Below are 121896 nucleotides of genomic sequence, written 5' to 3'. Positions count from 1 at the left end.
TCTCACTTTCTCTGTTTCATTCTCACTGTCTCCCTTTGTCACCACCTCTCTTTCTCACTCTTATTCTTAGTGTCTGTCTATCTCATTCTCAGTCCCTTCATTCCTGTCTGTCACTTTCTCTATCTCATCCTCACTCCCTCTTTCTTTCCCTGTCTCATGGCCAACCTCTCTGACTCTCCTTTTCTCCCACTCTGAAGTCTCGCGATGCAGCCGCCGCAAGATCTCGCGAGATGTGCTCCTCCCACCTCCCCCCGCCCCGCCCCGCCCCGCCCCGCGTGGGTTGGTGGGGGTTCGGGAAGGGAGGGAGGTGTAAGGGATGGGGCGGATTCTCGCGAGAGTTGGAGTTGGCTGAGAGTTTGTGGAAGATGGCGCCTGTTGTGACAGGGTGAGTGTCCGATTGGAGGGCTCTCGCTGCCCGCCGCCGAGCGCCGGCCTGGGCCACCACGGCTCCCGGAGCCGCTGCTGTGGAGGACGGGAGCCGGCCTGGGCCGACAAGTGGCGGCGGCGGGCCGTCAGCAGCTGCTCACACGGCCCGGGCTCCCTATTGTTTGCTCCTTGTGTGTGTGTGTTTTTTTGTGTGTGACTCCAGCTCCCCGAGTGTCGGCCGTCAGCCGGGGCCGGGCTCTCCGCTCCGGGAGCTGCCGCTTGGCTCAGTGCGCAGGGAAGCTGGGTGGGAGGAGGTGTTGAAGGGGAAGGAAAGGACAGGGAGTGCGGCTCGGCTCCGCAGGCCCGCTCCTGAGCCCAGCTCGGGGCTGCTCCTCAGCTCACCTCCTGCCCTGCCCGGCCTGACCCCAGCCGACCCGACCCTTTGGGTGTTTGTTTATGTCTTTTTGGAGTGAGCCCTGTCCCCGAGGACCCCGGCCTGAAGATGCACCGCTCCCCCCCGCACGGTGGAGAATGAGGAGGCAGAAAGGCCAACTTTGTTTGCGACTTGATTATGCTGAGTGTCCGCTGTCGGACACCACCACCAACCCCCTTCCCCCTCTCTCTTCGTCTCCTGAGACCTTGTTTCTCGCTGCTGATGACAGCGATTTATTTTTCTAGTGTTTTGGGGATTTAAAAAAAAACTTTCTCCTGTTCCTAGTATTCCACTGACGGTGGTCAAGGTAGTTTGTGTTGACATTATTGGGCTGTTTTGTCCGTGTTTTTTTTCCCCCCCGGTGAATGGTCGCCTCTGAGCCCTGTCACTATTTCACTGTGCATCGCCAGGACTAACAGTTCCCCTGGTGAAAGGACGCAGCTGGTTGGGGATTACCCCAGCCGAGCGAATCGAAGCTACTCGCCTGTGGCGCAAACAAGCGTGCTTGTACTCATCAGGGTATCTACAGGGAATTGCTCCAGAAACTGTTGCGTCCTCTGGGAGTTTTTCTTTCTAGTTCCATTTAACGTCCGCCCTTCGCGAACGAGGATACTGGTAACGCAATAGTGTTAGCCGTTTCCATAAATTACCGTCAATAAGTTGATGGTTCAGATTTTTCTAAAGACAGTTGACGTAGTACAGCTACTGAAACTCAGCTGTAATGCTCTCAGTACTGTTAAATGCTGTACTGCAAACTAGTTCATCAGTGTGAACTTCTTTTTAGCTAAGCATTATAAATGTCAATAGTCTTCCCCAAAACTCTTTATTTGTGCCTATGTGAGCCACAGTGTAAGGCATCATGATTTATTATTATGCATACATGTTCTGAAATCTTAATTTTTTTAAAAAAATAAGAATTCTCAGTTGGATGGGGATGGATGTGTGGGGTGGGGCAGGATTTATTGTTAATTGCTGAGTGCCCTGAAGATGATTAAAGTCAGCACATTTCCTGTCCTTGGAGCTGTAATCAATCGTTTGGGGTTTTCTGGTCATTTGACAGTTCAAAGGCAACTTCTATTGGAAACACTTTTTTTATTTCTAGATTTGTAAAATGTATTTCTAAAGATCAAATTGCCATTGTAGGATTTGAACTCTTATTTCCTTTGTGATCAGTCGAGTGGCATAACTACTGAAATATGTAGTACCACTATTGAAGTGGAATAAGCCTTCCATACTTGAGAATGATGAACAGTAGTTAGGTGCTGTGAAGAGAATGCTGTAACTTTTGTTGAATATTCTAGAATCTGATATTATTGTGCAGTAATTGCATTTTGTTGCTGAATTTTCTGTACACTTGAGTGCTTTAAACATGTTATATTGTGAGGTCATCCGTTCCTACAGTAAAGCTCACGCTGAAGATGACCTGCCTCTTGTGATTCAAACTTAAATCTCCATTGAAAAATGAATAAATTCTTAAAATTTAAACTCAGCATTGAAAATTTGTGGCAGACTTAGTTTTGCTATGTCCATTGTCTGAAGTGGCGGTCTTATTCTGTGCATCCTGTTTATTTCAGGTAATCTATGTGGATAGTTTATTCATGTCTAGGTCATGAGAAGTAAATATGTGGAAACAAAATGCTCAGTGATACTCTGACATGATGCCAGTTAAATAGGCTGCTTTGCCTGGAATGGAATTGAACTTGAGTTCGGTCATAGATTGCTTCAGTATCTAAGGAGTTGCAAATGATGCTGAGCAGTACACAAGTATTAGTGAACGCCCCTATTTGGGGATGTATATTTTCGGAAAGGCAATAGTGGAAACAGATGAAGGTGAATGGCCTAGAACACTGCTGAAGAATACTTGTGTTGATGTGACTACAATGTTAGACCTCCAACAATCACGGTCATCTTCTTTTGTGTTAGGTATGACTCCAACCAGCAAAAGAGCTTTACTACCTGATTTGCACTGTCTTCAATTTTACAATGGCTCATTGATGCCTCACTGATGCAGAATTATACCCTGATAATATATGAAAACTAAAAAGCTTGTGTTAAGTGAAAGGTTTTGACGTAGAATTGCTCTCAACCACACAGCTATGTAATCTCACTTGTCTCTGTCTCATCCTTTTATCTGCTGAAACCATCACTCATGTATAAAAGGAATGAAAACTTGACTGTTCTGATGCACTGCTAGCTGTCCCTCCAAAAGCATTCTTTTCTTTCAACTTGATGTCACCCTCCACTCTGCCTGTGTCCTATTTGCACCAATCCCAGTTCACACAACATTCATGTGCTCACTGAGTTACATTGACTCCTGGCAAGAAATATTCCTATTTTATGATGTTCAACCTTGTTTGCAAATCCTTCTACACCTCAATCTCAGGACTGTTCTTTAGTTCCACGATGTTGTAAGATATCTGTGCTGTCTATTTCTGGCCTCTTAAGAATGCCAAATTTTAAGTGCTACACTATACCTCCAACTGCAGAGTCTTTTGAGTTTCTGTCTTAAACAACTTTGCCTCTCGAATGACTTGAAATCTTTGACCAAGCTTATGGATGTCTGACTTATGAAGAATCTCATCAGACTCGAAACATGAACTTTTTGTCTCTGCAAGGGCATTGCAATACCTGCTTGGTTTTTCCAGCACTTTGTTTTTAATCTGTAAACACCACTATGTAGCTTGGTGTCAAATTCTGCTTGATGTTGCAGTTGTGAAACATCTTGGAATGTTTTATGTTAAAGGTGCTATATAAGTAGAGGGCTTTGCACTGCTATGCCTTTGTTCACACATATTTGACATGATTTGGAGATGCCGGTGTTGGACTGGGGTGTACAAAGTTTAAAAAATCACACAGCACCAGGTTATAGTCCAACAGGTTTAATTGGAAGCACACTAGCTTTCGGAGCAACGCTCCTTCATCAGGTGATATTGGAGGGCTTGATTTACACAGAATTTATAGCAAAAATTTGCAGTGTGATGTAACTGAATTTATACATTGAAAAATTGATTGTCTGCTAAGCCTTTCATCTGTTAGAATACAGTGATAGTTTCACTTCTTTCATGTGTAAATCACAAAACCTTTTTTTAAAAGTTGCATTCTCGGGTTTGCTGTAAACAATGGTGATAGCTAGACAATATGTTGAAGGTGTTAGCCCCCTGTGTTCTCTGTCTATGACCTGATGTTTAGATTGATTCTAATCTAAAAAGTGAGATAACAGTTTTACAAAAATTCCTGCAGTTTTTGAGCTCAAAGTTCTACATGAATGTATGCAGTTTTTGAGCAAAGTGCAATGTAACTCTGCAGGTACAAATTCATCCCACAAAATGTGTGCATGTGTGTCTTTGTCTGTCTGTGTGTCTGTCTGTCTGGAGTGGGGGTTGAGTGTGAGAAAGTGTGTGTGTGTGTGTAGTGAATGCAGAGTGTCTTAAGTCTGTGAAGGGGTGCATGTGAGTGTGGGAGTGTCTATAACGGTGTGTGTGGGTGTCTCTGTGCACGCCTGTGTGTGTGTGTGTGTGTGTGTGTAGGAATATGTGTGTGTGCACAGTGCAGTGGTGATCCCCTGTAATGTGACATGAACCCAAGGTCCCGGTTGAGACCCACCCTTTGGGTACCGAACTTAGCTATCAGCCTCTGCTCGGTCACTTTCCTCTGCTGCCTGTTCCGAAGTCCACCTTGGAGAATGGTCACCCGAAGGTCCGAGGCTGAAAGTCCTGGACCACTGAAGTGTTCCCCAACTGGGAGGGAACCCTCCTGTCTGTTGATTGTTGTGCGGTGCCCATTCATCCGTTGTCGTAGCCTTTGCTCAGTTTCCCCAATGTACCATGCCTCCGGGCATCTTTGCCTGCAACGTATGATAGCCAACGTTGATTGGGTCACATGAGTACCTGCCATGTACAAGGTGGGAGGTGTTTCCACGCATAATAATGGTATCTATGTCCACAACCTGACACGTCTTGCAGCGTCCACCGTGATAGGGTTGTATGGAGTTGTCCTGAGAGCTGGCAGTTTGCTACGAACAATGATCTGTTTGAGGTTTGGCGTTGTTTAATGGCAAGTAGTGGAGGTGTGTGGAAGGTCTTGATGAGGTGCTCATCCTCATTGATAATGTGTTGCAGGCCACGAAGAACATGGCGTAATTTTTCAGTCCTGGGAAGTACTGAACAACGAAGGGTACCCTGTTAGTTGCAGCACGTGCCTGTCTCCTGAGGAGGTCATTATGGTTCCTTGCTGTGGCACGTTGGAACTGGTGGTCAATGAGTTGAGCATCTTGAGCCCTCACAAGAACGGGGTATGATGCTCAACTCATCGACTGCCAGTTCTGACATGCCACAGCAAGAAACCGTAATGACCTCTGCAGGAGACAGACACGTGCTGCAACTGCCAGGGTACCCTTCGTTGTTCTGTACTTCCCAGGGGCTGAAAAATAACGCCATGTTCTTTGTGACCTGCAACACATTATCAATGAGAATGAGCACCTCACCAAGACCTTCCCCACACCTCCACTACTTGCCATTAAACAACCGCCAAACCTCAAACAGATCATTGTTCATAGCAAACTGCCGGCTCTCAGGGCAACTCCATACAACCCTATCACGGTGGACGCTGCAAGACGTGTCAGATTGTGGACATAGATACCACTTATGTGTGGGAACACCTCCCACCTTGTACATGGCAGGTACTCATGTGACTCAGCCAACGTTGGCTATCTTATACGTTGCAGGCAAGGATGCCCGGAGGCATGGTACATTGGGGAAACCGAGCAAAGGCTACGACAACGGATGAATGAGCACCGGACAACAATCAACAGACAGGAGGGTTCCCTCCCAGTTGGGGAGCACTTCAGTGGTCCAGGACATTCAGCCTCGGACCTTCGGGTGACCATCCTCCAAGGTGGACTTCGGGACAGGCAGCAGAGGAAAGTTGCCGAGGAGAGGCTGATAGCTAAGTTCGGTACCCATAGGGTGGGTCTCAACCGGGACCTTGGGTTCATGTCACATTACAGGTGATCACCATTGCACCGCGCGTGCGCGCGCGCGCACACACACACACACACACACACACACACACACACACACACACACACACTCTCAACCCCCACTCCAGACCGACACACACCCAGACAGACAAAGACCCACATGCGCACACATTTTGTGGGGTGAATTTGTACTTGCAGAGTTACATTGCACTTGGCTCAAAAACTGCATACATTCATGTAGAACTCTGAGCTCAAAAACTGCAGGAATTTATGTAAAATACTGTTGTCACTTATTAGATTAGAATCAATCTAAACATCAGGTCATAGACAGAGAACACAGGGGGCTAACAACTTCAATATATTGCCTAGCTATTACCATTGTTAGCAGCTAACCCGAGAATGCAACTTTAAAAAGAAGGGCTTTGTGATTTACACATGAAAGAAGTGAAACTATCACTATTCTAACAGATGAAAGGCTTCACAGACAATCAATTTTTCAATGTATAATTTCAGTTACATCACTGCAAATTTTTGCTATAAATTCTGTGTAAATCAAGCCCTCCAATATCACCTGATGAAGGAGCATTGCTACGAAAGCTAGTGTGCTTCCAAGTAAACCTGTTGGACTATAACCTGGTGTTGTGATTTTTAACTTTGTCTTTGACATGCACTCGTGAATTAACTCTTGCATCATCACTTTTCAATATACATTTAATTAGTATTAAACTAATTTGACATTGAGTATCTAGATTTGATTTTTTAATATTGGATTCATATAATGCTAAGACGGCTCAGGCTTGTGCTGGTGGTAGTCTCTATTGTGATGTTGATGAAAGGTGATCAGGTCTGTTGAACTTAGACCGTCCAGCTAAGAAGGTGGTTTTCTGTAGTCGATGAATTGGAAAGTTTTGGCTTAACTTAGTACTGCCAGAAACTTGTTAGATAAGCGTGATAAAAATCTGTTTCAAATGTCCACATTGAGTGAGTAGGACTTTTATTGCTGTGAAGTATGAATGAAAATAACTTTAAAAATGGGGAGAATTCTGTTTGCCAAGTAACATTTCTCTTGTGCTTTAAACTTGTAAAGCAAAACAACTTGATATTGGTTGATACTATAATACTGAGGGTATGCTACATTGTGAGAAGATGCTTTTAGATGCAATCCTAAACATAGGACTCGGTAATATGTAATGGTAAATATGAAATGTCCTGTGAAGCACAACAGTTAAATACATGTTAAGGAAAATATTTATCCTTCAGTAAATTCATTTAAAGGAAAATCTGGCTATTTTACTTTCGTTAATCATTCATTGAATGTGAACTTTGTCTGGACCAGCATTTATTGCTCATCCCTGGTTGAATTTTGAGAATTGCTGCTCATAGTTATAGAGAGATACAGCATGCAAACAGACCCTTCGGTAGTCCATTTAGTGTAGGTACATCTGCAGTACTGTTAGGGAATTGCAGGGCTTTGACCTGGTGCAAGTGAACTGACAGCAATATATTTCCAAATCATAATCATGCATGGCTAGGAGGGGAACTTGCAAGTGATGGTGTTCCCATATATCTGGTGCCCTTGTCCTTCTGCATGTTAACAATTGTGGGTTTAAAAGGTGCCGCTCAAGGAGCCTTGGTAAATTGCTGCATCTTGGAGATGGCACACACTTGCCACTGTATCTAGTAGTGAAGGGATTGACTGCTCAAGGATGTGATGTTTTTGAGCAGACTACGTTGCCCTGATGGTATCAAGTTTCTTTGGACCTGCATGGGGGGTATTCCACCACTACATTTTGGAGAAGCTTTGCAGATTAGGTGGAGAGTTACTCACTGCAGGACTCCTAATTTCTGAATTCTTGTAGCTGCAGTATCTATATTACTCATCTAGTGGTAATCCACAGGGAATTGATGGTGGGGTGGTGAATTCAGTAATATGTGAATATCAAGGGGCAATGATTAGATTCTTTTCTTGGAGATGTTGCTTGCCTGGCACGTGCGCAACGAATGTTCCTCGTCAGCTCAAGCCTGGATGGTGTCCATGTCTTGCTATGTGTGCGTGTGGAATGTCTGAGGAATCATGAATGGCTTTGAATATTGTTTGTTGATGTTTACACCCCCCCACTTCTGACCTTTATGGAGAGAAGATCATCAAAGCAATTGAAGATGCTTGGAACTAGGACAGTGGAAGGAATTCTGCAATTATGTTCTAGAGCTGAAGTGAATGACCTTCAACCCCAACCTCAACCTCAGCTAGATTTGAATCCCCCAGTTTTCTTACTGGTTTCTGTTGACCTTCAATTTGCTAAGATTCCTTGGTATGGCACCTGGTCAAATATCAGGCAGTCATGTTGGTCTTCCTTTGGAATTCGCCTTTTTTTATAGCCATTTTTGTACCAATGCTTTAAATAAGTAAGGAGTTAAGTTGCCTTGGCAGAATCCAAACTCATCATCAGTTATTACTATGCAAGCATGCTTGATCAACTGTTGATGACTCCTTCTGTCGCTTTGCTGATCAAGTGTAGAAGGATAAATTGGTCCTTTTTGTGTACAGGTCGTACCTGGACAATTTTCCACGTGTCAGGTAGATGTGAATGCTGTAGATTTACTGGCTAGGGGTGCAGCTTGTTTGAAGCAAATCTTCAGTGTTACGTAAGTGTGTTGCCAAGGTCTGTGGTCTTTGTGGCATTCAGTGACTTCAGTCCTTTCTTGATATCATGTAGGGTGACTTAAGTTGGCTGAACACTGGCTTATGTGATGCTAGAGACCTCTGGAGGAGACTAAGGTAAATTTGATAACTTTGCCCTGCTGGGTGATGAATGTTGCAGCCTTCTCTTTTGTCCTGGAATTTCCCATTATTGATGATGAGGATATTTGAGAGTTGTTTAATTGCCTGCCATCATTCACTCCCACTGGAAGTGACAGGAATGTAGAGTTTAATTCTGAAGTGTTGATTTGTGGAATCTCTCAACCTTATCACTTGCTGTCTATGTTCTTTGGCATGTAAGTAGTCCAGTGTTGCAGCTTTACCAAGTTCATGCCTAATTTTAGATACTTCTCCTGGTGATGCTGCTGGCACACCTTCCTGCATTCTTCTTTGACCCTGGGTTGTTCCCTGGATTGACAGTCATAATAGAGTAAGGGGTATGTTGGCTTAAGTGGTTGCAGATTGTGTTCCAATTCTGCTGATGGTAGCCCACAACACTTTGTGGATACCCAGTCTTGAGTTTCTAGATCTGTCACATTTAGCACTGTTGTAGTGCCATGCAAAGTTATGGAGAGTACCCTAAATGTGAAGGTAGGACTTCATCTCCTGCGGATTTTGTATTGGTTACTCTTGTCAATCATGGACAAATGCCTCTGTGTCAGGCATATTGTTGAGGCTGAGGTCATGGTCATGTATGTTTTTTCTTCTTGGCTCCTTCATCAGACTGCAGACACAGCCTACCAGTGATGTCCTTTATTGTTGCCACATTAGTGTGAAATGTGGAAGAATATTTACGTAAGGCAGATTGGAAATTTGGACCACTTTTCCCTAGAAGATTGGGGATGATGGCTCTATTGAAACCTTAAACTCCAATTCTGGAAATCTAAGTCTTTATCTATTTATTTACGAAATAGTGTGACTTAATAGGTTTGAAAGGCTCCTGTTTTCTCTTCATATGGAGACTCGAACATTCTTGAAACTCAGAATATTATGCAAATACATTGACTTCAAAAACTGATTCTGAATTTAGCTACAATTTATTGAATCTTGTATGAAATATATCCAGCCTTGCAAAATGCCTCCGCTCGAATGTCCAGCATTGTTTCAGTGACTTCGATGTGATAGAACATTGCTTCTGATGTTAAATTTTAATTACCTAGCACAGAACAAAATCCTTTCCTATCTATTTTAACACATGGCAGCTGTTAAAAGTAGGCAAATGAAAAGCACAATTTGCAACATATATAACCACAGTAGTACAGAGTTGCAAAAGGTTTCTGGACATGGATGTGGTATCAGTGTCCATCTGTCTAACCTCTGGTGGGGAAACCATTGGAACCAACTCTGAGAGGCAGAGTTAATCTGCACTTGGAGGAATTAATGAATAATAGCATAGTATTGTTAAAGGGAGGTAATTTCTAACATCATTGAATTTTAATGAAAAACTAATCAATGCATTCAAAGATTCCTTAGACTTCAGCAACACTTTTGATAAGGTCCCGTGTGTGAGGTCCCTGAAGGTAACAGGATAGGTAGAAGTGGTTAAGAAGGCATATTTGTCTTTATTAGTTGAGGCATAGAGTTTGAGGAAGGAGATGATGCTGGAACTGCATAAAACATTGGTTGGGCCACAGCTAGAGTATTGTGTGCAGTTCTGGAATCAAAATTACATAGGTATGTGATTGCACTGCAGAGGACCTTTACTGGGACACTGCCAGGGCTGGAGACTTTTAGTTATGAGGAGAGATTAGATAGATGGGTTATTTTCCTTCATGCAGAGGAGACTGAGGGGGAAATCTTACTGTGATGTATAAAATTATGCAGAGCATAGATGGGAAGAAACTTTTTTTCTCTTGGTAAAGGGATCAGTGTCTAAGGGTCAACCTTTTAAGGTAAGGGATAGGAGGTTTAGAGGGGATATGAGGAAAATCTTTTCACCAAGAGGCTGGTGGGAATCTTGAATTTACTGCCTGTAAGGGTGATAGTGGCGGAAACCCTCAACATTGAAAAAAGTATTTAGATGTACTCTTGTGATGCCAAGCCATACAAGCCTATGGGCCAAGTGCTGGAAAATGGGGTTAGAATAGATAGGTTTTTCATTGGCAAAGAATCACTAGTATGACACATCTTTTACTGTGCTGTTGAGCTCTGTGACTCTAAGCCTCCTACTACTAATGCCTTGCAATCTTTCTAGAACTAGCTCCAACCATCAAACTGCTGGCCAAACCTAAATAAAGCTCTCCTGTTCAGCACAGTACATTGAAAAGTAAAGAATAAACAAGCTCTAGTTCTATAGGGAGTGGTACATTTTCAGTTAATGACACTGCTAAACCACAAGAGAAAATTTTGTCTTGCTGTCTTAATGTGCCTTTTCAGTGCAGAGCTCCAGTTGGCTTAATTCTTTATTTTATTTAATACTTTAAAGTAAATGGCAGTTTTGACAAGTTTTAAAGGTCTACAATTTAATCCAATTTCACTTTAACGTGCTAATTTTGAGCTTTACATCAACTAACCAATAACTGTTGAGCTCGTTAAATTTTTTTTTGAAAGGGGAAGATTTGGCTGCACTTGTCCATACAATGGTTTAAGTCTCACCTGCTCCAGGAGTGTGTAATAACATCTCTGGAAAATGTAAACTTTTTTTTTTAAATGTGGTAGACCTTGTCAGTTAGAAACCCTAACTGGGTGGCTACTCTTTCATTCAAATTTTAATCCAGGTGGTGTGCAAAACCGGATCTGAGCCACATTATTTGCTAGTAGAGTGGGAAGAGTCTCTGAATCGCTAATTAGTACTCCTTATTCAAATTATTATAGTGTCACAATTAATCAGTTATCTGTTTTGGGACTTGACTTTAAAGAGTTCCAGATCCTGACTCTAAGAACTGAATTTAGTGAGTAGATTTTGAATTTTCCATGGAAGCTTCCCTTGTAGCAATAGCTTGAATTATTGAAATGTTATTTGCAGTGCCACTTTTCTGGGAGCAATAAAATCTAGCAGCTTTGAAAAGCAGAATTTAAGTTCGATTTGATCCCTGTTAAGGACTTATTTATCTGCTAACATTTAATGGATGAATACATCAGACCTCGCCCTGTGGAAATACCAAAACTACTTTTGAGAGGTACTGTGGTCAGCATAACTAATTGAAATAATCACTTTCAGACCATGGAAGAAAGAAAACCCAATCAGTGACACTTAACTGTATTCTGGATCAAGGTGTGAGATGACCTCGTAAACACTGTTAAGTCAACATTCTCAGCAGTCGATCTGAATTATGCTTAACTGTTGGAAGAAATTCCTGGAAGCTGTTTTGAAAGTGGTGTCCGGTTCAAGGTTGAATTTCAGATTGGTGAAAATGCTTTGTATTGGTAAATTTTAAATAGTCATTCAATATATTTTAGTGGAGATGTTTCATACTAAAGTTTAGTATATGGAGTAGGTGTTGTCATGACTGACTATTTTACAATATTGTTGTAGTTGAAAAGTTTGGTGCTGGTAAAGCACAGCAGGTCAGGCAGCATCTGAGGAGTAGGAGAGTTGATGTTTTGGACATAAGCTGTTCATCAGGAATGTGAAGGGGAATGGATGCTGAGAGATAAATAGAGGGGTGTGGCTGTGACTGGGGTAAGGTAGCTGAGAGGGCGATATGTGGATGTAAGTAGGGGCTAATTGTGACATGTCAGTGAAGAGAGTGGAGCAGATGTGGGAAGGAAGATGGAGGAGTCAAGGGGATGGTGCTGGGTTGGAGGGTTGGATCTGGGATGAGGTGGGGAGATTTGGAAACTAGTGAATTTGATGCTGATGCTGTGTGGTTGAAGAGTCCCAAGGTGGAAAATGGTGTTCTTCCTCCATTTGGTGGGTGGCTTTGGTTTGACAGTGGAGGAGGCCAGGGCTTGCTTGTCCTTTGGAAAGGGAGGGGAGTTCAAGTGGTTGACCACAGGGCGGCGGGGTTGTTTGGTGTGTGTCCCCCAGAGATGTTCCCTAAAACCTCTTCATTTTGACATCCTGTCTCATCACTGTTGAGAAGACTACATTGAGAGCAGTAGATGAGGTGGGTGACTGCAGGAAAATCTCTGGTGGATGTGGAAAGATCCTTTGGGGCCTTGGACAGAGGTGAGTGGGCAGGTGTGGGTGCAGGTTTTAAACCTTGTGTGGTGGCAAAGGAAGTGCTGCATGTGGAGGGTGGGTTAATAGGAGTCATGGAGGGAATGGTTTCTGTGGGACGCAGATAGGGATGGGGAGGGAAATATATTGTTAGTGCTGGGGTCTGATTGTAGATGTTGGGAATGGTGGAGGATAATGCATTGAATCAGGAGACTAGTGGGGTGGAAAGTCTATCCTTGCCGTTGGAGGGGTGAGATTCAAAGGTGGAGGTGTTCGAAATGGAGGACTACTGGAGGACATTGTTGATCTTGTGGGAGGGGACATTGCAGTCTTTGAAACAGGAGACCATCTGAGATGTCCTGGAGTGGAATTGCTTCTCCTGGGCGCAGATATGGCGCAAGAATTGGGAGTAAAGGATTGCATTTTTACAGGAATGAGGGTCGGAGGAGTGTAGTCAAGATAGCTGTGGGAGTCAGTGAGTTTCAAGTAGATATCAGTATTGAGTCCGTCGTTGGAGACAGACAGAGAGGTCCAGGAAGGGCTGGAAGGTGTTTGTGAAGTTGAGCTGTTCAACCTCGTGGGAGCATAACATGACACCGCTACAGTCATCAGTGTAGCGGAGGAAAAGTTTGGGGTGGTGCCAGTATAACTGCGAAGTATCCTACGAGGAAGTAGGCATAGCTGGGGCCCATGTGGGTGCCTGTGGCTACCTCTTTGGTCTGAAGGAAGTGGGAGGATTCGAAAGAGAAGTTGTTGAGGGTGAAGCTCCTTATACCAATCAAATGTGTTGGACAGGTACTAGTTAGGTCAACGGGAGAGGAAGAAATGGAGGGATTGGAGGCTGTCGTCATGGTGCGTGGATATGTATACGGACTGGATGTCCATGATTAGGCTGAGGTGTTGGGGATTGGGAAAATGAAAGTCATTGAGGAGGTGGCAGGTGTGGGTGCTGTCCTAAATGTATATAGTGAATTCCTTTACCAAGGGGGGCAAGTTGGTGTTGAGGTATGAGGAGATAAGTTAGATTGGGCAGGAGTAGGCAGAGACAGTAGATCAACTGAGATTGTGGATGGTCTCGGAGGTGTGGTTGAGGGGGGCGATGGGAGGAGGTGTCCGTGAGTTGGCGCCTGGTTTTGGCGATTGTAGAGGTCGGTGCACCGAACCACTGATGGCTCCTCCTGACGTTGGAGTTAGAGGGGAGGACTGCATGATGCGAGAGTGAGAGGGGTTGACTGCCTCAGTCTGTCCTGAGGTCAAGGGAAGGTATGAGGCCCAAACGGGATGTTCAAGAGGATGGAGTATGTTGGAGGTGGGAGAAGTGGTCCTCTGAGGATGGGTGGGAGTCACGATTGAAAACATAAGTATGGCAGCGGCAGAAGAAAAGTTCAATGTCACATCACATATGGAATTCGTTGACCCAGGAGCATAGTGTGGGATGAAGGTGAGACCTTTTACTGAGGACTGATAGTTCATCCCTCATTGAGGGGTTGGTCTGGTTTGAATGGTTAAAAATCCAGTAGGCTGGGTTCTGAGGCCTGTGACAGTGAAGGAACACTGATATGTTTCCAAGTCAGGTGGTGAATAGCTTGGAAATGAACCTGCAGGTGGTGTTCCCACGTATCTGCTGCCTTATAGATGAAAGTGGTCATGGGTATAAAAGGTGCTAAGGATCTTTGGTGATTTTCTGCAGTTTATACACACTGCTCTGCTGAGTGAAGGGATTGGATGTGGTAGCAATAAAGCAGACTGCTTTATCGTGAAAGTTGTCAGCTTGTATGTTGATGGAGCTACACTCACCCAGGCAAGTGGGGAATATTCACAACATTCCTGACTTGTGCTTTTAGATGATGAAGGGCTTATGCCCGAAACGTCGAATTTCCTATTCCGTGGATGCTGCCTAACCTGCTGTGCTTTAACCAGCAACACATTTTCAGCTCTTTTAGATGATGAACAGGGTTTGGGGAGTCAGGAGGTGAGTATTCCTAGCCTGTTACTACTTGTAGCCAGTATGTGGTGAGTCCAGTTGATTTTTTGCTCAATGATAATATCCTGGGAGTTATTAGTGGGGGATACATGATGGTGAGGCTATTAAATGTCAAGGAGTGGTGGTTAATATTGTCTTTTATTAGAGATGGTCATTGCCTGGCATTTGTGTGGTGCAATTGTTACTTGCCACTCTTGAGCCCAAGCCTGGACTTTGGACAATCGTTGAGCATCCCCACTTCCAACCTTTTTATAGAGGGAAGGTCATTGAAGCAGCTGAAAAAGGCTAGGTCCAGGACATTACCTGAGGCACTCCAGGACTCTCATGACACAATGGTCTCTCTGAACCACAAGGCCCAGGTTCAAGTTTCGCCTGCTCCAGAAATGGGCAGTCACATCCCTGAATATGGTTGATTTAGAAAATATCTTGTCTGACGAAATTATCAAAAGTGTCCTGGAATTGACATGACTGATTTCCAGCAACCTTAACCATCTTCTTATGTGCCAGGTATGACTGAAACTGGCAGAGCTTTTGCACCCCGATTCCAGTTTTGCTAGGGTTTCTTCTTGCCACACCGCTGCCTATTTTAAATATATCCGTTATAGACGTGTAAGGCTTATAGTAATGTCTAGATTCATCTAATTTATTAGAAGATTAAGTTAGTTTTTTTCAGAGTACTTTGTGTGTCATGATTAGAGCACCATCTACATTGGTAACAGACGCATATGTTTGTGATATTCTTTTGTCATTTACTGAGTCTGCAAAGTGAGATCTGGCTTTGGTCAAGAAACCTTTATTTGATTTTTAATGTTTCACAATTTACTAGAACGCAACCTTTCTCTATTGTATAATTTCAATGTTTCATCAAGGAACTTTAGAAATTAGGGCATACTCTTTGGAAATTATCAACTTCACTAAAAACACAACATTTTAATGAGCATTAGGAACAGTGTGTGATATGAATATTAATATACAAATTTTAACACTGCCAGTAGACCTAATACAACAGAGCATAGAATTTATTTTGATTAAGGTTTCTCTGGATCGCGATCTATAGAAGTCTAATTTCATTGTGTCATCGAAGGAATGTCCACTTTCACATACATACACTTTTTTAATTTTGTTCATCTATTTCTCTTTTAACTTTTATTTTAAAATGGGATATATGTTACAAAATGAAGTGTTGATGTGAAAATCGACTAATTGAGGATAATTGCTGGAATGGTTCTCGTTTGGAAATTTAAATGAGGGAAGTGAGAGGTGAAGGAAAGTTAGCCTCGTAAATTGAGTTATCAAAGTATCAATTTTGAGGTTTAACCATTCACTGATAGTAGACTCTGTGAGAATAGAGGTGGGGAATGGGACTGACTCTATTGTTCCATATAGATTCATAATGGCGACTGGCTGTGTTCTGTGCTGCAAATGACTATGACGTTTTACTGGTGGATTTATTTGACTTCCATTGATTATAATTATTGTCTGATATATGGGTTATGGATTAAGTATTTGTTTTATAGTGAGTAAAACAGAAGCTTGGGTGTTGATCTCAGATTGGTTTTCTTGGTTTTGTGGGTAAGACTTTGAGTTCAGTTCTTGTGGGAATGATCCCCGGCCCTGGTGTTGTATACAAAGGTAGTGACGTCAGGATGGGGGTTGGTGGCTGGCATAGACTGGAGTATGATTTTGCATGCTGGAGACTCTAGTAAGATTTGTGGTCAGATTGGAAACTATGAAGTGACTTTTTTTTAACAAAAACAAAGTACAAGTGTAGTCACCATGTCATATGTAAATGGATATCCTATGTGTGGACAAAGAAGTTAAAGTACAGGCTTTTCAAAGACCTCTGAAAATAAATCATAACAATGTAGTCTGTGCTTCAAATTGAGAGTTCAACTGATCTGAATTTGTGCACTTGATTTCCACTTTGTAACTTTGCTCAATTCAAATTATTTAATTTGATGTTTTTGGACTGAAAAATATCAATTTTTCAGATTATATTCTATTTTAAAAAATGGAAATATGAAATATATTTCTAATTTATGGGAAATTGAATTGTAGGCTTTTGAATTTGAAAGGGGAATGACAACTGGGGCTTCTGAGATGTAAATCAGATTAGATTCCCTACAGTGTTTTAAACTTTTTGTTTAGTAAATTAAGATGCCAGTTCGCAGGGCTGCAAGTCAACATTAAGTTGCATCTGTTACCCATAGATATCACACTAGTTTACGCAAGTCAATCTCTTGGGAGAAAAAGGCACATATCATCCTGGAGGCTACGGCGACCTCAGCACTTTGCAAAAAGCTCTCCTGTATCAGTGTTCTGCTAAGTTAGATCTGTAATATTGAATGCATAGTGCAAACTAGTAGTTTACTAACACAACCGTGCTCCAATTTCAATATTACACAACACTTGATTTGTGCAAAATCATGGGTGTTTTATATAATTATCTTAGAAGTAAATAACAATGAGAATTAATTATTTCTTGCTTAGCATGTGATCCTGAGCTGCTCATACTTATTTTGTGCTCCAACAGGTGTGTAGAATATTAGAATACAAATGCCTAGCAGCTACAGGAATATCAAGGTAGTATTTAACTGCAGGGTAGAAGTTAGGATTGTAATGAAATCACTCGGGTGGGTTTGTGAAAGGGAAGTAACCCTAAACCTGTTCTTGACATGATGTGGATACAGCAGTTGATGCACTAAGGTTTCTAGAAAACATTTGATAAGATGCTTCGTCAAATATTAATTTCAGAAATAAAATGTAATGGCATGCACAGAATATTAAGCATAAATTGACCTTTTCTCTGTTGGCAAGGGGTAAGAACTGGTGTGCCACAAGGATCATTGGTGGACTAACTTTTTACAATTGATAAAAATGATTTTAAAGAAACCAAAGATATTGTTTCTATATTTGGTGATGACTCATAAGTAAACTAAGAGGTCAAAAGGAGACTATAAAGATATAAGCGAATGAGTGGGCAAAGATTTGGCAGTTGGATAAAACACGGGTAAATGTGAAATTCATGTTGTCATGAAAAAGCATAGAAACTAAATGGGGAGGACTTGCAGAGCTCTAAAACTGAGGTATCTGGGTGTCCCAGTGTATGAATTGCAAAAGGTCAGTCAGCTTGATATTTTAAGTAGGGAAGCTAATAGAATGGTAAATTTCGGAAAGATGTTCCAGATAATCAGAGAGTCCAGAATCAGGTGGCACAGTTTAAGGATACTGGGTAGGCCACTTAGAACTGAGATGAGGGGAAATTTCTTCACTGACCGATGAACCTATGTGGTTCTCTGATGTGAAAAGTTGTTGCTTCCAAAACATTGAATGCTTTCAAGAAAAGGTTAGGTATTGAATCATAGAGTTCCTACGCTGTGGAAGCAGGCCACTCAACCTGTTGTGACCACACCGACCCTGCGAAGAGCAGCCCATCCAGACCCATCTCCACACAATCCTTGTAATCCTGCATTTCCCAAGGCTGATATGCCTGGATATTATGGAAAATCCACAAATAGGGGTCACCTATTTAAGACTGAGATGAGGAGAAATTTCCTCTTATAAAGGATCATGAATGTTTCGAACAATCTTCCTCAAAAGGTGGTAAAAGCAGAGTCTTTTGAGTATGCTTTTAAGCAAGGGTGAAAGATTATCAGGGCGAGGCAGGAATGAGGAGAAATAGATCAGTCATGATCTAATTGAATGGTGGAGCTGGCTCGAGGGGTGGCCTCCTCTTAATTTGCATGTTTGTGCAGTTGCAAAAGCAACTCAGCAGAGCTGTCTATTTGATCAACGTTAGAATGATCAACATCCACAAGAACACACAATTATTTTTTAAAAACAATTTTTCCTTTGAACCTTGAATTATAATCCTGAGATTCATACAGTAAAGTACTGTAACTAGGCTTTGTTAAAACTTTACAATATACGAGTCAGACCACAGCTGAAATACTGTGAATGGTTTTGGGCTCCCTTATCTAAGGAAAAATGTATTTGCAATGGCAGCAGTCCAGAGAAGGTTCGCTGGGTTGATATCAGCCTGTCTAATGAGGGGAGGTTGTGTATATTGGGCAATAACAAAGACTTGTGAATGCTTGAAACTGAAACAAATACAAATTGCTAAAGAACCTCAGCAGGTTGTGCAGCATCTGTGAAGAGAAGAGTCGAGTCCCTGGACCTAAAATGGACTCTTTTCTCTCCACAGATGCTACCCCACCTGCTAAGGTTCTCCAGTTTAGGTGACTTGAAAAGGTAGATGCCGAAAGCTTGTTTTCCCCCTTTTATAGTTGAAGATCAGAGGGCATAATTTCAGAATAAAGGATTGCACTTTTTCCAGATGAGGCATGATCTTTTGTTTGAGGGTGTGAATCTGTGAAATTCATTACTACAAAGCATTGTTGAGGCTGGGTTGTTAAGTATATTTATGGCTGAGATGCATTTTAAAGTAGTGAGGAAATCAAAGGTTATGGGATACAGACAGGAAAGTGAAGATAATCAGATCAGCCATGATCTCATTGACTCTGACTCTGAGTTGGGTGACCCACTATATCATCATGTCTTCTGATCCTTCAAGGCTTTGATCTGAAAGATGGACTGACTCTGGTTTGTAGAATTATTATTTCACTTGCATACAAGGTTCCTTGAAAGTGAAGTCGCTGGTAGATAAGATAGTGAAGGGGGTGATTGGTATGCTTTCCTTTATTGGTCAGAGCATTGAGTATAGAAGTTGGGAGGTCATGTGGCTGTACAGACATTGGTTTGGTGACTTTTGGACTATTGTTTGCAGTTCAGGTCTCCTTCCTATCGGAAGAATGTTGTGAAACTTGAAAGGGTTCAGAAAAGATTTACAATGATGTTGCCAGGGTTGGAGGATTTAGCTATAGGGAGAGGTTGAATAGGCTGTGCTGTTTTCTCTGGAGCATTGAAGGCTGAGGGGTAACCTTAGACAGGTTTACAAAATTGAGGGGCATGGATAGGATAAATAGGCAAAGTTCTTTCCTTGTGGGAATCCAGAACTAGAGGGCATAGGTTTAGGGTGAGATGGGAAAGATATAAAAGAGACCACAGGCAACTTTTTCACAGTGGTATATGTATGCAATGAAATGCCAGAGGAAGTAGTGGAGGCTGGTACAATTGCAACCTTTAAAAGGCATCTCGATGGGTATATGAATGTGAAGGGTTTGGTGGGATATGGGCCAAGTGCTGGCAGTTGGGACTAGATTAAGTTGGGATATCTGGTTAACATAGATGAGTTGGACCGAAGGGTCTGTTTTAGTGCTGTACATCTCTGATTCTAAGGGTAGACGTTTAAGTCGGTGGGACTGAAAGTAGAAGCTATTGCGCACATTCACTGTAATGAATAAGGCATAGCAAGTACAAAACTTCTGTGCCTGACTGATCCCACATTCTCCTGTGCTTTGTTTTTCTCTCTGGTTACAAATTTATTTTTGACAATAAATGGGCGCAGTTTGTTTCATTGCAGTTTTAACTGTAAAGTACTAGGGAGTTGCTTTGTAATGAAAAGTGAGATGGGTTTTTTTCTAAAATAATTGTGCTGCATTCAGTGTAGATTTCAGGTACTATTTCAGGTCGAAGAAAATTGTTAAATGGAGAAATATCTGAGTATTCATATAATGCTTTCATGATCACAATGTCCCAAAGTGCTTTTGAATGATGTCACTAATGCAGATAACACAGATTCGTCTATAGCAACTCCTAACTAGCAAGGACATGAGCGACCTTAACTTTTTTGATGTAATTTGAAGGATTATTGTTGGCTGACTCTCAGAACCCTCTGAATAGTACGCAACTTTTTTTTTCCCTGTATGCTTTGTACCCATCTGATAGGACGTATGGGACCATTGTTGAATTTCTCACTCACTAACCAGGGAATAGTCTATCTGCATTTATATTCTAGAAATTGAAGGCCTGTGACCAGTGGTACGCCACTGGGTGCTGGGTCCACTTTTCTTCATTTACAGAAATGATTTGCATGTGTACAGAGGAGGTATAGTTAGTAAGTTTACAGATGTAGTGGACAGTGAAGAAGATTACCTCTGATTACAACGGGATCTTGATCAGATGGGCCAATGGACTGAGGAGTGGCAGATGGAGTTTAAATTATATAACTGTGAGGTGCTGCATTTTGGAAAAGGAAATCTTAGCAGGTCTTATACATTGAATGATAATGTCCTGGGGAGTGTTGCTGAGCAGAGAGACCTTGGAGTGCAGGTTCATAGCTCCTTGAAAGTAGATAAATAGGATAGTGAAGGAGGTGTTTGGTATGCTTTCCTTTATTGGTCAGAGCATTGAGGATAGAAGTTGAGGTCATATTGCGGCCATACAGGACATTGGTTTTGCCACTTTTGAAATATCGCATGCAATTCTGGTCTTGCTCCTATTGGAAGGATGTTGTGAAACTTGGAAAAGTTCAGAAAAGATTAAAAAGATGTTGCCAGGGTTGAAGGATTTGAGCTGTAGGGAGAGACTGAATAAGCTGGATCATCAGAGGCTGAGGGGTGACCTCATAGAGGCTTAAAATCATGAGGGTTGTGGATAAGATAATTAGACAAGGTCTTTTCCAGAACTCGAGGGTATGGGTTTAGGATGAGCGGAGAACGATATGCAAAGGACCTAAGGGACAACTTTTTCACAGTGTATGAAATGAGCTGCCAAATGAAATGATGGAGGTTGGTACAATTACAGCATTTAAAAGGCATCTGGATGGGTATATGAATAGGAAGGATTTAGAAGGATGTGAGCCAAGTGCTGGCAGATGTGACTAGATGAAGTTACGATATCTGGCCGCATGGGCGGGTTGGACTGATGGGTCTGTTTTTGTGCTGTACAACTCTAAGTCTCTGACTCTATCTCAGCTGAGACAGTGCATTAAAGTTGGGGATAGAGTCGGTCTGTAACATTTCATAAATTTCTACTTTAGAAACAACCAGTCTGACTCAAGATTGGGATACAGACAGACTCTAACATTAAACCTTTAATGCATTGGCTGAGCTGAGATGTTGCCTTTTTTATAAAACCTTAAGGTAACTCAGGAATGTGACTCGAAAGAAGTTCTGGAATTTACATATTAATGAACCAAAGCCTGCAACTCTTCTGAAAGATGAAAGACTTAACAGCAATCTAGGTTTGTTCAATCCAGAGGAACCTCGATTATCCGAACAACTTGGGTGGAGAGTATTTTGTTTGGATAATTGAATGCTGGATAACACATTTTAGCCAAGCGTCAGGACCTTGTAATCTTATTCCGATAATTGATGTTTGGATAATCAAGGTTCCTGTACTGTATATCGTATCAGGTGCATTCATGACAATGTAATCTTTTGCTTTAAATATTGTCTTATGATCCTGCTCCATACTTACCTGATGAAGGAGCAGTGCTCCAAAAGCTAGTACTTCCAAATAAACCTAATGGACTATAACCTGGTGTTGAGATTTTAACTCTGACATTCAAATTAAGTATATTGATGAGGTAGTGTGGAATCCAGTTTCATCCTTTGCCATTTTATTTTCTTCAACCTAGTGTGAAAGTGAGGGATTGGTAGAAAACAAAACTAAAGATGATGTCTGCACAAAGAGGAAATCGATGAGCCACCACTGGGTGTAGACATAGTGTGGCTCAAGATATGAAGAGCAGGCTTTAATCAGAAAAATTTCTGTCTAGTTTGGAATTGAAGTTGTTGAGTTAGCACACCACATTTTTGTGAATCTGCAGCAATTTTGAAGCAACATCTCTTGCTTAGTTGGATTAGATTACTTACAGTGTGGAAACAGGCCCTTCGGCCCAACAAGTCCACATTGACCCGCCGAAGCGCAACCCACCCATACCCCTACATTTACCCCTTACCTAACACTACGGGCAATTTAGCATGGCCAATTCACCTGACCCGCACATCTTTGGACTGTGTGGGAGGAAACCGGAGCACCCTGAGGAAACCCACGCAGACACGGGGAGAACGTGCAAACTCCACACAGTCGGGAATTGAACCCGGGTCTCAGGTGCTGAGAGACAGCAGTGCTAACCACTGTGCCACCGTGCCGCCCACTCTTTAACTGAGACTTTAAAATCGTTGGACAGAACTATGTGCATAGGTTTTTCTCAGGGTTGCACATCTTTGTTTACCAACAAGGCACATTAACTTTGTTGTGCAAGAACTGTTCTTAAACTTAAGTAGCTGCATTACACTTGTTACAACAGCATTAGCTGAGGATAGCATGAGAACTAGGTAGCATTCTGGCCAAATATTGGAAGAATTTGAGCTGTGTGTAGGTACATTCTGGATTAAAGACATTGTATGTTTCAACTGAACAGATTAATGTTGTAGACTTGCACAGAAAAACTGAAGTACAGTGGGAAAGTTATCTTGTGCTTGAGGCTTCAAGACTTTGTGGCAATTCTGTTATTGATAACTCCAGTATGTAAACAAGCTAACTTGTTCCCCCCCAGAGGCAGTATGCTAACCAAAATAAATAGTTTCCATTTAGGCGTTTGAAGGCAGTGCTGTCTTGACAAGGAGATAAACAGTCAGCTGAGCATACCTATATTGTTCAGGCAAAAGATTTGAATACTGGCCTGCAGAGACCATTCTATTGGCAAAGTCAAATCAGAATGGCAACTTGAAATCGACCATCCATGAGAAAGCAAGTACCTGTAAGTAAATGTACCCAGAGCAGGAGTTGATGGCCTAGTGATATAATCACTAGACTGTTAATTCAGAGACCCGAATAATGTCCTGGAGATTCTGATTTGAATCCCGTCATGGTAGATGGTGAAATGTGCATTCAGTAAAAATCTAGAATTAAGAGTCCACTGACTTTGATTCCTTTGTCAATTGTTGGAAAAACCCATCTGGTTCACTAATGTCCTTTTGGGAAGGAAACTGCCATTCTCACCTGGTCTGGCCTGCATGTGACTCCAGATCTATAGCAGCGTGGTTGACTCTTAACTGCCCTCTGGGCAATTAGGGATTGGCAATAAATGCCTTGATAGCAGCTCTCATCCTGAATGAATTTAAAAACACAACTTATTGCAAATGGAGAAAACTGGATAAACTCTAAGTTTGGCATTAACTGATTATTTTCCACAAATAATGTTTCAAGTATGAGAAATTGTTGCTCTGGGGTTTTCATTTTTTTATGTATTAAGTAAAGGTAGTAAACAGAAGAGAAGTTATGGTCATGACTTATGAGCAACTGTGCAAGGGCAAATCCAATGGGCAATTTTTGAGGAAATTCCTCCTTTTGTATTGTTTAAAATAGATTCTACATTTGCTGCAATTTTGAGATGGCCCTAATTATCTCATGAGTAATGTCTCTTCTGGATGTAACTGTAGGACCAAAATGTAATCATTGGAAGGTGTAGTTCTAACCAACTTTTGCCAAATTACCTTTTCAAAGCAATTCTAACTTTTTTTATTTTTGATCTGGATAAATGTGTAGGTCTACAAATTACTAAAAGTACTTATTTCCCATAAAATCATTTGGTTATCCATACTTAGCTCTGTGGTTTTTCACGTTCTTACCATTTCTGCATGCTGTGCCTTCAAATCTGTTTCTCTACTGTTTAATTTCCAGAGTTGGAAATTTTGTCTGAGCCTTGAAGCCATTTCCTACGTCTGTAGATATATTCTGAGCATGTTTGTTGAACCAGTTTTGGCTTTGTTTAGGTGTAGTGACCATTTAGAATTTTTTTGCCTTTGGGATGGGTTTTCTAAATCCTGCTGAGTTCCAAATTTCAAGATTGTTATAATTTTCTTTGTGAACAACAAAGTTATTTTTGTTATATTCTCAATCATTAAACAAAAAGTTGAAATGCAGTAATTGGAATGATGGCTTTTTCTGTCTTAAACAGTTGATAACACTGTGCCAGACTGGAATGGACTGTAACCTGTATGTGTTTCATTTTCCAGAGTGTGTGGTTCTGATTACAGCAAACTGTTGGACCCTCGTCCCAGTCCTGTACAATCTAACACTTAAAATCCATTGAAGAGCAAATATTGTTCAATGTAATATAATTAAAAGAATAAAATATTTGATAAAGATTTATTCTTAAGCAGTCTTTGTAAAGTCATTAAGTATTTGCAGTACAGAAAGATCCTTCAGCCCATTGTGTCTGTGCTGATCTTCAGGCATCCATCGATTTTAATCCCATTTTCCTGTTCTTGGCTTGTAGCTCTGTAGGCTATGATGTTTCAATTATAAGGAAATGCTGAGGGACCTATGTCTGCTCTAATTGGGAGAAGAAGGCTAAGGGGATTTAATAGAGACATATACAGGATGATCAGAGGATTACATAGGTTAGACTGTGCGAGTCTTTTCTTAGGATGATGACGTTGGCTTGAATGAGCAGGCAGAGCTGCAAATGGAGGGTTGATAGATTAAAGACAAATGTCAGAGGCAGGATCTTTACTCAGAGTGGCAAGGGCATAGAATGCCCTGCCTGCTAATGTAGTTAACTCAGCCACTTTAGGGGCATTGAAACAACAGTCCTTGGGTAAATGTATGGATGATGATGGGATAGTGTTGGGGGATAGGCTTAGATTAATTCATAGGAAGGTGCAATATCGAGGGCCAAAGGACTGTATTAGTTCTATGTTCTAATTCCCACCTCTCTCATCCATTCAGACGTAAAGTTCCAGGAACCTGTAGCCTTCTGGGTGAAAATGGTTTCAATCAAATCCTGCCTTGACTAATAAAAACAAGCATCTTATGTGCCCCCTTATTCACCTTATTGCTTTCGAGCATCTGTGAACTTGCACACCAATGTTCTTCTCATCTGTGCTTCCTACGGTCCTATTATTCAACATGTATTCCCTTACCTTGTTAGTCCTCCCAAAATGCATCACCAACACTTTTCGAGATTAAATTTAGTTTGCTGCTCAGTTGAATTTTCAGCTCATCTATATTGTCCTGTGGTTGAAGGCTTTCCCTGCTATCTACCACACCATCAATTTTTTTTGACATCTGATCATGCCTCTTGTATTCATGTCGAGATTATTAATATCCGCTACAAATGCAAGGGAGCTAGTACTGATCTCTGGTACAGACTTCCAGTCACACAAATGCCCTTCCGTCATCACCCTCAACTTCCTGCTGGTAAGCCAGTTTTGATTCTAAATTGTTCTGGATCCCCTGGCTTTTAGCTTCTTAACCAGTCTGTGAGACTTTGATACAAGCTTTACTGAAGTTGGTGTAAACTACAGCAACTGCACTACCCTCATCCACACACCGCGTCACCACCTCAAAAAATTCAGTCAAATTTATTAGCAATGATCTTCCCCTTACAAAATCAAGTCATATTGCCCAACTGGAGATAAAATGTGTCCTGGAGAATATTTGCCAATAATTTTGCGACTTCTATAAGGTACATATGCAGCAATAGTGCTGTCTCTTCCTAATGTTCTTAAACTAAACTTGAAACAAGTCAATCTGTATTGTGGTTTTTGAATTAGTAGAAACTATCAGTGACGGAATTTGCTTTTTAGTATCAGTAATTAGATTAGATTGACTGACTACGGTTTGGAAACAGGCCCTTCGCCCAACAAGTTCACACTGACCCTGACCCATCTCCCTACCTTTACCCCTGACTAATGCACTTGACACATTGGGCAATTTAACATGGCCAATTCATCTGACCTGCACATGTTTTGGATTGTGGGAGGAAGCTGGAGCACCCAGAGTAAACCCACGTGGACATGGGGAGAGTGTGCAAACTCCACGCAGTCATCCGAGCCAGGAATCGATCTGGGTTGCTGGCGCTGAGAGGCATCAATGCTAACCGGTGAAGCACTGTGCTGCCCTTCGTGTATAATATCTTGGTCCATTCTGATGTAGTTTCAATAAGTTTCCTGCATTACCACTATCTAGATCCACAGAGGGGCTGCAGTTACCTAATGATGTGTGAACCATCTCAATAGTGATACTCTCATTCTCATTAGTTGAGTGCTTACTTAGATGAATTAAGAGAGGGCAGGCAACCTGGATTTGCTCAGGGGTGATTATTTCTGACTACTTTGATTCTACTTGCTATCCTCTTTTAATTTTGAGGAGCTAATATTTTTGATGGAATCTGTGGATTTTGGCAAGGTTACACATGGCACATTAATATTAAAACTAAGGCTGATGGGATCCAAGAGCGACTGTCAAATTGGATCTGAAATTGCCTCAGTTGTAGAAAGCATTGGGCAGTGCATTTTGTGACTAGGGTGTCAATACTTGTCTGTTGCTTTCAGGACATTTATATGTAAATGTAAAGAATGTAATTGCATTTGCAGATGATACAAAATTGTAGTTTGTGGGAAGATATTAATGGACTGGTCTGGTGGGCAAAAAAGTGTCAAATAGAATTCAGTCCTGAGAAGTGACATTGTTGGTTTGGGAAGAACAAAAATGCACAAATGAAAGGTTACTGGGAAGCAGAGGGACCTTGGAGTACAAATCATCAGAATCTGGAAAGTAAGACGTCAGGTAGACAGAATGTACTGCATATTTTTGTTTATTAACCAAGGACATGGATTATAAGAACAGGAGGAGTTTGCAAAAACTAAATGAAATATTATTAAAATTGAGGGGTGAGAGAGATAAGTAGGTCCTAATCCTAAAAGCAACGTGGTCAGTTGACCAGTCATATGAATTTAAAGTGGCAGGCAGAAGAATTAGAGCATTAAGATGACATTCTTTCAGACTCAAGGTAATGGAAGGTTTCGAATTCACTGTCTGAAAAAGGTAAATGTCTTCACTTTCCATAAGTGCTGTGCAATTGTGCTAAAAGTGAAATTTGACTAGCTGGCTTGTTTGGCTTACACCAACATACTGGATGAAATTAATTCTTTTTTTGCTGTAAATTTATGATTCTGTGGTGAAATAGAAATTTATTCTAGATTTTATGGTTGCATGAAAATTGACTACCATTAACCTAAATATTTTGTGACTCTTGGTATGACATTTCAATAAGAGTTTGGAAGTAAGTCATCCTGTACTTCAAGTTGCTTTGAAATATTTGTATTGATTCCTCAATGATGGGAAGTGTTCATTTTACGATACTGATTTGGTCAATTTTTTGCTGTCCCAAAAGATAAAATAGAAGTTTGACCAATTTAGTTTGCTAAAATACATTCCATTGAAAAATAATTCAGCGAGAAAGACCTATCCATAACTCAGGAAATTAGGTATAGTGTTTTAAGAGAAGACCTGATATGAAACAAAAGTAACAAGTCTGAGGTTTGGAAATGTTTTAGGAACCAGAAGATGGCTATCGAAGAGTTAATTAAAAGGGAGAAAATAAAATATCAAAGTAAACTAGCTATAAACACAGATTCATAAATGAGAACTTGAGTATATAAAAAGGAAGAGAATAGCTAAAGTAAATGTAGACCACTTAAAAGCAGAGACGGGAGAAATTCATTGGATTGAGGAAATTACAATGATGTTGAACAAATATAAGCGCAAGTTTAATTCCAGAAGTAGACTGTAACAAAGGAATATGAGTGATAACAAGCAGGATTTAATATCAACTTCATTTTGATTTAATTTGTTGTTGTCACATGAACTGAGATACAGTGAAAAGTATTGTTTTGCATGCTATCTTTTACAAAGCATCTTTTACAAAAGAACACAATGAAGAATATAGTGTTCCAGCCACACACAAGGTGGGGGAGAAAGATAAGCTCTAATATGAGAGATCCATTCATAAGTGGGGAAGAAGCTGTCTTGAATCCTTTGGTATGTGTTTGCAAACTTTTGTATCTTCTGCCCAATACCCTCCAGTTCCTGACTCCCCAAATCCTGTGAAAAGACCTTGTCCATGACCCTCATGATTTTATAAATGTCTATAAGGTCACCCCTCAGCCTGTGGTGCTCCAGGGCAAACAGCCTAAACCCTCCAACCTTGGTAACATCCTTGTAAATCTTTTCTAAATCCTTTCCAGTTTCGCAACATCTTTCGAATAGGAGGGAGACCAAAATTGCACACAGTATTCCAAAAGTGACCTAACTAATGTCCTGTTCAAGCTGAACATGACCTCCCAACTCCTATACTCAATGCTGAATCCAATAAAGAAAAGCATACCAAATGCGACATTCACCATCCCGATCTACCTGCGACTCCACTTTTAAGGAACTATGAACCCGCACTCTCGGGTCTTTTTTGTTCAGCAGCATTGCCCAGGTCCTTACCATTAAGTGTATAAGTCCTGCTAAGATTTGCTTTTCCAAAATGCTGGACCTTGTATATCTAAATGAAACTCCATATGCTGCTCATTGGCCTATCTGATCAAGATTTTGTTGTATTCTGTAACTTTCATCACTGTCCACTATTTTGGTGTCACCTGCAAACTTAGCTATACCTTCTGTGTTCACATCCATATATATCCATAGAGGTTTATATAAATGGCAAAAGCCATACTGAACTCCAAAATGATTATGCTCACAGCTCTATCCTCGTCAAGTCTCTTCATTGTTACTTCAGGAAACTCAGTCAAGTTCATGAGACATGATTTCCCATGCACAAAGCCATGTTCACTATCTCTAATTAGTCCTTGTCTTTCCAAATACATGCAAGTCCCGTCCCTCAGGATTCCCTCCAACCACTTGCCCACTTACCAATGTCAGGCTCACCAGTCTACAGTTCCTTGGCTTTCCTTACCACCTTTCTTAAATAGTATTTGAGTACAGCTTGATTTATGCATATTTTCATTGTCAGTGCTATATTTTCATATTGGAATTGTTAAGAGGTCTGCAATGGCCATTGGTTTTGTATTTTACTACTTTCATGAATTTACTGGCACTTCATCTGTTTTAAACATTTTCTGCTTTTAATTGATTGTCTTTCAACTGACCATCAGCACTGGATCTTTCGAGCATTAACAAGGGAATCCCAAAACATGATAGTTGCAGAGAGCCTCCAATCTAAACTATGAAAGTGTTAAGTTGCACACCAAAAAAGCAACTAAGTGGAAAATGTACTGATTTACACAGAAATGAGGAATTGGTTACAGAGATGAAAATAGCTCAAATGCTGTTGACAGGATCAATTTGAATTGTAGGAAATGCAGGAGGTAGAAAGCGAGGAAGTTTAGAAGAAGGATAGACCTGGTGCCAGGAAGAAATGTGGTCAGGGATATGTTGAAGTTCACAATTGGAAAGAATAATGGGTGGTGTTCTGTAATAGAGAATCAGATAGCCAGTAAAGACCATGCTTTTCTGTACAATAAAGCTACATGGAAGGAATGTCACTTCTTCCTGAAATATTCTGCATTCTCCTTTCCCTGGTCTTTTTCACATCATGGAATCCCTCCATTGTGGAAGCAGGCCAGTCTCTGAAGCAGCAATACAAACCACTGAGCCACTGTGCTGCCCTGTTCATGTCTTCAGCCAAAATTTTAACTAACCTCTTAATCTATGTTTCCCACCAGTTGACTTCATTGTTAGTGAAGTATTCTATTCTAAACCAGAAATCCTATGTAATGCAATGATTTGGAGGTACCGGTGTTGGTCTGTGGTGTGCAAAGTTAAAAATTGCACAACAGCAGGTTATAGTCCAACAGGTTTACTTGGAAGCACACTAGCTTTCGGAAGGCTGCTCCTTCAGCTATTGCTTCCAAATAAACCTGTTGGTCTATAACCTGGTGTTATGATTTTTAACTATGTAATACAAGTTCTTATTGATATTGTAATTTGAAACACTGCCATTGTAGCTTGTGTTTTAAAATAATCCTTGTGTAAATGAGCAGCTTTTCAATACCAATGGACAAATGTTGATAATAAAGTACAAGTGATGTTTGAATTGCACGTCTTGCTGCCCACACTGTATCTCGTCATTTAATTCTTCCTCATTCGTGATTATCCAATCTTTCCATGTCCCAACTGGAGTGCAGTAACATGGTCTTATGTTTACAGCAGCTGATTACACAGTAAAATTAGAATTTGCCATATTTTAGTTGCAAATTGCTAAAAGAAACTTAGCAGATTTGAAACCTCTGGAACAGTGGAGGCAGTTTCAAAATAAAACCTCAATCAGTTGGTGATGTAGGATTGGTAGTGTACTTTCTTTGTAGGATCCCATTTGGAAAATTTCTTAAATGCTGATTTGCATAAGATCTGCATTCATTTTAATGCAAATATATAAAATTTACTTAGTAAAACAAATCTTCTGAAAATTGAACCTAATTCTTCAAGAAATTTCCATGGGGAAGAAATACGTACCACAACATTATGGTTATCCTCCTTCTCCATTTTTGACCTCTACAGTTGCTTTCTGGCAGCCATATGCATTTCTTTAATACTAATTGCGGATATTGCAATATTGATTTTGGTATGTTTTTCGCAAACTAAAATTCCAAAAAAACCCTGCTTTTGAATACCTTTGGAAGGAATAATAGACTTGTATCTGAGTGTTGTCAGGTCACCCAAAACCACTACTTTGCTAATAGAGGTATTTTGAAACCCAATTCTTTGAAATGTAAAACAGCACAGACAGTGAGTTGCTCACCACATGGTACCCATAATAGCAAAAAAAAAGGCAAAAAATGAGCTTTAGATCATCATAAATTAACTTTGATAAACTTCTCATGATGTTATGGGATCTCTTACAATCCCTTGAGGAGCAGGTGTTGCCAAAGTTTTAAAATCACATCTTGAAGAAGGTATATTTAGCAGTGCAGCGCGTGTTACTCCTGCATTAAAATGAAAAATTAAATATCGAGAGTAAGGTTTAAACCTCTAACCTTGCAGTTCAGGTCCAGAGTATGTAAGTGAGCCAAGGCTGAGATAAAATAAGCTGTTATCATCCCCTTTCATGTCTATCTTGATGCCATGGTATATGCAGCTATATAAGAATTCAAGGATTTTTGTGTTTATTAGCTTTATTGGATCTATTCTATACTTTACTCCATTTATGGAGATGATGTTCCTAATCTCATACAAAAGGGAGCAAGAATAAGAGGCTTTATCCCAATTTATTTAGCTCATGACTGATCTCTATCTGAACTCTCTTTACCCATATTTGGTCTGTAGCTGTAACCCTTGGAGATGTAATGCCCAAAATGTCGAACTCCATTTGAGTCTGTCCACTGCAAGTGTGGCCAAACATCAATTCTTAATTTGACTATTTGAACTTGTCATCTCAGCCTACTTTTTACCTAATCACTTTGCAGAATCAAGTCACAATAAAATTAGGTTGATCAGCAAGTGTTGGCAGATTATTTAGTTATGTTCGTGCCCTGTTTGCATCTTGTTAGTCCAGTATTATGAAGTAGGATTTAAGTATATACTGTTTGAGATTTGAGTGGGTTAGCTGGCTTGAAATTTATGGAGCTTAGACTATTTGAATTGTGCCAGATTTGTGACCAAGGAAGGTTGGGACATGAATTTAAGAGGAAAATCTTGGAAAATTAGATGGATAAAATCTGGCTTTGGGTCCTGATGGCAAGAAAAATATATACTTGTTTATGCGGTGAGGGGTGTTTTTGGGTATAGAGAAATGTTCTTGGTGACAGTTGTAGCAATTTTGAAATTTGGGTTTACAATTTATTAATGCACTTTTTCAATGTTTGCTTTGCAGGAAATTTGGGGAGCGACCTCAACCCAAACGCCTTACCAGGTAAGGTTCTGTCACATTGGTGTGTTGTACAACACTAATTTTAGTTTAAAGACAAAAATTCCACTGACCGCTTCACAGTTACGTTATTGTGTTGCAACAGAACATACAGCTTGGGTTGCAGTTTAAAATACATGAGGAAAAACTGCAAAAATGATTTGCACTTTAGTGTTATAAGTTTAATACTGAGGACCAAAGTTATACCCAACCAATTTCGAAGAGTTTGGAGGGATATGGACCAGGTTCTGATAGGTGGGACTAGATTGGGTTGGGATATCTGGTCGGCACAGACAAGGTGGACTGAAGGGTCAATTTCTATGCTGTACATCTCTGTAAATTTTCTGTGGTGACTGTTGTATGAAGTCTGTCGAAATAGCTCAATAGACTTATAAAACCTTATTTCTACCATTGTATATATTGAGTGCATTTCATTCTTCGAATTTATTTTGTGCTTTGGGCATTTGGGTATAGTTGGATAATATAGATTGAGAAATGTGAAATGATGTCTATCAAATTTGTTTTTGCCTTTTGAGTAAATCACTTAATTTAACATTAGTTTCTTCTTAATTTAACATTGAAAGTGGCAATTTCAATCTGTGTTTATGGCTCTTGAAGAATTTTGAGTCTTATTGAAGAAAAATTTTTCTTCAAAAACTAATGTCATATTTGCAAATTTTATACCAAGTCGTAAATGAATTTTTATGCACTCCTATTTTTGCAGTCTACAGAAATGTATTATGAAGATTTAACTCTTGCTTGAATTTACCATGAGTTTAAATCTGAATTCCTTATTGTATGTTTATTTAGGGAAGCAATGCGAAATTATCTTAAGGAGCGTGGCGATCAAACTGTACTAATTCTACATGCTAAGGTTGCACAAAAATCTTATGGGAATGAAAAAAGGTGAGTTGCTTAGGAACTGAATTTGTGATATGTTTTGTGATTGTGCTTGTTGTTTATCCAGAAAGAAAAGGTACAGTTTGCATTTATATTGTCTTTGTAATGCTCCGGGGTTGTTGTAAAATACTTTGCAGCTACTATTTTGCTTTACAAATGTAGCCACTCTAACGAATACCTGATTATTTTATAACCCCTAGCAAACTGCAATTGGCTTATGGACAAAATGATCCATTTTGTAGTAAGTGTGTTGCTGGATAGCAGTGTTTTATCAAATAGTGCCATGCTTAGATCTGTTGATGAAATACTGCTGCTGTGATTTAGCAACTGTAAAGTCTTGTGTTGTACTTTCATCAAGTTGGTGCCCCACTTTTCGATATGCTTATTGATGATCATTACATGCTTTCCTACACTCACTGAAATGCAGTTGGCACTCTGCCTTGGTTGTAAGGCGGCTGGAAGAATACAGCAAGCCAGGCAGCAGTAGGAGGTGGAGAAGTCTGTTTTGGGTGTCACCGTTCTTCAGGGCTGGGGGTAGGTGTTGGGAAGCTGCAGATAAAGGGGGAGGCAGGGGCAAGGTGGTGAAGTGGGGGATTGGTGAAGACAGGTAGAGGATACGACCTGGTTGGTCAATGCAAGGAATGAATCGGTTGGTGGCAGGGAGCAGTGGAAGGATGGGGAGGGGCTGGAAGGGAGTCCGGGGATAGGGAGGGAGATTACTTAAAATTGGCGAACTCAATGTTGAATCCTCTGAGCTGTAGGCTGCCCAGGCGGAAGATGAGGTAGTGTTCCTTCAATTTGCGCTGTGATTTGTTTTGGCAATGGAGGAGGTCAAGGAAAGGGAGCGGTTGGGGGAATGGAAATGGGCAGTGACTGGGAGGTTTAGTCAGCCCCTGTGGCCCTGGCTGTGATGTTCAGTGAACTGCTCCCTAAGTTTATGGCTCAGTGAGCTCCCCTCCATCCCTTCCACTACTCCCTGCCACCAACCGGATTCATTCCTCCCATTGGCCAACCAGGTCGTACTCTCTACTTGTTTTCACCTATCCCCACTTCACCACCCCACAGTCCGGAAGAAGCGTTTCACCCGAAACATCAACTTCTCGACCACTGATGCTGCCTAGCTTCTGTGTCCTTCCAGCCTCTGACCTATCTATTTTGGATTCCAGCATCTGCAGTCTTTTTTTTAATCTTTAACCTTGGTTGTCAGGTGAGGTATATGTTTGGCCACAAATTTACAGATTGTGGTTAAATACAATGCTGATGTCGATAGCTGGCAGCACTTTGTGGTTTCTCAGTTTTGAGCTGCTATAAGTGGTCTTAATCCTTCCTGTGTAGCACAGTGTTAATGCTACCTTTTACAGTGGATGTTCCCTTCACCGTCAATATAGGACTTTGTCTCTACTGTATATTGGTTACACCTACCAATACTGCCAGAGGTATTTGTGGTACATGAAATTAGTGAGGTTGAGATGAAATTACATTTTTCTGTTTTGCTGCTTCTCTCATTACCTGCCATAGTCCTAGTCTGGCAGAAATATTATTTTTTATTCATGAGTAGGGTAAATAGCTCAGGTCTTTTCCCTGAGATGGGAGAGTCCCAAACTTGAGGGCATGGGAGGGAAGAGCGGGGTGGAGGGGAGATTTAAAAGGCACCAAACAGGCAACTTTTTCACGTAGAGGATGGTGTGTGTATAGAATAAGCTGCCAGAGGAAGTAGTGGGTGCTGGTACAATTACAACATTTTAGAAGGGTATTGGAAAAGGAAGAGTTTAAAGGGATATAAGCCAAGTGCTGGAAAATGGGACCAGATTAGGGTAGAATATCTGGTTGGCATGGATAAGTTGGACCAAAGGGTCTGTTAATCGTGCTGTACATCTCTTTGACTCTCTGGTTCAGTCAGTAGTGATGCTACTGTGCCACTCTTGTGGTCACTAAAGTTTTTAATCCAAAGTGTGTTCTTTGTTCTTGTCCCTTTCAGTTGTGTTTAAATGGAATATTGTTTCATCAGACAAGAAAGAGTGAAAGGTTATAATCTGTCAGATTTTTCCTTGAGCATAGTTCACCTGACTTTGAGACTTCATGAAGTCCTGAGTCAGTGTTGATGACTCCGAGGACACAAGATCCACAATGTGCGTGAACAGGATTTTAAGCTTGATTGGGTTGATTGTACCTTTTTGTAATGTTTGGTGTCTACAACTCTGCAGTTTATACTCAAACCTCCCAAAACAAAACTCAGTGGTGGGTCTTTATCACGGGTGGAACAGGGCATACCTGGTGGGTGATGGAGTGTGGGGCATGCTGAAAGATATGATCTTGTGAGTATGATGATCTCTTGCTCAACTAGTCTTTGGATAGTTCTCAATTTTGGTGCAAGTTGTCAGAATTAAGTGAATAAGATTTTGCAGGATCAATTGGGCTGATTGTGCTTGCTTCGTGTGTACTGTCTATGTCACTACAGCATATACTCAAACTCATACATAGTGCATTAGTCATGGGTCTGTGAGCATATCAATGTATGCAGAGATCAGCGCAGTTAGGAACCCAAGGTCCGCCCTTCAGATACAATGCACATCTGTATTGACCTAGCTTTCCTTGGCATTCTCATTTCCAAGTATATGTTGCTTCTTGCACTCTTCCACTGATTCTTAATGTTCAGTTTTGGAGATCTTACACTTGCGTCAGGATTTTTCCCATTTTCTTAAAGTTATAATATAATCCTGTGTTTTTAAATGATAAGATGAGTTATCGGGCAATAGCCAATTCAACTTAATTTCAGAAGTACAATCGAGTATGCTTTCAGATTCTAAAATTCCTTGCAAGCTATCTGAATTTTAAAATGGTTGGATCCCTGCAGGACATTGATTTACATAGAATTATTATTTGCATTTGGTTTATAAACTTGTAGCTCAACAGGTTTGTATTTCTGTGACAAATTGGCAGCTAATCAATGACCTTCAAGTTTTCTTCTAAATTAAACACTAACATCGAAACCTCCAAATTAGGAGCAGGGTAGGCCTTTCAGCTTCTGAACTCTAGGCCATTCAATTAATCACAGCTGAATTGGTGTTGGAGAGACTGTTAGGTCTGAAGGCTGATAAGTCCCCGGGGCCTGATAGTCTACATCCCAGGGTACTGAAGGAGGTGGCTTGCGAAATTGTGGATGCGTTGGTGATTATTTTCCAGAGTTCGATAGATTCAGTATCAGTTCCTGCAGATTGGAGGGTGGCTAATGTTGTGCCACTTTTTAAGAAAGGTAGGAGAGAGAAAGCAAGAAATTATAGACCAGTTAGTCTGACCTCAGTGGTGGGAAAGATGCTGGAGTCAATTATAAAGGATGAAATTATGACATATCTGGATAGTAGTAACAGAATAGGTCAGAGTCAGCATGGATTTAGGAAGGGGAAATCATGCTTGACTAATCTTCTGGAATGTTTTGAGGATGTAACTCTGAAGATAGACAAGGGAGATCCAGTGGATGTAGTGTACCTGGACTTTGAGAAAGCCTTTGTTAAAGTTCCACATAGGAGGTTAGTGAGCAAAATTAGGGCGCATGGTATTCGGGGAAAAGTACTGACTTGGATTGAAAATTGGTTGGCTGACAGGAAACAAAGAGTAGTGATAAACAGCTCCATTTTGGAATGGCAGGCGGTGACCAGTGTGGTACCGCAGGGATCAGTGCTGGGACCACAGCTTTTTACAATATATAGTAATGATATAGAAGGTGGTATTAATGGTAACATTAGCAAATTTGCTGATGATACGAAGCTGGGTGGCAGGATGAAATGTGAGGAGGATGTTAGATTACAGGGTGACCTGGACAGGTTAGGCAAGTGGACAGATGCATGGCAGATGCAGTTTAATGTGGATAAATATGTGGTTATCCACTTTGGTGGCAAGAACAGGAAGGCAGCTTACTACCTGAATCGAGTCAAGTTAGGTAAAGGGACAGTACAAAGATCTGGGTGTTCTTGTACACCAGTCAATGAAGGTAAGCATGCAGGTAGTGAAGAAAGCTAATAACATGCTGGTCTTCATACCAAGAGGGATTGAGTATAGAAGCGAAGAGGTTCTTCTGCAGCTGTACAGGACTCTGGTGAGACCACACCTGGAGTACTGTGTGCAGTTCTGGTCTCCAAATTTGAGGAAAGACATTCTGGCTATTGAGGGAGTGCAGGGTAGGTTCACGAGATCAATTCCTGGAATGGCGGGACTATCTTATGTTGAAAGATTGGACCGACTGGACTTGTATACCCTTGAGTTTGGAAGACAGAGAGGGGATCTGATTGAGACATATAAGATTATTAAAGGATTGGACACTCTGGTGGCAGGAAACATGTTTCTGCTGATGGGTGAGTGCCGAACCAGAGAATACAGCTTAAATATATGGGGTAGACCATTTAGGACTGAGATGAGGAGAAACTTCATCACCCAGAGTGGTGGGTGTGTGGAATGCTCTGCCCCAGAAGGCAGTGGAGGCCCAGTCTCTGGATACTTTCAAGAAAGAGTTGGATGGAACTCGAGGATAGTGGAATCGACGGTTATGGAAATAAGGCAGGAACAGGATACTGATTAAGGATGATCAGCCATGATCATAATGAATGGTGGTGCTGGCTCGAAGGACAGTATGGCCTACTCCTGCACCTATTGTCTATTGTCTGATCATCCATTTGAATACCATTTTCCTGCTCGATTCCCATATTCCTTGATATCTTTGTCTAGAAATGTATCAATTTCCATTTTGAATGTACTCAGATTCCACAGCCCTATGCAGTTGGGAATTCAAAAGATTTACCATTGTCCGAATGAAGAGATTCCTCATCTCGGTCTTAAATAGCCTATATCTTAATCTGCGGGTGTGTACCTAGTTTTAGACCCAACAGCTAGGGGAAACATTCTTCCTGTTTACTATCCTGTTAAGCCCTGAAAGAATTTTATTCTTAAATGAGATCACCACCTAAATTCCATTTGAATAATCTCACTGTCCCAGGGATCAGTCTGAACATAGAAGGAAGAGCAGTACAGGGTAAAGTGAGTCCTGTAGATGCTAGAGATCAGAGCCACAAGTGTGGTCCTGGAAGAATACAACAGGTCAGGCAGCATCTGAGGAGCAGGAAAATTGACGTTTCAGGCAAAAGCCCTTCATCAGGAATGAGGCTGGGAGCCTCTGAGGTGGAGAGATAAATGGGAGGGGAGTGGGGCTAGGGAGAATGTAGCTGAAAGTGCAATGATTTGATGGAGGTGGGGGTAAAAGTGATAGGTCAGAGGGTGGAATGGGTAGGTGGGAAGGAAGATTGATAGATGGGACAGGTCATGAGGATAGTGCTCAGCTGAAAATTTGGAACTGGGGTAAGGTGGGGGGAGGAGAAATGAGGAAACTGGTGAAATCCACATTGATGCCATGGCTTGGAGGGTACAGAGGTAGAAGATGAGGCGTTCTTCCAGGCGTCGGGTGGTAAGGGAGTGGCGTTGGAGGCGGCCCAGGACCTGCATGTCCTCAACGGAGTGGGAGGGGGAGTTGAAGTGTTCGGCCACGGAACCGGTGGCATTGGTTTGTGCGGGTGTCCCAGAGATGCTCTCTAAAGTGCTCTGCGAGTAGGCATCCTGTCTCCCAAATGTGGATAGACTGCATTGGGAGCAATGGATAGAATAAATGACATATAGAAGTGCAGTGAAACTTTAGATGTGGAAGACTCCTTTGGGGTCTTGGTGAGGGGGGGGGGGGGGAAGATGTGGGTGCTGGTTTCGCAATTTCTGCGGAAGCAGGGGGAGGTGCTGGGAGGGGAGAGTGGGTTGTTAGGATGCGTGGACCTGATGGGGAGTCACGGAGGAAACGGTCTTTACGGAAAGCGGATAGGGATGTGGTCCATTTGTAGGTGGCAGAAATAGAACAGTACAGCACAGGCCCTCATTGTCGTGCTAGCCTTTTATCTTACTCTAAGATTAGACTAACCTACATACCCTTCATTCTACTATCTGCCATGTATCTATCCAAGAGTTGTTTAAATGTATCTACTGTATCTGCCTATACTCCGACTGCCAGCTGTGCGTTCCGTGCACCCACCACTCCCTAAGTAAAGAACCAATCTCTGACATCTCCCCATAACCTTCATCCAGTTAACTTTAATATTATGTCCCCTCATAATAACCATTTCCACCATGGGAAAAGTCTCTGGCTATCCATTCTATCTCTGCCTCTCAAAGTCTTTTACACCTCTATCAAGTCACCTGTCATCCTTCTTCGCTCTCCAGTGAGAGAACCCGTAGTTCCCTCAACCTTTCTTTATAAGACCTCCCTCCAATCCAGGCAGCAGCCTGGTAACTCTCTCCTCTGCACCTTCTCTAAAGCTTCCCCATCTTTCCTATAATGAGGCAAATAGAACTGAACACAATATTCCAAGTGTGGCCAGGGCTCTATAGAGCTGCAGTGTAACCTCGCAGCTCTTAAATTCAATCCCCTACTAATGAAAGCCAACACACCCTATGTTATTTTAACAACTCTATCAACTTGGGTGACAATTTTGAGAGATCTATGGATGTGGATCCCAAGATCCCTCTGTTCCTTCCCACTGCTAAGAATCCTGCCGTTAACCCTATTAGATTAGATTACTTACAGTGTGGAAACAGGCCCTTCGGCCCAACAAGTCCACACCGACCCGCCGAAGCGCAAGCCACCCATACCCCTACATTTACCCCTTACCTAACACTATGGGCAATTTAGCATGGCCAATTCACCTGACCCGCACATCTTTTGGACTGTGGGAGGAAACCGGAGCACCCGGAGGAAACCCACGCAGACACAGGGAGAACGTGCAAACTCCACACAGTCAGTCGCCTGAGGCAGGAATTGAACCCAGGTCCCTGGCGCTGTGAGGCAGCAGTGCTAACCACTGTGCCACCGTGCCGCCCCCACTGTGCCACCGTGCCGCCCTATGTTCTGCATTCAAATTTGACCTTTCAAAATGAATCACTTGACACTTGATGGTTGAACTCCATCTGCCACTTCTCAGCCCAGTTCTGTATTCTGTCAATGTTACAACCTACAACAGCTCTCCACCCCTGTCAATGTTACAACCTACGACAGCTCTCCACCCTATCCACAACGCTGTCAACTTTCATGCCATCGACAAACTTACTAACTCACCCTTCCACTTCCTCGTCCAAGTCATTTTTATAAATCACTAAAAGCAGAGGTCCCAGAACCAATCCCTGCAGAACACAACTGGTCACTGAGCTCCAGGCTGAAAACCTTCCATCTACTACTACCCAGAAGAGATTCTAATGATCCAAAAATGTGAATCCTTCTCGCATACACCAGCTCCTCAGCCATGCATTCATCTTCTCTATACTCTCATTCCTGCCTCACTAGTTCTAGTATCAAGAGTAATTCAGATATTACTAATCTCGAGGACTTCCTTTCTAAATTCCTGCCGAACTGTCTGTAATCTCCCTTCAGGATCTCGACTTTTTCCCTTCCTATGTTGTTGGCTCTAATGTGTACAACGATCTCCTGCTGGACCCTCTCCCCTCTTGAGAGTATTCTGCACCCTCTGAGACATCCTTGATCCTGGCACCAGGGAAGCTACAAACCATTCTGATTTTTCGCTGCTGGCCACTGAAACATCTGTCTGTACCTCGGACTATTCGCTTATCTGTCTCTGTGCTGTGACCTCTCCCAAGCAGGTTCCTCCAAGATCGGTTTTGAATTTGTTTAATTTTACCAGATGTACTCTGTACAGCAATATGTGAATTCAAACAGCAAAGGCAGTAACTGCACAGGTTCACTGCTGTATCAGTTACCAGTGTCCGCCTCTCCCCTGCACTGACCTCACCATGTGCTGCCTTTGTCCGTTCCTCTCCCTTTTAAAAGTGCTGCTGTTTTGACTTTTTTTCTCCAAAGTTCCAGAACAATGCAACAACATATAAAACGGTAGGGGTTCAGTGGAGATTTACTAGGATGTTGCCTGGTATGGAGGAAAGGGTGAGGGACTTGAGGCTGTTTTTATTAGAGAAGAGGAGGTTGATAGGTGACTTAAGTGAGACATATAAGATAATCAGAGGATTACATAGGATAGATAGTGAGAACCTTTTTCCTCACAGGATGGTGAGCACAAGGTTGCACAGTTTTAAATTGAGGGGTTATAGATATAGGACAGATATCTGAGGTAGTTTCTTTACTCAGAGTAATAGGGGCTTGGAACACCCTGCCTGCAGCAGTAGTAGATTCACCAACTTTGGGGGCATTTTAAATGGTAATTGGATAAACATATGGATGAAAATGGAGAGGCATAAGATAAATAGGCTTCAGATTGTTGCACTGACCATTTAAGGGCTGAAGGGCCTGTACTGCACTGTAATGTAATGTTCTGTTCTAAAGTTTTTTCATGCCCCTTATACATCTCCTAAGTCCATTCTTCAGTTCCTTCCTGGCTACCTTGTAGCCCTGTAGAACCCTATCTGATCCTTGCCTCCTCAACCTTAAGTAACCTTCCTTCCTTCCTCTTGACTAGATGTTCCACTTACCTTGTCACCCAAGGTTCTTTCAGCTTCCCATCCCTTCCTTGCCTCAGTGGGACAAACCTGTCCAGCAGTATCAGGAAGTGCTTCCTAAACATCCTCCACATTTCTGCTGTGCATTTCTGAGAACGTGTATTCCCAATTTAGGCCCCTCAGTTCCTGCCTAAAAGCATTGTAATTCCCCCTCCCCAATCAATTACTTTCCCATACCATCTGCTCCGATCCCTCTCCATAAGTGCAGTAAAGGTCAGTGAGTTGTGATCACTGACTGAAATGCAGTCCCACTGAGAGATCAGACACCTGGCATGGCTTGTTGGCAAGTTTAAATCCAATATGGCCTCCCCTCTAGCCTATCTACATAATGTCAGGAACAATTCCTGGACACACCTGACACAAACTGCTCCACCCAAACTATTTTGAACTAAGGAGGTTCCAGTCAATATTAAGGAAGCTGAAGTCACCCATGATAAAAACCCTGTTCCAACTGCATCTTTCCAAAATCTGCCTCCCAATCTGCTCTCCGTATCTCAGTTGGTATTTGGGGGCCTATAGAAAACTCACAATAAAGTGACTGCTCCTTTCCTGTTGCTGACTTTCACCCATATAGACTCTGTAGACAAACCCTTCTCGGCAATCGCCCCTTCTGTAGCTGTGATCGTATCCCTGATCAGCAATGCCACCCCCCCCGGCCGCAAAAAAATCCATTATAACATCTAAACTCTGGAACATCGAACAATCATTCCTGCCCCTGTGATATCCAAGCTTCCATCATGGCCACAACATCAAAGTTCCAAGAACTGATCCATGCTCCGAGTTTTTCGCCCTTAATTCATATGCTAATTGCATTAAAATAGACACACTTCGACCCATCATACTGACTGCACCATTGCCCCAATGAGTGCCTATTCCTCCTCCCAGACTCTCTGCATGTGTTTCTGGCTGCCATAGCTCAGGTTCCCACACTCTGCCAATCTAGTTTCAACCCTTCTGAAGAGCTCTGGCAAACCTCCACCCAAGGGTATTGGTACCCCTCCAGTTCAAGTGCAACCCATCCTTGTACAGGTCCCACCTTCCTCAGAAGGTATCCCAATGATCCACATTTTTTTAAGCCCTCCCTCCTATACAGCCCTGCAGCCATGTGTTCCATCTGCACACACTCTACTCCTAACCTCATGAGCACATGGCACCAGTAGCAATCCTGGGATTACTACTCTGCTCATCCTGCATTCTAGCTTCCAGTCTAAGTTTCTATACTCTTTTTCAGGTCCTCCTCCTTTTCCCGACTTATATCATTGGTACCGATGTGTACCAAGACTTTTAGCTGCTCACCCTTCCCTTTAACTCGATCCAAGATATTCCTGACCCTGGCACCCAGGAGGCAACATACCATGCAGGAGTCTAGCTTGTGACCACAATCTTCCATCTCTTCTTTACGATTGAATCTACTATTCTTTGTCTTCTCCTCTTCCTCCCCCCCCACCTTCCCTTCTGAGCCACAGATCCAAGTTCAGTACCAGAAACCTGGCCACTGTGGCTTTCCCCAGTCATCCCCCCCAAAACAGTAACCACAACGGTATACTTATTTTTGAGCGGAACAGCCACAGGGGGTCCCTGCACTGTCTGCTAATCCTCTTTCCCTCTCCTGACAGTCACCCAGCTGCCTTTATCCTGTAACGTAGATGTGACTATCTCTCTATAACTCCTCTCTATCACCTCCTCAGCCTCCTGAATGATCCGAAGTTCCTCTAGTTTCCTAATGCGGTCCATGAGGAGCTGGAGTTGGGGTTGGGTGCAAATGGAGGCCGCTGATTCCACAAATTGAAAAAAAAGTAATGAATACATGAATGTGAATCCATTTGGATAAATCTTCTGGACCTCATGATTTCAGATGAAAATTGACCTTCCTGGCAGCCCCCTGGTCCTTGCTCTCCCTGTTGCTGCAAATGGAGGTGGTCTGGTGAACCTTTGTTGTACTCCCTGAATAACAAGTATATTCTTCCTTTGATATGGAGAGCAAAACTAGCCACATGTGAGATGAGGCCTTACTGAGGCTCCCTTGAATTAGAATAGGGCTTTCTTACTCCTGCATTTAAATCTGGAGCAACAAATTGATTATCTACCTAATTGCTTACTGCATTATATAAATAAATAAAGACAACCAAGCCCTTCTGAGCATCAACAGTTGGGCAATTTCTTACCATTTAAGAAATACTCAGCATTTCTGTTTGTCCTTACAAAGCAGATAACTTCACAGTATTCCACACAACATTGATTCTGCCATGTGCTTGCCCACTCACTTAGCCTGTCTAAAATCCCTTAACTTCTGGATCCTTCTCAAAACTTGTGTTCCCTAATTTTGTCATTGCCACACTTGGAAATATTTTATTGATCTCACATCCATATCATTAAAATAGATTGTGAATAGCTAGGGTCTAAGCGCTCTTACTAGTGGTACCCCACCAGTCACAGACTTCCAACCTGAGAATGATCCATTTATTCCAATAATGTTCTGTACTCCTTCCTCATTGCAATTCCTAATTCATGCTAACAAATTAATGCCAGTGTATATAAATGATGTAGATGAGCACGTTGAGGGGGAGTTTGATCTGTATGTTTGCAGATGACAATGATTGGGTTTTTGAAAGTGAGGAAGGTGATCTTATATTAAAGGAAGACATAAAGGGATTGGTCATGTGGGTGGATCAGTAGCAAGTGGAATTTAGCCCTGATAAGTGAGAGATGATTTGATAGAAGTAATAAAACAAGGGAGTAATTGTTTGGCAGAATACTATAAAGCTGAGGGATCTTGTGATGTTTGTTCAAAAATATCTGAAGGTGTCAAAGCAGGTTAATAGGGTAGTTAAGGCATCTGGGACACTTGCCTTTATCAGTGGAGGCATAGATTATAAGAACAGAGGGGTTGTGTATCAAGCTTTAGTTAGACCACAGCTAGATACTATGTGTAATTCTGATTTCCACACTATACACTCAATGTGATTACACTCGAGGGGTTGCAGGTGAGATTCACTGGGTTGTTGCCTGGACTGTAAACAAAAAAACAAAGAACTTCAGATGCTGGAAATGAAACAAAATCAGAAATTGGGAAAAGTCAGAGGATTGACAGCATCTATGGAGAGAGAGTGTAAATCCGGTCCAGTGACTGTTCCTCAGAATGGGAATTGAGTCACATTTATGCTTGAAGGGTCATTGGATCTGAAACATTAATTCTGCTTTCTCACTACAGATGCTGCCACACCTTGCTGAGTTTTTCCAGCAAGTGTTGCCTAGATAAGACAATAGGTGCAGGAGTAGGCCATTCTGTCCTTCAAGCCTGCACCACCATTCAATATGATCATGGCTGATCATCCTTAATCAGTATCCTTATCCTGCCGTATCTCCACTATCCTTGAAAGCTCTATCCAACTCTTTCTTAAATGAATCCAGAGACTGGGCCTCCGCTGCCCTCTGGGCAGAGCATTCCACACAGCCACCACACTCTGGGTGAAGAAGTTTCTCCTCATCTCTGTCCTAAATGGTCTACCCCATATTTTTAAGTTGTGTCCCCTGGTTCGGCACTCACCCATCAGCGGAAACATGTTTCTTGCTGCCAGAGTGTCCAATCCTTTAATAATCCTATGTCTCAATCAGATCCCACCCCCCCCCTCAGTCTTCTAAACTCAAGGGTATTCAAGCCCGGTTGCTCCAGTCTTTCACCGTAAGGTAGTCTTGCCATTCCAGGAATTGACCTCGTGAACCTATGCTGCACTCCCTCAATAGCCAGAATGTCTTTCCTCAAATTTGGAGACCAGAACTGCACACAGTACTCCAGGTGTGGTCTCACCAGGGCCCTGTACAGCTGCAGAAGAACCTCTTCGCTTCTATACTCAATCCCCCTTGTTATGAAGGCCAGCATGCTATTAGCCGCCTTCACTACCTGCTGTACCTGCATATTTACCTTCATTGACTGGTGCACAAGAACACCCACATCTCTTTGTACTGCCCCTTTACCTAAATTGATTTCATTTAGGTAGTAATCTGCCTTCCTGTTCTTGCCACCAAAGTGGATAACCATATATTTATCCACAATAAACTGCATCTGCCATGCATCTGTCCACTCCATGCGCCCTAATTTTGCTCACTAACCTCCTATGTGGGACTTTATCAAAAGCTTTTTGAAAGTTCAGGTACACTACATCCACTTGATCTCCCTTGTCCATCTTCAGAGTTACATCCTCAAGACATTCCAGAAGATTAGTCAAGCATGATTTCCCCTTCCTAAATCCATGCTGACTCTGACCTATTCTGTTACTACTATCCAGATATGTCGTAATTTCATCCTTTATAATTGACTCCAGCATCTTTCCCACCACTGAGGTCAGACTAACTGGTCTACAATTTCCTGCTTTCTCTCTCCTACCTTTCTTAAAAAGTGGTACAACATTATCCACCCTCCAATCTGCAGGAACGGATACTGAATCTATCGAACTCTGGAAAATAATCACCAACGCATCCACGATTTCTCAAGCCACCTCCTTTAGAACCCTGGGATGTAGACCATCAGGCCCTGGGGACTTATCAGCCTTCAGACCTAACAGTCCCTCCAACACCAATTCATGGCAAATATAAATTCCTTTAAGTGCAGGTCCTTCAGCCACTGTTACCTCAGGGAGATTGCTTGTGTCTTCTCCACTGAACACAGATCTGAAGTACCAATTCAATTCTTCTGCCATTTCTTTGTTCCCCGTAATTTATTCCCCGTTTCAGTCTTCAAGGGCCCAATTTAAGTCTTAACCATATTTTTGCCTTTCGCATACCTAAAAAACTTTTACTATCCTCCTTTTATATTTTTACCTTTTACCTTCGTACCTCATTTTTTCTCTGCGTATTTTCTTCTTAGTAATCCTCTGTTCTTTAAAAGCTTCCCAGTCCTGTGTTTTCCCACTCATCTTTGCTATGTTATACTTTTTCTCTTTTAACTTTATATTTTTCTTAACTTCCCTCATCAGCCACAGAACCCATGCCTCCTCCTAGGATCGATCTTTCTTTTTGGAATGAACTGGTTCTGCATCTTCTGCACTATACACAAATATCTACCATTGTTCCTCCACTGTCATCCCTGCTAAGATATTGCACCATTGAACTTGGAGCACTTTAGCTGTGAAGAGACGCTGGATGAGCTTGGCTTGTTTTCTTTGGATCAGCGAAGGTTGCGATGATAGAGGTGTATAATTGAGGCTTGGACAAGGTGAATATAAAGCAGCAGTTCCCCTTACTTGAAGGGCCACTAAAAAAGGGGCATAATTTTAAGGTGGAAGGCAGGATACTTAGAGGGGATTTGAGGGAAATGTTTTTCATGCAGAATGTGGTGGGGCTGTGAAATGCACTAAAGTGTGTAATAGAAGCAGGTAACTTCTCAACCTTTAAAACGTTGAAATGTCATAAAATTCAAGGCTGTGGTCCTAAAAGGTGGAAATAGTATAGGTTTTGTGTAGCTTTGGCAGTACAGACATGATAGACTGAAGGGCCTCTTCAAACTATGGTTCTATTCTGCCACATCCTATGTGGTGTAATTTTGTTCAATATCAAAATTAACATCTTGCTGAAGGCTTACTGAAAATCCAAATACACTGTCTCCACAGGTTCTCCTTTCTGTTCTGCTAGTTACATCATCCAAAAACTTTTGACAGGTTTGTCCAACATGATTTTCCCTTCCGTAAATTCACGTTGACTCTGCGCAATCCTACCATTACTTTCAAAATGTCCTGCTATCATATCACAGGCATAGGTAGGTGAGATTCACTGCCTTTCAGTCTGCTGGAACAGTTTTTTATTCATAGGATTTTAGATGTCCATTGACCTGTTCACCATCTTTACAGCCACCTCATCCATTGTTCTGAGATCATGAGGTTCAGAAGATTTATCCACATACATTCCATTTATGGCCCTATTATTTTTTTAAACTAATGCTAATTTCTTTCAGTCCTTGTTCTCATTAGTCCATTGGGTCTGGGAGATTTTTTTTCTATCTTGTTCTATGAAGACCATTTTTTGGTTAGATTCTGTGCAATTTTCTTGTTTCCATTGTAGATTCTCTTGTCTCTGCCTGGCACATACTCATGTTTGTCTTTGCTAATCTTTTCCAATTTGCATGCTTGTAAAAACATTTACAGGGGCTGTCAATTTATGAGCATCCAACTGAAGAATGCTTGTGCTTACCAACACGATTCCCCATGGGTGAAATTATTGACCTGGCATAAAAAAATTTGTTCTTTACATTGTCCTACACTGTTCCAGCTTGCATAAATCAACTTTCAAATAGAATCCAGAATGGAACCCGTTCGGAACTTGGCGACTATCAGTACTGGCTTTGCTAGCTTTCATATGACATTTTCTCCAAGCGTTTTTGGTTCTCCTTTTGTTGAATTTTAAAGTGCTCCCCGTCCGCAATTATATTGATTTTCTGCCAACTTCATTAGTGTCTTCCTTTAATCTAGAACAATTTTTTTTGTCATGATTGGATTTTTGTTTTTCAAAGGAATCTGAATTTAGTGTAAACCATGAATTAACTGTTCAAATGCTACCAATTGCCTGTTTGCAGTCATAGCTCTTTAGTATCTCTCGTGGAGCACAATTCATTGGCTCTTCATACACTCAAATCCAAATCTACCCATAGATTTTTGTTTCAAGGTAGGCTTTAATTTCAGAATGATCATTGTACTTTCAGGCTTAGAATTTTATATTATCATTTAATGAATACTCTTCCATAAAGGTACCTTTACAACAAGATTATTAATTATCATTTTCTCATTGTGCAATCCCAGATTTAAAATTATCCATTCTGTAGTTCCTCAACACGTGCTATTAATTTGTCCTTCACAGCGTTAGCAAATTTAGTTTGCCCAATTTATCTGTAGATTGAAGGCCCCTATGATTGCTGTATTGCTCTTGCTACCAACACCGCTAATTTCCAGATTTATATTGTGCTGTACTTTGCTACTGTTCAATGGCTTGCAAACAATTGCTACCACTATTTGATGCTCTTGCTGTTTTATAGCTCTGCACAAACTGATCCTTGTGACAATGGATTGGCTTTCTCTTTCCCACCAAACACACACACTCCAGAATTTCTCATTTCAGCAGTTTGCGGTCTAAACTTTCCCTCCATGCTACCACAGCATTAGTTGCAGCAATTCAACATGTTGCGAATCTATCCTCTAAATTATTTTCTAGAAACTCAAAGCTTAGCAAACAACTGACCATCCCCTTTCCTGATTTGCTATCCATGTCCTGTACAGTTAATTTGTACTACGCACTTAGCTGTGGTGCACCTTATTATGTGCAAGGTTATGCACATGAAAGTTATGAAGAGAATTTCAGCAAGTGGGACTTTAGAACAATGGTTTATAATGTGGTTTGTTTCTGCACTTTGTATGCATGTTCTCCAGTTTCTATGCAGCTAGTCATGTGATGAGTGATTTCAGTCTCCGGTGCTTTTTGAAAATAATTGAGCCAAAACTCAACTTTGAAAGTTGCTCATTAGAATAAACAGTTTGGGAATTTCTTGCTCCAACTGTTTTCCAGGAAGGGGTTAAGCCTAAGGAATAGTATGATAAAAACTTTTGGTCCTCAACAAAATTCAGATTGGCAAGGTACCCTCAGTATTAGAAAGTCAGCAAAGCATTGGTATAGTGTTGTAAAGTGAAAGGGTGCGTATATTTACCCTGACACATCTCGACAGGATCGCAGTAACCCTTTTTAACATGGGGGTGTGATGCATGAGACAAAAATGCCAAGAGTCAGGGAAGGCCCCAACACAACTTTAATGAATACTTTATTGAACACTTTGTCAAGGAAAAACAATATTTATCCGACTAATATTCTACTTCAAATAAATTCTATCGAACTGTATCAACCTCTTCACAGGATCTTCAGTAAACTGTCTCAAACCTACACCTAGCTATCTATGTTTTGACTGAGGATTTGCTACATCCTATCTTCAGGTCCCTACTGCTGTATCTGAAATGACTGGTAAAACCATTCAATAAGGCTGGAGCATTCTGTTCCCCAGTCTTTGAGGGTTGGCTGTTATTTCAGGATCTGCAGTCAGCGATTTGAGCTTCTCTTGTCTCAGTCTGGCTCTGGTTTTTGAGTCATCTCACTGAGGTGGTCTCTGGAGATGCTGTTGAGGCAAATGCACAAAGCAGAGAGAGCTGAGTCTCCAGTTGTCCTTTTATCCCCTCTTATTCTGAGGCTAGTGTTCAATGCTAGTACTGAGTGAGGCCAGATCTGTAGCATGCTTGTAACAAAGCAGGTTCACTGGAGGTGTAAAATAATTGTTTCACAACAAACCATGTGACTGTTAGCGTCTGGCTAAGCAGTTCCAGGCTTGTCTGGTTTCAACAGGAAGTTGATTGTTCAAGGCCTGGCTGAATGAGTATTGTCTATTTTGATTCTGCGGTTCACAAATTGCAGAGTTTGGCTGGGTTTAAACTTTGCTTCTACATTTCAAGTTTTTATCCAATCTCATGAAAAAGATGTCCATACTTCTGTAACGATCCTGGAGGTAGAGGATCACCTGATCGTAAGAGGGTTATGGAGATTCCAAGCCTGAAATAGGTCTTGAGTTAGAGTGGATGGGCGAATGGAGTTGAGAGAGATGAGCTGTAATCATATTGAATGGCAGTGTAGACCAATGAGCTAAGATGATGAGTAAGCAGATTCTCCGTGGTAGCAATCTTTGGATTGGTCCCAGTACAATCCACAAATGATTATAGAAATGAAAGCAGATAAATACAGGTACTCCACTTTACAATTTAAGGAATTGGAGCTGCGCATCACATTCACTTTTGTTTAGTATATTATGCTGTTATTTATAGGGGTGTGTACAATACCTGACCTATTTGTTGCATGTGCTCCCCTTCCAAATTGTGACCTCTGCCAGTGCCAACTATTGCCCAAAGTCTGCATCAGCAAACCTACCCACCCTCTCTCCTGACCCAAGCGTGTGCGTCACCACCGCATCCCCTGACGTGTTGTATACAAGGTAGCATCACAGCAACTTGCCAAGGTTTCTGCAACAGCATCTTCTACATCTGCAACCGATATTACCTAAAAAGATACAGATGCATGGGAACATTATCTGCAAACTCCTTTTCAAGTCATTTATCATCCTAACTTGGAACAAATTTGCCATTCCTTCACTGTCACTATTAAAATCCTGCAACTCCCTTCACAACAGCACTGTTTTGTACTAGCAAAGGATGGGCGGCAGATGTTTTAGAAGGATCACTACCAGATTCTTCAGGGAAACTTGAGAATAGCAGCAAAGGCTGACCTAGCCAGTGCCACTTCCATCCTGTGAAGGAATATTAAAGAGGAGTTATCAGTTGTGTTGAGCATTGTGCATTTTCAGATTTTGATGATGGGAAATAATTGCCTCAGAGGTTTGATGCTTGGTTTATTTCAGAAATACATTAGCTTCCACATACAAGGTGTCTGTTCATTGTCTGTTCTCAGTGTTATAACAATTGGGATGAGGCAAGCATCCATCTTGCTTCTCATACTTGATAATCAAAAATCGTGCATGGCTGTGAAATTAATTATTGTTGAGGGGGAAATAATGGTGGAGTAGGCTTGACAGACTGGCTTACTCCTAATTTATAGGTTTTTATGTTCATATTTCAAATGCACTATTCTTAACACAAAGCTTTACTGATATTGTTCAAACTCGAGCTTCCAGTTCCAGTTTTCAAACACTTCAAAATAAAATTATTTCATTTGACAGTGGTACCAATGAATGTTTGCGCTTTGCTACAACAGTATACATATCAAAGTACAAAATTCCAATAATTCTCAAAATTACTCACCTGTGGTTATTAAACAAAAGGAGTTCAATGTAAACTGTTGCTAATTTCCTGCTCATGTTAAACCATGCTACAGTAAATTCTTAGAACCTGAATTCTTAAAACTAACTTGTGGTTAACCAGCGGAGTCAATTTCCTCCGGTGTATAACACGTTATTTACCTAACATTCTTCTTGTGTGCTTTGACTATTTTAGGCACCTACACTGGAAGTAATTGAATTTATTTCAAATGGCTTTGTTGCCATATTTCTGAAACACTAAAATTAAATGCTATTACATTTAAAAAGTTTTATTATTTCCCCTCAATAATAATTAATTTCACAGCCATGCATGATTTTTGATCATCAAGTATGAGAAACGAGATGGATGGTTGCCTCACCCCAATTGTTATAACACTGAGAACTGACAATGAACTATTCATCTTGTGTATGGAAGCTAATGTCTTTCTGAAATAAACCAAGCATCAAACCTCTGCGGCAATTCAGTCTGTCAAGCCCCCTCCATCTTTGAATGACCGATTTGATGGTAACTGCAAAATCATATTCTCATCTACCCTTTTGCACCCCCTTATTTAACAAGAATCTGTCTACCTCTGCCTTTAAAATATACAACAAGTCGTTTTCTTTCTGAAAAGATGGTGGAAACATTCAAAGACTTTAGGTGCTCAAAATAAAGTCTCACCTCACCTTTGTCTGAAGTTGGTGACACATGATTTTTAAAACAAGACCTTAATTTCCAGATTCTCCTACATGATGAAACATTCTGTCCTCATCTACAATGCCAAGAACTCCTCAGGATCTTTGTTTCAATTAAATCCTGTTAGTCTTCTAAACTGTAGCAGATATGAACCTAACCTGTCCAACCTTTATGCATAGGCCGTGTAAAGCCTTGTACTGTCTCCTATGCATTTACGTTATTCTCTCAAGTCACTGATACTGTGTATCTGATACTGTATCCACGTGATACAGGGCAATTTCATCCGCTAAAGGGCCTGGAGTTTCCCACATTTTGTCTCCCTGCTTTTGCTTTCATTCAATCTATTTAAACCCTCCCCAAATCCAAGGACTTTGGTTTTAATTTTCACAAATGTATCAGCAATTTCTATAACCCCTTGTAAGATGAAGTCCACAAGGACAAGGCACTTGTCTTTACGTTTTATTGTTACCATTTCTACCTACTACAGAAAGGTAGAAATCCCTGGATTTTTTTTCTTGTGCAGATTAAGCTATTCTGTGTGTTCTGAAATATCCCTTTAAGTATCTGTCACTGTAGCTCTGTCCTATCCTTTCACCTAATTTTTCTGTGTAGCAAATTTCATAAACTCTTAATTATTTGGTTATAGAGTCATAGGGGTATACAGCACGGCAGTAGACCTTTTGGTCCATCCTGTCCATACCGACTAGATAATCGACATAAATCTCGCCCCATTTGCCAGCATGTGTCCCACATCTCTCTCAACCCTTCCTATTCATATTACTGATCCAGATCCCTTTTTAAATGTTGCAATTATACCCGCCTCCATCAGTTCCTGTGGCAGCTCATTGCATACATGCACCACCCTCTGCATGGAAAATGTTGCCCCTTAAGCCCCTCTTATATCTTCTCCTTTCACCCTAACCCTAAACCCTTTAGTTCTCTCCTCTTTCCTCCACCCCCACCGAACCCAAGGAAAAGACCTTGTCTGTTTATCCTGTCCATGCCCCTTGTACTAATCTGTGACACAATTTTTAATGATTGTATTTGTACTTTGAGTTTGCCTTGTTTCTCAATGCCACCCAGATTTGCAGCATTCAATTGCTTCCTTATTCTTCCAATGAAAATGTAGCTACCCCCTCACATTCATGTGTTCAGAAAGACCTGATAGGTAAACCACAAGAAAAGTGCAGAAGTAAGCACTGTTATAAGGTCCAGAGTAGTTCTACTTCTCTATAGAACTACTTCTGTTCAGAATAACTAGAACAACTTACTAATTTTATATCGTCAGTCCCATTCTTTCTTAGGATAAATTCATTTTCATGGAAATCCAAGGTGCTGTATTTTGTTCAACACCTTGGGGGATAAAAACTACAAATGACTAGTTTTCAACAAATCCCTTAACTTTCCCTGTGCTGACTCTGCTTCTCTGAAGTGAATTTTTTTTAAAAATTGCTGTTGAGGTCAACTAATCTGTGGTTTTAAGTTATGTTTGCATAGTCACTATTAGAGCTCCTTGCAGTGATAGTGTCCCAACCTCTGGACCAAGAGGCCTGCATTCACATCCCACCTGTTCTAACGATATGTAGTAACATCACTGAATGGATTGGTAAGACAACATCTACTTAGCCATCATGAAGTCATTTTCCCTTTACATTACAAACATTTGCGACTGAAAGTTGAAACTTGTGATGCAAGAAATAGTAATGCAAAATGGTTGTTTAAAGAATACAGTATTGAAAAGTAATATCTAATTAACAGCTCCTGTAATCCTAGCTTACATTAATTCGTTTAGTGAGTTAGTTTGACAAAGTTATAAAATTGCAATACATTGCAGAACTATAAAGAAGTGTACAGTAGTATTGGCTTTTCAAGGTAGTGCTGCACTTTGGGAGATCAAATGCTAAGGAAAATGAACCATTTCATGGCAAGACTACGAACATTATTAATGTACACCGCTATCTTAGACCTGAAGTCCATAGATCCCTGAAAGTGGGCATACAAGTAGTTACAACAGTAAAGAAGGTGTTATGGCATGCTTGCCTTTATTGGTCAGGCCATTGACTACTAGATCAGGATGTCTTGCAGCTTTTATAAGACTTTGGCTAGGCTGCACTTAAGAGTATTGTTCAAATCTGGTTGCCACATTATGGGAAGGATGTGGAGGTTTTGGAGAAGGAAGTCTACCAGGATGCTGCTTGAGTTCGAGGTTGAGACTTATAAGGAGAGGCTAGACAAATGAAGGTTGTTTCTCTGGAATAATAGAAGATGGATGGTGACTTTATAAAAGTCTATAAAACTGAAATGTGTAGATAGGGTTGACAGTTAGTCATTTTTTTCCCAGGATTGAAATATCTGATACTAGGAGTGGACATGCATTTAAGTGAGAGCTCAAAATGGGAAAGCTCAAAACTGAGGTGAGGAGCAAGTTTTCTTTACAGAGTGGTAGGAGTCTGGATTGTGCTTCCAGGGATTGGTGGTGGTGGAGGCAGATACAATAGGGGTGTTTAAGATGCTCTTAAAAAAGTACACAAGTGTGCAAGGAATGAAAAGATTTAAGTCAAGGGCAGACTGAAAATATTTAACTTAATTTGATGTCCAGTTTGGCACAATAACGTGAGCCAAGGGTCGCTTCCTGTGTTGTACCATTCTGTGTTAGTTAACTCGGCTGCAGTGTCATGGCATATTTGCTAAAATATGTACTTGACAAAATGCTGTTGCAATTCGTGTTTATTTTTTAAAAAAAAGCATTTGCAATGCAAAATTGTGTGCGTCATTATGCTGATTTGGCAGCTAGTAAATATCAGAAGAGGCCTGGAAAGGTGGTGTTATAACTTTGGGCAGCATGGTGGCTCAGCAGTTAGCACAGCTGCCTCACAATGCCTGAGACCCGGGTTTGAGTCCAGCCTCTGGACACTCTGCAAACTCCAAACAGACAGTCTCCTCGTGTCTGCATGGGTTTCCTCCCACAATCCAAAGATGTGTAGGTCAGGTAAATGTAGGTTAGGTGCATTAGTCGGGAGTAACTGTAGAGTAATGAGGGAATGTGTTGGTATGGACTTTTTGGGCCAAATGGTCTTTTTTTCACTTTGCAGGGATTCTGTGATCTATGAACTTGAAGGGGAAGAATGATTGAGTGACTGTTCAGTTTCATTGTGATCCATTTGAATTGGCCATTGCACATGAAAACCAAGAACATGCCAGAAAGTGATCAGATTTTGGAGCTGAAGTGGAAATCGCATTAAATACCACTTGGGGTACTGGTATTCATGTATTTCAATCCAAGGCTAGCATATTCATATTAGTTAAACATTTTGAATGTTTTATATTGCAGATTTTTCTGCCCCCCTCCATGTGTATATCTAATGGGCAGTGGCTGGAAGAAAAAGAAAGATCAGATGGAGCGAGATGGATGCAACGAGCAAGAATCACAGCCATGTGCATTTATTGGAATTGGAAATAGTGACCAAGAAATGCAGCAACTTAACTTGGAAGGAAAGGTAGAGTCCTATTAAGTAATGAGCATGACTGTGTTGCAAATACAACGATCAACAACAAGCATGGATTTAAAGTACATCTTGTATATTTTTGTTTGAAATAGTCTACTGGTGCAAACTAGTTGCAAATACATTCCAAACTAACTAGTTTATTGGCTGTGTTTTGCATCAAGCGATATTTTGATGAGGTTGCAATAACATTCATTTAGCACAATATGGTCTGTGAGAATTCTGTGGACCATATGAAATATTGGAAATACTGCTTAGTAAAATAAGCAGAATGGAAACTTGTCATAGCATTCATTTTTTTCTGTCCATATTTTTACTTTTATGTTCTTGGACATTAACTGCAATATTTTACCTAGGAAACTAGTAGAAGTGAAAAGTAAAGCAGCTGTTGAGATGCAGACTTACAGGATTTGAGAGATGGCTTAGATTCAAAGATCATTTGCATTTGAAAATCACTTGTGTGTGGCCACCTTTAGTGACTCAGCTAATAAACAGGCGCAAAAAAGTTATTAACAAGTTTAGTGAATTATGGAGGGTCTTGTGGCACAGCCGTAGTATCCCTACTTCAAGGTGAGAAGGTCAGGGTTCAAGTCCCACCTCGGGATGTGATGGCCATGGAGGTATATCCAAACAGATTGATAGAACAAAGCCTAAAATAATCTGAAGGGGGCTTGGTTACAAAATGAAAGTTTTTGGAATAGTTTCACAGGGTCTCAGTTAGACCCAGTCCAGAGGACTAGATTTCATTTTGTACATCATAAAGAAAATATACTTCGATAGTGTAGTTTCAAATTCTTCTGCATGTTATTGCGGTTTGGAAACCTCACTTATGAGGACAGTTTGTGTAAATTTGTATTTGATTCCTGGAGTACAGAAGATTGAGGGGTTGATTTGATTGGTTTTAAATGTTAAAGAATTCAACAAGGTACTTTCAGGGAAATATTCCTCTGGTGGGGGAATCAAGCATGAAAGCACTTGATACTATCATTAAAATGTTACCATTTAATCCACGCTGTAGGGATTCTATGATCTTAATAGAGAAACTAGGAAATGCCTTTGCCAACTATAATGAAATTATGTAAATTGCTCTTCCAATATGCTCTAGATACTGGGGCAAATAGAGTCCTAGAGATGTGCAGTAGGGAAACAGACTTTTCGGTCCAACTCAACCATACCAACCAGATATCCTAAATCAATCTAATCCCATTTGTCAGCATTTGCCTATATCCTGCTAAACCCTTCCTAATCATGTACTCATCCAAATGTCTTTTCAATGTTGGAATTGTACTAGCCTCCACCACTTTCTCTGACAGCTAATTCATTTGCAGTTTTACAGATTAACAAACGTTCTTTGGCATTGTTGATGGGGCATTGAGTTGGGATGCCATGATTAAATTTAATGCTGGAACGTGTTTGAGGTGCTAGATGACTGGCTATGTTCATTTGAATCCGACTTTAACAATTTATTCAACCGTCGCATGAATAAATGCTGTTCTACCTGTAATTACATAACCTGTAATTTCTTGTGGTTTTGGGCAAAGCAATTTCCATGCCATGATGTAATGTGTCCAGGTAGAATGCTTTCTATGGTTTATCTATAAAACTTGCTAAGAGTCTTTGAATTTCATGCTGAATTTCTTTAACCCTGTAAGGAAGTAGAGGTGTTAGTGTGCTTTCTTGACTGCAGCATTGGTGTGAATGGACCTCCTGGCAGATTAGTGATATTTACTCCAAGGAGCTTGAAGTTCTTGACCACCTCCACCTCAGTAACGTTGATACAGACAGAAATGTGTCTTCTGCATTTGGTAAAGTCAGTGACATTGAGAGAGCGAGATTGTTGTTGTTGTTGTTACACCAAGCCATTAAACTGTATCACTTTCCTGTACTCTGCCTCAACGCTGTTTGAGATATGACCCACAATGGTGATGTCATCAGCAAGTGTAAATGTAATTAAAGCTGAATTTTGCCACATAATTTTAAGTGTGTAAAGAATATAGTAGTGGGTTGAGTATGCAGCCTTGTGGGGGCCTGGTGTTGAAAATTATTATGGAGGAGGTGTTGTCACCTGTCCACACGGATTACAGTCTGTGGATCAGGAAGTTGACGATCCAATTGCAATTGATCCAATTGTTCTCCAAGGACACTGATGCCATCTCTTGTTCAGTGATGAGTTTAGGGCCAGGGAGATGGGCATCTGTTGAAGACCTATTGTGATGGGAGATGAATTTTAGCAGATCAAGGCAGTCTGGGAGGCTGGATTGGATGATGGATGTCAGACCCACTGGGCAGTATTCATTAAGGCACAATGTCTAATGTTTATTTTGGCACCAGGAATATAGTGATTGTCTTGAAGCAAGTGGCAAACTCACATCCTAGTAAGGAGAGACTAAAGTGTCTGCAAATAGACCCGCCAACTGGTCCATGCAGCATTGCGTGCATGATGTGGTCCCCATCCAGGCTAGTTGCTTTCTGTGGGTTCACCCTTGAGAAGGCCAAGTTCTCCTTCCTTGACTTTGATTTAAACCTTTAGTTTGTCCTTAAAATTAAATAATATTAATGACTATCTGACTCTTCTTCCCTGGACCTCTGCACTGTTGCCATTACAAATTACAAACCAAAAATGGAAAGCTTACAAACGATAAGCAATGAAAATGATTTGGGAGATGAAGGTGAAGGAACCCCTCTGAGGCAGTGACAGTAATACAGTAGAATTTACTTTGCAGTCTGAGAGGGAGAAAATTGAGTCAACTGTAACATTATTACAATTGAGTAAAGGTAACTACAAAGACACGAGGGAGGAACTGGCTAACGTTGATTGGAAGAGGAGCCTAGTAGGGAAAATGGTGAAGCAGCAATGGCAGGAGTTTCTGGGGTTAACTCAGGGGAGACAAGAAATTCATCCCCATCAAGAAGAATTTAAGGGGAGGATGAGGCAAGTGACTGACAAGGGAAGTGAGGAACTGTACAAAAGCAAAAGACAAAAGCATACAATGTGATGAAGATTAGTAGGAAACCAGAGGATGAGGAAGCCTTTAAAAACTGGTTGAGAGTTACTTTTAAAAAAGCAATAAAGCGAGTGAAAAAATATGAAAGTAAACTAGCTAGTAATAAATTACAAGAGTTTGTTTTGGTATCTGAAAGGTAAGAGAGAGGCAAAGGTTGACGTTGGGACTGCTGGAAAATGAGGCTGGAGAAGTAACAATGGGAGAGCAAAGAAATAGAGAAACTGAATAGGTACTTGGCATCACTCTTCACAATGGAAGACACCAGCAGCATACCACAACTTTGCGAATCAGAGGGCAGCAGTGAGTGTAGTGGTCATAATTAAGGAGAAGGTGCTGGGGAAGCTGGAAAGTCTGAAGGCAAGTAAGTCATCCCGACTGGATGGAGTACACCCCAAAGTGCTGTAGAACATAGCTGAGGACATTGTGGAATTATTGTTGGTGATCTTTGCAGAATTATTGGAGTGAGGGAGGGTCCCAGAGGACTGGAAAGTGGCTAATGTGACACCCCTGTTTAAAAGAGGGATGCAGATGATGAAAAACTATAGGCCTGACCTTGGTTGTTAATAAGATTGAGTCCATTACTGAAGATGTGATTGCGGGGTACTGAAAGTGCATGGGAATATAAGGCTGAGTAGGCACAGCTTTGCGAAGGGAAGTCCTGTATAACAAGTCTGTTAAAATTTGTTACGGAGTTACACAACATAGAAATAGATTCTTGAGTCCAACTCATCCATGCCCACCAGATATCCTTAACTAATCTCGCCATGTTTTTGCAGGGCAGTACAAAGAAAGATCAAAGTAGTCAGTTGAAGTTGGTGGAATTGATTATAGCATGTCAGAGTCTTAGAATTTGATTTTAATCACTTGCCTTGTTTTGTTTAATTATTATTGTAATGACTGATCATTTTGACTTCAATTTGTTTTTCCTCTTTCCCCCAGAAATGACGCACAATTAATAAATTTTCACTCAATAGTTTGAAAGCTCTAAACCTAGACCAACAAGCTTCAATGTCATGTATTAGCTATTTTGAAAATGTGCGATTCTACTTTTCATTGTAAAATTTACATTGCAATTGATGTCTAGAAAACCTGAGACCAGTTCCATGAAATTCCATCTTGTCTCGGTCTCATGGGCCATATTGCTTCTACTTTTATTTGCTTATTTTAACAAAATCTTGTCCTTTTACTGTTGCAGAACTATTGCACAGCCAAAACATTGTACATATCAGACTCTGACAAGAGAAAGCACTTCATGTTATCAGTAAAAATGTTTTATGGTAATAGTGACGACATCGGCGTCTTTCACAGCAAGCGGATCAAAGTAATCTCCAAACCTTCTAAAAAGAAACAATCCTTGAAAAATGCAGACTGTGAGTATCTATGCATTTTGTGTTCAAATATTATGTCATTGTACAATGGATGATATTGCACACAACTCTTCATTTTGAAAGATTTGTAGTTCATTTTTTTTTAAAAAACAAGCATGATTTAAAATTAGTGCCCTGGATAATGGCTCGCTTAGAAACAAGTTGGTCATTCTCAAGCTTTAAGATTCAAGCTTACCATGCATACAGGAGTAATTGGTCATCTGATTTCCAGTTTGGTAGGAAGACTGGAGAAGCTAAACTGCAATGTTTACGCTTAATAAGGTTGAAAAATTCCAATCAAATCAACTATTTCCATCAGAGGGAAAACTATAAAGCTCGTAATTGAATTACGTTTGCACAGCACAACGTTGAGCAAGATCCTTATCATCTAAAGAAATGCTGTTTTAATGCACCACATACCTGACTTGAATTTGTTTGCATTTCTCTGATGATTTTTTAGCTCTGCTCAGTTGGCTGAGAGAATGGGAACTAGGGGAGGTGATTGTCTGGAGGATAGACAATGTTTAAAGAATCTAATTAAAAATTGAAAGAACTGCGGAATGCTTTGGATCTGAAACAAAAACAGAAGTTGCTGGAAAAGCTCAGCAGCTCTGGCAGCATCTATTTTGGAAAATGATGTAAAGAGACCTATGGGGCAACTTTTTCACACATCAGGTTGACCATGTATGACGTGAGCTGCCAGAGAAAGTAGTGGTGGCTGGTACAATTGCAGCATTTAAAAGGCATATAGATGGGTCAATGAATAGGAAGGGTTTAGAGGGATATGTGCCAAGTACTGGCAAATGGGACTAGATTAGGTTAGAATATCGGGTTGGCATGGACGAGTTGGACCAAAGGGTCTGTTTCCATGCGGTACATCTCGATGACTGTAATCCCCATAAACACCCCTTGCCACAACAGGTAAAATCAAACACATGTTCTTACAGGAGAGAGAGTATCTGCCTGGGCCTGCAGGTTTTTTTCACACTGCTGCTAAACCCAGAGAAAAGCTGCTCTGGAAGAATTGGCTGCACCCCTTTCATTGTACCAGTGTTTTTTAAACTTGAAAGCCTCTGACTGAGGCAGTATCTGTTAGCTATTATCAAACTAACCCTAAAACCCTACCCCCCAGACTTTTCAGAGTCTGTGTCATAAATGACACATCTTAAAAAAAAACACCAAGGACTGCATAACCTTGTTAAAGGAGTGGCTTTGTCGCAACCTGAAATAACACATTGTTTCTCTCTGCAGTGATTGCCTGACCAGCTGAGCATTTCTGGCATTCTTTGTTTCATTTCACGTAATTTACATTACTTTGCTGTTATGAATCATCATCTGTCCTTTCCTGAAGAAATTATTAATTCCTTACTGCTTAAGGTTATATAGACTTAATTTATTGTCTGGTCCCTTCCATCCAAGTTGACCATTGTTCATTGTGAGCATTAACTCTACATCATTCCACTGTGGGTGCCTAAGTGCTGAGCCCAAACCTGGCCTTCTGAATTACACATCTTTTATTTCCAACAGAATTTTCTGCAACGTAGCTGTTAATAGGAGCAAAAGTTGGTTTCATCTAAATTATTGGAACCAAGTCTAATTAAAATACTTACGTTTGCAGTCTGCTGAGATCAGCTAATTTGGTGTAGACAAAGGATTAAATCCGAATCCTTCCTGGTCTTGGGATCAACTATTCATTGAATTAGCATGGGAGTGAATATTTTGTTAAAGTTATAGAAACAGTTGAAAAATTGTAGATCAAAATATAGTTTTGTTTAAAAAGAATGGGATTTTATCATTGGAATAGTAAGGAGCAGGTAATGAAAAGAAAAAGTAATGAATAAATTGGGAAGTGAAACAGTGAAAAGCAAAGGAAATGAGTGAAATCAAATCTGATATTTTAGTTGAAGTAAAGGTAGTCACTTTGTAAACTATGTAGTCGTTCTTATTAAATGCCTATAACCTCAAGCACTTACAGAACAAATTGAGAAAAAAAATAAAACCTCGATGTAGATTATAGCATAAAATTCCAGAGCAACACTAAATGGGTGAAACTGTGGCAGGTAGAGTTCAGTGTAAGTAAGTGAGAGATTATCTAGTTTGGACTGAAAAAGGATGGATAGAATTTAGAAAGTACTATGAAGTTAAATAAGTTGTATGTCCAGGGAGTCTTGGGTGTTTAGGTGCATAGTTATTTAAATGTCTCAAACAGGTTTTAGAAAAATCAGAAAAGCAAATGGAATGCTAGCCTTGATATGTCGAGGGCTGGAGTATACGTTCTACTGCAGTTATACAAAACCCTGGTTAGACCCCACTTGGAGTACTGAGGGGAGATGTGGGCACCACATCTTAGGAGAAATTGACCTTGGAAGTCAAATGTGGAATTACAAGAATGATACCTGGATTTCAGGGGTTATATTATATGGAGAGACTATACAAATTAGGCATCTTTTCTCTAGAATTTAGAAGGCTAACTGGTGATCTGATGGAATTCTTCAAGGTAGTAACAAGAAGAGACAGGGCAGACCAGGTTAAACACTTTCCACTGGTTGGGTATTCTGAAACTAGCAGGCATAGTCTGGGAATTAGGGCCAGAGCATACAGGAGCGATGTCAGGAAGCACTCATAAATGTAAAGATTGGTAGATATTTGGAACACTTTTCCACAAATATCAGTGCATGTTGGATCAGTTAATTTTAAATCTGAGATTGAGAATTTCTTTAAGCATTCTGGGATATAGGTGGAAGGTAGGTTTTTTTAGAATTAGATTAGATGACTTAGTGTGGAAACAGGCCCTTCGACCCAACAAGTCCACACCGAAGCGCAACCCACCCAGACCCATTCCCCTACTCCTAACACTATGGGCAATTTAGCATGGCCAATTCACCTAACCTGCGCATTTTTGGACTATGGGAGGAAACCGGAGCACCCGGAGGAAACCCACGCAGACATGGGGAGAATGTGCAAACTCCACGCAGGCAGTCGCCTGAGATGGGAATTGAACCCGGGTCTCTCGTGCTGTGAGGCAGCAGTGCTAACCACTGTGCTGCTGGTGTATGAAGTTAGCCCACAGATGAGCCATGTATTGTGAAACATACTCAAGTGCCTGAATGTTGTACTGCTGTGTCTATGTTCAATGTAGTACACCCCCAGCTATTATCTGTGTATTTTGTTGTGATATTGCTTTTTTTTTATCTTTAGTATGTATTGCATCAGGAACAAAGGTGGCATTATTTAACAGACTTCGTTCACAGACTGTCAGCACACGTTATCTACATGTAGAAGGAGGAAATTTCCATGCCAGTTCACAACAGTGGGGAGCTTTTTACATCCATTTATGTAAGTAAAAACAATTAACCAATGCTTGTGTTTTGCTTGAAATTATTTTTATATTTAATGTTACTTGAGACACAACCGTCATCTTGCAAAAACATATCCCCATTGTATCCATAAAACAAAATCCAACCAGAAGAGAGCAACAACTTTGGAGCACTGGGTTCTCCTTGGTTCTCAGAATGTGTCTCCTCTTCCACCATACACATGCGCGCACAGTGTCCTTCTGGCAGCTTGATCCCTAAAATTGCAAGATCACAGATGTGTTGGGTTAGGAGCTTTTCTCTTTTTCTATAACTGAGGTGCTGTCATTGGCAAGAAATTTGTATCCAGCTTTAGCACGTTATGTATGAAAAAAGACGATCTAAAATTTTAAAATTAAAATTCAGATGTCAGTGAATGAGATATAAACTGATCCATTTTGCTATCACTTATTTTAAGTCTGTTTTGAATTATTGTTCAGGAGCCTCAGTTTTGTATTTCAGAAGTTAATAATTAACTTGTTTTTCCTTTCAAATACTTTGTCGGGGGGGGTGTTGGGGGGCTAGTTTTACAACCTAATGTTTATGTCTGTTTTGGCTCACTTGGCTAAGTTGAAAATGCTGTTGTGCTTCAAGGCCTATTTGAAATTTTTGAGATTTGAGGTTTTTTTAAGCTTAATAGAAACACCTATAGCTTGGGGAAAGGTTTTTTGTTTTAGTTGTACTTTGTTTTGGGCAGCTATATGAAGTCCTTGCATGTGTACAGCAAGCTCCTGAGTGAAAGAGAATATGGTGATATTAAATTGCCTCAGTTTGGAGTTGGTTTTCTCCAGCAACATTAGGTTAAAACTTTGAAGAGGTTAATTGAAGCTGAGTTAGCTCAAGCTCGGGCTTATGATAGTTTCTTGCTGGAGCTATCAGTGTTTCCAGACTTGGAGTTAAAGTCACAGTTACCTTAAACTGATTCAGATATTAAAGAACAAGGTTCTAGTGTGAACTCTGACCAAAGGTTGGTGTTGGGTTCAGCACTACAGGTGTTCTCTTTGTGACCTCAAGAAGTGTTTGGGATGAATGGAATTCTCCTTAGCTGCTGTGTTTAAAACTCTTTGAATTTGTATAATAAGTAAATTGGTTTATTCTATTTCATTTTCATTTCTTTAACTTAAGCTCTCTAAAGCAAAATCTGCGACATTGCATGCATCTGTCGTGGGGGGGGGGGGGGAGGGGGTAGCCTTGTTAGAACACAACACGCAATGCTATTATACATCAAGTCCAATTTTAATTTGGGGATGAGATTTGACCAATAATATTAGTTGGCACCATAACATGAACCATGTGGGCCTAACGTTCTTAGTGTGGCAGAGAGCAGTCAGCAAAGCTAACAGTTGTTGGCCAGAACAACAATTGAAATACAATCGTTTTTGACTTCAACACAAAAGTTATATATCAACTATAATTTCCACTCCTAGTTGCTACTGAGTGAACCAGTTCCCTTCCTTTCCTGGAAAGTGCAAGTATGAATATTTATTGAGCACAGATTAGGGCTTTATTGTGCTGTATTTAACAGTACAATGACCTGCAGATATTCATTATATTGCTTCAAACATGGAGTGAGATACCATATTGTTGCTGTTACTTATTGACCTTCATCTCAACAAGTCACTAGCTTTGAGCAATCAGCAATTTAGTTGTCATTGTGGGTGACGTAATTTTACAAGGCAAATGAATATTTTACTGTAAAGAGTGCATTAAGAAGGGCCTCAATGAATCTTTAATGAAAGCCTTCATTTATTAATCTCTAAAGTGCCATTTTGTTAATTTCTAATAAGTTTTCTTTATATCAGAATAGTTACAGACACTTTAATCAAATTTGTAATTGCTCAAAAAATCAAGTATGATTGGACTAAATGTAATATTCAAATACAATTTAATTGGAGTGACAGTAATGTAGTATTAGCATAATATACTGGTTCCTGGATGCCCAACCGGCTACATTGAAATGTCACCAACATTGAAGTTACATGAGGAAATTTTGCTTTTAGTTCACTTTTTGTCATACTAGTAATCAACATTTGTGAATTGATTTTAATTTTGTAAAATGATCAAGTTTCATTATCATTGTAATTATAAAAATAGCAAAAATATTAACTGAGGGGAATAAGTGAAGGATGAATTTCTGTAAAATCTGAGCTTTTTTTATTTGAAATAGTATAGTGATATTACTAAAAGTAGTTGACTTGATGAAACTTTAGTGTGTTTGTCCACGGTATTCACATTTGTTTTTGAGATGTGTTGAATCCCTTTCGCGTGTACTTAATGTTTCAAGATCTTGAATAAAAAGGCATGATAGTATCTAGATTATTGGTAATAGTGGAAGTTGCGGATATTGGTGTCACAATAAGTGAAACCGGGTACAGTTGAAACTCTTGAAAAACAAATAATATTTACATCTGCCTAACCTCATGCCAAATGGTACATGATACTGCCACAATACATCAGACTTATATATCAGCTGAATTTAGTTATTTAAAGTTTTTGCTTTGCTGAAAGAGACTTTTCGAGGAGAAAGTGAGGTCTGCAGATGCTGGAGATCAGAGCTGAAAATGTGTTGCTGGAAAAGCGCAGCAGGTCAGGCAGCATCCAAGGAACAGGAAATTCGACGTTTCGGGCATAAGCCCTTCTTATGCCTGAAACGTCGAATTTCCTGTTCCTTGGATGCTGCCTGACCTGCTGCGCTTTTCCAGCAACACATTTTCAGCTCTGAAAGAGACTTTACCTATTTCATTGAGCACATCATCCGAGAATCTCCTATCTCAGTTGATCACTAAGGAAAAGGATAGTACCATCCATGAGATGAGACTAGATCAATAATAGTCTGAAGTTATTTTCATCTCAAAATGAGCGCTGAAACTAGATAGAGCATATGGACAGCCACTTCATTAATAGGATAATTGAGCCCTGGGGAAGGGCCTATGCCCGAAAAGTCGAATCTCCTGTTCCTTGGATGCTGCCTGACCTGCGCTTTTCCAGCAACACATTTTCAGCTCTGATCTCCAGCATCTGCAGACCTCACTTTCTCCTCCAGGATAATTGATGTAACAAAAACATATAATTACTGGGTAATTTGTGCTACAGTGTATCCAGTTTTATTTTAAAAGCAATCATAATCATTGTAGTACAGTTACGGGGCAATTCATTGTAATTTGAAAATAATTAACACAAATTTTGTTTATCTCTTTATCCTGTTTACCTGTACAATAGAGTTTGACATAAATCTCAGACAATAACTTTTGATGCCAGCAAATGTATCCACTGCCACCACCTTTATATCTTTGGCGTGGACATTATCAGGCCCTAGAAATTTATCTGCTTTCAGTCCCATTAGTTTCTCCAGCTCCTTTTTTTTTTCTAAAGTTTATTTCCTTCTATTTCTCCTTCCTGAAAGACACTAGCATTTTAGGAAGCTTTTTTTTGTTGTCTTCAGAGCAAATGTAATTGTCTAATTGCTCAACTTTTTTTTTGTTTTCATCGTGAATGAACCTGTTTAAGATTATCAGGATCCTGCATTTATCTTCTCTAAGCTTTTTCTTTTTATACATATAGCGGTCCTTAGTCTATTATGCACTTGGCAAGTTTATGCTGATACCATACCTATCCCCCTCTTAATCTCAAACCCCTGATCCTCCTCTGCTAAATGTTAAATTGCTGCCAGTATTAAGGTTTGTTAATTTTTCTAGTAACTTTATACGACTCTTTAAGTCTAATGTTACGCTCAGTGCTTCTGTTAACCATGGTTTGGCCACTTTTCCAGATGTGGTGCTCTTGTATCTTAGTTCCAGCCAACCTAATTCCAGTTTTAGGTTTCGCTCTATTGCATTGAATTCGTCTTTTGCAACAATGCCATATTTTCCTTTCAACTATTCTTCCTAAAGATAAAATACTCTTGGATGCTAAGTTCCCAATCATGATGACTCTACAGTCATATCTCCACAATCACAATCCTATTTTACCCATGTGTAGCAGTTTTGTGCTATTAATTTGTTGAACTGATTCTGAATGCAGAAATAATTTGCATGCAATAGAACAGATTGTTATTTAAATAGTGATAGATTGGAAAATGTTGCGATACAAGTTGGCGTGGGCATTCTTGTACACTGGTCATTGAAAGCAAATTTGCCTTAAGCCGTTAGGAAAGCAAAAGGTAGGTTCTTCTTCTTTGCAAGAAGATTGAAGGAGGAGAGCAAGGAAATGTTATTGTATAAGGCCTTGGTGAACCATACCAATGGAGTACTGTATGCAGTTTTGGTCTCCTTCCCAAAGAGAGGATAAACTTGCCATAGAAGGAGTGTAGCTAACCTTCACTTGGCTGATTCCTGGAGGGACAAGTTTATTAAATGAGGAGAGATTTGGTCGAGTGTGCCAGTATTCAATAGAATTCAGAAGAAGAGAGATTGTCTCATAGAATCATGCAAAATTCTGATGGCTGAGCAGACTAGATACAGGGGTGATGTTTCTCCTTTCCAAGGAGTTCAGAAGAAAGGGTCTCTGTCTCAGGATATGTGGTAGGCCCATTCAGATTGCGATGAGACATTTTTTCACTTCGAGTGGTGGACTTATCAAATTCTCAACCGCAAAATATTGTGGAGGCCAAGTCACTGAATATATTTGAAAAATAAATAGATTTTGAAAAGTCAAAGAGTTGGGGGCAAAGTTTGAGAATAGCACTGAGAAAGAGGATCAGTCATGATTGTTGAATAATAATGGGCTCAGTGGCTGAATAGCCTACTATGCTTGCATCTGTTTAGTTATTTCTATATTTCTTTTAAAAAGGCTAGAATAAGTGTGCAATTACTGACCTAGATTTTTTTTAAAAGGGGAAATCGTAATAGAGGACAGAAATAGAGAAAAGAGGATATTTTCAGCCTGTACACTTTGGTAGGAAGAATTGAGGAACTGAATGTTACTTAAATCTTAAAAAGTCACAGCAAAAGGATTTGGGAGTCATAAGGCATAAATCACAAAAAGCTGGCATCTAAGTTCAGAAAAGAGACAAGTATCACAAAGGACACGCATATAAAAATGGGGAGGCTTTGATAAAGCTATACAAGGTAGTAGCCAAATCACAGCTGAAGTACTTTGAACTGAGGAAAAGTGTGTTTGCATCTGAGGCAATTCTGAGAATGTTCACTCAGCTGATCTGGCGTATAGAAGGAATCATACGATGAGACGTATAGGTTGTAACATTGGAATATAAAAGAACGAATAGATCTGAATGAAATATACTAAATTCTAAGGTGGTTTGACAGGCTAGAATGCAGCAAGGTTGTGTCCCTTTGTGGGAGGGTCTAGGACCAAATGACACAATCTCAGAATAAGAATTTGGAGTTATGGGTCTGTTTAATAGTTGCTCAGAAATTAGGCAATGTGTTTAATATTCTGTATTACTTAATAGGAACATTTAAAAAAGGCATATGCCATTCAGACGATACAGAGTAGGCCATTTTGGACTGAAATGAGGAGGAAAGTTTCTTCATCCAGGACATGGTGAGCCTGTAAAATTATTTGCCACAGAACAATTGAGACCAAAACATTGTGTTTTCAAGGAGGAGTTAGGTACAGTCCATAGACTTAAAGGGGTCAAAAGATATGGGGAGAAAATGGGAACAGGGTAATGAGTAGGATAATCAGTCCTGATCGTATTGAATAGTAGAGCAGACCTGAAGGTCCAAATTGCTTACCCCCATTTTCATGTTTCAACATCTTTGATCGTTGCCAATCTTTCTTTTGATTTTTCTCTGCTTTATTGAAAATGGAACTATGTTGTATATAACATTTTGGATCTTAAGATCTGTAACATCTTAGGTTTCTAAAGCAGAATGAGTAAAAGAAACTTATTGTCATGTGTACTTTTATCATGGTGTCTACATCAATGACATGCCATACATAAGAGTTTAAAATGAAGAGCAAGTTCAGGTAACAGCTCTTGGTCGCTGGGAAAGATGATTAAGGAACAATGGAATACCCTGAAGATGCAGCTCGGGCAAGCTTGCATTGCCAGGGTAAGGTAGTGTAGAAGAGGACTTCCCATTTGATGATAATACCTGACTTGGGCATGCTTGCTGACACTAACTGCCCAAGAAGAACAAAGCATGGCAAATTATTAAAGAGATATGTTATTTGATTTGCTGTAGAGCTTGGTATCCTGTGTTCCTCCATAGCAATGCTCTGGCCAATCACGGTCAACTTGCTGTACTCTGCACCCATTTTCCTGTAATACAAACTGTTGTGATAATTTGAAATTTGGCATTCTCGCATTTAACCTAATGAGTACAAGATAAAATGTCTCTCTTCAGAACTATTTCATGTAAATATTTAGGAGAGAAAAATGAAGCCAAGGACAAAAATTGGTTTGAACACTGATGAAAAAGCCTAGTTGACTTGGTAGTCCATGGTTTCAAACATGATGTGCATTCTAATTTAACTGATTTTGCTTTTGGTGAAAACTAAATTTCAGTGCTAGCTATAATAAACTATAAACAGTTTTGCTTACCTGTTCTAAATCTACAGTTCTCAATTTTAGAAGAGATCAGGTATTAAAAATTGTCGTTCCTTCTGAGCTTTGGAACTAGTTCCATTATAGTTCGTTCTCGAATTGCACTTGTTTTTGTAATGAAACTTTCGAATTAGCAAATTTCTCCAAGGATTCACCATACCTTTGCCTAGTTTGTGTGATCATTTTCAAACTTAACAATTTGGTATGTAAAGGAAAGTGCTTGCAATCAGTATTAATTTTCTTTGTTCGCCTGTGGATCCGTTCCTTCAATGTAACATTGACCCTAAAACATGTCTGTCTTATTGAACAAAATTGCAGATTAGTGTAATACGTTTGATTGTGATATTTTAAAAACTGAAAGCACTGCAGTTTCTGTAAATCAGAAACAAAAACAGAAGTTGCTGGGAAAGCTCAGCAAGTCTGGCAGCTTCTGTGCAGAGAAAGCAGAGTTAGAGTTTCTGATTCGGTGAGGGTCACCAGACCCGAAACGTTGACTGTGATTTCTCTTCAGATGTTGCCAGACCTGAGCTCTTCCAGCAACTACTTCTATTTTTGTTTTTGATTGCTCTTTGCTTGTAATGAGTACCTTTCACTATTTGCATGCCTTTAGTTCTTGGTGTGAAGAGTATAAATGAGTTGAGGTTGTCCTTCAATAGCCATATATGTATAATGCATGTTTTTTTAATGGTAGCAACTGAGTATTAAACTAATTTGCAGTCGTAGTATGTATAATAAATATATTTGTTGTCTACAGTGGATGATGAAGAATCAGAGGGCGAAGAATTCACAGTGCGTGATGGATACATTCATTATGGTCAGACAGTGAAGCTGGTGTGTTCTGTTACTGGGATGGCACTTCCTAGACTGGTATAGTGGCTTCCTTTTTTGTATATCTTTAATAGTTTAGTGTTCAAACGTAAATACTTGGCATTTTGTGTATGTTCATTTTGTCACTTTTGTATCTCAAAGATAGCGAAATGACAGTACAGTTGTATGGCTGTTTGCAGGCCTTTAGCAGTTTGTTCAAGGTCAATCTTTCATCTGATTCTTGCACTACCATGGAGATGGAAAGGGTACTATTGTTACAGAATTGAGTTTTTTTTTTAAAAATCCTTGTGAGCCTCCAAAAAGTCCAGGGCACATAATCACAGAACAGAGATTGACTGTTTAGAACTGAGATGAAAACTTTTTCATTGAGGGTGGTGATTCTTTGGCGTTTTCTACCCCAGCGGGCTGTGATTATGCAATATTGAACATCAGGATAGTAATTGATAGATTTCTGGGACTAATTAAACCAAGATGTGGCAAAAGTAAAGTCAAGTGTTATTGATGTAAATAATTAGGCGCCATTTAGTTCAATGGTGGAGCAAGCTTGGTTGGTCTTTTGGTTTTTCTACAGTGACCTTGAAAACGTGACTTCCAATTACTCTCACAGTGGGGAGTGTAATGACATGTTCCTCAGAACAGATAAACAATGCACTTGAGACAAGATGCTTTCTAGTAAAGCTTAGGATACATTTGCTGTCTGAGATTTAACTTGCAGTTAGCTGAGTTGACATTAAAAGGTATATTGGATCAGATAAATTATGATGAAATATTCATGCATCAGTGAAATTTATTTCAGCAAAAAAAGTTGCATAGCATCTTATTACAGCATCAGACTTTGTCAAAACATAGGACCATAAGACATAGGAGTGGAAGTAAGGCCATTCGGCCCATCGAGTCCACTCCGCCATTCAATCATGGCTGCTGGGCATTTCAACTCCACTTACCAGAGTTCTCCCCGTAGCCCTTAATTCCTCGAGACAACAAGAATCTATCAATCTCTGCCTTGAAGACATTTAGCGTCCCGGCCTCTGCTGCACTCCGTGGAATGAATTCCACAGGCCCACCACCCTCTGGCTGAAGAAATGTCTCCGCATTCCTGTTCTGAATTGACCCCCTCTAATTCTAAGGCTGTGTCCACGGGTCCTAGTCTCCTCGTCTAATGGAAACAATTTCCTAGCGTCCACCCTTTCCAAGCCATGTATTATCTTGTACATCTCTAAGTCTCCCCTTAATCTTCTAAACTTCATTGCCCAGAAGTTACTTTGCAAATGGAGTGCCTGTGAAAGGGTTATCCCTAGTCCTAACCCTATCAACAAAAGTGGCAGTTTTTATCAATCAAACTGAAGTTAATACCAACTGAACTTAGTGATTTGTTAATCTGATTCTGGGGGTTTTCACTGAGGGATGAATGTGGGCTAGGCTGCTGAAAATGCCTTTCTTTTTCAAGATTTGGAAGTGCCAGTGTTGGACTGGTGTGTATAAAGTTAAAAATCACAATACCAGGTTATAGACCAACAGGTTTATTCAGAAACACTAGCTTTCGGAGCAAGCTCCTTCATGTGGTTTAGGATTATAAGATCTTAAGACACAGAATTTATAGCAAAAGTCTCTTGGTGACATAATATTTACTTGGTCAAAACTGAAATTGTATTGAGAAAGACCTGGATTGTTTAAGTCACACTCATCTGTGCATATGTGGATGTGTATGTGAATTTATGAGAGAGGGTCTGTGTGAATGCATGAGTCTGTAGTAGTGTGTGTAGTGCAGTGGGGTCAGCTGTGGTGTGACATGAACCCAAGACTACAGGCAATCCTACTATACTACTCTTCCCCTGCCCCCCACACACCCACGATCTCTCAGATTTATACCCCTTTACACACTCAGGCGCACACGTTTGTGGGATGAATTTGTACTTACAGAATTACATTTAACTTGCTCAAAAAATGTATGAATCCATGTATAATTCTATTTCTAATAAAGGGATTTACAGAATCTGTCTGAACATTGGGGCACAGGCACCTCACGCCTTCAATGCATTATCTGTGCTGACCTGGCACCTATTGACAAGTTCACTTGAGAAGGTAACTTGTGAAAAGATATTCTAGGGTTTACATTTGAAAGAACTGAAATCAACATGGTCATTCTAAAAGATGAGAGACTTAACAAACAGTCCAGGTCTTCTTCAATCCAGGTCAGTTGCATCGCACTAACTTTTTACTATAAACTGTGTGTCTTGCAATCTTATACTCCACAATCACCTGATGAAGGAGCAGAGCTCCGAAAGCTAGTGCTTCCAAATAAACCTGTTGGGCTATAATCTGGTGTTGTGATTTTTAACTTTCTCTTTCAATAGTAACTTGCCGCATTAACAGGAAAATTATGGTTCAATCTGTTTTGACACACACGTCGGTAATTCTGAAAAGAACAAACGACAGACTAACTTAGTGCATAGGTTTTATGCCTCCATGTCGTTTTGGATTTATAACCAATGCAGGTGAAGCACACTTTGTGGATGTTGTCATTTGTACTGGCTTTTCCCACCTGGTTTATTGATCAATATTTCCTCTGTTATTTGAGTTATGACTACATGCGCTCTTGAGCATGCAACACTGTTTTATCTTTTGGTGTAGTAGTGAAGACTTCTTCGAGCACCAAATTTCAAACCTTTAGCAAAGTTGATGCTTGGGCAAAAACACTGGCAGCATATTGATTTTCAAGTTTTGGGTAACATGTCATGGAGGCTATCATTACACGGGAGTTCTGTTACCAAATTCTCTTGGTAGTTTATACTGTATATGAGAGAGAGGTCAACTGTTTCATTTCTTTTTCTGTTTCTCTTGGTGACATAATATTTACTTGGTCAAAAACAAGCTGATGCTTTAGGTATCAAATGGACAAATGTTCACAACACCACTGTGGAATTCAATAAACTGACATTAAATTTCTTGATCTTTTGCAGATAATTCGTAAAGTTGATAAACAAACAGCATTATTAGATGCGGATGACCCAGTGTCACAGCTCCATAAGTGTGCATTTTATCTGAAAGATACAGAAAGGATGTATCTGTGCCTTTCTCAAGAAAGGATAATCCAATTTCAAGTAAGAAAATGAATTATTTTGACTGTTTTATCAAACCATTGTGTGTAGGTAAGTGAGACATGTTTCTTAAATCCATCTTGAATTATGGGCCTCAAAAGAATTGAGAAATTATATTGATGAATCAATTGGCCATGTTACAGATTTCGTTTTCTATAGCATGCTGCAGTGGCTTTAGTTCTCCAAGTGATAACTAACTCTGCATTTGAAGTTTTATGTACAGTTCCAGAGGTTGCATTGCCTGAAATGAAGTTAGAAACAAGCCAACTAGCAACATGTCAAAAGCACACATCTAATTGTTTTGGTTGCAATCAGGGAAAATAGATCTCTTAGATGTATAGGGAATGAGTTCAGGCATGGGAAGACTATCCAGAATAGGGCAACAAAGTTGTCAAAATTATAAATACAGCCCATTAAAATGATGCAAGTATGGCCCAGTAGTCTTGAATTTTCAAACCATGATCAGTCTTCAAAGCAGCCTTTATTACAAATTTCCCCTTTTTATAGCTTAGCAATGACTATTTAATTGAAGAACAGAGTTAAATTGAGCAATCTGAGCAAATCAGATGGACTGAAGTACATGGGCAACAAAAGTCATTTTCTTATACATTGCTACATAATTTATTATTATTAATCTGCTTGCAGTCATAAACAGTGGTAAACCAATACAAATGTCCACTACACGGACTCAGTTGTGTTACAGCAAAAGAGAGACTCTTTCCTCCTCACATTTCAACCTCAAGTTGTTTTGAAAACAAAAATGAAGAGATTTATAACTGGCGGTTAAGATTGAGCAATAAATGCTGACCTTGCCAGCAATGCTCACATTTTGTGAAATTTTTTTAAAAACAAAGGATTTGCATTAGACAGAATTAGTGTCTGATTTCTACTTTGTCATCAGACAATTGTGAAAAGGAACTGTGTTACCATGTAAAGGGATAGGCTCAAATGTTTGGTTTAACAACAATCTTGTAGCTACTGGTTTCAAGGTAACATGACAGAAACTTGAGCAAGTTATATGTCTTCTCTGTTGCCTAAGGGTGTTATATGAGGAGAAGTTACATTAGATTGTAGGTGACTCCTTTATTTCCTGGTAGCAAATATTGCATTTTCTCTACATCTCAACCTTTTTCTTCACTTTTCAAATGCTGGAGGAACTGGCTTTTGACAAGCTGTTCCTCTGACATCAGCAACAATCTGTACTTCATCCAAATAGCTATTCTTTGTGTTGTTTGTTCCTTGTATAACATATCCATCCCTTTTCTTGTGCACTATATCTAAAGCTGAACCAGACAGACTTATACGTGGGTCAAGAATCTTGGTAAATTAATAATAGAATTGACAATATACTTTGAAGGTTTATCTGTACTGGTTAAGTGTACTGGTTTCAGAACTTCATGTTGACTTTACTTTCAAGTTAAGATTGTAATTTGACAAATTGCGTTGTTTTCCATCTGAGATATGATATACTTCTGGCATTTGAAAGGACTACCAGTGTTCAGAAATTAATTAGAACGTTTAAAAAAAGTAATAAAATCTTTGAACTATTCCAGCAGTATAAATTATTATTGCTTGTTCCCCATATAAAAATCTGTTGAACTTAATTCACCTAACTGCTACTTCAATCAATGTAAATTTACATGAGAATACACAATATGGATAGGTGTCCTCTTCATCTTTGCAATGTTGCAAAGAATTATTTCTTAATGGTAAGCCTCAGTCATTTGGTCGGCAAACAGAGAAACCACTTGTCAATAATAAGGATTCGCAAACATTAAAATACGCTACCAGTTTGTTTTTGTTAGTAGTTGAGGGAATAAGTATTAGGCAGTATGTTCTCAGAATTAGCTGTTCTGACCTTGAATAATATTCATGTTTGTATAGTAGGGAGGAATTGTGGTTTGACTTGCCCAAAGACTGCACTTCTAATGGTGGTGCTCTCCCTCAGTACTGTGCTGAAATGTTGACCTACACCACTGGTTCAGGTTTCTGCTGTGTGTCTTTGTTTGAGACGTTAGAATGTTATCACTGAAGCAAATGGATGTAAATCCTTGCACTAATTTTCAATTCTGGATGTAAATAAATGAAAATCAATGTTCAGAATTCAGCTTTTTATTTTTAACTAAAAGTTCTTGGCTGCAAGTTAAATGCACATATGTTCAATTCAGTATTTCTTTTGGAACATGGTTTGCAGCCGATACATCATTGCCAGCACAACTTAAAATTTAGCTTTTTGTGTAGTTAGTGCATTCTTACTAAAATACAACTATGTTGCTTCCTTATCAAAATATGTTTTTTATTTTAGCCAGAACTTCCATGGCTAACTACATCAAACATTTGCAATCAGGAAGTTGCACCAAAATTATTTTTGAAATATTTTATAAGTTTTATGCTGTAGATTTCAATTCTATGAAATTAAACTTTCAAGTGTTTGCAGTGGAACTTTTATTAACTGCTGTAATTGACTTTACTGATTGGGGAATTGAAATTAAAAAGGCATTTGAGAATCTCAAAGCACTGGTGTTGTACATGTACCAAATAGTACATATGTTGGGCCTATTATAAAAATATTAAAACGCTGGAATATCGATAATAGTAGACACAGGTCTTAAAACTTATAGTAAGCACAACATTAATGATGATTCAATTGTAATTTTGGTCATGCAGGAGATTGATCATAGGTTAACTAAAGAAACAATGTTTTGACCAATGAAGATAGTGGTAAATAATTGGAATATGAATAATACAAGTTCCACTGTACTTTGAAGACTGAACTGATCTTTCACTATTTTAAAAACTTATGTCTCCATAAAGTCAATCAATGCAACTTGGATTTAGTTTGTGTTTCATGGTCAGTGTGTGTTTTAATTTAATTTTGCCCCCTCCCTCCCTCCCCTAACAGGCCACTCCATGTCCAAAAGAACCAAACAAAGAAATGATAAACGATGGAGCCTCTTGGACAATCATAAGCACAGATAAGGCTGAATACACTTTCTACGAGGGGATGGGGCCCGTACATGCACCAGTGACACCTGTACCTGTTGTAGAAAGTCTTCAGGTAACAGGACTTAGAACATTTATAGGTTTGCTTGTTTACATTTAGATTACAGTGGCTAAATCTCTTTACATTAAGGGCAAGAACGTATCAGTGCAAGTTTTTTTGAAAATGCTATAGTTTTAAGATGTGCCCAAGAAGAACCAGCCATTGACTGAAGAAACTGGCTAACAAATTAGGTGATCTTTGACTTTGAGGGGGAAAGTTTGTTTTTCGGCTCTGCAAGGTGTGATAGACAGAATATATCACGTTGTTTAAAAGTCTCTGAACCCAGCTATCGGAAAAAAATATACACATTTTTTATTTGCATGTGATCGAACAAGTCCCACATCTTTTAAAATTAAATAACTTGGCTAAGTATCGTTAAAAGACCAGCCTTACGAAAAAGATTCAACTAAAACGTGTGCTTTAATCTAAGAGCAGTGATAATTTTACTACTTGTCCATCAGTGTACTTGGCAAATTAGCTTTCAGGGCTAAGTGACAAGAGGCCTAGATACAGTACAACCTCCAGGGAATTGGTCAGTTGTCATCTTGGAAAATTGTGGACTTGTTTAGCTTGCATATCATATTTAAGGCTTGGCTGCATATGTACAGCTTTGCTTTAATCTATAACAGTCAAGTTATTCTTAAGTCAATTGACCTCAAAGAGACCCTGAAACACACCTAACAACAATTTGCACTTGTATAACTTGTATGCACTTGGTGGGCGGCATGGTGGCACAGTGGTTAGCACTGCTGCCTCACAGCGCCTGAGACCCGGGTTCAGTTCCCGACTCAGGCGACAGACTGTGTGGAGTTTGCACGTTCTCCCCGTGTCTGCGTGGGTTTCCTCCGGGTGCTCCGGTTTCCTCCCACAGTCCAAAGATGTGCAGGTCAGGTGAATTGGCCATGCTAAATTGCCCGTGGTGTTAGGTAAGGGGTAAATGTGGGGGTATGGGTGGGTGGCGGGTCGGTGTGGACTTGTTGGGCCGAAGGGCCTGTTTCCACGCTGTAAGTAATCTAAAAAAAAACCTTTCAACACAGACCGCATTGAAAGCTACTTGAAAGATGCAATCTGAAGAAAACAGTTGTCAAGATGATAAAAAAATGGAGCATTTAACAAAAGCTTAATCCAAGGTTGGTTTTTAAGACATTTAAAGAACTGTGTGTTGGAGACATTGAAGGGAAGTTCCAGAATATTAAGTTTAGGTGGCTGTTGGCATCAGGAGTAGAGTGAAGAAAGAGGGATGTAAGCTGGAAGCCAAAGTTAGAAGTATGGAGATTTCTGAACTGCAAGGCTAGAGCTGTTCATGAATATAGGAAGGATTATGTGGAAAAGTGCTGAAACAATGGTGAGAATTTTAAATTGGAGGTAATGTAGAGACGAGAACTCAAGGTAGATCATTGAGGGAATATAGTGGATGAGCAGGACATGTACTTTGAAATACAGGTAACTCAGTTTTAGATGTTATGTTTACACAGTGTAGCAAAGGGGCAGCTGGAAGAATTAAATCCAAAGGTGGCAAAGGAGAGATGAAAAGTTTTAAAAACAAATTGGCTGCTGAAGAATGGGATTTAACAATATTATACAAGTTGAAGTCAGCCATCGTTGTTACAGATACATAATTGAAAGATTGGCTTGCTTCAAATAGGATAAACAGCCTTAATCAGGTGCACTGAGCTTGAATTTTTTTTTGTTTAAATTAGCTTGATCTGCTTAATTGGAAAAAATAGCTAATTGTTGATGTTGAGCAATCACTTGGATAACATGGGCAGCAGAAGTATAGAGACATTTTGCAAAAATAAAGTTGATGTAATCAGTGGGCACCTGCTTCATGTTTGCTAAAGGTTTGAGAAAGGTTTTCAGTTGAACAACTTCAGAGACAATGTTGCAAAGTATAGAAGCAAAGCTGTTGTTGGCTATTTTGACTGTGGTTGAGATGAATAAAGGATATTTCCCGACTGTGGGATCTAGAACCAGGGGAAACAGTTTCAAAATAAAGGGCAAGGCATTTTAGATGAGGAACGTTTGCTCTGCTTCAGTATTGAAGTTTTAGTCGTTTAGTTCAAACATAAATTTCTATTTATTAATGATATCAGGTATAAGGAAGGCATGGAAAAATAGCATTGAGGTAGATGATCAGCCATTATCTAGAATGGCGGAGCAGAATCAAAGGGCTGACTGGCCTACCCATGCGGCTATGTTTGTTAAACAAAATGAAAGTCATCCACAAATCTGAGCGGTCTGGAGATGGCGTTGCAGAAGAATGCTTTTTGCAATTAAAGGAGGACTATATCAGTAGTCACAGGATAAGGAAGGTTAATTTCTTATGGTCAGAAGAACATGATCATGTAATCTTGGCATGGTCAGTGATCTAGCAAGGCAAAATCCTGATTAGGGAACTTCTCAGTGTTTCAGGAAAATGGACAAATTTTCATGACAATTGTTTCAAACATTTGGTGAGAAATGAGGGTAGGGAGTTTACAGGTTGGGAGATTTGGTAGTTCGTAAACACGGGATTGTGGAGGACAGTTGAAGAAGCATAACACCTTGGAAGATTGAGCAATTTGACAGTTAGACACTTTGGAAGTAAGTTTGATCAGTTTAATGGGAATGGAGTCAAAATAAGCTGTGAGAAGTGAGGACTACAGATGCTGGAGATCAGAGACGCGAGTGTAGTGGAAAAGCTCAGCAGGTCAGGCAACATCCGAGGAGCAGGAGAATTGACATTTTGGACATAATGATGAAGGGCTTATGCCCAAAATGTCGATTCTCCTGCTCAGATGCTGCCTGACCTGTGCTTTACCAGCACCACACTCTTGACTCTAAATAAGCTGCCCCATAAGCAAATTCACATGTAAATCTTTGAGGATAGATGAGTTAGAAAGTGAAGAGGGTTCATTTTGGAGTTTAGACATAGGCATCATTGATGTGGAGGAATTGACTTAGAGTTCAAGAGGAAATTACCTAAGAACAGTAGTAAATTCTCTCCATCCATCTAATAAGATGAATTCCTAAACTTCGCATTAATTCCTAACAACACCAACAAATGTTTATTTTCCCTGGAGCAGAGGCTGAGGGACCTTTTTATAGAAGTTTCCAAATTCATGAGGGTCATTGTTGGGGTGAATAGCGAGGTCCAAAACTAGAGGGCAAAGGTTTAAGGTGAGAAGAGAAAAATTAAAAGGGCCCTGAGGGTCACCTTTTTCCATGCAAAGGGTGATAGTGTGCATGGAATGAGCTGTCATAGGAAGTAGTGGAGGCTGGTTCAATTACAATATTTAAAAGGTATCAAGATGGAAAATGAATAGGAAAGGTTTAGAGGAGTCTGGACAAAATGCTGGCAAATGGAAGTAGATTAATTTTATGATATCTGGTCAGCAGGGACCAAAGGGTTTGTTTCCATGCTGTACATCTCTATGATTCTAGTATACATAACTCTGACTTTAGCTCAGTGGAAGGATAGCTTGTTTGAAACTTAATGTTCCAGGTAAGCATTCTGCCTAGGTTTACAGGTCGTACAAAGTTAGGTAGAGGAACAGGTAACATTGAGGCAGCGGAGACCCTCCCAAAGGATTTGGGCAGGTTAGGAGAGTGGGCAAAGAAGTGGCAGATGGAATACAATGTGGGAAAGTGCGAGGTCATGCACCTCGGTAGCAAGAACAGAGAAATGGACTGTTTTCTAAATGGGGAGGAAATTCAGAAGTCTGAATGCAAATAGTCTTGGGAATTCTAGTCCAGGATTCTCTCAAGGTAAACTTACAGGTTGAGTCAGTAGTTCGGAAGGTAAATGCAATGATAGTATTTATTTTGACAGGACATGAATATGAAAGGAGGAATGTATTTCTGAGGCCCTGGTCAGGCCATGTTTGGAGTACTATGTGCATTTTTGGGCCCCATATCTCAGGAAGGATGTACTGGCCCTGGAGCATGTTCAGAGGAGATTCATGAAATGGTTCCAGAAATGAACAGATTAACATATGACGAATGTTTGAGGACTCTGGGTCGATACTGGATGGAGTTTAGGAGGATGAGGAAGGATCTAATTGAAAAATAAAGAATACCGAATGCCCTGGACAGAGTGGATAATGGGAAGATATTTCCATTGGTAGACGAGACCAGGACCTGAGGCACAGTCTTAGAGTAAAGGGAAGACCTTTTAGAACAGATGAAGAGGAACTTCTTCAGCCAGAGAGTAGTGAATCTGTGGAATTCACGGACAGAAGGCTGTGGAGGCCAGCTCATTCTGAATATTTAAGACTAAGATAGGTTCTTGATTGTCAAGGGGTTCAAGGGTTATGAGGAGAAAGTAGGAAAATTGGGTAGAGAAACTTATCAGCCATGATTGAACAGCGGAGCGGACTCAATGGTCTGATTGGCCTAATTTCTGCTCCTATGTCTTATGGCCTTAAACACACTATGTAAAAAGGTTGCTTGTCAATTATTTTGTAGTCCCCATCCTTGTATGAAGTTTTGGTAAATCCATGATTTCCAAGAAGAGGCAGGTGCCCACCCAGGGTTTATAGTAACAGGTTAATGTAGGCCAGGCCCACATTTCACTCCCTGCACCTGTTCCCTGGGATACCTGCTGTGTGTGAGGGGATTTTAAAGTCATGTCTTATTGGATTGAGTTCTTTTTCTGTTTTAACATATGTTTTGTCATATTTGTTCATCTGTTGTTTATGTCCTAACACAACATGGAAAACCTGACACTCCTGGTTTCCTTTTCCCAGAATTTTCCTCAGCTGGAATGGACTTCTGGTTATTCATGAAGTCTTTTCTAACTTTAGGTTATTTAAGCTTTGTCTTTTGGGCATCTTTGGAACCTAACTAAGGACTGTAAGGAGGCACTTCCTTTTGCAGATTTTTAAAAATTGAAACCGGTATACTGGAATCCTCCTCTGTCATCATTCTTTCACAATGCAGCTGATACTTAATGTTGAGTAAATTACTGTAAGGAAACTTCTTTCCCTTAAACTTGTCATGTCTCTGTTTAAATCTGTTATCACAAATTGAAATAAATTCTACATGATTTTCCGGGAGAATCTTACTGGTGAATTTTGGTTGGAACAGTAGGCAATATTTTAAACACGCAACTTTTGTACTCATAGTGAATAGAAGAAATGAAAAAACCAAATATGCTGCAAGGCTGCAACACGGGTGTTCATGTCAGAACTGTGAAAACTGTTGTTGACTTAAGTTCATTGATTCCGTAAAGCTTGTCTACATTCTGAAAGGCACAAGTCAGGAGTGTGATAGAATACTCTTCACTTGCCTGGATAGGTGCAGCTTCAACGACATTCAGGATGCTCAATATTATCCAGAGCAACGATTATAAGGAACAGGAGTGGGCTGTTTGGCCCCTTGAGCCTGTTCTGCCATTCGGTATTTCATAGCTGTTCCAGCATTCCTCGTATCTACCTCATAATCCAACTTGGTTAGTTGGGGAGTTATAACTCCTGATTTCCCCAACTAATCAAGAATCTATCGGTGTCAAAGTTAATATGCACGAGGACTATGCCCCACAGCTCTCTGTGGCAAGGAGTTCCAAAGAAGTACAAGCCTCCGATAAATTCCTTCTCATCTCAGTTTTAAATCTGTGCCCCTCTTTTCTGAAACCATGCCCATGGGTTGGAGGACATGAGCTACAGGGAGAGGCTGAATGGGCTGGGGCTGTTTTCCCTGGAGTGTTGGAGGCTGAGGGTGTGATCTTTAGAGGCTTATAAAATCATGAGGGGCATGAATAGGGTAAAATGAGTAAGGTCTTCCCCCTGGTGTTGGGGGAAGAATCCAGAACTAGAGGGCATAGGTTTAGGGTGAGAGGGAAAAAATTTAAAAGGGACCGAAGGGGCAACCTTTTCACATGGAGGGTGGTGCATGCATGGAATGAGCTGCCAGAGGAAGTAGTGGAGGCTAGTACAATTACAACATTTTAATAGGCATAGGGAATAGGAATAGGAAAGGTATAGGAATAGGAAAGGTCTGGAGGGATGTGGCCAAGTGCTGGCAAATGGGACTAGATTAGGTTAGGATATCTGGTCGACATGGGCAAGTTGGACCGAGTTTCCATGTTGTTTGTCTGACTCTGGTCATAGACTCTCCATGAATAAAGATCCTCTCAACATTTACTCTGTCAGGCCCATCAGTGAGATCACCTCTTATTCATCTAAACTCTAGAGAGTAGAGTCCTAATTTATTTACCTTTTGCTGATAAGACAGATCCTCCATAGCAGGGATCATTCTGCTGAATCTTCTCTGAACTGCCTCCAATGAAATATCTTTCCTTGGTACTGCAGATGTGGTCTCACCAGCACCTTGCACGGTTGAAGTAAGACTTCCCTACTCTTGTACTCCAACCCTTTTGAAATAAGGGCCAACATTGCATTATCCTTCCTGATTAGATGCTGCACCAGTATGCTTGTGTCTTGTGTACAAGTATTTCCAAGTCCCTTTGTGTTGCAGCTTCCTGCCATTTTTCTCCATTTAACTGATTGGCACCTTCTGCATTCAATCCCTTCGCCACCAACGCAATGGTCACAGTATGTATGATCTACAGGATGCACAGCAACAAATTCAGGCACCTCCTGGTAGCACTTTCTGAACACACAACCTCTATCACTGAGAAGGACAAGGGCACCACCTGCAATTTCCACTTTAAGCAATAGCACATCCTGACTTGGAACTGGGTTGCTGTTCCTACACAAACATTGGATTTAAATCCTGGGACTTCCTTATGAGAAATGTACTCCTTATACCAACATTCTACAGTTAAGAAGACCACCACCACCTCCAGTGCAATTGGTGATAGGCAATAAGTGCTCACTTAACCAGTGATACCCACACCCTCTGAATTTGTAACAAAATGCTCTGATGCACATATAATGCAGTTTGATGGAAAACACTAATGAGACCTGCTACATTTTTCTCCTAAATTCAGCAGGATTCACCTATGGTTACAATGTAATAGAAATTTATTGCAGCAGCATCCATAAGTTTGAGACTGTCTGAAGAGTTTCTTTTGGCTGTAGGCGAGTATGCTTGTAGTAACTGATTCTATGCTGAAAGATTTTTTTCAGCAATGGAATGACTAAACTGTTTGTAATTTACTGGTGAGTGTTTTAAATGAGCCTTGTGTAAACTAGCAAAGGAACTCTACTTGCTTTGGGCACCAACAGGTAGGTTTAAGGCAATATGTATCATTATTAATGATACAATAACTTTGCAGTGTATTATGGATGTATATACAGCAGCTGGCTTTGTACAACTGACCTTTTCTTTTATAGTTAAATGGAGGCGGGGACGTTGCAATGCTTGAGCTCACGGGACAGAATTTTACACCTAATCTGCGAGTTTGGTTTGGTGATGTGGAAGCTGAGACCATGTACAGGTGAAGAAATTTACTAAACATTTTATAGATGGCTATTTTGAGTTCAATTTGGTTGAACCACATTAAGGTGGTTGGGGTGGAAGAAAAATGGTTTACTTGTTTTATTCTGTGCTTCCGCATATTAACGTAGCTAAGCCCAATTTAAATTTTACTGTCTGGCTGATTGACATCGGATCTGTTATCCATACATCCTGGCACTTTATATGCATTTAAAGAAGCTTCATCTCACTGACACTTGCTCAGTATTGCTACTTAGTCATTTTTCTGCTGTGTTGCCCTTAAACCTGATCCCGTATGTATTGTTAGCTTCATTATTTGGCTATAGGCACAATATATCTGTCAGCACTGTTCATATTGTTAATATTTATGCATGTTTAATAGATAAATCTTTATTTGTGTATTCTTAATAGACCTAGAAATCAAACTGGTAGAAACGTTTTGGGATAAGGGAACCTGGAGTTATTTTGTTCCCTGGTCCAGAAGGCTGCATTCAATTGTTCGGTTTTTTAATCACTATTCAGTAGTATTTGCTGATCAAGCCTGGAGCAGGTTAAACTAGACACTTTGCTTAACTCTGCGATGAAATGTTACTTTTATGCAAGTACCACTCAGGGAGACACCATTGCTAACACAAACTGAGGTGACAATCATTGGGCTAGACTGTTCAAACTTTTTGGGGGAAGTTGTGGTGAAGTATTGTGTAAAGCAACTTTCAATATCATTTGAGTGCCCAAGTAATCCTTAAGTGCCCAACTCTCTTGGAGAGCACTGAGCCAACTGACTTCACGTAATGACCTAGAGGTTTGATCGAATTCATGATTTTAATTTTGTCCTTACAGAAATGTAGCAGTTTTGGAATGTTCTAAACCTGTGGACTGTATTGTACAATTTAGCATAGTCAGTGAACAAAATAATTCAGTTAATGTAGTACTGAAATGTTATTTTTTTATCCAGCATTTAAATTTACAGTGACATGCAAATCAGCAATGCCTTTGAAGCTGGGAAGCTATGCTCAAAACTGTGCCAAAGCTAAAAGGATTAGTTTGCAGACCAAGCAATTGTAAATCAGATTTACCTACATGCAACTTCATCTTTACTTATTGAACATTTCATATCATTGTCTCCTTATCTGTCTATTGCTGTGATCTTTATCTGCACTCCTTGAAAGATAAAAGGGCATCAATTCATGCTAGAGCACTGATCTCGACGCAGCGCACGAGGTCAAGGCAAATTTGGCCAGCTTTCCACTCATCCACTGCCAGAAATAAGCATGTTTTCTTTGTGTATTATTTGTGAATTTTTAATATTTTTAGACAACATCTGAGCTGCTCAAGCTGAGAGTACCAATGCAGATGTTGTATCTATGCCACTTTGTGGCATGCAAATGTGACACAAAAGTGGCAAAAGTATTTTATTGAAACAATTAAAATGCTATCATTTTCTGGCAATTTTTTTATGGCAAGATGGAAGCCTAAACCTTGGAATAAAATCAAAGTCAGTCTATGCTATATAGACAAGTGTTGAAATATTCTGTACCTTGTGGTGCAGTACAACCTCATTATTTTTAATGCAGTTACATATTGCATAATTTTGAACTAAGGTTTGAGTATGTTTTATTTTAACAGGGAACCTGTAACTTAAATGACCAAGGCGTTTTCACTTTTTACATTGGGATCTGGTAATGTTGTTTTTGATCCACTGGACGCACATGTTTCAAGTGTGTACTCTTATGTGATTTAACCTGGCCACATGTGAGAATGCTAATATTTCCATGGAAGCAATTTTATTCCCATATTCCAAAATTTTGGGCACACTTGCATTTTGGTATCTCTGAGATCTTTCTGACAATAAGGTTAATTTCTAAGGTATCGAATGAAGTTTTATTCCCTTAGTGCAAGATAATGTTCAATGCATACGCTGTACCTTTATAAGCGATCATGGTGTAATTGAAATAAAAATCATTTATCTAACTCTTTGCTAAATGGCTTCAATTTTGTTTTTAAAAGGTGTGCGGAGAGCATGCTCTGTGTTGTTCCAGATATTTCTGCATTCCGAGAGGGTTGGCGATGGGTGCGTCAACCTGTTCAGGTCCCAGTCACTCTGGTTCGAAATGATGGGATTATCTACTCTACGAGCCTTACTTTCACATACACACCAGAGCCTGGACCAAGACCACACTGCAGTGCTGCTGGAGCCATCCTTAGAGCTAATTCCAGCTTGATGGCATCAAATGACTCGAATACAAACAGTGAGGGAAGTTACACAACTGTCAGCACAAACTCAACTATTGTCACATCAGCAGCAACAGTAGTCTCCTAACTATTAAAGTGGTTTAAAGACAGTGGCCAAGTCTTGGGAAGGGAGAAGATGCAAAACTGTTGAAGTGCTGCAAAGAAAACCCAACTAGTATCAACAATTGTGGTATTCTGGAAATCACCTCTTTGTTCAGATGGTGGACATGTCAAGCATTGATAATCTGCAAGGGGTGTTACCACATTAAGAAAATACACCTATGTATAAAACTTTATAAAGAGCTAAAATGGAAATCTATTTTTCAGCTGTTTAAAGTGTGGGCAAGATATAAAGAATTTGGGTGGGATGTTGGTGAAGAAGACTAGAGAATGCATACAAAAATAACATAGTTTCTATGGACCAAGAAACTTGTATAAGCTTTAGTGGAGGTACAGTTTCACCATACCTTTTTTGTATTATACATATAGTACACTTTTGTTACCAAATAGTTTATATTTTCTTCCTATGAGCAATGGGCTCTGAAGTATCCAGGTTCCAGGCTTGACCTTGCTGTATATTCTCATCACCTACTATACCAGTAAAGACCTATATTTTGGTCACTGGCTGGAACTGTCCTAATTTTTATTTTTTTTATAAAAAAAACTTGAGTCGTGTGACTTTATTAATTGAAAGTGGTGTTTGAGAGGAGAACCTCATTTTTATGATCTGTCAATCTGCATTACTGTACTTAATGGATGTCTCTATGACACCATGATGTGGGACAAAAATCAGTTACAGTATCATGATCTTTATCATAACTTAAAGAAGCACTAAAGTCAAACTGGCTAAATGTGATCTGTTACACAAAGGCAATCTAAACACAGATGTAAGCTGGTTCCTTTTATCTATAAAAGGTTACACACACACAATAGGCAGGAAGGGACTGTTGTATTCTGATTCTTCAATAACAGCTTTGATTCCAGTGATAAGTTTGAAAAATTAGTGAATTGCAAGCCTTGTGATAAGATTGTAAGTTACTTCTTCAAATCTGTCACTTTTAAAGGGGTGTGTATTCAACTATGCAGAGCGCACAGCAATAACTTAGGTGTCTATATGCTTACTCATGTCTCAGTTGCCAAGCTGCTGTGTTAAAAAACCACTGGTTTGAAGCAGGTTGGTAATGAGTTTTTTTGGTATGCTCCACCTCATGTGATATCTTGATATGTTGTACAGTGACACGCAAACCATATGACAGAATTTCATGATGTCACATTAGGAGAGTAGTACATGCAGTTTCAAGCTTTCTTTAAATAGTTTTAATACACAGTAATGTGGATAAATGCAATACCAGTTAGTGTACATCTTTTATAAAATTTAGCATTATGTGACAACTCAATTGACTACACTTTAATTCACATTTTGCTGCTTTTTGTGCTGTTCAACTGGTTCTTCCTCATACTTAAGAATACCAAAAGGGTTATTTTTTGTTCTGAATTCTCAGGATTACCACTGCGATCAGATTATGGCTGCTATCACATTAACTATTATATATATCCAAAATTGTGATATTCTTTCATATCATCTCTTGCTGCATTGTCATGTTGGAGCATCCCAATATACTTCAAAAACAAAAATATCAGAAGTTTTAAGTAGCTTCTGCTCTGTCTGCAATACATACAACAGTACAGATATGTCAAACATAGCTTTATTTTTTTCAATCATTTTAATAAAGCAGTATTTAGTAATATCTGATAGATTTGCTTTGCCACTTGAGTAAAAACTGAAGTTTAATGGATACACTGACACCTGATAAATGAGGTTCTGCTATTAACTGGGAATGTGGCCATTAAGTATTGAGTTAATTTTGTAATTTTCCCTCAGAGCACTGCTTTTGTATGTTGAAACATATTCCCAGCTCTTTTTCATATTAACAATATATCCACTTACATGTGAGTTCTATTTTTTGGTTATTTGGTACAGTGGTTTATCTTATTTTTTATTACACGTTAAAAGTGATAAATGTTGTTTAAAGTGTAATTTGCTGTTTAGAAATTTGTCCCTAACGTATTGATACCACATCTGTTACATTCAAGCTGCAATAAGGCTGTTTGTATTTTCATCAAGAATTGTATTCCTATGGATTTTGGTCCAGTGTTCCTATGGTTCTTTCACTAAAAGTTGAAACATGAATATCCAAAGGTCCTAGGTTTGGCATTTGGACAGAATTTAAAATGTTAGTGTCCACAGGTATGTTAACAAATATGGATAGGGCATTCAATGTAAAATAGATTTATAACCTCTTTTGGGGTATACTAAAATGGCAAACATTGATCATAAAACTAGAATATGGAAAAAGAAAGTACTGTTAGGCACTGTCCTCTGTCCCTCCATAGTCTATGTGCACGTATTGTGGAACTGGATCTTTCTGCCTTCAGATGTTAATATGGCTACCTCCTTCACCCTTCAGAGTTAAAGATGGCTGAGCTTATTTGGTGAGCAGATTCTATGGCATCATAGTAAAGATCTCTCAGCCTACTGCTTAATGTTTTCTGTCTTGTGAACTCTCCAAAGTGCTTCACAACCAATGCATTGCTTTTGAAATATAGTAACTGTTATGTATCAGAATGTTAGCTGATTGCATACGAGATCTGCTTACGTTGGAGATTTTGTTGGTCTGGAAATCAAGCAATGACTGTAAGCAATATCGTGACTCTTTTTTTAACAGAACATCTAGCAAAGCTGTTGCCTCCCCTTTAGCAATGCAACAGTCTCCTCAGTCTTCTCTTATCAGCCTAGGCCATGTGTGTTTTATGTTCCTAGTGATGCTGGAACCAAAACCCTGTGCTTCAGAGAAGAATACTGTACACTGCGTCACACTGACAATCATTTCGTGGTGGGTATAAGACTCAAACAGGTATAATTTCTTTAAAGTATAATTAGTTATTGCCTTGAAAGATATTTCCATCTATATTTGCCTCAACTCTAAATATTATAGAAATAAGGGAAGTACTTTCAAAGTTAAGTATTTTTTAAAAATTAGTGGATTTGATGTTGTCAATCCCCCTTGAATTGTTAACCTGATATTGCTTATCACCTCAATATTGAGCAGCTCTGAGGTCAGTTGGCATTCAAGAGCAAAAAGCTACTAATTTGCCAACAAAGTTGTAACAGCTGGTTAAATGCTGTCAGGTTTCAGACTTGATATATTAATTTCAAGATGGCTTGCTATTGTCATCAAAAGTAATTTCTCCTGCACAGTGAATTTAAACAAGTTCTGGAGACAACTCCATGTATACTTTTGGCACTTGATAAACAAGTTATGAATGGAAGCAACTGTTTGTGTAAAAAAAGGGAATAAAATTTAAGTTATTTGACATTTTGATCTGTTTCCATTAGTCAGACAACTTGGGCTAGAGTGAAAGTCAGTTTGAAGGGTGGGCATCCAATATTTTCCTGAGGTGTGTGAGAACAAGCCAAGTAACTCATTAAGTTTGTCGCTTTTTAGTTTTTTAATTCATCTAACCTAACACTTTAACTAAACTTGAACACCCAGATGGGTTTGATTTTTCTGTCTTTTCCCATGAATTCTTTCATAAGTTAATCACCCAATAATCCATCCCTGCTTCTGTTTTGAATTTATTTTGCACTAAACATCTAATCTAACAAAAGTTTGATATTTATTTTTACAATTTAGCATTTTTATTCCCTTGATGAATTGAAACTTATCTAATTTTTCCTTGTAGCTCATCCACTTTACATCTTGCAGTAATTCTTTTTACTGTTCTCTGCATCCTTGTCAGTGCATCTGTATCAATTTTAAAGTGTAACCAGATTTATACCTGATATTGCAGGAAGTTGTTTCATGCATTATAAAACCTCATGCGATATTTGTCGACCTGTAATCTATTATTCATGCTATGTATCATTTTTCTCATTTTTTTAAATTGCTGACACATTTTCTCAACATTGAAAGTGGTGAGCCTGCTGTCACTCCCACATAGTCGTCTGCTAATTCTATTCTTTGTATCTGTGCCACTTGTACATCCTTTTTTCCCCAAATTCACTACATTACATTCGTTAGGCTTAATGTTTATTTGCCAGTTTCTGTACTAATGCTCATTAAGACTCATGAAAAATAGTCATGTATGTGTGCTGGATGGTGTTTAATACCAGCTTAAGTTAGAATTTTCTGAAGAGCAGTTCAAAATTGATACTGAAAAAAGCAGAAGAAAGTACCTTTTGTATTTTGTGACTAAAACAGTTGTGTTTTTCAAGGCATATATTAGGATTTCATTGTTCTGATATGGATGTATTTCTACTAGTATTTTGATACTACAATTGACTAGGTTTTTATAGACTTGGTAATTTTGGAAATAAAATTGCTTGGGTTTTCACTATTCTGTTGGAATTTTGATTCCAAAATGTTCAAATTTGCAGTTTTCAAATACTATGTTGTGTGTAGGAATGGATGCATTGGTGAATTTCACTAGAATCCTTAGAGCTGTTCATGCAAGTGTGTTTGTGGTTTTTGTTTAGATGAGAGAAGTACAGCACTACATAAAACCTGCTTTGCCAAGTTACCATCTAACTAATCTGAGATTAGTTCATCTGGAGACATCTGATGTCAAATAGTTTTCAATTTAAAATGTTCAACTATTAATCTTGTCTATTGGCCATTTTTAAAAACATTAATGTCAACTGGTTAAATATGTCAAGTGATGTTTGACACATTGCACTTAACAAGTTCCTCATCACATTTGACAATTGACAGCCTCAGTTGGGCAGTCCCGTTTTGGTTTAACAGTGTGCGAGACCTTTGGGATTGGGGATGAGGTTGTTTTAAAAACTATTGGTTTCTTGACTGTGTACATTACGTAGGTCAGTGGTGGTGTAAAGTATATTATCCAAGCCTTTGCAGTCTGCCCTTGTCCCCTTCCAGATTACCTTATCAATTCATTCTTTACGATGCTAATCGTTTTGACAGTGCTATTGTTTATTGGACCTTTATTTTTCACTCTGAGGTGGCTTTCTAGCAGTGTTCTGCATATGCCTTACTAAGAAGGCAATTAAAACAACCATGCAAATGATATACTGGAGTTGACTTTCTCCCTGAAGAATATTAGCATGCTATTTGAGTTATTATGACAGTCTTAATGTTTAATAACTTTTATTTCTAGATTTTTAAATGGAATTTAAAGTTTTCATGGTCTAATTTGAACTCCAGATTGGTGTGGTGCTGCATCCAAGGAGCAGGCGAATCGACGTTTCAGGCAAAAGCCTAATTTGAACTCCAGTCTAGATTTATCAGCCCAGGCCTACTTATGGATTTCCAGTCCGTTAACTTAATTATGGCACTACTATATGCCTGTACCTGCCAGAGCACTATTGTACATCAGTCCCACAAATGTAAGAATCCTTTTATTTATAAAAGATATTCCCTATCGTTAATGCAACAGCACCTTATGTAGCACATTGGTTTCATTCATTGTGTTTGTGTTGACCTCATATGAGCATGTAGCATTTGTTTTCCCAAGGATAAATTTTGAGCATTGGTGGAGCTTTATAAAATATTCACTGGATTTTTATCAAGTGTTTTTGATGTACACATTTCCAACTTTCTCATTCCAAAAGTCTTACTAGTTCCCAGAGTCCTTTTTGTATTTACATATACATTGAGGTGAATGTCTTACACAAACTTAACAGAATTCATCTAATTGAACTCAGGAGGTAAATCTTCAACTCTCCTCACCACAAAAGTCTTGGCTGAAAAAATAAATTTGAGTCTGTGGTTGTAAATTTGCACTACATTGTATTGAATCATTATTTTATGCTGCTGGATTGTTTTTGTGAAAATTGCTAAATACTTAAATCTGCAGAGATGAACAAAAATATAAAAATTCTCAAGTTGCATTACTTTGAGTAAAAAACATAAGAATTGAGAACTCTGCAGCAATATAATGATTTGACTAAAATTTACAAAATCAACTTCTGGTGGGCTAATTCAGAATGCTATGCTCAAGAACGATTGGATTTTATTATGGATGCTTATCAAATGGAGGCTGGGGCACTCAAAGGGAAAATGAAACTTGTATGAGAGTAGTTCCATTAAATGAAACTTGATTTTTTTTAGTAAGATCTTATTTCTAAATGGAAGCTGGAAGAATGGCATTCAAATAGAATGTCTTTGCTCCCCGCTAGTGAACAATGGAAAAAAAAGTACTGATTCAAATTTTGGTCAAGGCCTGAAGCTAGTAAAGCAGGTCGTAAATACAACAATAAAGAAGTCTCTCAAGTGTCTCTGAAATAATCCAATGAGCAAAGGTAGTGTGATTTGATTTCATATATGGTGTATGTTGTTGCTATAATGATAAATATACACTGATCTGCAGTTGACTAGAATTGTCCAACTGTTTGTTTTGATTCTGGACTACATCAAATTCTTAATAGCTTAAAGATTGAATGCACAGTAAAGGAGTCTAACTACTAGCAGTTTGCCTTAGTTTCTTTTAGAATTTTAAAATTTGCATGCCTCAATGAATCTGATATGGACTGCGCTTTCAGCAAATTAGTGAACACAGTTGTTTTTATATTGAAGGATGATGAGACGAATCTAATGGGACAGGTGGAACTAACTGCACACATGTAGTTGCCCTACTGCATCAAAATACAGCCTTATAAGAGCCACAAGTTTTTGAATGAGGGCATTTATTCCTCACATCTTGAGTCTTCCATCCAGGAAGGACCTGGAGCATTCTGCACCATGGCCAGTGCTCCCCATTTGCAGCAACTAATTGGTTACTGATTTCGCATAATTTTTCATCTTGAAGTCCATTTTATATGTCAATCACTTCTTTGGGTTCCTTTTTGTTTAGGTTGGCCATTCTTGTCTTAATACCTTTGATTCCTTCAGCCCACCACCTTTGTCTCATCTCAAAGCCATAAAAGGTGCTATTTAAATTTCAATCATTCATTTGATTTCATTTACTGTTGATGTTGTTTCGCCTTGCTCACAGGCTTTCTTATGTACCATTTTCTACCCAAAAATGCAAATGATTTTGAAGAGTTAAACCCAATAATATTTCTCAGTTTATATTTCTGCAGTTTGCTGGTTGTATTATATGAATCACTTTTAGATCGAAGGTCAATACAGGACAGACAATTTTAAATTGTAGAATTTTCCTATTTGTGTTGCAGGTAGATTTCAGGCTGTTTGCAACACAAACAATTATACATACATACACATTTTGATATATTCGCACTTGTAATGTCTTGATTTTAAATCTCTGTGATACAACATGAATAAGAAGTCATTTCATCTGCCTGTTCAATTCAACATATGCACGAGTACAAACGACTGATCTCTGGCAACTCCGTGTCCGATTCAGTTTTGCTTCTACAGATACTTGGTCTCTTTTCACTTCTATAAGAGTGATGCCAAGACTTCTGTCACCTATGCTTGTTAGGTGAGTTTCACAGATACTTGATCCGTTCAGTTACAAAGTTGGTTGAGAATGATAATAAAACAACCACTTTATATCACAGATTGTTGTGAAGCAGTGAAAAAAGCTGTCAAAAAGATCTCCACCAATTGCTTAATATTGTTTACAAGTATTACAAAGTTTGTGTCTATGCTAGACTTATTCCAACTTAAATTTGTCTTTTTTTTCTTATAAACAAAGCTACATATGCAGTGTTGCTGATACAGTACTTCACTCTTTATCTGCTTTCCAAAGATTTGAATTATCCAAGAATCCACACTGCAGTAATGTCACAGATAGAGGTCAGAAGCAGCAAATTGAGCTTGCCTTGTGAACTCAGCCAAGATAGTATCTTTTCCAAATTTGTGCTTATTTTGAACCTGTGACAGCAAATAGAAGCTCAACTATGCATTTGTTTAGCTGCTGTTCACTAATCTAAATGCCTATAAATTTTGCAGTGTGGCTAGTCTATCATACTCTGAAGTTGCAAACATCTTTTTTGGATAAATGTCATTCACAGACATAGTTGTACATTGATTCTAAAGTTTTAATACTTGGAAAAAAAATAAATATATTTCTGATGGTTACAGTGACCTGGTAAATTCTTTAATCAAAATAAACTTTTTGTCCCCTAGGAAGCAGGTATGAGTCCATTCATTTTTAAGGCTTGTATTTCAAATAACGGTGAAAGCAAGTTTAGCCCAGCTTATAGAAGAGATTTTTTTTAATGAATTGACATTGCAAAGCAATTTCAGCACATACTAATGTAGTTAGCAAAGTGACACATCTTAATGAACTGTGTCAACTCAAAACTTCTCATTTTGAAAATTACGTCAGAATGGGGAAAATATCTTAAAGCAAAATGAGTCATAAGTGACAGATATTGTTACTGGTGATATAGTGAGTAAAACCAAAACTAGAAGAGAAATAGTTATGACCTGGAGTAGCATTATATGTTTTTTTTTAATGTAACAGATTAACAAACCATCTATACTTTGGAAACCAAAGCTGTCTGCATTAAGGTAGCATGGATAATTGTTACATCCAAATGAATGTGACATAGAAACATAGGTCGACCTTTCAGGTCTTCAGTCAGCTGTTTGTGTTTGCAATTCTTGATTCCCCTCTACCTTTAATAACCTGGTAAGAACAAATGCAATTGTCACTTTAGGAAGAACTGTTAAAAGAAAAGTAGAATAAGCATGTTAACAATGACTTTAGATTGCAAATTTGACTTGGAAATATATCACTATTCCTTCATTGTTAGTGGGTCAAAAATCCTGCAATTCTCTCCAAAACAGCTGTAGCAATTCAAGAAGGTAGTTCACCACCGCCTTCTCAAGGACAGCTCTGGACCAGCAATAAATACTGGCTAGCCAATGATGCCTAGACCCCACAAATGAATTTTTAAAAATTAGAATGAGCGTTCAAACCCAGTACAGTGAAATTTCTGATCAGAAATAATGTGTAGCTTTCCTGTGTTTTATGCAGAGAGATTCTAAGCCACAATCAGTCAAAAAATTTCGAGTTAGTGTGTTTTGTATGCCAAATTGGTTGCTCACAGCTAGACCTAAATTATTGCTGTGTAATTATGTGCAGGGATCGAAAGGGAAGGGAAGAATTCCAGCAGTGACCCCTGCTGGAATGTTTGTGTAGTCATACTATTGTTTCCAATAGAATTGTTTGCCAAATGAGTCAATGCTTTGAGTATGGGAAGAGTGAAACAAGGAGCAAAATGTTTAAAAGCACATGGGTCATGTGTGGCTTCCATATCTCTCATAAGTCAGAAAACTCCTTTGTTAAATGTGGTCTGTTATTAATATCATAAAATGTAAATGACATCCAACTATTATGTCCAGCCCACAACCATTTACCTGATGTAGATCAATAAAATCTGGTGCAATTGAATTAGATTTATAGAAGTTCAGTGAGCGCTCCCAAATACACCATTATGAAAGGTCTTGTCATACTGAAGGTTGTATATAAGGTCAAATGCCAAAATTATTTAATGAGTGATAGCAATGAGTGTTGGAGGAGTTTTCAGGACGTGGATTGGAAAATTATTGTAGCTGAATTCAACTTGTCTTGCCACTCTCTGGCAAGGCAGTATCAGAAGGAACTAAAGGTTTGTACTTCAGGGGAAAAAATAGCCTAAAAAGTACTTCCAATATTACCCGCTTGATTTTGTGATGGATTGTGGTCAGTGACTCCAAACCTAAAGCACTTAATCATGATAGTCCTATGCTATTTGTAACTGTAAATTATGTATTTATAAAACACTGAGAAACAATTAATTTGATTTGTAGGAAGAGAAATACTAAAAGTAGTTTCGGCTCTGCAAATTATGAACTGGATTGGGAATATAGCCAACTTTTTTGAGATTATTTTGCATTCTGAATACTAAACTTAGGTCTCAGTATCTGGCATTTGTAAATAAGTAGGTATTTGAAATCTGTTTTTAAAATTTTTTAAAGGTTTGATATGTTTAAAAGTTTGTTTAATTTCAAATGCTTTAAATATCATGACTGTGTATTTACAATTTCATATGAATTAAAGTTGATCATTTTTCATGTTTTATGTAACCCTCCTATTGCCACAACATATAAGAAGTATGCTTCATGGGATGTGGTATGTATTGCCCAGAAGGCAGTTGAGTGTCAACCATATTGCCATGGGTTGACCTATGTAGACTAGACCAGATAAGAATGGCTGATTTCTTTCCTGACAAGACTTTAGTGAACCAAATGGGTTTTTACAACAGTCAGCAATGATTATGTGGTTTCTTTTAGGCCTGCTGTCTACTCTAGATTTTTATTGAATTCAAATTTTACCATCTGTCATGGTCGATTCCAACTTCTGACCACAGAGCTCTGGGGCTCTGGACTGCTAGTCTTGGAGTAAGGGACTGTGATGAGAGGAGAATTTTTCCTGTGTTGTGAATCTGTGGAAGTCTACTGCAGAGGGCTGCCAAGACTGGTCCAATAGATATATTCCCAGGCTACTGTATACAGACTTTTTTTTTATATTAAGGGCATTGAGGGGTTTTTTTTGGGGGGGGAGGGGTGTTGGTTGGTGGTGGGCAGAAGTGTGGAATTAAGGATTGTCAGATCAGGTGTGATTTCATTATACATTAAAACAGACTTTCTAGGCTGAATGGTCTACATCTGCAGCTATTTTTGTAGTTTCATGAAGATTGGTACATTGAGGAATTCCTTAGGATAGTGTTCTATGACTCTGACACTGAAGACCAAGACACAGAATCAGTCTGTGTATAGAAATATGAAATAGCAATGGAGTGAAGTCCTTGGTGGGAGTCATCTTTAGATTCCCTAATATTAGGTCCATAGTAGGACACAATGTAAACAGGGAAGTGGGACTTGTAAAAAACATACAATAAATGTGATTTTTAATATGCACGTAGACTGGATTAATTAAGTTAGCAAGGATAGCTTTAAGAAAAAGTTCATAGTTATTCGCTATAATTTTATGGAATATGTTGAACAGCCAACTGAGGACAAACTATTTTGAATTTGATACTGTGAAATGAGATGGGATAAATTAATTCCGTGGTGAAAGATCCTCATAGTAAAGGAAGGGAAATAATTGCATAGTGGAATTTCAAATTCAGTTTGAGGATGGGGAACTTGAGTCCCATACTAGTGTTCTGGAGTTGAACAAAGATAATTGCATTGGCATGAGGACATAATTGACCCTACTGGACTGGGCAGAACTGCTAAAAGTTTTGACAGTTGATGTGCAATGAAAAATACTTAGAGAGATTCCATTCCTTCCAACTAAAATATCTTCCAGAAAAGGAAAAGTTTATAAAGGAGAGAGAAAGTATCCATGATTAAGTAAGGAAGTTAACGATAACGTGGAAAAAGCTGAGCAATATCATATTGCAAAAGTTGCACCAATCGGGAGGATTAGGAGACTGTTAAAGACATTACTAAAATTCTAAAAAGGGAGGGGGGAGTGGGAGGAGGCGGCAGAAAATAGGCAACAAGACACCACTTAGTTTACCATCTGGGAAATTGTTGGAATCAGTTATTAAGGAAGCTGTAATGGGACATTTGAAAAGTCAAAGCACAAACTATCAGAGTTAAGTTAGTTTAATGAAGGGTAAATCAGCTTGACTGGTTTCAGTTCTTCAAACATGTAACTGGCAACGTAGTTAATTGGGCTCCTGTAGCTGGGTCATAATCTTACAGCACAGAAGAGGCCCCTTGACCGATTGAGTCTGCTGATCTCTCCATATTGATTCCACTTGACAACATAACCCACATCCTTGAATAGTATGACATTTCAAATGAATGTACACACTTCTTTAAATGTTTCCTGCCTCTGCTAGCCTTCCAGGTAATGCATTTCAGATTCCCACCACCACCTAGGTGCTCAAATCTTCTGCCCTTCACATTGTTATTGACCCACCATATCTGGACTTGCAGAATGTATTTGATAAAGTGCAACACAACAGGTTAATACCAAGCTAAGATCACAAGGGGTTGGGGTAATATATTAGCTTAGTTAGTGGATTGGTTAGCCAACAAAGCAGAGAATTGGGATAAGTGGATCTTTTTCTGGTTTAGCAAGCTGAAACAAGTGGGTGCCACAAGGTTAGGTTCTTGGGCTCCAATAATTTACAGTCTATATTAATGACTTGGATACAGGGATAGAAGGTAATGTCATGTTTGGCTTTTAAAAAAAAAACCTCCAAACCAGATTGAGTTAATTGTTAAAGTTTAATTGCACATGACAATAAGCAATTGAAGGAAAATACATGAAAACTGATTTAATGTAAAAGCAGTTTGACTAGATGCTGCTTGACCTGCTGTGCTTTTCCCAGCTCCACACTTTATCAATTCTGACTTTCCAGCATCCACAGTCCTCACTATCTCCAGGTAACTGCAATGACCTTGCCTTGAGTTGGGAACGGCTGTTTTGTAGTGACACCTGCATTTGTTCGTGACCACCAAGCACAAAGGAATGCTTGGGAAAGTAATCAGAATAGTAATGCAGTATGTGATATCAGATTCCATATAGTATTAATTTTGGGGACTTCTACCAGGTTGTTTTTTTTTGGGAGAGGGGAGAGCTTTCACCATTGGCTTGGAATTCATGCACTGGTGATGTGGGAAACAGCTCAAAGTATCAGCCATCACCCAGGAGTCCATAATAGGCAAACAGTGAGACTTGTTGAGCATGTCTAAAGTAGTTCAAACTAATAGATGCAAACAAATGAGGAAGTCTACCTAGATTAAATTAAGCTAATAAATTTGTTTTATATTGATGCACGTGTTGTCTTGTATTCCTTTTGATTAGGTCTTAAAGAACCTGTTAAGTACTTTCAGTGTAACAGTAAATGTATGATAGCCAAATTTCCAGTAGACAGAGTAGTTGAGGAAAATATGTTAAAATGGAGAATTTAAAAATGGATATGGATAGGTTGGGCAAATGGACCAAAAGTTGGCAGATGGTGTTCACCTTGATTAAGTGAGAGTTTTTCCATTTTGGTCAGAAGAACACACAAGTTAGTGTTCTAAATGGAAAGAAATTCTTACATAGAGGTTTCTGGGTGCTCATGTGTATAATGAGCAGAAACATATAATATGAAGTTACAGCAGTTATCTGGAGAGAAATTTCCTTCAACTCCTAAATATTTTAATTTTGCAATGGCATTTTGATGCCACACTTGGCCAACTGCTTTTTTCTGTTTGGCCCAAGGCTGAAATTATCGGGTAAAAAATGAGGTCTGCAGATGCTGGAGATCACAGCTGAAAATGTGTTGCTGGTTAAAGCACAGCAGGTTAGGCAGCATCCAAGGAACAGGAAATTCAATGTTTCGGGCATAAGCTTAACCAGCAACACATTTTCAGCCAAGGCTGAAATTAGGTCAGTATCTGAATGGCATTGGCAAATTCCCCCCAATGAGCAGATTTATTTCTGTTTGCAATGCTGTCAATGGTGCCTCTTTTTACTTTGTTGTAGACTAATGAGATGATTATTGGACTGGTTGAGTATGTCCTGCTTTTTGTGAATGAAATATGAAAGATTTTCCTGTCACTTCAATGAAGGAGTGTTTAGCAACAAAGAAACCTGAATGATCTTATCTCAACAATATGACATCTATGGTGTAAGAAATCAGTGTTGGAGGAATAGATGGAGTTATTGGCTTTGCTCTGTCCTGAAGACACTTAAATCTCTTCCTTCTCAAAGTTGTACATCCACTTAAAACATAGGCATTTTTTCTGCAGATACTAGTTGACTTGCTTTTTTTTTACAGCATGTTTTATTTCAGATTTCCAGCATCCACATTGTTGCTTTAATTTTTTTCATTTACAGCAATTTTTAATATTCTTGGGCATCCAAAGTATGTATTTTTTAGTGATTACTTTTGAAGAGCAACCATTGTTATAATACAAATACATGCCAGCAGACTTTAAACTGATAATATCTGACAATGGACTAACCTCCAGTCGATTGTTTTTACCTTTCTTTGATAGAATTTGGCATTTATCTTTTCTAAATAAATCTGTGGATCAGTTTTTCTGCTCCTGGATTGAACCTCTTTCTCCCTGCCATTGATTATTCCTTCAGTTCAGTCCCTATTCACTCAATGTCTCTCTCAAACCAGTGTCTAAGATGATCAAACATTCTTACAGAAATACTCTGGGGTCAGAGATGTCCTTGGTAGTAAGGGGCAATCTATGTGGAATTCTGATTTTGATGCGAAGAAGTGGTAACAATGACCTGCCAACTTGTTAACACCAAACTTGCATTAAAGGCCAAGATGAACTTTACTCCCATGTTCACGGCATAGTTCAATTGGTCTATGCAGAGTTTTTTTTTAAAAAATGAATATTACTTTAATGCCTTTTGAAGTTTATTCAAAACTTACCCTTAAGGAATGGCACAAATAGTCAGTGATGTACAGCACAGAAACAACATAGGTCCACTTGTTCATGCTGACCAGATATCCTAACCTAATCTAGTCCTATTTGCCAGCACTTGGCCCGTATCCCTCTAAACAACTTCCTATTCATATACTCATCTACCTTTTTAAATATGTAATTGTTCCAGCCTCCTCTGTGTTGGCAGCTCATTACATACACAAACCACCCTCTGTGAAAAAGTTGTCCCTTAGGTCTCTCTTATTTTCCCCATCTCTCCCTAAACCCTATACCATCTAGTTCAGGATTCCCCTACCCCAGTGAAAAGATCGTGTCTGTTTACCCTAACTATGCCCCTCATGATTTTATATACCTCTATAAGGTCACCCCTCCACCTCCGCTCCAGGGAAAACAGTGCCAGCCTATTCAGTCTCTTCCTATAGCTCATTTCTTCCAACCCTGGAAACATCCTTAAATCTTTTCTGAACCCTTTCAAATTTCTAACATTCTTCTGATTGGAAGGAGACCAGAATTACAGCAGTATTCCAAAAGTGCTCTAATCAATATCCTGTGCACCCACAACATGACATCTCAACTCCTATCCTCAATACTCTGACCAATAAAAGCATACCAAATGCCGCCTTCACTATCCTATCTACCTGCGAGTCCACTTTCAAGAAACTATGAACCTGTACCCTGAGTCTCTTTGTTCAGCAACACTCCCCAGGCCCTTAACCTTAAACGTATAATTTGCTCTAATTTGCTTTTTCCAAAATGCAGCACCTCGCATTTATCCAAATTAAACTCCATCTGCCACTCCTCAGCCTGCTGGCCCATCTGATCAAAATCCCATTGTAATCAGAGGTAACCACCTTCACTGTCCATTCAGTGGATCCAGTCTGAAAAACAACCCTCCACCACCCCCTCTTGTCTTCTACCTTTGAACCAGTTCTGTATCCAAATGGCTAGTTCCCCTGTATTAGAACATAGAAAAATACAGCGCAGTACAGGCCCTTCGGCCCTCGATGTTGCGCCAACTGAAGCCTACCTAACCTACACTAGCCCAATAACCTCCATATGCTTATCCAATGCCCGCTTGAAAGACCATAAAGAGGGAGAGTCCACCACTGATACTGGCAAGGCATTCCATGAACTCTCAACTCGCTGAGTAAAGAATCTACCCCTAACATCTGTCCTATACCAACCTCCCCTTAATTTAAAGCTGTGTCCCCTAGTAACAGCTGACTCCATACGCGGAAAAAGGTTCTCACTGTCAACCCTATCTAAACCCCTAATCATCTTGTACATCTGTATCAAATCTCCCCTAAACCTTCTTTTCTCCAATGAGAACAGCCCCAAGTGCCTCAGCCTTTCCTCATATGATCTTCCTACCATGCCAGGCAACATTCTGGTAAACCTCCTCTGCACCCGTTCCAGTGCCTCCACATCCTTTGGCGACCAAAACTGCACACAATACTCCAGATAAGACCACACCAGAGTCTTATACAACTGCAACATGACCTCAGGACTCCGGAACTCAATTCCTCTACCAATAAAGCCAAGTACGCCATATGCCTTCTTCACAGCACTATTTATGTATTCCATGAGTTTCCCAAGAGGATCCTTGTCAAATATTTAATGAAGTCCATATAGATCACATATATTGCTCTGCCCTCATCAAGTCTGTTATTTCAAAACCCTCAAGTTTGTGAGAAATGATTTCCCATGCACAAAACCATGTTGACTATTCCTGATCAGTCCTTGCCTTTCCAAATACATGTACATCCTGTCCCTCAAGATTTCCTTCAACAACCTGCCACCATGGATGTCTGGCTCACCAGTCTATAGTTCCCTGGCTTGTCCTTACCACCTTTCTTAAACAGTGGCACCACGTTAGCCAACCTCCAGCCTTCCAGCACCTCCTCTGTGACTATGATACAGATATCTGAGCAACGGGCCCAGCAATCACTTCCCTAGCTTTCCGCAGAGTTCTAGGGTACACATATCTTTAGAGTTTTGTCTTTTGGGCCCTTTATGTCTTGGTTGATTTAAGGCAATTAAATGATTGATTCGATAGTGTAAATCATATGTATATGTTTCCCATGAATGTTTTCTTAAAATTCCTCCTTATGTCATAGAATCAAAGCTCAAAAACAGACCTGCTGTCTGACCATATTCCCAAACGAAAATATTTCTTGCCTGTGTTTAGCCCATATCCCTCCAAACATTTCTTATTTATGTACTTATCCAAATGTCTCTTAAACATTGTAACTGGTCCTGCATCCACCACTTCTGCTGGTAGTTCATTCCACACAGAAACCACTCTCTTTACAAAAGAGTTTGCCCCGCTTGCTGTTTTTTAAATCTTTCTTTCCCCTTAAAAATATGCCCCCTCGACTTGAAATTTCCCACTTTCAGGAAAAGACACATGCCATTCACTTTATCTATAACCTTCATGATTTTATAAATCTCGATGAAGTTGCCCCTCAAACTCCTACATTTCAGTGAAAAAAAAGTCTTTTATGAGTCAACCCCTCTATTCCAGATAATGTTCTGTTAAATATATTCTGAAGCCTCTACATCTTCCTATAATAGGGTGACCAGAACGGGCCACAGTATTCCAGAAGAGGTCTCATCAACATCCTGTACTACCTTAACATGCCATCCCAAATCCTATACTCAATATCTGAGCAACGAAGGCAAGCATGCCAAATGCCTTGAAAAAAACTGGTATTTAGAGTTGCTGAAAATTTACTCAATTCAAGTGTTTACATTCCTTGAATAAGGACCATTTGGTTTCAAAGAGGTGCATTCTTATTTCCTTTATGTATTTGACACCACCACTGTCTCATAATTCAGGATAGTTGTCATTTGTTTATAATTTAAGTTCATACCCTCCACCTATCACAGCATAGAGAAAGTAGATCCAAAAAATGAAGTGAGCGTATTGAAATTGAGCTTTAAAATGAAATAGAAAATCCTTTATTGTCAAGTGTGACCAAGTATAGGAGTACAGTGAAAAGTTTTACAATGCCGTCTCTTATGGCGCCATTTTAGGTGCAAGTACCTAAGTACAAATCTTAGATACAAAACAGGAATAGAAAAAGAAAAGTAGTTGCATTTGTTATGACGTTGAAGGCGTGCACGGTCACTTTAACAATGAAAGCTGGCAAGCACCTGGTATATCAGTGTGCTGGAAAATTGAAAGATAGAACATAGAACATTACAGCGCAGTGCAGGCCCTTCGGCTTCTGTTGCGCCAACCTGTCATACCAATCTGGAGTCCATCTAACTTGCACTATTCCATGTACGTCCATATGCTTGTCCAATGATGACTTAAATGTACTTAAAGTTGGCGAATCTACTACCATTGCAGGCAAAGCATTCCAGATCCTTACTATTCTCTGAGTAAAGAAACTACCTCTGACATCTGTCCTATATCTATCACCCCTCAATTTAAAGTTATGCCCCCTCATGCTCGCCGTCACCATACTTGGAAAAAGCCTCTCCCTGACCACCCTATCTAACCCTCTGATTATCTTATGTCTCTATTAAGTCACCTCAACCTTATTCTCTCCACTGAAAACAGCCTCAAGTCCCTCAGCCTTTCCTTGTAAGACCTTCCTTCCATACCAGGCAACATCTTAGTAAATCTCCTCTGCACCCTTTCCACATCCTTCTTATAATGCAGTGACCAGAACTGCACACAATACTCCAAGTGCGGCTGCACCAGAGTTTTGTTCAGCTGAAGCATAACTCATGGTTCCGGAACTCGATCTCTCTATTAATAAAAGCTAAAACACTGTATGCCTTAACAACCCTGTCAATCTGGGTGGCAACTTTCAAGGATCTGTGTACCTGGACACTGAGGTCTCTCTGCTCATCTACGCTACCAAGAATCTTACCATTAGCCCAGTACTTTGCATTCCGGTTACTCCGATTTAAAGTGAATCACCTCACACTTATCCACATTAAACTCCATTTACCAGCTCTGCAGCTTATCTATGTGTCTCTGTAATCTACAACATCCTTCATCACTATCCACAACTCCACCAACCTTCGTGTCGTCTGCAAATTTACTCACCCACCCTTCTACGCCTTCATCCAGGTCATTTATAAAAATGACGAACAGCAGTACTCCCAACACTGACCCTTGTGGTACACCACTGGTAACTGGACTCCAGGATGAACATTTCCCATCAACCACCACCCTCTGTCATCTTTCAGCAAGCCAATTACTGATCCAAACTGCTATATCTACCACAATCCCATTCCTCTGCGTTTTGTACAATAGCCTACTGTGGGGAACCTTATCGAATGCCTTGCTGAAATCCATCTACACCACATCAACCAGTTTACTCTCATCTACCTGTTTGGTCACCTTTTCAAAGAACTCAATAAGGTTTGTGAGGCACGACCTTCACAAAACCGTGCTGACTATCCCTAATCAAATTCTTCTTTTCTAGATGATTATAAATCCTATCTTTTACAACCTTTTCCAACACTTTACCAACAACTGAAGTAAGGCTCGCTGGTCTATAATTACCAGGATTGTCTCCACTCCCCTTCTTGAACAGGAAACCACATTTGCTATCTTCCAGTCTTCTGGCACTATTCCTGTAGACAATGATGATTCCAAGATCAATGCCAAAGGCATGGCAATCTCCTCTCTGGTTTCCCAGAGGATCCTAGGATAAATGCCATCCGGACCAGGGCACTTATCTATTTTCACACTCTGTAACATTTTGGCTGTAACCTAGATACCAGTTGTTTTCATAGCAGTTCAAGTTCAAATTAAACCAATCAGTTTAAATTCTGCTGCAAGATACTAAAACCCAATCAAATTTCAATTTTCATGTTTTGACAACATCAAATCATTGAGACGATCTGATGTTTGGGCTATAGGAAGCAAGCATTTTGGGCAGTTAGCTCGAAATAGCACCATTTGCCATTGTCAAACATTCTGCCTGGAAACACACTATTGAAGGTACTTTTTCATATGAAAAGTCTGTGCAGCAGAAGATGGAAGACAGCCCAGGGAGATCTACAAACAGAGGAAGATCAACACCGGACATGACCGCTGTTCTCTGGTTTTGAAAATAGTTGCGATAGATTTAATAGGGCCCTTATTGGATCAGTATGGTGGTAGATAACAAACCTTTCAGAGAAAGGAGGCATCAAATTGTAAATAGCCATTTGTTTAATGTGCACTTAGAGTTAAAGCATAAAATTGATATTTATTTTGTTAAATGGTGGAATTTGGGTAGTTCTTTGTCACTCACACTTTAACAGATTACCAGTGCAAGGTGAGTTTTCTGTGTGTTTGGTTAAATAGCAGAAGGCTTTCTAGCTGTCGTAACACATTTCTTTGCGGTGCTTAAAGACAAGATATAGTTTTTTTTTAATGCCCATAAAACACTACTTTGAAGTTGCTGAGTGCAGGGGCTTCTCAGTGCGGTCTGACCACCCATGCCAGGCCCCAGTCTAACAACTGTCCCTGCTCGAAGCCTCCAGTCCACTCTGCACTGGCTCCCAGCTTCTCCTTGATAAGTTTTCTCTGGGACTCACTTCCCCATGCCAGCCATTGCTCCGGGACTGACCCGCTCCTTCATTCGAGGGGAATGAAAGAAAAAGAACAGGCAGAGCAGAGGAGCTCCAGCTACAGTGTCTTACTCTGCTGCCTCTTGAATCCAGTTAACCTTGTTTTAAAATTGTCTGTGGACAACTTGTTTACCTATTTTTTAAATCTCCTGTAGCCTCAGGACCCTTCACTATCTATACGCATCTAAATGGTCTGTTGAGCATTTATGATTTTAATTATTACAGCGGTATTGTTCATGCCTTTGAGGTTTGCCTGACCTTTTCCCCCTCTCTACCCCTCTTGACCTATTTTCACCTGTAAGATGCTCCTTTCAAACTGTATGGATGATGAAGGCTTTGTTCAAAACGCTTAATATTGCCTTGTGTCGTTGCATGAGGTGCTGTTTTCTAAAACGCTTATGGAGTGACTTCGGAGGTTTTGTTATGATAAAGGTGTTATGTAAATTACAAATTATTTCTTTCAATAGGTTCACTAAAATGTTGATGAGTGAAATGTTGACTGAAAAGGGTCATTTTTATTTTCTCTCATGCATCATGCTGTTTAACTGGAAATTACTTATTAAATACTGAAAATTACCTTCAAAGTGATTCAGCATTTATAGTTTTAGATGTCTAACTCGTCACTCATTTCTGACCAGTCTCCATAATTATAGAACAATAAAAACTTATAGCACCAAGCAAGAACAGTTAACTTCTCATTATTGAGCAGTTGTTTCTGGTGACCCATTCTTCCTTCGGTCATCATCCTATTCGCTGCTAATATTCAAGAACCTGTCCCAACCTCTTCTGAAATTACTTACACAATTCACATCTGCCACTGTTTCTGGCAGAAATTTCTAGATTCAAGCAACTGGGTGTATAATTTTTAAAAAAAATCATATTCCCTTTAGTTCTTTTACCAATAATTTTGAACTTCTATTGTGACACAAGGTGAATAGTCCGAACTTTTCCAACCTCAACTGAAGTTTCTCTCCTTTGGTAACATTCTGGTAAATGTTTTCTGTACCATAGAAATTTACGGCTGTGGAAAGAAGCCTTTCAGCCCATCATCTATATTCTTGTCAATAAGCATCTACTCTAATCCCATTTTCCAGCTCATGGTCTATGGCCTTGTATGCAATGGCATATCAATTGTGCATCTTTCCCACCTCCAACACACTCTTAGGTGGAGCTTTCCAAGTGCAATCCCAGGTGGACTTTTTTGTTTCTCCATAAACCCACCCCCCAAAAAAAACCCATATGAGCCCCTCTCAACCTTCTCTTCCTTCCCTTAAAATGTGTCCCTTGGTTGTTGACCCCTCTTCTAAGATTTCTCCCTATCTATGTCCCTCCATAACTTTGGACACATCAACCAGATTACCACTGAACCTTCTCTAAGGAAAACAATCTCAGCCTAACTGGACTTTCTTCATAGTTGAATTGCTCCAGCTCAGGCAACATCCTGGTGAATCTCTTCTGCAGCCTTTCTGGTACAATCATGCCCTTCATATTTTATGGTGACCTGACCTGCACACAGTACTCTAACTGTAATATAGCTAATGTTATAATGCCACTTTATGATCTCTTTCTTCACATATGCAGTGTCTTAATTCAGTAAAGCGAATATCTCATATGCCTTCTTAACTTATCTACCTGTCCTGCTGCCTTCAAGGATCAATGTTAGAGACAAAAAAAACTGCAGATGCTAGAATCCAAAATAGACCAGCAGGAGGCTGGAGGAACACAGCAAGCCACGCAGCATCCGGAGATGGCGAAGTCAATGTTTTGGGTATATTTCTTCTTCAGGACTGGTTATACGTGAAATGTTGACTTCTCCACCTCCTGATGCTGCCTGGCTTGCTGTGTTCTTCTAGCCTCCTGCCTGTCTACTTCAAGGATCAATGGATATCACGTTCCTCTGACACTTTAAAAATTCTTGACCCTATTTTTCAACATTCATTCTCTTGCCTTGTCAATCTTCTCAAAATTCTTCATCTATAACTCTTAAGTAATCAATTACAAATTGCCTGATTACCAGTTACTGATGCTCCTCCTTCGTTTATGTCTGGATCATTGATGTACACAATAAACTGCATGAAACCCAATACCGAATACTACAGTTCAGCATTGGATGGAAGCTTCCAGTCACAAGCTCTCTTAAACCATCACCACCTGCTTCTTGCCACAAAGCTAATTTTGGATCCAAACTTCCATGAATCCCATGGTTCGTAAGATGTTTACACATTGATAGAGCAGTTAAGGTTGTATCCAATGATCTTCTCTCCATCATATAAGCAGAAGTGGAGTGTTTGTTGCTGACTGTACAATATTATGCACCATTCACAATTCCTCCATTAGCGAAACAGTTTGGGCTAATATGTAACATGACCTGAAAAAAATTCGAGCTTGGCCTGATTTATGACAGGCACCAACAATCTCCAATAAGTGAGAGTCTAATCATCATATCCATGATATTTATTGGCAGCATCAATCCTGAAGATTACTACTGATAAAACTGAGCTGCTCCACTCAAGGAAATACTGCCACCAAAGCAAATGGGTGATGGCATATCCTACATGCCTGAATGAGTGCAGCTTCAGTACTCCTAGACTGACATTATCCAAGTCAGGGTAGCTTGATAGATTGTCAAACAATCTCCCACCTTCAATGTTTATTCCAGCCACCTACAATGCACAGTGGAAGCAGTGTGTACCATCCACAAGACACACTGCTGTACCTTACCAATCACTTTTGACAGTACCTTCCAAACCTACAATAACTTCCATCATGAAAGGCAAAAGCAGCAGATGGATGGGACAATCGTGTCCTGCAAGTTGCTCTCCAAGTCACCTGCCGTCCTGAGGTGCAACTGTATTGCTGCTGCTTTACTGTCACTTGGTAAACATACTATAACTTCTACAGCACATGGATTGCAACAATTCAAGAAGGCAATTCGCTGGCCAAATGCAGGTAAGGATGGGCAATAAAAGTTGGCTTTACAAACAATGCAAGCCCACATTCTATATAAACAAAACTAAACCTTCCCCTTGATATGTTAAAAGATTCCTTTCTTTATATTTTTTATTTCCATTGTCACCCAAAGCATAGGAATTGGCTGCTCTCCTTTTCTGTTCAAAGGTGCACATCTATTTTGTTTCTTCCCTGCATGCCCTTTGTTGTCCCACTACTACTTTGTTCTTGGAGAAAGTGAGGACTGCAGATACTGTAGATCAAAGTTGCCACTAGAAAAAGCACAGCAGGTCAGGCAGCATCTGAAGAGCAGGAATGTCATGTTTCAGGCATAAGCTCTTCATCAGGAATGTGGAACGGTTTGGGAGGGGTAGAAGCTTTATAGATAAATAAGGTGGTGATGAGACTGGGGGAAGGTAGCTGGGAAGGCAATGGATAGATGCAGGTGTGGTGTGATTGTGGTAGTGTGAAGAGGAGGGTGCAGCAGATAGATGAAAAGGAAACTGGACAGCAGGACAGTTCAAAATGCTGAGGTGATGGGTTGGATCTGGGCTTAGATGGGGGGAGGGAAGATGAGGAAACTGGTGAAATGGACATTGATACAGTGTGGTTGGAGGGTCCCAAGGTAGGAGATGAGGCATTCTTCTTCCAAGCATCTGGTAGCTTGGATTTGGCAGTGGAAGAGGCCCAGGATTTGCATGTCCTTGGTGGAGAGGGAGGGGCAATTGAACTGCTTTATTCTTGACTATTCTTTCTAAAATACCTGTGTTAGTTCACTACTTAAATCACTAAGATTAGGTCCTATTCAGTTGAACATTGCATTTTCAGTATTTTGAGTCTTTACATAATTATGTCAAATCAAATTATATTATCATTCAGATAATATTTAGTACAATCAAGAATGGTAGAAAGTAGGGAAATTAGGAAACAAGGGAGGACTAGCTGAGTCTGTGAACAACATGGAAGAAAAGTTGAAACACTGTCACTTCAGCAGGCCACAAGGAGGCACATGGGGACAAGTATGTAGGCAAGGATTTAAAGAACCTATGAAGTAAGCTAGATTAATTACTCAATTTTTAAAAAATTGACAAAATACATTAAATTGCTATTCTGTTCATTTATCATGGTTGTGTTTAATTAATCCATGGAGGATAGGGTGTAAATTGAATAGGAAAATGGAAATGTTAAAGATTTCTTAATCCAAAATTAATGAGACATACAAGAGTTGAGTAAAACATTTAAGTTTTGATCTACCTATAAAAGTCATTTCAAAATGAGGGCAGTAGCGATGTATCTTAGAAGCATGGGAGGTATATCATTTTCCATGTTGGAACTGCGAGATATTTTCCATGTCCTGGATAGCCATGTCTGTGAGACCTGTAAGAGCTTGAGATCTGTGTTTTAGAATTTGAATAGCAGGGTCCTTGTGGTGCAGTGGTAGTGTCTCTGCCTCTGAGGCAGGTGACCTGGTTCAAATCCCACCCACTCTAGAGTCAGTTGTACAGCACTGAAACATATCCTTCAGTTTAATTTTTCCATGCTGATGAGATATCCTAAATAAATCTAGTCTCATTTGGCCCATATCCCTCTAAACCCTTCCTTATCATGTTCTCATCCGAATACCCCCTCAATGTTGGCATTGTACCAGCCTCCACCATTTCATTCATTTGCCACCCTCTGTGCGAAAATGTTGTGTCTTTAGGTCCCTTTTATATCTTACCCCTCTCCTCTTAAGCCTAAGCCATCTAATTTTGGATTCCCTTACCCTGCGTAAAGCCCTTGTCTATTCACGTTATCCATGTCCCTCAGATTTTATAAACCTCTAAGTCACCTATCAGCCTCTGACCATCCAGGGAAAATAGCCCCAGCCTATTCAACTTCCCCCTTTAGCCCAAAGCCTCCAAATCTGGCAACATCCTTTATCATTTTTTTTACACACCCTTTCCCGTTTAACAATGTCCTTTCTATAGCAGGGAGGCCAGAATTGAATGCAGTATTCCAAAAGTGGCCTAACCAATGTCCTGCAGAGCCACAGCATGACATCCCAACTCATACTCAGTGTTCTGACTAATAAAGGTCTTTTCACAACCTTGACAACCTGTGACTTCAACTTCAAGGAACTATGAATGTGCACCCCAAGGTGCCTCTGTTTGGCAGCACTCCCTGGGACTTTACCATTAAGCATACAAGTCATGCCATGATTCAGCCTTTCCAAAATGCAACATCTCCCATTTATCTAAATTAAACTCCATCTGCCACTCCTCGGCCCATCGCCCACCTGATCAAAGTCCCATTGTAATCTGAGAAATCCTCCTTCACTGTCCACTACACCAATTTTGGTGTCATCTGCAAACTTGCTAACCATTCTTTCTATATTCACAAACAAATCATTTATATATAAAATGATTTTATCCCCAGCTCAAAAAAAACAATTTCTGGATATGTTTTGCTTTGTCTCCAATGAACAACACTTTTAACTTTATTTCAAGTTTAGCCAAATTTATAGGATTTGACCATCCTTTCACAGGCACTTCAATGTGGAATGATGGCTTGACACTGATTTCATGTTCTGGCATAGTCTATCTTCAATCCAATGAATTGGCACAGTCATAGCCAAACTCATGCACACCTCTCCTAATGCAGAGTTACTAACTGGCACTTTAAATTATCATGGACACCCTCCTATTGCGTTTCTCATTCTGCTGGTGGCAATGGCTGACAACTTCATAACAACCAGAATTTTGAATTATCTGCATTTGATTTGGCATGATTTTACTAATTGTTAAAGTTTTTTATTGAATGATTAATTGCAGTTAGTTTATAGTTAAATTTGTTAAACTAAAAATTAAACTTTCGGTTTAGTTAGTTAATACCAACTCTTTATTCTGCAAAAGATCGGAGTAGTATTTCTTCCCTCTGCCAACTTTCCTCACAACAATTTCCTGAAGTATTCTTTTACAACCTTATGTCCCCATGGGACACTTGCGCTACTTCACTTCGTGAACAAATTGAACACTGCTTCCTTGGTTAGTCAAGAAACCTTGATCATAGAAGTTCTCCTGTAGCTTCATTTTTTTTTCCACAGTCAACATTACAATAACTAAAATCTTGTAACATTACTAACTCACAGCTTTGAAATGTCCTGTCAACTTTTGCTAAGATATGGCCTTCTCACTATGAGGAGCTTCTCTCTCTCTCTGCCTGCCTGCCTGCCACAATTCCATATGGCAGTTTGAGCCTGCTGTTCACCAACTTTATTTAGTTACAATGACTGATAGATTTTATTCTATCAATGAAAGAAAATTGCAACATTTAACCACAAAGTCAGGTCTTCTATGCTCTCTAGATCCAATATCCTAAACGTTGTTCATCAGCCTTCATAAAGACTGCTCAGTACATGTGTAAAGAAAAACTTAGAGAATGATAATTAAATTGTGACTGCTATACATTTGGTGGCAGTCATTTACTTGTTTAGCAACAGGTTTCCGTATTCTTTATTAATCTATTAAATGGCATACACTTGTGAAGCATTTAATGTTGAAAAAGTTGCTGAGCATTGAGATGCTCGGAAGCAAATCCAATTTTAGAGCTTTATTTAAACAAAGAGGAAGTATTAGCAACTAAGAAAACATGAGTAATGTAGTATACAGGTAGAGATATTGCAATTGTTTTAAAATAGTTCAGTTATTTAGAAATGTGCAAGAGTGACTTGATAATTGTCAAATCTGTTCCAGAGATCTGCATGTTGTGGGCTGTTACTTTAATAGCATAAAGCTAAGAAACCACAGCAATTCCTCTTCTTCCATTTCAAAGTTATCTAAACAGCCATCAATTAATCCATGTTTTTAAAACAAGAGTTTTAAGAAAAAAAACTTTGGTTTAATTATCTATAAAAACAAAACTGCAGATGCTGGAAATCTGAAGGAAAAAAAACAAACTTAGCAGGTCTGGTAGCCTCTATGAAAAAAAACACAGATTGTCACAAATGCCACCAGATCCACTGAGCTTCTCCAGAAATGTTAGTTTTTGTTTATTAGATTATACATTCATTATTTGGAAGCAAATCTGGTGCTTTCAGACAGGACTGGTGGCTACACTCGAGATAACTGCCTTTGCCATTTGAGGTTGCTGTGTAGTTGATGCTTTGTGTACCCTGGAGACATTTCCTCCACTTCTACTTTGTAAACTTTTCTTTTTAAAAATTCTGTTCAAGTTGGATTGCCTAAAGTTCAATGAGGAAATTTGATATAATCACCAGAGTTTGCCTTAACTTCATGTAAACTTTTGTACATTATGCTGATTATTAGACAGGAGAATTTGAAAATATTTCTTACATAAACAAACATTTAAAACTTGTTGTCAAATTGCATTTACATTCTGCAAAGCTGATGAATTTAATGTTTTACAATTTTATAAAGATTCATAAGTATTTTCAGGTCTGTTTTCATCAAATAGCTTGTTACAAGTAAAACTAACTTTATACTCTTTCAAAAATATGAATTTTGCTAAGGACTGCATTTTTTTGGGTCTAAAACAAAGTTATAATCATCATATCCATGAGTTTCTTGTCACACAGTCATGGTCATAACTGTTGTAGGTGAGGAGTTACAAAGATTAGGAAGGTCCTAGTTTTGACCCATGTGCTGTGGTGAAGTTAGTACCATGGACTTCCTGCTGTAAGGGGTAGGTATTAGACCAACATTTTGTTCCATTTGCTTGGTGTGTCTGCAATTGCTGATCGGTGAGAGGTATAGGTTGCTGGAGGCAACAGCATCTGAAAAGAGAGTGGTGATGGTGGTGGTATAATGGAAGAAAGGGAGTGGGGGGGAAAAGAACCTCCTCTATCTTTGAATTGAATTTCTAATTTATTGCAGGGGGAAAGAACGTGTCACACCATTTCTTGAACTTTCTTTTAATTAAACAGCTGCAGCGATCTCACCCAGTTGCGAATGTTTCATTTATACACAAACCAAAGCTATCAGCCCTGTCAAGGACATACTGTGTAAGCTGTGCCGCTGTTTCGAAAAGCTGGGCGGCAGCGCTTGATAGGGAGAAGAGGGCTGGGAAGTTGGTTTCGCTCTCCGGTACACCAGCTGCAGGCACGATGTCAGAGCCAGGCACTGGTTCCATTAAAACGTTTCTATTAAAGACCATAGCGTCGAGCAAAGCTCCGTAGCGCCGCCTCTCACCCCCATGAAATAAACCGCATGTGAATTTTTCAGGGTCGTGAGTGTGGCGCTGGAAGAGTATAGCAGGTCAGGCAGCATCTGAGGAGCAGGAGAATCGACATCAGGAATTCCTGCCTGACCTGCTGCGCTTTTCCAGCGTCACACTCTTGCCTCTGATCCCCAGCATCTGCGGTGTCCCTTTCTCTTATTGATTCTCAGGTTCAGTCTGGGTCACAGTTGTTTGAGGAATAAGCAAATGAGTGAAAGCATCGGGGACCGTTGATCTTCCAGATGACTTTCTCTCTCTCTCTCTCTCTGAGCCTTATAGTCCTATCATTTTGTCACCCGTCAATCTGCGCGTCTTTTGTTGTTTGCTGAATGAATGGGGAGGATAACACCAAGTGTCTCTGACCTGACCAGAAGTTCGCTTCCCAGTTTCAGACTGCTACAGGCTGCTGGCTGTGTGAATGTCCCGCTCAGGACACACTGACACTGGTGTAGGTCCACCTGGAGACTGTGCCAGTGGTTGTGTGCCTGTCCTCCTCAGTCTCTCTGTTTGCAGGCGGTGGGTTAGCCCGGAAACAGCAGCAGCAGCAGCAGCAGGTGGCCAGGGCAGCCAGGCGGAAGCGTTTGTTCATGAAGCAGTAGATAATGGGATTGACACAGGCCGAGGTGTAGGACAGCAAGTGGATGAATGAAATCGGGGCCCCGGACAGCAACCTGTCCGCCGAGATCTTATCAAACGCTCGCCAAGCATTGACACAGAAAATAGGCGTCCAACAAATAAAAAACATGATCACGATCACAATCAACATCCGAATGACTCGCTTCTTCGCCACTAAGTTGGCGGATGAGCTGTTGGTCCTTGGCCTGACGGGCTTTAAACAGTCGCTGCCCGATAGTCGCTGCATCTCAATGGTCCTTTTCTGTTTGATGCTCTGTATGTAACATCCATCTCCATCTTCATATCTACTGTCGCTGAGGTTTCTCACTGAGAACAGAATAGCCAAACGGAAGCAATGGGGACAATGAGGATGCAGCCTTTAGGATTCTCCACCTCCCCACTCTCTCAAGCAGCCATCCCTGTGGTGTTACCTGTAACCTGCACCCTCTAGTCCCTGCTCCTTCCCTGATCTGTGGCCCTCAGCTTTTCGGGAAAACAGAACTTCCGAACACATTCTACCAGATCTGACCTGATATCGGAAAAAAGGGGGTCAGATGTTCGTAAATGCAATGTGCCAGGATTGAGAATGGGCAGTGCTGACAGAAACAGGGTCACATCGAGGATCACGGTTTTGTTGGTTACTATTAGTTTTATTTAATAACTCTTCCTCATTCTGATGTGCTCATCCAGTTACTTTACTGGGCTGTTTTAGCTGGGATTGAGGTACATCTTGCACCAATCTCTCCGATCATCCAATTGCACTCTCAGCTACCTCCTCCTCAGTCCCACATTGCCCCCCCCCCCCTCACTCCTGTTTATTCCTCCACCCCTGAGGTTCCCACCCTCATTCCTGATGAAGGGCTCCGGCCCGAAACGTCGGTTTTCCTGCTCCTCAGATGCTGCCTGACCTGCTGTGCTTTTCCAGCATCACACTCTCAACAACTGCTTCAGTATTTGTCTTGCAATTTTTAAAATCTGCGACTCTCTGCTTTTGAATATTAGAAATGAACACGACCGCCAGACAGTATTTGGTCAGGGACTATTAAATACTGACCACTTTTTTAAACCACTTTTTAAAACATTTATTCCTTTTCACACCATGAAGCCAATAGAAGGCCTTTATTTTTTATGTTGCTGCAATATCGCTGTGTCAAATCCTGCAACTCCATCCTTAACAGTAAAGGACATGTCCCTACAACCTAGAGACTGTAATAGTTCAAAGATGTAGTTCACCACCAGGGCAGTTGGGAGCAACAACAAATACCAGCTCAACCAGCTCCGCCAACATTGTATGGACAAATTAAAAAACCAAGTTGCCCAAACATAAACACAAATGAGATCAGACATGATGGTCAGACCATAATATGTGTGAACAGAAATAGGGCATTCTGCCCATTGAGTCTGCTATGCCATTCATGGCTGGTCTGATAATCCTCAACTCCACTTTCCTGCCTTTTTCCCATAACCCTCGATTCTCTTCCTGATTTCAAAACTCTATCTATCTCAGCCTTGAATACTTAAGGACCCAACCTGGATAGCACTCTGTGGTAAAGGTTTCCACAAATTCACTATCTTCTGAGAGAAGCAATTCCTTCTCATCTGTGTCCTAACTGAGAAACCCTTTACTCTGAGATGATGCCCTCTGGGCCTGGCCTCTCCCAAAGGGGAAATAACCTTTCCACATCCACCCTGACAAGTCCTCTCCGAGTTTCAATAAGGTCTCCTCTCATTCATCTACACTCCATTGAGAATGTGCTGAACCTTCTCAACTTTTCCTCATAAGAAAATCCCTGCATAAATGGCCTGAACCTCGTGAAGCTTCTCTGGACTGTCTCCAATTCCAGTAAAAACTGATCCCTTGTACCATTTTAGCAAGGCCACCCTATCAGTTCCAGTGTCCTTGAACAAAGTGACCTAAGGTTTCCTGAATCGACAAAAGAGACAGAAGGAGTGTTGGTGAAACCCAAGACTTTCCAACACAGAAACAGCTGTGGATGGTGATCCTGACACAATAGTGTCCCTGCTGAGTTTTCCAGGACACTTAAATACCATTGAGCTGGCAAGCACAGTTCTCAATGTGAGTGTATCTGGGGCCCATTTGCTCATGGGGCCTATGAGTGGTTACTCAGTGCAATAACCACAGTTCGAAGTCAGTCTCCATCTCAGGGAGAGTTTGGTAGTAGCTATTTTTTAAAAAGACTTCTCTGCTTGGAATCCACATTGAAATAAAATAATGACGTTTATTTGGTCTAGATTGATCCTAGAACAGAGTCCACAACAGAGTCCCATTTCTAGATTCAGCCAGAACACAGCCAAAGGAAAACCCAGCATCCCAATGGAGAAATCCCCAAGGGATTTCTAGGATCACTTCTGAAAGGTACTCCTCCATTGTAGCAGTTATAGAGACCCTATGCAGAAAGAAGCCATTCAGTCCATCAATTCTGCACTGACCTTCCAAAGACCACCCCATCAAGGCCCAAACACTTTCTCCCCTCCAATCTCTGTGACCCCATGCTTCCCATGGCTAGTCCACCTAGCCTGCCACATCCCTGCATACCATGGGCAATTTAGCATGGCCAATCTACTCATCTTTGGACTGTGGGAGGAAAGCAGAGCACCCAGCAGCAACCCATGTAGACACGGGGAGAACAAGCAAACTGCACACAGTTACTCAAGGGTGGAATCGAACTGGAGTCCCCAGCCCTGTGAGGCAGCAGCGCTAACCACTGAGCCATCTAATTTTTTGCAATGTCTCCTTATAAACTGAATTCCTCATCTGCAGAACTATTCTTGTAAATCGCTTTAGCACTGTCTCTAACTTGTTCACATATTTCCTATAATCTGGCAGCCGCAGGTGTAGACAATACTGAAGTGTAACAAGTGTCTTGCACAAGTTCAACATCACTTCCTTGTTGTTCTCAATGCCCCTATTAATAAAGCTGAGGATGCTGGCTGCTTTATTTACTGCTCTCTCCACCTGTCCTGCCACCTTGACTGAGCTGTGTGGATTTACAGTCAGGTGCCTTAACTCTACACCATCCCCCACCTTTAGAACCAATCTGCTCTGGTTACGATCAAAGTGAACAGCGGGGTTCCCTGCACTGCCCCAGTTTCGGTCCGCTGGCCAGCAATCCCTGTGCCTGAAAGTTCCCGTGAGAAATAACCGAATCACTTCGTAACGCTGTAGGACCAGCAGCTCCTGGGATGGACCACACGGTCACAGGGGGACACATGAACCTCTTGGTCCTGGTGGCTAGGGAGCCAGACAACTTTTGGACCCCATCACGGTCAATTCCAACATCCCCTGCTTCCCTGGGACAAAGATTTAGCCCCTGGCCTTGGATAATGTTTTGTTTCCTGCAGGGCCCTGTACTCGGTCTGTGACCGATTCCGAGCGATCCTGGGTAAGGATCTTTTCCCCGTCCCTCAGCCTCGCTGTCAGGTTCCAGCGTTTTCCCTGTGCTGTACCTGCTCTTGTGTTTTACTTTCAATCCCCTGACATGGCAGGGACCCGTTCATACTCTGGCCGCACCTTCCTCGCCTGTCTCTCGTTACTCAAATCCTCTGCAAACCGGTTCACTAAAGCCCCCTCTGGCACTTGCCCTGTTTTCTGATTGCCCCCCTTCCCCTGACCTTCTTCCTCAGAATCTGGATCGGTTTCTGCAAAGACAATCACCCATCTGTTTTGTCCTTTGATTTCTAAAGTTGGTATGACCTCGTCTACTCTGCCCCTGTCACAAACCCGTCCATATCCGTGAAGGAATGAGACAGTAGTACAAATCAGCCTCAGATGACAGATTTCTCACGTTCTTAGTGACCATGTTAGTTACCCGTTAAATCGCATTGAAAAAGGTATTGGCTGAACGAGATACGAGTGAGCTGCACTGCTTCATGTGTGGTGTTGGAAAAGCACAGCCCGCCAGGCAGCGTCCGAGGAGCAGGAGAATCGGGCAAAAGCCCTTCATCAGGAATGTGTTCATACACTAGTTCTGTTTCTTCACTTCGTTAATAGTATGACTCACTAACATCAGAACCTGCACTGAACCCAAAAAGATTATTTTTCTCCCCACCGAAAATTTGTGGTCCCGGGTTTTCACCTATTTGGCAGCAATGAAATAATATATTTTTAAAATCATTTCTTGTACAGTACTGGGAATAAGCAACCAAAAGCAAAATAAAAACAAAAGGGAACACATTTCTTATTAGTATAACAGAACAATTTAAGGTCTGTTGTATAAATTCAATTTTAAAAAATAAATCATGTATCAGGGACCGTCTAACCAGCACCGAGCACCTACTCCGAAACCCTGGTGGAACATTTGAATGAAAACCAACACTGAGTACTGCAGTATCTTCCAGGTCCCACTTGCTCATTTACCTTGGCTCCTCTTCCTCCGATTCATTTCGAACCGAATCCCACTGTATAACTCGCGGGAGATGAGTCCGTAAGCCACTGTCATCACTATTCCAGGGACCAGGAACAGGATCAGTAACAGGAAAATGTACCTAAAGTGGGAACAATAATGAGACAAAGTCAGACAGCCTTGGACCCTGGCACAGCGCTTTGAAATGATCCACTTCCAAACGGACATGTCCATGAGGCTGGTATTACCAGGACTGCTGTGTCATGGCATTCGGCCAGAGGAGGCGGCACATGTTGCCTGTGCTGTTGTTGACCCTCGTGAACGGTACCAGAGTGTTGTAGATGGGATACGGCAACATGATGATAACCGAGAGCAGCCAAGTGGCGGCGATCACCTTGAAGGCGTGAGACTTCGTTTGCCAGACTCTGGATTTTAGCGGTTTACAGATAGCACTGTACCTCTCCAAAGAAATGGCTACCAAACTGAAAGTGGAAACGCTAACAGAGATACCTAAAAAAAAACAAGCACAACATGTTAAAAATGTTAACAAAAAGATTTAGTTTCCAGTACCGTGATCTACAGTCTGTACTATTTTGACGTTCCTTCTCCAAAGCTGTATCGCAATGTGACCGAATTTAGAGAACACTTTTCAAGGTTGAACACGCAGCAATTCACATACAGATGTCATTTTCACTTTAACAGTTATCTTCAATCCCCCAAAAACCCATAAAAATACATTTTTGTTTATGGAGTTCATATGCAACAGGTTATCATTTTGCTAATTCTGCGGGACTTTGACTTTAGTGGGAATGGCAATTTAATTAGAATATGTATTATGGGTTGTACATATGAAAAGATGGAAAATCCTTAGAAGCCATGTTGCCTTTAGGAATGGAGAGGGAGAAAAGCAACCGAGGTATTATATTCGCGACATTTAACAATTCCGCGTCGTTCTACGTTATCTACCTCCCATTGGAGAAATTGTAATTTTTTAAAAAATGGTTTCAGCTATTTGCCTCTGATAACCTCATAGAGTAACCTATTGTTTCTCAGTATAGTACAAAACTAACAGATCACAGATATAAGTGCAGATGAGGAAGCATTGATGCAATCTAATTGATTCTCCATAACACATAAAAATAGTATTCACCCATCTTCTTGTGATGCCACAGTTTTTAGCTCCATTATAATGCTACCTTGAAAAATATCCCAAGCATTCTGAAATCTATTTTCTAACCTTAATATTTTTTGGAAAAAAATTTGACATGTTAAAGATGCATGAAAATTACATCTCACAATAAAGAATTGAAAGTATTCTGAAGGGGGAATGTTACCATATTTGGGGACCTTCAAACATGTCACGATTAGGTAAGAGTAGACTGAAGGATAACTCAACCAAAAATTTTGCCCACCAGAGATCTCTTCCCTTTCAGTTTAAAATCCAAATCATTAATGCTTTTTAGATAGAGATAATGGTCCTCCACTCCAACCCTGACATCCATCTCTGCCTAAAAACCTCAGAATTCATTAATTCATTCCACTTTAATGCCTTTTGCGATGAACTGGAATTTATGTTTAGGCATTAGCAATTTCTAGCTAATCAGCAAGATCAGAGCATGAAACTGGGAATCATTGAAATCAAACAGGTAAAGCCAGATATGAATGAAATGATTGTGAGGCTATTTTTATGATTAACACAGATATTCACCAAAGGTATTGTTAGGACTGGTACAATATCATGTATCAGATTAAAAAGAAGCTACAATAAACGAGTTTGTGTCAATCAGAATTTTACAGATAGCACTTTCTGTCATGCGTGTTTATTCATGATATTTCAGAAAAGTATTGATACAGTTAAATTGATGTTAACAGCAGGTCAGCTGGATTGTAATCTTTATCTACCTATGAAAAGCTTTTTCTGCAAATAACTGGATAATTAATCTGCGATGAGTGAATATGCAAATACAAGATATGACATTCAAACCAAAAGAGGCATTCAATTAGGTGGTAATGCTGTAGGTTTTGAACCAGAAAGCTGAATTAGAGTCATGGAGATGTACAGCACGGAAACAGATCCTTTGGTCCAACTTGTCCATGCTGACCAGATATCCTAACCTTATCTAGACCTGTTTGCCAGCACCCGGATCATATCCCTCCAAACCCTTCTTATTTATATACCCATCCAGATGCCTTTTAAATGTTATAATTGTACCAACCTCCACACTTCCTCTGGCAGGAATTAATTGAAAACAACCACTGCAGTCCTGTAACTTCCAGGCACGAATGTTGGTGAATAATTAAACAACTACAAGGTGA

At 40.0% G+C, this 121896-nt stretch overlaps 2 protein-coding genes across 3 annotated transcripts in view; one reads left to right on the top strand and one right to left on the bottom strand.

Moving 5' to 3' along the window:
- The first annotated feature begins 320 nt into the window (after nt 1-320).
- Nucleotides 321-87086, top strand: rbpjb (recombination signal binding protein for immunoglobulin kappa J region b). 2 transcript variants are annotated; one of them, XM_060825103.1, is made up of 11 exons: nt 321-385; nt 32140-32178; nt 32983-33078; nt 55477-55642; nt 59849-60023; nt 63219-63356; nt 70639-70751; nt 73673-73813; nt 76713-76868; nt 84131-84234; nt 86241-87086. In XM_060825103.1, the coding sequence occupies exons 1-11, from the start codon at nt 366-368 to the stop codon at nt 86551-86553; spliced, it is 1461 nt and encodes a 486-aa protein (XP_060681086.1). In that variant the 5' UTR covers nt 321-365; the 3' UTR covers nt 86554-87086. The 2 variants fall into 2 exon arrangements, with proteins under 2 accessions (XP_060681086.1, XP_060681093.1); XM_060825110.1 differs by lacking the exon at nt 321-385 and adding an exon at nt 1013-1414.
- Nucleotides 87087-113953: 26867 nt separating this feature from the next.
- cckar (cholecystokinin A receptor) overlaps nt 113954-121896 on the bottom strand; it is a 12205-nt gene continuing 4262 nt past the window's right edge. The window contains exons 3-5 of the mRNA XM_060831365.1: nt 119829-120090; nt 119595-119722; nt 113954-115543 (exon numbers count right to left, since the gene is read on the bottom strand). Of these exons, the coding sequence (XP_060687348.1) occupies nt 115029-115543; nt 119595-119722; nt 119829-120090 (905 nt within the window). The 3' untranslated portion in view covers nt 113954-115028. The remainder of the gene's footprint in view (nt 115544-119594; nt 119723-119828; nt 120091-121896) is intronic.

This window comes from Hemiscyllium ocellatum, chromosome 1, assembly GCF_020745735.1.
Source record: "Hemiscyllium ocellatum isolate sHemOce1 chromosome 1, sHemOce1.pat.X.cur, whole genome shotgun sequence".
NCBI classification, from domain to species: Eukaryota; Metazoa; Chordata; class Chondrichthyes; order Orectolobiformes; family Hemiscylliidae; genus Hemiscyllium; species Hemiscyllium ocellatum.
Note: the sequence above shows the minus strand (reverse complement) of the source record. Positions and strands in the feature narration are given on the sequence as shown.

Excerpts from the sequence above, each read along its gene's own strand:
- rbpjb (XM_060825103.1), top strand. The coding sequence starts at position 366 with ATGGCGCCTGTTGTGACAGG. Across the intron at positions 33,079-55,476 it reads TCTTATGGGAATGAAAAAAG|ATTTTTCTGCCCCCCTCCAT; the intron begins GTGAGTTGCTTA and ends TTTATATTGCAG. Across the intron at positions 73,814-76,712 it reads AAAGGATAATCCAATTTCAA|GCCACTCCATGTCCAAAAGA; the intron begins GTAAGAAAATGA and ends CTCCCCTAACAG.